We start from the raw sequence: 144,179 nt of genomic DNA, 5'->3' as shown, positions 1-144,179 counted from the left end.
TAATTAGGACATCCAAATGCCAATTTAGGATGTCTTCTGAATGTTTATATATTTTAACTATGAGCTGGATAATGTTCAGAATGAGATTGCCATACTTTGCAGATGGACAAGTAGATTAGTGTTTTTGACTATTGAAAGTTGATAACTTTAACAGGTGTTCTCTACAGACAGCAGCATTAGAACATAAGAATAGCCTTTCTGGGTCAAACCAATGGTTCATCAAGCCCAGTAGCCCATTCTTACAGTGGCTAATACAGGTCCCTAGTACCTGGCCAAAACCAAAGGAGTGGCAACATTCCATGCTACCAATCCAGGGCAAGCAGTGGCTTACCCCATGTCTTTCTTATTAACAGATTATGGACTTTTCCTCCAGGAAATTGTCTAAACCTTTCTTAAAACCAGCTACACTATCACCTCTTACCACAACCTCTAGCAATGCATTTGAGAGCTTAACTATTCTCTGAGTCAAAAAAATATTTCCTCCTATTGTTTTTAAAAGTATTTCCCTCTAACTTCATTAAGTGTCCCCTAGTCTTTTTAATTTTTGACAGAATGAAAAATTGGTCCACTTGTACCCGTTCTAATCTACTCAGGATTTTGTAGACTTCAATCATATCTCCCCTCATCTATCTATTTTCCAGGCTAAAGAGCCCTAACTTCTTTAGTTTTTCATCCTATGAATGAAATGGTGTGGTGGCTATATTAGTCTACTTTCCAAGGTAATATATAGATATAAAACAAAGGAAATAAGATATCTTTTTATTGGACTGACTCAATGCATTTTATGATGAGCTTTCAAAGGTAACCCTTCTTCAGGATGCACTGGGAAGGAGGCCTAAAGCCCTCTGGGAGGAACTTTAGGCATCCGAGACAATCAGGACCTTAGGCCCCTCCCTGGCATATCCCAGAATTCATCCAGATGGACTTTCTACTACAAAGGTATAAGGGTGTGAGAGGGCTTAGGGGTACAGGGTCAGGGATGTAGAGGGGGGTATTGCCAGTTGGGGGTTCAGAAGTTCTGTGGGGTTCCCTCCTGCCAGGGGACTTTACTGGGACAGAAGGTTGGGGGTTTCCAGCAGGAGGAGTAGGCATCCCTCCTGCCAATGTTAAGGGTCCCCTGCTGTTTTTTTTTTATTATTAACCCCTAAGGTTTTGGCAGTTGGAGCTACTTTCTTTTTGAAATTTCCATGCAAATGCCTTATATCGTATGGAAGTGATAAATATGTGTTTTATGATCCAGTCCAGTTAGATTTGATTAAAGAGAAACCTTTGTTGAAAGTTTAATTTCTAGTATTGATTTTCATTTTTGGAGGATGATGTATAAATATATAAATGCCATTTGCCTGTCCTTTGATGGTAGATAGATTTGCTTTTTCTTTTTTTTAAAATACTGGCGACCACAATAATATGGACTAGGACACGGTTGATTAATTGCCTTATATATGTTTTAATGTACTTTATATGGAGTTTTTTTTGTGGTCATTCATGAATATTTGTTATTAATGTATTGTAACGAATAATCAATAAAGAAATTTTTTTTAAAAAAAAGAACTGCCATCTCCGGATCAGACCTTAGATCCATCTAGTCCGGTGATCCGCTCATGCGGAGGCCCATCCAGGTGTAACCTGGCGAAAACTTAGTCACCCGTATCCTTCTATGCATCTTTCGAGGAGATGTGCATCTAACTTGCCCTTAAATCCTAGAACGTTGGGTTCCGCAGCAATCTCCACCGGGAGAGCGTTCCAGGTGTCCACCACTCACTGTGTGAAGTAGAACTTCCTGGCATTTGTCCTGGGCTTGTCCCCCTTCAGCTTCAGTCCATGACCTCTTGTCCTAGTCACATTCATCTTCGGCCGGTGCGGGTGGAAGCAGGCCCGGCGAAGACAGCGGCAGGAGGGAGAGAGGAGAAGCCGAAGCAGAAGCAGGAGACAGCGGCAGGCAGCGAGCGGAAGCGTGAGGGAGCTCTGCCCACCCCCAACGCGTCACCGCCAGCATCACCACCAGAGCGCCGGACTCCCCCTTAACAGGAGGAGAGCGCGGCGCTACACACTTCATCTTCGGCCGGTGCGGGTGGAAGCAGGCCCGGCGAAGACAGTGGCAGGAGGGAGAGAGGAGAAGCCGAAGCAGAAGCAGGAGACAGCGGCAGGCAGCGAGCGGTAGCGTGGGGGAGCGTGAGGGAGCTCTGCCCACCCCCAATGCGTCACCGCCAGCGTCACCACCAGAGCGCCGGACTCCCCCTTAACAGGAGGAGAGCCAATGGCACATAGCCATTCGGCGCGCGGCGAAGGCGAGCGGTAAAGGTGCTCGCCTTAGCAAGAGCGCCTTTGCAAAGGAGCCTGCAGAAGGAGCCAGGAAGCTGGGCCGACTAACAGGGAGCCCCAATACGTAAGTTACATTCCGGTTATTGTTCTTTTGTTTACTATTACCTAGCCACACAGCACACACCAAGACAAGCACTCTCAAACAGCTCAACAGCACCAACACAACCAAGACCAACGATCAACAGGAGGACTGCTATCAAGAGGGCAGGACACACACAATTGAGAAGGAGAACAAGACATGAGCGTCCACGGAAGCCAGAAGATAAGCTTTCCAGTCTTCTGCACCGGCTGCAGTATGTATGACTACCTCCCCTCGGGGACTAGGGCATATGTTTGCAGCCGATGCGAGGAGCTGGACAGCCTGAAACTGCAAGTTCGGCTGCTGGAGGGAACTGTGATGGAACTCGAAGAACTACTTGCCAGGAAGGAGAAAAACTGCATGCAGGAGAAGTTGCTAGGGGAGCCCGATACCAGCGAAGGGATCGTGGAACTAGAAAGATTCATTGAGGAAGCCCACCAGCAACACGTAGAGATCCCAGGGCTGGAAAGCTGTACCCAGGATACCCAGACAGAAGGCCTGGAAGAGAGGAGAGAAGACACCCATGCAAACACAGAAAAAACCGAAGATGAGGTAGGAGACATCCACACACCAGGAGGAAGAGAGAGAACACAGGAAGACGTCCCCCCCATCTGAAGAGCCGAAAACTATTTCAAGAGTAGCCCTGGAGGAAGAAGACTGGCCTTATACCATAGACGTGGACTTACGACCCCCAAGAAACCCCCGAATAAAGAAGATGGGGATCATCGTAGGTGACTCCATTATACGTCATGTGGACAGCCACACCGCAGGAGGAAGAGAGGACAGAATCGTCACCTGTCTGCCTGGAGCAAGAGTGAAGGATGTGGCCAACAGGATCTCCAGGATCATAGACAGCGCAGGGGGAGAGGATACTGCTGTGCTCATCCACGTTGGAACAAATGATGTGAGCGGACGGAAGTATGACAGGGAAGAGATGAAGGGCCAGCTCCGCTCACTTGGAAGACAGCTGAAGATCAGGGAGGTGAAGGTGGCCTTCTCCGAGATCCTCCCAGTACCAAGAGCGGAAGGAAAGAGACAAGGGGAATTGCAAGCTATTAACGCCTGGATGAGACGATGGTGTGAAGAAGAAGGCTTTGACTTCGTGCGCAACTGGACTGTGTTCTGGGGAAAAAGCAAGTACTACAGAAAGGATGGACTACACCTCAACAAGGAAGGAGCAAGAGTATTGGCAGGCAACATGAAGAAGGCCATCGAGAAGGCTTTAAACTAATAAATAGGGGAAAGCCGACAGTCGACCACCAGTCGATGGCACGGACGACAGGATACCCCGATGAAGAAACCATGGGCTACTACTCATACACAGGAGGGGACGACCTCACAGCAAATAAGGAAGACAAGGCAGGAAGGGACAACTCAGACACAGGAGGGGATGACCGTACAGCAAACAAGGGAGACAACACTGGAGCGGTTAAGGATACCGTGAAAGAAACAGTAGAGACAGTAAAGAGTAGAAAGTCCAAAAAGGTAACACGAAGAGAACTCAAATGTATGTATACGAATGCTAGAAGTCTAGGAAACAAAATGGGGGAACTAGAGACAATAGCAAGACATGATAAGTTGGAAATCATTGGCATAACAGAAACATGGTGGAATGAAGTAAACAAATGGGACACAGTACTACAGGGATACAAACTATATAGAAGAGATCGAGTAGGGCAGAAAGGTGGAGGTATTGCCCTATATGTTCAGGAAGGAGTAGAATCTGTTGAAGTGGCTACGACGGAAACGAAAGAGAAGCTGGAGTCCCTCTGGATCAAGATTCCTGGCCAAAACAGCGCAGACACGAAAATTGGCTTTTACTATCGTCCCCCAGGACAGGCGGAGGAAACTGACTCAGAAATGATAGAGGAAATCAAACAAGAATGCAAGACGGGCAATGTAATAATATTGGGAGACTTCAATTTCCCGAGGATAGACTGGAAACTAGGAACCTCCAACTGCGGCAAGGAGGCCAAGTTCCTGGAGGCGCTAGGGGATTGCTTCCTGGAACAAATGGTAAAAGAGCCGACAAGAGGCAACGCTACCCTGGACTTGGTACTAAATGGCCTCACGGGTCCGACAAAAGAAGTAGAAGTTACGGTACCACTGGGGACGAGCGATCACAATGTGATCAGCTTTAAGCTTGACATCGGGAATAGAAAACGTGCCAAAACCTTAACCAAAACCTTAAACTTTAAAAAGGGCAAATACGATCGCATGAGAGCCATGGTGAAACAACGACTCAAGAAAAAGTTGGACAAACTTGAAACGGTAGACCAGGCATGGCCCCTACTGAAAAATACTATCACAGAAGCACAAAATCTCCACATTCCGAGGATCTCCAAAGAGGGGAGAACAAAAGGTAAGGGAGAACCGGCATGGCTTACCAGACAGATGAGGGAAGCCATAAAAGAAAAGAAGGACTCTTTCTAAAAATGGAAACACATGAAAACAACCGAAGCATGGAAAAAACATAAAGACGATCAGAAGAAATGTCACAAGGTGGTGAGGGATGCCAAAAAGGACTATGAGGAAAAAATAGCGCAAGAGGCCAAAAACTTCAAACCCTTTTTTAGATACGTGAAAGGGAAAAAAACCCGCAAAAGAGGCGGTGGGACCCCTGGACGACCAGGGAAGAAAAGGGTACATCAAGGAAGATAAACAAATTGCAGACAAACTAAATTCCTTCTTTGCGTCCGTCTTTACGGAGGAGGATACCGCAAAAATACCAGAAGCAGTGAAAGTGTTTAGTGGAGTAATAGAAGACAGCCTCACCACAGTTGAAGTGGAGTTGGACCAGATATACTACCAGATCGACAAACTTAAAAGTGACAAATCCCCTGGACCGGATGAAATTCACCAGAGAGTCTTAAAGGAATTGAAGGTTGAAATCGGAGAGTTATTGCAAAAACTTGCCAATCAGACAATCAGAACTGGACAGATACCAGATGACTGGAAGATAGCGAACGTCACGCCAATTTTCAAAAAAGGATCGAGAGGGGAACTGGGCAACTACAGACCTGTGAGCCTTACATCTGTCCCTGGAAATATGGTTGAAGCACTGATCAAGGATAGCATAGTCCGGCACCTAGATACACATGACTTGCTGAAACCCAGTCAACATGGGTTCAGGAAAGGGAAATCATGTTTAACGAATTTACTTCAATTTTTTGAGACCGTGAACAAGCAAATTGATAGTGGAATGCCGGTGGACATAATATATTTGGACTTCCAGAAAGCATTCGACAAAGTTCCACATGAAAGACTTCTCAGGAAACTACAAAGCCATGGAATAGAGGGAGATATACAAAGGTGGATAGGCAAATGGCTGGAAAACAGAAAGCAGAGAGTGGGCATAAATGGGAAGTTCTCAGACTGGGAGAAAGTGACTAGTGGTGTGCCCCAGGGCTCGGTACTTGGGCCAATCCTATTTAATATTTATATCAATGACCTGGAAGACGGAATATCCAGTGAGATCATTAAGTTTGCAGACGACACAAAGCTATGCCGGGCAATCAGATCGCAGGAGGATAGCGAGGAACTCCAGAGCGACTTGTATCAGTTAGAGAAATGGGCAGAGCAATGGCAGATGAAGTTCAACATGGAGAAATGCAAAGTAATGCATGAATAGTAAGAATAAGGAACACGAGTATAGAATGTCAGGCGCAACTCTTGGTAAGAGTGAACAAGAAAAGGACCTCGGTGTACTGATAGATAGGACCCTGAAGCCATCGGCACAATGCGCGGCAGCGGCAAAGAAAGCAAACAGAATGTTAGGCAAGGAATCACGAGTAGATCGAAGAAAGTCATAATGCCGCTTTATAGAGCAATGGTCAGACCACACTTGGAATACTGTGTCCAACATTGGTCTCCCAACCTAAAGAAGGATATAAAACTCCTGGAGAGGGTGCAGAGACGAGCAACGAAGCTAATAAGAGGTATGGAGAACTTGGAATATGAGGAACGACTGAAGAAACTGGGACTGTTCTTCCTTGAGAAGAGGAGGCTGTGAGGGGACATGATCGAGATGTTCAAAATGCTGAAAGGCATCGATAAAACAGAGCAGGAAAATAAATTATTTACATTGTCCAACGCGACACGGACAAGAGGACATGGTTTGAAGCTAAGGGGGGACAAGTCCAGGACAAATGTCAGGAAGTTCTGCTTCACGCAGCGAGTGGTAGACGCCTGGAATGCTCTCCCAAAGAAGGTTATTAAGGAATCCACTGTGCTAGGATTCAAAAGCAAATTAGATGCACATCTCCTTACGAGAGGCATAGAGGGATATGGGTCACTAAAACTACATCAGGTGTATACCTGACTGGGCCTCTGTGTGTGTGGATCGCCGGACTCGATGGACCATGGGTCTGATCCGGAGATGGCAGTTCTTATGTTCTTATGTTGACATCGTAAATAACTTTTTATCCTGCTCTATCTTGTCGATTCCTTTTATTATTTTAAAAGTCTCAATCAGATCCCCTCGCAGTCTCCTTTTCTCAAGGGAGAACAGTCCCAGTTTTCTAAGTCATTCTTTGTAGTTCAAGTTCTCCATACCTTTTACCAGCTTCGTTGCTTGCCTCTGCACCCTCTCCAGCAGTTTTATATCCTTCTTTTGGTAGGGAGACCAGTGTTGGACACAGTATTCCCAGTGTGGTCTGACCATTGCTCTATAAAGCAACCCTCTCCAATCTACTTGTGATTCCTTTCTTTATCATGCCCAACATTCTATTTGCTTTCTTTGCCGCCGCCGCACATTGTGTTGATGGTTTCAGGTTCCTATCTATCAGTACCCCCAGGTCCTTTTCTTGTTCGCTCTTACCCAGGGTTGCACCTGACATGCTATACTCGTGCTCCTTGTTCTTTCTGCCCAAATGCATCACCTTGCATTTTTCCACATTAAACTTCATCTGCCATTTCTCTGCCCATCTCTCCAACTGGCTCAAATCTCTCTGTAGTTCCTCGCTGTCCTTTTGTGATCTGATTGCCCGACATAACTTCGTGTCATCTGCAAACCTGATGATTTCACTGGACGTTCCTTCTTCTAGGTCATTGATGAAAATATTAAATAAGATGGGCCCAAGAACCAAGCCCTTGGGCACACCGCTAGTCATTTCTCCCAGTCTGAGAGCTTCCCATTTTACAGCCATTTGCCTACCCACCACAGTATAACTCATAGGTCTAGTTAATTTTCATAGCCTCAGCAGGTTCCTGGATTTCAGGCAAACATTCACCAATCTCCATAGCCTCTGACAGTGAAGCGAACTCTAATTCTGAGTTGAGAGAGATTTCTTCTTCCTCCTGCATAACCCAGTCAGAAGGGTCAGCACTGGTAGGTCTCAGCCCAGCTCTCCCTGCAGCTTCTCTCTCTGTTCTGCATAGAGCTCCCTTCTTTGCTCTGCTCATGGCTCCCCTGATCATTTCACCTGATCTTGCCTTTAAGGAGCTCTGGGTCACATCCTCTAAGCCAGGGCAGAAAACAGACTCAGGCACTTCATAATGCTGGTCAGGCTTTACTCTCTTGTCTCTGACAGCTATAAAGGGACCTGAACCTCAAACATGACAGTGCAAATCCTGGCTATTCACAGGGACAAACACTAAACTGTCCCTGGCTTCATCATAACACCTGACCTCGGTCACACATGCAAAACACAGATTATAACCCCTATGAAAACATAGGACCACAAACTGAAAGTACTAATATACACAAACAAAGCCCTAAGATGCCAGACTCTACATGCATTATAACACCTGAGAAATAGAAAGAAATTCATTTATTCTCGAACAGTGCAAAATATAGACAGCAGATATAAATTCTCAAAACTGACACATTTCAATCAATAAATTGAAAATAAAATCACATTCCCTACCTTTATTGTCTGGTGATCTAATCATCTTTTCCCAATCTCTGGTTGTACTTCTTTGTGTCTGTGTTCTTGTGTGTACATGGCCTTCTTAACCATTTGCTGTTTTTCTCTCCTTCTTTACTTTCTGCCCTTTGGCATTAACTTTTAACATTGAACTTTCTTACATTTTTTTGCTTTCTTCTCAAAATCTACTTCTCCATGTCTTCCCTTCCCATCTATCCAAGTGTACCATCTTCTCTTTCTTTCTTCTCCCCTGTTCTCACCTGCCATACCAATGTTGTGCACCATCTCCTCCCTCTCTCATCCCCCTTCCCCTCCATCCCTGTGCACCATCTCCTCCCTCTCTTTTCAATGGTCTGACATCAGTCTTCCCTCTTATACCCTCATATGGTCTGGCATCTTTCTCCTCTCCCATGGTCTGGCATCTCTCTCATTCCCTCCCTCTTCCCATGGTCTAACAACTCTCTCCTCTCCTTCCCACAGTCTATTATTTCTTTCTTCTCTTCTTCCTTTCTCTGGGCTGGCATCTCTCCTTCCCCTTCCAGTGGTCTGACAACTCTCTCTCTCTCCTTACATTACCCTTCTCCAGAATCTGACATCTCTCACTTCTTTGAGTCATCTGTCCTCCCTCCCAGTTTAATATTTTTCTTTCTATACTCTCCAAAACTATCATGTCTAACAATTCTCCCTCTTCTTACTTTACCCATATATACCATCTCTCTTTCCCTCCCACTCCATGCACCTATGTACAACAATTTTACTTTTCTCTTCCCTCTCCCACTGGTAGCATCTCTCTTCCCCTCACTTCCCAGCACCTCATCCATGCATCATCTGTCTTTCCTAACCTCCTCCCAGCCCCTGCAACATCTGTCTTTCCCTAATCTGTGCTGTATCTGTCCTTCCCAACCTCCTCCCAGCCTGAGGAACAGGGCAAGTTGCTGGAACATTTAAAATAATAGTGATCGGGGTAGGGGGTAGGCAGGTGTGGGGAAGTCTGAAGCTGATGGTATCACAGGGTCCCACTGGGGGGAGGGGGGAAGCAAGAGGTAAGCTTGGGGAACTGAAGCATCTGTAATTTTGGGGGAAGCCACAGCCCCTATGCCCCCCTTCCCCCATTCTGACACCTCTGCTCCTGCTTACCATGCTATGTTTCATCACGCACTCTTGGCTAAATATTTTTGCCAAGTTATGCTATACTGTGCTAACCATGCTTTGTAATACGGTTTCAACACACAAGAGTCACGAGGCAAAGATGTACTTTATTAGATATGGACTCAACACTTCCAGTGTTTTGGCAGCTCGTGCCTTTATCAAGAGTCACAATCTTTATGAAAGAGTCTTTAAAAATCATCAATTGGCAAACATATAATAGCAAGAAATGGCCATCAGATTTAAAAATTTCATACACAAAGTAAAACCAGCCAAACAATAGCATATGTGCTCAGTGGTTAGGCTTGTCATGCTATGTCTCACCATACCTTGTTTTGTCATATTACATTTTTACTATGCTTTACCAACTTCATTTTGCCATCTTTGTAAACAATATTTGCCATGCCTCCTTTAACCATTCTATGTCTGAAAATGTGGCACAGTGGTTAGAGCTCTGGCCAGGGCCGGATTTAGATGAAAATAGGCCCTAGGCTATTCCACTTATGAGGCCCTTTCACCTCCCATTTTTAAGTTTGTAAATTACATGAGAGATAATAAAATACATCATTACTGTGATATATATCAATACGTTAAATGAAACATGTTGTTATTGGTACTAACCTTTATAAAAAATGTGACACGGATAATAAATAAAAAAAAGTCGAGAACACTTATTTGGACATTTATTCTCAACACCATATATAGTACTTGTAACAATAACTAATCAAACATAACACTCAACATTGCCCCTTCTTATGTCCATAGTGCCCCCAGTGCGTCCTTCCTCACCTCACCCCCCCTCCAATGCCCGCCTGCCTCCCATCACCCTTCCGCTGAAACCCCCCACCCCACCCCCCATGCCATCCTGCCTGCCTGCCTTCCATTAAACCCCCCCACCCCACCCCCGATGCCAGTCTGGGCCGCCCTTTCCTGACGGATCCACGTTTTGCCTCTCTCCCAGTGGGGCTGGGCTTTGCCCAGCTGTTTCCAGACTGATGTCTTTCCCTCCCCGATCCTTCTCCCAGGGTGAGAAAAAGAAAGGGAGAAGCCGAGTCGGTGCCCCGTTGCGGCCGGAGCTGGTTCCGATCCCGAGCGTAGAATTTCTCATTATTTTCGGTTCAGTGTTTTAGTGTTCACTGTTTTTAGAATAGTGTAATTTTAATTTTGCTAACAATTTGAATGTAGGTCCCTCTTGATCTTGAGGCCCTAGGCTGAAGCCTAGTTAGCCTATAGGAAAATCCGGCCCTGGTTCTGGCCTAAACACCCTGAGGTTGTAGGTTCAAACCCATGCTGCTTCTTGTGACCCTGGATAAGTCACCTGACCTCCCATTTCCTCAGGTACATTAGATAGATTGTGAGCCCACAGAAGCAGACAGAGAGAAATACTAGAGTGCCTGAGTAAATTCATGTAAAACGTTCTGAGCTCTCCTGTGAGAACAATATATAAATTTGAATAAATAAATAGATTGAGGGACTCAGGTTGGACACTCCTGTGCTAAACATTAGTACAATAAATATTCTTAACCAAGGTTCATGTGCTCACTCTTTGTGCTAAAAGGTCTTGGTCTCCTTCTGAGAGTCACCTAAAACATTTGCTACTTCTCCTTTTGACTTCTTTATTGAGGAGAAGAAACTTAACTATTGCTACCACCTTTGCAAAATCTATCATTCAGAGTTACACACATTGTGTACACTATCTGTTGTATCATTCCCTCGGTAATTCTCCCCACCTGAGCCCTTTGCATTGATGCACCTTCTTGTCCAGTTTGTCTGTCTTGACTAGGTTGTAAGCTATTTTGAGCAGGAACTGTCTCTTGTACGTTTTGATGTACAGTGCTACATATGTCTGGTAGTACTTTAGAAATGATTAGTAGTAGTTGTGGTGGTGTAGAACTGCAGTTTCCATCAAAAAATACTTTCAACAATACAGACTCCATCTCTGTTCCTGTGAATATGATTTTATATTTAAATCTCAAATATGAATACAAATACGATTTTATATTTAAATATTTTTTATGAATGTTGTGATACACATGAGAAACGAATGGAATGTGAGGAATATTAATATTGAGTGAGATTGCCTGGGATACGTGGCAGTGGTTACAGGGACATATACTGATTGGTGATCACAGAAGCACATCAGCCCAGCATGCACGAGCAGGCTAAGATGTTTTTAACACATACTGATTGGTAAACATCAGATCATCACGCGTTCAGCATGCACCTGAATATCCAATCCACAAGAAGGGGATTGGTAAAAAGTACAATATAAATAGTGCCTTCCAAGAAAGGTAGGGAGGGACTTTTCCACTGCTGACGAGCTGTGTGATGACATATTGAATAAGCCTTCCGATCGTGGTCCCCCGACGGAGTGATGATGCAATAACCGGTAACGTATTGATTCAAACTCTGTACTTAATTAATGATTATGGCTAGAAATACTATATTTATGTAATAAAACTTAATTTGTATACTATTTTGAACTCCTGGTATTCTTCCCAGTGAGGAACAGTGACCGAAGGTCTTTGATAAACACTTTTAAATAGTAATACATTAATTGGCGTAGTCGGCAGGATTTCTCGATACAGGAATGTTCAAAAAAAAGAGAAATCCTCAAAAGAACCTGTAGAGGTGCCCGGCTGGACCGAGGCACCGTATAATTTGATAGCACAAAAACTAGCCAATAATCATGGATTAGCAGAGTCATGGGAAAAGGTTCTGGGAAGGGCAGAACCACTTGATCTTGTACAAGCTTTAGAAAAATGCCCCGATAAATCGGGTGATGTAGTTGCTCTGGGTTCTGGGAAGAGCAGAACCACTTGATCTTGTACAAGCTTTAGAAAAATGCCCCGATAAATCGGGTGATGTAGTTGCTCTGACTCGAAGGAGCTGGGTATTAACTTCTGCATACCGTATAGTGCACATGCGGTTGCAAACAGCAGTTTAGGAACAAATTAAAGCGGAACGGGCGCAGGTGGAAGCAGAGAGGCGTTGTTTTATGCTGGAATGTAGTGGTAAGCTTTTAAGAGATAAGTTAGATCACTATCAAAAGATGGCTGTTTCTGGTTTGTCTTGTTGGGTTGTGGAGTGCAAAGTGGGTTTGTAGATACGTAGATGCTAGTCCCCAAACTAGCTTGAAACATATGCAGGAGAACTTGAATAATATTCTTGCCTCGACGGACAGCCAGTGCAGTGGTTTGTGGTATGGGTGAAGTGGTTGAGTTGGAGTCAGAGATCTGATTCTGATTCTGTGGCAGTCTTTGGCGGGAAGAGGAGGAGGACAGCCCCTCCTTTGTTGTAGTGACAAGCAGGCTGACTAGTTTTCAGCATTGTTTGTAGGCCGGCTGAGAACTTTTCAGCAGCTTGTTTGATACACAGACAAATTGTCTGAAATAAGGTTTCCGGTTTGTTTGGGGAACTTACTGAAACAAAATGAAAAAGAGTAGAAATACATTTGTGTAATTATTAAAACAGACAGAAAGGCATATATTTAAAAAACAAAACAAATTATAATGAAAAAGAAGGAGAGAAGGATCAATATAAAAAAAAACAAAACACAGTGTTAGTGCATAGGGATGTCCTGACTTTCTGTATCTAAATACCAAGGTCATTCAAACCTTCACAGCCCTGCCGGACTCCTATCACTTTCCTGTGGACTCAATTTTGGAGACGCAGGATAAGGGAAAGAAGTCAGACTCTGAATTCAGCTTGAGGTATGTAGCACCTTTGATTTTGGGCACTTACGACCGCCCCAAATTTAATTAATACAGGGGCCAGAATCAGTTTTACAGATAGAGCAAGAAAAATATGGAAATTTGTGAGATTCAAGTTTCAAGTTTATAATTTGCTAAGCGATTTACAAATAAAAACAAAAGGTGTACACATATACTTATTTATAGTAAATTACATGAGTTTGACATATTGACATACAAACTAACAGATACATAAGAAAAAAAAAAAAAGGGCAGTTGGATTTATTAATTGACCATATGAAAAAGAAGGGATGGGGAATAAATCCAACAAAAATACAAGGACCGGCAACATCGTTAAAATTTTTGGCACATTTGAGTCAACTACTGAGCCCATTAATTATACAAGGTAACTCGTAAGAAATATGAGTTTATGTGGGGAGAAGAACAGCAGGTTGCTTTTGAAAATGCTAAACAAGCCATACAGACAGCTGTAGATTTGTGGCCCATGAGAGAAGGGGAAGTGGAATTACATGTATCTATTAATCAAATGCATGCTAATTGGTCATTATGGCAAAAACAAAGTGGAAAACGGGTACCATTAGGATTCTGGAACAGGAAATTCCCGGAAGCAGGTGAAAAGTATATTCCCTTCGAAAAACAACTTTTAGCATGTTATTGGGCGTTGACTGAGACCGAACAGATTACATTAGGTCATACAGTACTATTGAGACCACAAATTCCAATTATGCAATGAGTAATGTCTAATCCCAAGACAAATAGAGTAGGACATGCTCAGGAACAAATTAAATGGAAATGGTATATTTTCCAAAGAGCTAAAATAGGTGAGCATGGGGTAGCTACTTTGCATGAAAAAATAGCTAATATTCCTAACGGAGAGCTGGGAATCATAAAGCCAATATATGCTCATGAATCCCCAGTTAAGTGGGGAGTAGGATTTGATAATCTCACGTCAGAACAACAAAAACATGCTTGGTTCACAGATGGGTTTGCCAAATATGTGGGGGGAGAGCGGAAATGGAAAAGTGTGGCCTATAACCCTAAAACTGATACTACCCTGGTAATGGAGGGAAAAGGAATGAGCAGTCAATACGCTGAGCTGATGGCGGTATCACTGCTCTAAGGAAAGAAAGAGGAGGGGAATGTCATCTTTTTACCGACTCCTGGTCGGTCGCTAATGGTCTTGCTACATGGTTAATGGGGTGGAAGTCCCATAATTGGCTAATTCATGGTAAGGAACTGTGGGGTAAAGAATTGTGGCAAGACATAGAAGAAATTGTACGGGAGACAACAGTGTCAGTATTTCATGTAGATGCACATATGCCTGTTGATTCAATGGAACAATTGTTTAATTCCCAAGCAGATGCTGCAGCTGCCATTTCTGTAACAACTACTAATGAAATTCCTAAGGTGGAAGAATGGTTGAAGGTACAGCCATTTGGGCACATCAGAAAAGTGGACATCTTGGAGAAAAAGCTACTTACAGGTGGGCTCAGGAACGAGGAATTCCTTTGACGACAGATGTGATCAAACATGTGATCGGAAAATGTCCGGTATGTCAACATATCAAGAAACGGGAAGTACCACATACGGTAATGGGGCACATAGGCAGGGGGCGGTTGCCAGCCCAGATTTGGCAAATGGATTTCATAGGACCATTACCCGAAAGTCGCAAATGTAAATATATGTGTACTGCTGTAGATACATACTCAGGATTATTACTAGCATTCCCTTGTGCGTCCGCGTCACAATGGAGCACTCTAAGGACTTTAGATATGATTATTCAGTATTATGGTATGCCCTTACAAATACAAACTGATAATGGATCACATTTCACAGGAGGGCAGGTAAAAGAATATGCTAAGGAAAATAATATTGAATGGGTATATCACATGCCCTATTATCCCCAAGCAGCGGGATTAATTGAATGGATGAATGGACTTTTGAAGGAGGCCCTTAAAAAATTAATTACAGATGGCAAATATGGGCAGTGGAGGGATAATGTATCTACAGCATTACAAAAATTAAATAATCGGCCTTTAACGGAATCAACTACCCCGTTAATGAGAATGTTAACCCCCAATTTGACAATTGGGAAACTGTCCATAGCTGCCATGGAATATTGGAAAATACACCCTGAAGCCAATATTCCTTACCGGGCCACGCCATTGGCTGCGGGATTAGATATGTACAGTATGGATACATTGGTTATAAATCCCCAATCGGTAAAAGTTATTCCTACCGGAGTAGGAGTGAAAATTCCCACAGGGCATTATGGGCAATTAGCTACCCGTTCCAGTTTTGCTATAAGAGGAATTATCACTTTAGGGGGAGTAATTGATGCTGATTATCAAGGGGAGGTTAAAGTCATATTGATAAATTTAGGAGAAAATGATGTAATAATTGCGAAGGGGGAACGAGTAGCTCAATTGTTATTGATACCAATTTATATCGTGCCAATTAGGGAAATAACCCCTCCGTCTCAGCTGACTGTAAGAGGGGAAGGGGGGTTTGGAGCTACAAATACCGTAAACGTAGGAGCCAAAATCTGGATTAGTAATCCCAGAGGACCTCCGGAACCAGCGGAGGTGATTGCAATCGGGAAAGATAAGGCTCTCCTTGTAATGAAACCGGGAGTGGAAAAATGGGAATATGTCCCTCAGGAGAAATGTTATTTGAGAGAGTAATAATGTTTTTTGATACTTGCAGATATACGTGTGCCTTGGAATCCTTGGAATATGGTATGGGGTAAGAGGCGCTGCCCCCGGGCGACGTATTACAGTTAAAGAAGGGGTTGTTACGTCATGGAGATGGAAGCATTCTTCAATGAATCGAAAGCAAGATAACTTCACTTGCAGTGCTAATTCCAGATGTATCATTGCAAATGTGACAATAAGAGACCATACATGGATTACAGAAATTAAAAGCAATGAACAAATTAGACCAATCGCCCAATACGTATTATATGAGGGACTAAACACTACCTTGAATATAACTGCAGAGGTGATGGTCCTGTGTTGTCAAACAGAAGATTTTATGACATGGAACAGTTCAACCCAAAGGTATTTTGTTACGAACAATTGTACTACCTATAATGGAACACAAATGAATATTACTGTAAATAGGTCTTATGTAATATGTACTAATGTCACGGAAATTTATAACAGATCAATGTGGGTAGAATATGTGGTATTCGTGAAAAATGATACGGCAAAGGTAGATCCAGGACAAATAAAGAGATTACCATCCACATGTGAAATGGTAGATCAACATGCACAAAAAATTAATGTGATGTTTGAAATATCATTTCCTCCCTCTTCTCAGTGTTCATACCGAGGAAGGAGAGCATGGTATGATACATTAATGGGGGGATATGGTACCCTCACAGGTACCTTAAACACATTTGATATTGAAACATTGGCCAATAGATTACATAAGGCGGGAAGTAATATTAATGATGCTTTGACTGTAGCTGCAAAATGGATGCCTACCATATGGCAATCTGCATTATTACAGACAGGGATTGATAATCAATTATTTAACCTAGCAAACGCCACAGCGGATATTGAATATATAATTGATCAGAAGGTTTTAAACATAATTAATTGGACTTTATGTACGTTACAAACAATGCAGCAAGAACAACAAAAAGGAATTTTTCAATCTAAGTTAATGACTGGAAATGAGCAGATATGGAGGACCGTGTTTAATAAAACTATACCAAAAACCTTTTGGATACAATTTCAAGCACCAGAAGTACAATGTAATGATACTCGCTGCATAGGAATGTTTAAAATGTATAATGTTACAAAAAAATAGATTATGTGTAAATATGTAGTGTTACCCCTCATACTAGGGGAACCTCAGAAGCAATTTTTCTGGGCACCTAAATTTAATGGACAAATGATTGATGTGAATAACAAAACTCATGACTTAACATTTTGTGACTCCACTTTGCAAGGGCGAATTTGTAAATTACAATCAATAGTATATGAACCATGTTTACTACATGTGAATGGACTATATTACCGATAACTTATCAGTATATGATTGAAATAGCACCACGCGTTATATGTGTGGTGACTAATGAGCCAATAATACCAAAAATGATAGTACCCTTTGCAGGATGCTTACACAATATGTCAACACTTCTTTGGCAGAATCAAACTTATGTTTTAACACCTGATATAGGACTTAGAACAAATCTACTCTGGGAAAACAACTTTTCCGTTCCAAATTGGGATTTGAAGTTGGAAAAGTTAAAAGCAATAATACAAAGGTCCCGTATGATAAATCAGTCCATAAGGAATTTGAACAAAAGTATAATAGAGCACCAGATTAGTACCACCATTGTAGCAGAACAAATTATTAATATTGGATCCACAATTGCGGATGCGACATCGCATCACTGGTGGGATGTGTTTCTGGGATATTCACCATCAGCCACTACCACTTTGAATTGGTTAATTCACCCTTTACTTATTCTGACCATAGTAGTGCTTGTTCTGTCCTTGTGGATTTGTTATGTGGTTTATGGACTATGCTGTAAACCAACCCGGCCTACGATGGTATCCTATGGCAATATCACTCAATAAGGACCGAATGTGATACAAATGAGAAACGAATGGAATGTGAGGAATATTAATATTGAGTGAGATTGCCTGGGATACGTGGCAGTGGTTACAGGGACATATACTGATTGGTGATCACAGAAGCACATCAGCCCAGCATGCACGAGCAGGCTAAGATGTTTTTAACACATACTGATTGGTAAACATCAGATCATCACGCGTTCAGCATGCACCTGAATATCCAATCCACAAGAAGGGGATGGGTAAAAAGTACAATATAAATAGTGCCTTCCAAGAAAGGTAGGGAGGGACTTTTCCACTGCTGACGAGCTGTGTGATGACATATTGAATAAGCCTTCCGATCGTGGTCCCCCGACGGAGTGATGATGCAATAACCGGTAACGTATTGATTCAAACTCTGTACTTAATTAATGATTATGGCTAGAAATACTATATTTATGTAATAAAACTTAATTTGTATATTATTTTGAACTCCTGGTATTCTTCCCAGTGAGGAACAGTGACCGAAGGTCTTTGATAAACTCTTTTAAATAGTAATACAAATGTATATTCATTATTCTGTACAACTGTACAATATTCTGTACAACTATTTATAAATCAGAGTGACAATTTGAGTTTTTCTTTAAAATGTGAAGAAAATATTTATTAAAAAAAAGATAGCACTGAGGTACTGATTCTATAAATCATGCCTAAAATGTAGGTTTCAAGTTTCAAGTTTATTAGGATTTTTTTATACCGCCTATCAAGGTTATCTAAGCGGTTTTTACAATCAGGTACTCAAGCATTTTCCCTATCTGTACCGGTGGGCTCACAATCTATCTAACGTAGGCACTGTGGAGAGCATCATTAAGGGCTCCTTTTACAAAGGTGCGTTAGTGTTTTTAGTGTACACACCAGACTAGCGCTCATTATAGCGTGCGCTAGCCAAAAAACTACTGCATGCTTAAAAGGAGGCAGCAGTGGCTAGTGCGTGTGACATTATAGCGTGTGCTATTCCGCGCATTAGGGCCCTAAGGCACCTTTGTAAAAGGAGCCCTAAGTGTTAATCTATTATTATATTCCTCTCAAATCACTTTTTTCAAATTAACATTTGTCTTGCAAGGACATGTTCAGAAAAACAAGTTTATAAAAACAATCTACATTTAATATTAAATGCACTGGTGAGTGGTTGATAACTCTTGAGGCTGAACCTTTCAGGAACAGAGTCCTATAAAGATCACACAGTGCCCACACAGCTGTAGGATACTCGCTCAGATCAGAGTTCGCATCAACATCAGGAGGAGGCTTCTCTGGTCCATCTGTAATGTGATCTGTGTCCATCAAAGGGACTTCTCCGTGTCAGTTTGAAACTTTTTGCATAATACATAGATTTAAAAAGGTGGGGTTCACTATGATGTGCAGAATCTTCCACTAGAAATTTCACAAAGTGACAGAGCAGGAAGATCAGTTGTTTCTTACCTTGAAATATGGGAGCTCATCCCCTTTTGATTTTATTCATATTGTACACTGAACTCTGGAAGCCAATTGAGAGCCAATGTCCAAAGCTGAATATGCACTTTTCAGAAGATGGCTACTACATGGATGGTGACATTATAATTGGAGGATTTGTTCATCAATACATTGTTCAGTTAACTAAATCATTTAGCAACGTAATATCTTTTAAACACTCACTGTAAGTTGCATTGTGTATTCTCTCCCATTTCTGAAGTGTTTGTGAGTTGCTCCGTGACTAGCTGTTGACTTTGAACTGCAGATGTAACTTAAACCTGTATGAAGGATCTTTGGTGGTTAATGTCTTATTAAGAGTTTACATTTTCCAGCTTCTATTGTATACAATATTACTGCATTTATAATTACATTTGAGTTTTTGGTGTTCTCATTCAGCCTAAGAATATTTTTATTTACTAGTGAACACAAACTCATGATAAACTATAGCAAGTTAATTCTTTCTAGTCAAGCAATTAGCTCCCATACACTGCTAATATTTAATCATTTTTTTTTAAAATTGAAGTTTAATATATTTGCACTTTTATCAATTTTAAAACAGATGACCATGCCTTAATAGTCCTGTCTAAAAATATCTTCTGCACAGTGAAAAGTACATTTTCTTCTTCCACCTTTAAGCAGCCAGTGAGAAAGTTTTAGCAGAGGGGGGCTTTGAAAAGATGAGAAAAGCAGAGAATGTATATGATATTTTCACAAGACATTGCATTCTCCTTTCTTAACCACCCACCCAAAATAGCAGGTGCAGTCACATTTAAAGCACATACTTTGCAAAATGAAACCATTTAGGAGGGGATTCTAGATAAGAATTTACACCTCATAAGAGACTCTTGCCTAATTAAATCCTGATGAGCTGTCTACTCCTGGATTTTCAGCACTACTTGACTGATTAATGCCACTGAAAATGCAGTGCAACTGAAGCATCACTAGCTGATTAGATGTAAGATGGTCTGGTGTAATGCTGATACACAGGAAGTGACATCAAAGGGAGAGCCAAGACCAGTGTGGGCAGGAGGTTGGAGGTGCTGCTTGTGCTGGCAAAGAGTTAAAGAGATATGGAGAGAAAAGTAGACAAATGATTAATAGGGACACAGGAGGAGTGTGGGGATGCAGAAGAGAGGGGGTACCTCCTACCATCACTATGCTACTGAGTTGGTGAGTAAGACTTTGTGTATGTGCTGAAATGATATGGTGCCTGTGTTGGTCCATTTTTCAAGGTAACATGTAGAAATAAAACAAAAACAAAGGAAAAAAGGTAACTCAATGTATTTTATGAAGCAAATGGTGACAAATATCAGTATCTATAAAGGAAACAAGAAAGCATTTCAGTGATAGTTTGGGCTAGATTCACTAAGCCCACAGATCCAATCCGATTCGTGATATGATCCGATCCATGGCCGGGGGCTGATTCACGATGCAAACTCATGCAAATTATTACAATCAGAGGCATGCCTCAAACCGACCACACAGATCACTGAAGAGTGATCCCGACGCATGCGCAGACCACCTTCTTTGCCTGTGCATGTGGTTCCTCTCCATGAACAAAAGCACTTTTGACTTTTTCTTTTTACTTTTATTCGTGAGACCAATAGTTTTAACCCGTGGGTTTAAAGCGGGGTTGTACTTCGGCATGTTCTGGAACAGTACATGCCATAGTGCATCCCTGCTTTAAACCCATGGGTTAAAACCACAGGCTTGTGCTGTGGAGATGGGTAGCAAGAACAGGAGAGTCAGAGCGCCCTGTCTTAACAGCTGACTTACTGTACCCTCCAATGTTTTATGGGATAGAGAAACACCATGTTAAAAAGAGCAGCCAAGTGGTTACAGGGACAGATCAAGAACCAGAGAAGCCAGAAGTTTGTTGTCTAGAATCGAGGAGGGCTGGTTTGATTATGAGGATTTTTGTGGCTCTTTTCACTCAACAGTATCCAATGATAAGAGCAGGAGAGTTGGGTTGGCAGAGAGCAGAAGATGTGCCTCCGCTGGTCCAATTGAGATAGGAGTTGCTTTCCTTTTTTCTCTTTTTGCTCAGGGGACCATAGGAGAGAATGCTCAGGAGAGTCAGCAGGAGAGTCGGCAGGGATGTGAGTGACTGATCCTCACAGTCGTTTCTTTTTTGACTTGCCAGCCCAGTCAGTGTTTTTTAAATTGTTTAGTGAATCATTGCCTTCCTACTTTCTCATGCCATTCCCCTCATTTGTATGCGCAGATTGGAGGTTGATCAGTCCTGAGGTTAGTAAATCGGGTCAGAGGAAAATGTTAGAGCTAGCTTGGTCCCTTTTTAAGGACATAGTCATCGAGGCGCAAAATCTATATATACCATGTATCAACAAGGGATCCAAGAGGAAAAGAACAAGGAACCGGCGTGGCTCACTGTAGAGGTGAAGGAAGCAATCAGAGACAAGAAAACTTCATTTAAGGAATGGAAATGGTCAAGAATGGACAAAAACTGGAATAAGCACAAACAACATCAATGCAGGTGCCATAAGGCGGTAAAAGGGGCCAAAAGAGACTATGAGGAAAAAATAGCCAAGGGGGCAAAAAACTCCAAGCCATTCTTTCGATATATTAAGGGGAAACAGTGGGACCGTTGGATGACAATGGAATAAAGGGAGTGCTAAAGGAAGACGAAGCAATTGCCGACAAACTGAACACATTTTTTGCATCTGTATTTACCGAGGAGGATATACAAAGCATACCAGAACCCATCAGGCTTTATGCTGGAAAAGAAAACAGGAAATTGACAGGGTTGATGGTCAGTCTAGAAGATGTATGTAGGCAGATCAATAGACTTAAGAGTGATAAATCCCTGGGACCGGATGGCATCCATCCAAGGGTCATCAAGGAACTGAAAGGGACTATAGCTGAACTGCTTCAACTAATAGCCAATCTGTCGATCAAATCAGGAAAGATTTCAGAAGACTGGAAGACTGGAAGGTGATGAATGTTACGCCGATCTTCAAAAAAGGTTCGAGGGGAGATCCGGGAAACAACAGATCAGTGAGTCTGACCTTGGTACCGGGAAAGATAATAGAGGCACTGATAAAGGACCGCATCATTGATCACCTTGATGGACATGGTCTGATAAGGATCAGCCAGCACGGCTTCAGCAAAGGCAGAACTTGTTTGACGAACTTTCTGCAGTTCTTCGAGGGAGTAAACAGGCAGATAGACAAGGGCGATCCAGTTGACATTGTATATCTGGATTTTCAGAAGGCGTTCAACAAGGTTCCACATGAACGACTACTTCAGAAAATTGCGAGTCATGGAATCAAGGGTGAAATACTCATGTGGATTAAAAAATGGTAGGAGCATAGGAAACAGAGAGTGGGAGTAAATGGACAGTACACGGACTAGAAGAACATCACCAGTGGGGTGCCACAGGGCTTGGTGCTTGGACCCGTTCTCTTCAACATCTTTATAAATAATCTGGACATTGGTATGATGAGTGAGGTGATTAAATTTGCAGACGATACAAAGTTATTCAGAGTAGTGAAGACACAGGGGTATTGCAAAGATCTGCAACGTGACATAATCAAGCTCAAGAAATGGGCATCAACATGGCAAATAAGGTTCAACTTGGATAAGTGTAAAGTGATGCATGTCGGTAACAAAAATCTCATGCATGAATACAGGATGTCTGGGCAGTACTTGGAAAGACCTCCCAGGAAAGAGACTTGGGAGTTCTGATCAACAAGTCAAAGAAGCTGTCTGCCCAATGTGCGGCGGTGGCGAAAAGGGCAACAGAATGCTAGGAATGATAAAGAAGGGGATCACAAACAGATTGGAGAAGGTTATCATGCCGTTGTACTGGGCCATTGTGTGCCCTCACCTGGAGTATTGCGTCCAGCACTGGTCACCATACATGAAGGACACTGTACTACTTGAAAGGGTCCAGAGAAGAGCGACTAAAATGGTTAAGGGGCTGGAGGAGCTGCCGTACAGTGAGAGATTGGTAAAACTGGGCCTCTTCTCCCTTGAAAAGAGGAGACTTAGAGGGGACATGATCGAAACATTCAAAATACTTAGCAGATAAAGACAGATTGTTCACCTTCTCCAAGGTAGGGAGAACGAGAGGGCACTCTAAAGTTGAAAGGGGATAGATTCTGTACAAAAATAAGGAAGTTCTTCTTCACCCAGAGAGTGGTGGAATACTGAAACGCTCTTCCGGAGTCTGTTAAAGGGGAAAACACCCTCCAGGGATTTAAGTCAAATTTGGATAAATTCCTGCTAAACTGGAACATATGCAGGTGAGGCTGGACTCATTTAGAGCACTGGTTTTTGACCTGGAGGGCGCCGCGGGAGCAGACTGCTAGGCATGATGGAATAATGGTCTGAACCAGCAGCGGCAATTCTTATGTTCTTATTGAAAGGCTGTGTCAAATGGTCCATTGTAACTTCTGGGTAACTGAACCAACCTCTTGTAATGTAATCTGACCTTGAACTGAATAGGTAGAGGGGGAACAGAAAACACGATTAACATACCCTAACATAACATAACATACTTGTGACCTGGATTCACCATTTTTTTAGAAACAGGAGAGAACTGGTCTGACCCAGTATGGTTGTTCTTATGTTCTAAAAGATACTAGCTGATCACCCAGTGTTATCCGGATATTTATTTATCCCAATCTTCTGGTATCAATAGACTTGAATTCAGTGATTAAGCCTTTTATTTGGACTTAAACAGCATTGGAAGTATCAGTATTCATCTCAGCAAGCCTGAAAAGTATAGCTTAGACCAGGGGTGCCCAACGCGTCGATCGCGATCGACCAGTAGCTCAGGAAGGCAATGCGAGTCGATCGCGGAGCCCATCCCGGGCTCTGTGATAGACTCGTGTTGCCGTCCTGATCTAAGGGCCGATCAGCCTTCCTCTCCAGTGTTCTCCCTAGGGCCTTTTAGCTGGGCGGTCCGCCCAGCTGTCATCTGCCGCTGCTGAACATTAAACCCCCCCCAAAAAAAACCGGCTTGGAGATTTCAGCCCGTAGCGAACTTATGCTCCGGGCTCTAACGTGTGCGTGCCGGCTTCTCTTCTCTTCCCTCCGAAACCGGAAGTTATGTCCGGGGGGGGGGGGGAGAAGGGAAGCCGGCAAGCACATGTTGAGAGCCCTGAAGCAAGCGTTCGCTATGGGCTAGTGAAGCATTTGTTCTTCTTCCTGCCGGGTCCTGCCTACTTTCTGTTTCCACGAAGGCAGGACCCGGCAGCATTTCCCCCAATAGGTTGATCACGATCTTGGGCTGATCAGCCTTCCTCTTCCCGATGGCAGAATTGACGTCGGGAAGAGGAATGCTGGTTGGCCGAAGCAGGGAGAGCTTGGGGCCTGTTATTGGTGGCGTTTGGGTCTTGGTCCCCGATGGTAATGGCAGTGGCAGTGGCTTGGGGGAGGGCAGGAAGAAAGAAAGAAAAAGGGCAGGCAGGGAGACAGAAGGAAAGAAGAGAAACAGAAAAAAATGAAAGGGAGGCAGAGAGAAAGAAGGCAGGGAAGAGGAAGGAAAAGTTGGGGGAAGGAATGAGGTCTGGAGGAGAGGAAGCATACAGGCTAAAAGAAGGGAAGAAAGATTGTATGCACAGTCAGAAGAAGAAAGTGCAACCAGAGACTCATGAAATCACCAGACAAGGTAGGGAAAATGAATTTATTTTAAATTTAGTGATCAAAATGTGTCTGAATTTATATCTGCTGTCTATATTTTACACTAAGGTCCCCTTTTACTAAACCGCAATAGAGGTTTTTAGCGCAGGGAGCCTATGAGTGTCGAGAGCAGCGCTGGGCATTCAGCGCAGCTCCCTGCGCTAAAAATTGCTATCGTGGTTTAGTAAAAAGGGAAGGGGGTATATTTGTCTATTTTTGTATGGTTGTTACTGAGGTGGTAGTGCATAGAGTCATCTGCTTTGACCTCTTTGAAAAACCCTGGAATAGGAATGATGATTAACATTTTCTATGCGTACAGTGTGCTTTGTGTTTTTTTTTTAATTTTATTGTTGGTAGATCATTTTGACTTGGTCATTTAAAAAGTAGCTCGCAAGCCCAAAAAGTGTGGGCACCCCTGGCTTAGACAATAATATTCAATATCACCCCCTTACCACCCCCTATTTTTTCCCAGATAATAAGTCATATATGTACCAAGTTTGATTGATATTTGTCCATGTGTTTATGGATTAGACACTAATATCTGTCATTTTTTTATGTCACCTCCTTCCCCCCACCCACATGTCATCCCTTTCCCCCAACAGTATTTATCCCCAGATTGTAAGTCATATGTGTACCAAGTTTGGTTGAAATCTTTACATGCATTTATGGATTAGACATTACTATCTGTCACCCTCTTCCCCCAATCTATATGTCACTCCTTCCCCCCATAGTATTTGACTCCAGATAGCAAGTCATATGTATACCAAATTTGGTTGAAATCTGCTCATGTAGTTCAGAGTTATGCTGGAACATCCATCCATCCATCCATCTGATTTTATGGACTGTATATACAATAGATACTTGTGGGGAATAGAGGGTGGACACAGCTATGCAAATCCATCAGCACTTGTGCATTGCTAACTGATAAGCTCAAGAATAGTGTGTGATCTTATACTACGTGAAGGGACACGTATCATGAACCTTGGTAATTTTCCTTAGGCATTTGTTGTTTAAAGCTGTAAAGCCAGGCCCTGTTTGTCTTTCCTTCTTTGAAGAGAGTACAAGGACATTTATGTTTGAACAGAGATGTTCTTAACTTATTGTGAAGTGAATTCAATTGTTTTTATAAGCCGTATTTGCAAACAGATTTAGTTAAGAGGTTTTGCTGGTCAAGGTTTTTCTGACCTTTTGGACTCCAGTCTCCAGATAGAAAAAATACCAATGTCTTTAAAGTTTCATGTGACCTGTGTCCATATATAGTTTGTGTTTACGTCACATGCTGACACATGCTGACAACACTGATTCATGTAAAAGATATAAAAGGAATGTGAATCTCATAATAAAATTGGACATGTTTTGGAGATCATTTCTTGCCTCTACAATATGTCCCCGGGTGCACCTGACTTCCAAATGGCAGAGAAAGTATGGGGCAGGAATTGGGACCTAAGCCTTTTCAGTTGGGGGCACGTCCGCGATGGGCAGATGATATCACCAATATTTTGTGAGTATTTCTGAATTTTTTTCTGTTCTTTAATACTCACTAGGTAGTGGTGACCTGTACCCACCCCTTATTTTAAGTTCAAGCTTTGGGTTCTATTATGGAGTTTTTTGGGGGAAAATTCTCGGGGTACTTTCGGTAAGCACCCCTCGTGAATATAAGCAGCTGCCATTCTTCGGGAAGAATTAAATTATTTATAGAACCCCCCTGCCCACTCTGTCATTTGTAAGGTTAAAACTTTTATAGAGTATAAGATTTTATTGTCTCTTATTACTGTACCTCGCTTATAAGGTAAGATAAGCGAATATTTTTGCATTGTTATATTGTTTTTGTAATGAGTCATAAAGGCACTTAGGATTCTCCTAGACAAATGAGACTTGTACGGCTGTGTGTGTATGACATTCTTCCTTCAGCTCACATCTTTCTGTGTCACCAATGTTTAACACTGAGGTAGGACGTGCTGTTATGTGGAATGAATTGCAAGCGCTGTTTGAATCAGTCTAAGATCTTTCCTTCACAGCTTGTATACAAGCAGCTTTCATTATCAGGGTCCGTGCATGAATGCTTTTGCCCCTTCCCCCAGACTTCTCAGTTTGGGCTTACACTGACCCCCTATAGTGCTTCTTTGAAGTTACTCATTCTTGTTTTTATCAAGCAGTACGGTGAGAATCATGATTCCACTGCTTATTACTGTTGTCAAAGCTGATGGCATTCCCCATTTCGTCCTAGACTTTAGGGCTGTTAGTGTTTTGGTAATTCTCATTGCACTTATGTTTATTCCACCATTCCACCGGCAGCCAATGATTTTTTTTCCTGTCATTGTCCTAAAGAATGTTTTATTTTAGTCCCTGTTGGTGAGGCTTTTCAGCTCTTTTTTGCCTTCACCTTTACGCAACAGTATACCTGGTGTGGAATGCCCCAGGGCTATGTTGACTTCATTGTCCTTCGGGCTATTCTACAGTCATGCACTGCCCCTCATGGTCATATCCTTATTTTGTTGTAAACAAACACTTTCACTGAAATGAAAAGATGTCACAAACAAAAAGAAAGCAGCACTGCTGTAGTTCCAAAATGGGGAGTTACAGTAAACTGGAGGAAAAAGCCTCAGATAGGAGCCCTTCCACCACCACAATGGTGGTCCAAGGTGGTTGGACGTAACACCTCACTGGCAAAAAACCTCCAGACCGGCTCCCCGTAGTAGAGAACTTAAAGCAGGGCGGCGGTGCAAAAGATAGAGGATAAACAATCCACTTATCTAGGTTAGTAGATCGGTACACCGACGATGGCCAGCGTTTCACTCGTCTGCTGCCTCAGGGTGTAAAGAAATCCGATCAAAACTAAGAACCAGAATCAGAACAAAAATTCAATCAGTAAACTGGTAAAAATGCACTGCTTCCAAAGAAACTAAAAGAAGCCTTAATGACATACCTTAAGATAGGACGCAACAGCATCTCAGGATCATAAGATGGCCGTGCCATGACAGAGCTGGGATTTATATAGCACTACCGGGTAGTGAACCCGGAAGTGACAGTAGACAAAAGGTTATTACTGTTAGAGAACCAGAACTTACAGAACAATTTATATTATAATAAAGAAATTTTTCAATTTTTCTTTCTTTGATTTGAATATGTGTGTGTGTGTGTAAATGAAGAAAATCTTTGTATTAAACTTGCATGTTTAAATGTTTTAAAGTTATGTATCAAGGGGTACAGAAAAATAAACGTATGTACTTGAAAAGATAGTAATCAGTAGAACGCACTCCATTCCAGTCTCGAATTCAATCCATCTGGGTCTTCACTCTTCAATCTATGGATCCACTGTTGTTCTGCTCTTAATAAGCGCTGCTGTCTGTCCGGAACGCCTTCCTGAATATGGTCAATCACACAACATTTTAAGTCTGTAAACTGATGATTAAATTCCAAACAATGTGTGACCATAGGTGCCTGTAGTCTATTGTTCTTCAGACAACTCTTGTGTTCAATAGCTCGAGTTTTAAAAGGGCGAGTGGTCTGACCCACATAGATTAAAGGGCATGAACACATGAACACATAAACCACAAAAGTGGATGTACAGGACGTTCTATGTTTCAAATAAAAACTCTGGTTAGTAGATGGATGAATGAAGGTGTTGGACAGTTCCTTAGTAATGGTGCAAATAGAACATTTTCCACATTTGAAATGTCCAGTTAAAAGTGTAGCAGGTAGACAAGGATCTCTTATGTCAGATGGACTTAAAAGTTCTTTAAAGTTTTTCTGGCGTGAGTACGCAATTCTGAAATGAGTATCTCTCAATGAGGGATGAAAATCCATTATAGTCCAGTGACGTCTGAGTATCTTGGAAATGATATTAATGTTGGGAGAATATTCTAAAATGCATGTGACAATATTATCACTAGATTCAGATTCACGAGGTAGGAAAAGAAGGTCTCTATTGATGAACTTCGCCCTTTTGTATGCTTTTTTCAGAACACCAGTAGGATATCCTCTGCTTTTTAAACGAGAATATAGTTGTTTGCATTTTGTTTTATAATCTTCCATGTCGGAACATAACCGACGATAACGAAAAAACTGAGAAGTGGGTAAACTTCGCTTCAGAGGATTCGGATGGTTACTTGAAAAATCCAAAAAGGTATTCCTATCAGTATCTTTTCTATATACTGTGGTTTTAATAGAACCTGTTTCTTTAATAACAAAAACATCAAGAAAAGAAATGTGACTGGAGTGGTAAGTCATGCTGAATTCGATATTACAATGTCTAGAGTTCAACCATTCAAAAAATTCATCCAAATCACTTTTAGAACCTTTCCAGGCCACAAAAACGTCATCAATAAAACGTAGCCATATAGCAATTTTATCTGAGAAAGGATTATTGATAATCCAAGTGTTTTCAAATTTTTGCATGAAAAGGTTTGCTACCGAGGGAGCCATGGTTGCTCCCATGGCTACCCCCGATATCTGCTGAAAAAACCTTTCCATGAATCTGAAGTAGTTTCTCTTCATGGCTAAAGATAATAGTTTTATTATAAACTGGACAGGAATCCTATCATTGTTTACATTGTTGAGGAGAAATTCCTCAACAACAATGAGAGCCTCATCCTGAGGAATTACAGTGTAAAGAGATTTCACGTCTAACGTGACAAAAAATGTAATGTCTTCAGGGTTGTTAATGTCAGAGAGTTTAGTCAAAAATTGAGAAGAATCTCTTAAGTAGGAAAAACCTTGTGATACAATGGGACGGAGAAATAAATCAACAAAGGATGACAAGGGTTCCAAAATGGAACCTCTGCTGGATACAATAGGGCGACCAGGAGGGTCAGTCAAACTTTTATGAATCTTTGGCAAGATGTAAAAGACAGGAGTTCTGGGATTTTTATTATTTAAATAGGCATGTTCTTTTAAAGTCAGAAAGCCTTCCTCTACAGCTGAAGATGTCAGTTGCTGTATTTCGGAGGCTAGATCGGACACTGGATCAGTTATTAACTCCTTATAGTCTGTGGATACACTCAATAACCTAGAGACCTCAGTTTTATATTTTGCCATGTCCAGAACTACCACTGCTCCACCCTTGTCTGCCCTGCAAATCCTAATTGTACGATTAGACCTAAGTTGTTTTAAAGCCATGTATTCTTCCCGTGAGAGATTGTATGGTTGGTATCTCTTAGTTTTGGTAACTTTTTTGATGTTATTAATTACTAATTCTTTGTAGAGCTGTAAATGTGCACTAGGAGGGGTAGGAGGAGTCCATGTAGATTTCAAACTAACAATAGAACTCTCAGTGTTAGTAAAGGAGTGTTGAGTGAAAAATTCTTTTAAATGTAGTTTCCTAAAAAACTTTTCAATATCCACCCGTAATTGAAATTCTTTTAAAGGTTGGACAGGGACAAATGTAAGTCCCCTAGACAAAACCGATATTTCAATGGGACTCAAACTGTATGACGAGAGATTGAACACTACTTGTTCTGAGCTTTCTTTAATTTGTTTCGTTGTGGTCGTGACGTTGGTTGTTTTGTGCCCCGTCCTCTTTGTCTCCCTCGTGTTCGGTTTAGACCCGCTCCTCCTGTGCTGTCTTGATCTAAAAAATCCTCCTCAGAATTAGATAAAGAACCCCCTTCTGAAGGATCAGAGGAATCAAAATCTCCTCTTTTTTGCTGTTTAGAGGGGTTAGTTAGCCAGGGATAAACTCGTTTTTTGGCATAATCATCTTCATCTCGTTTAAATTTTTTAATTTTATTTTTCTGTAAATTCGCTTTGAATAAATCGATTTTCTTCTGTGTGTCCGTAAGTTCTGAGTTAAATGTGTCAATGTCTAAACTGCTTTTCAACTCTCCTAGTTTAGTGTCAAGATCAAACTGTATAGATTCAGTAGCTACTCGGGTCTTCTCAATAATGAGAACCATAAGATCTAGAGAGCATTTATTCAGAATCCCTGCCCATTGTGTCAAAAAGGTAGGGTCATCTGTAAATAAAGTGGGTGCTTTTACAATTCTCAAACCTCTAGGGATAAATTCTTTTTTGCAGTACTCTAATAACGTAGCTCCATGTAACGTGGCTCTAACTAATTTCTTTGCCAGGTTAGTGTAGTCGACCCATGTGACATTAATACTTGATGACTCAGGAAACTGAAATACAGAAGGACGCTGTAACAGATCTGATACGAAATCTGTAGTAAATCCAAACCCAGTCTGCCAGCCGTGGGAGGCCATCAAACCAAACTCCTAAATATATAGCAAGAAAAAACTCGGAATTGTGAAATCCCAGCTCTGTCATGGCACGGCCATCTTATGATCCTGAGATGCTGTTGCGTCCTATCTTAAGGTATGTCATTAAGGCTTCTTTTAGTTTCTTTGGAAGCAGTGCATTTTTACCAGTTTACTGATTGAATTTTTGTTCTGATTCTGGTTCTTAGTTTTGATCGGATTTCTTTACACCCTGAGGCAGCAGACGAGTGAAACGCTGGCCATCGTCGGTGTACCGATCTACTAACCTAGATAAGTGGATTGTTTATCCTCTATCTTTTGCACCGCCGCCCTGCTTTAAGTTCTCTACTACGGGGAGCCGGTCTGGAGGTTTTTTGCCAGTGAGGTGTTACGTCCAACCACCTTGGACCACCATTGTGGTGGTGGAAGGGCTCCTATCTGAGGCTTTTTCCTCCAGTTTACTGTAACTCCCCATTTTGGAACTACAGCAGTGCTGCTTTCTTTTTGTTTGTGACATCTTTTCATTTCAGTGAAAGTGTTTGTTTACAATAATAATTTCACATATCCTTATTTTGTACATCTTTTTGTGTTCCATAATTCAGGAGACCTGTCAGGCTGATAGTTTGCACCTTTTACAATGGTTGTCTGTGTGTGGTCACAAGGTGTCACGAAATAAACTGCACTGGTATAAATCTGAAGTGAAATACCTGGGTTTTGTCCTGTCTCATGGTCAGAGGAAAATCTGCACTTTCCGCACTGCTGCTGTTTTGGGTCTGCCCCGCCCAGCTACCAAGAAAGACATGCATACTTTTCTTGATATGATTAGTCACTGCCGCCAATGGATCTCTGCTTGTTCCTTCTATGACCAGATTCTGAGACAGATTCTGAGAAATGACTGCTCTTATCAGATGGACTTATGAAATGTGCTTTGGTTTCTAGCTCAAGTCTGGGTTCTCCTGCTTATGCCCACATGTTTTATCTCTTTGTTTGGGACTATTGTAACACCATGAAGGGAGAACATGGCGGTAAGTTACGCTCTGTTGCCTTTTTTTCTATAGTCACTCCTGTTCAAGTTCCCTGGCTGCATGTGCTATGGTGGTAGAGATGGTTACTCCTTTGACCCTTGGTCACCCCACTACCCTTCACACTTTTCCCGATGTCCAAGCCCTTCTTTTAAATGGGCTCCTGGGTCTCATGGGTGAATATTCTCTTCCTCTCTTTTTTCACAGCTTCAGTCCTTTGTTACCCCCCCTCTGAATTTGATGCCTGGCGTTTGGCAGGTGCCCAAAGCCGCCCTTTTGGACGGACTTTGGTGCAAAGAGGGGAAACCCTGGATACCAGTTGCTAGCTCTCCCTTATTCATTGCCCAATATCATGGTATTGGTTATCGTAGTGTTCGCTCGACATTTTAACTTCTTGCTAGTGATATTTTCATTCTTGACCTTTTTGCTCCTTGATACAGATATATATAGCTCGATAATTACAGCTGGCACGTTTGTGACTTGAAAATCAAATTGGAAAATACAATTCCTTTCTAGTGTTTTAGCTGAAATTAGGATGTTGCTAATTTAAAATGTTTTTTCCGGATGTATACATAGCCATCCCAGATCAGTTTTGGCACAGATATTTCTAATGTTTTCCACGGGTCCTCTTTATCACTGCAGAGATAGAGATGCTCCAAAGAGACATTAGCTTTATGCCTTTTTCCAAATATGAGAGGGTTATGATATACATTATTTGTAGTTTTGGTTTTTTATATCAATGTGTTTATTTGCAGAGTTAAATTCAGCCCTGCACACTTGACAGATGGAGTAATAGCTCCATGCTTAAAACTTTATGTTTTGTCTGTGTCATGTCTACTTGCTTTAGTTTAGTGGGTACCCCAGGATACATAATATTGGCCATTTCTAGAGCTCTTTTTCCACTTCTTACTAGCCTAACTGCACAATGTTCTTTTACTTTTAGCTTTTATATTCTGAATATAGTTTAGTTAAGGGTTATATGTTTAAGAAAAAGTTTTACTTTATACAGCGTTTATTTCGTGGTGTTCCCTACATATGATCCATTCAGTATCCATTTCTGAATACATTCAGTACATCAGTATGGTCTCTCTGAGGTGCATAATAGTTATATGCAGCACGCAAAAACATATCTTTTTGGATTGTTCAATTAAGAACCTTAAGTAACTGAGTATTGTCTCTCTTTTGCCATAGCTATATCAAGTAAATGAATTGGTATTGTTACATGTTGCCACATTCAGTACAGGCAACATGGTTTCTTTCTCGTTTTCTATCTCTTATTTGGATCACATTGGAGTACAGTTGCTGAATGATATTTGGAATGCTTTTCAAGCATCTCTTTTCAAGTATCTCTTTCTGTATGCACAGACATCTGGCTGCTCTCTCTTTGAGATTCTCACTGGATGACCTTTCCCCGCCCCATGGGTGGACAAACCCTCAATAGTTGAGTAGTGATTTTCCCTTGATACAGGAGGAATACGTCCAAAAGCTAATTGAAATATTAGAGCTTGTTCAAAGAAACATGTCTTGCACTTCTCCTTTCTCTCCACAGATTCCTACCCATTTTTTCCAGCCTGGTGATTGTCCAGAAGCTTTCCAAGGATCGGAAGCAGACGGATTTTCCATTTGGCCTTCCCACTACTGTGATCGCTGTGACCAGGCCTGCTGCACTCACTGAGGAGTTTCCTGTTTGGATCCACACAAGTCGCTTGAAGAGGGTTAACCTAAAACCCCAGAAGCAAGTCTTCCCTGCGCAGATTTCACCTCCTCCAGTGGAACAACATGATGATCTCATTGCAGCATTCTACCAACTTTATCATTCTCTTACTGGCAACGCAGCTGCTAGTTTTTCTCCCTGTATGGATCATTTCTAACTGGGTCTACAGGGATGATGTGTTTTGGGTCCACGACACTTTCTGCCCATACCCATCTGTAAATGACACTTCTGCTGTAAACAGCACCCCCGGCACCTCTTTGCGAACACACGTTAAGCTGGACTACTCGCTCGCAAAGGCTGTCCTTCAATTGGAATCCAGAAATACAGACAGTATACTACCTTATGGTATAATTCCAGCAGTGTGCAAGTTGCCACCTTTTCCTTTGAGTATTGTGACATTGTGGACTGTTCATCAATTGATATCCCAAGGCTGTGCCATTAGTCCTCAGAGATTCCTAAAACTAAAGACATATATATATATGTTACTGACTCACGTTGGGGAATAAGTGTGCATTCTGGGGAGCAGTAGGGTGGAATATTGATACTGACTGGGTTTATAAATCAGAAAGTACTCTGAAAAAAGTGGACCAAAATGGTAAATCATTGCTTACTTGTATGACCTTTCATATGGTTGGAAACTGTTTTAGGAAAAGTGTTCCTGCACAAATTATTAAGCTTTCTCTTACTATTGACAACCCTAGACCTACTGATGAAGGTATGTACATTATGGACATGTGGTTTAAGGGTGGGTCTAGCTATCCGACCCATCAGTTTTCTCATGGGATCTATCTACCTCCTCTAATTTTACCAATCCCCTTTGTGCACTGTGGTGTTCTAAATACCCTTTGCTGCCAGGACAGCAAAAGCTTGATATTGCTGTTACCATCTATAAGGGTAATTACACATGCCATGTTTCTAATCTGACACAGGGTAGTTTTGTAGGTAATTTACCCCCAGGTTATTGTTCTGTCTTGGCTCATAGGTATGCCCCATTGTTGCTGCATCAGATTTGATATTTACTGGCTTTATGGAGACTTTTGGCTCCCTGTTAAGCTACCCAGCCAGTGGATAGGCCAGTGCACTTTAGCTAAGGTTATCATGCTTCTGCATATTCTTTCTGAAAGGCATCCTTCCTATTCACATGGTTTTTCCTCTTTTCTGTCTCGATATAAATCTGATCACATGTATACATAGATGCTATAGGGGTCCCAAGAGGGGTCCCAGATGAATTTAAGGCCCGAGCTCAGGTTAAGGCTGGGTTTGAGTTCCTTATTCCCTTTATTACTATTAATAAGAATGTTGATTGGATTAATTAAATTTATTATAATCAGTAACGCTTTGTGAACTATTCTAGGGATGCCTTGCAAGATATTACTGATCAATTAGGCTCCACTTCTCAGATGGTTTTCAAAATCGTGTGGCCCTAGATATGATTCTAGCTAAGAATTCTGTAAAATTCTCCCCAGTATTTTATGCTGTTGTACTTTTCTTTCTGACAATATAGGTCCTACTATGGACATTCAGAAATTAGCAGACCTCTTTGCTGAGCTCAAATGTAACTCTGATTTATCTAATTCTTGGGATCAGCACTTTAGTTGAATGCAGGGTTGGGTAAAAGACCTTTTTATTGTTATAATCTCTATTATTATCTGCACTCTTGTTTTTGACTGCTCATGTACTATGTTATTCATATTACAGCTCCTAAAAAAAACCCTCCTCGAGAGACATATCTAGAGTATGACTCCCTTCCAGCTCATGCTGTGTATTTATGATGTCATTTTCATGACGTAAGAGGGGATTGAAGGAACACGTATCATGAACCTTGGTAATTTTCCTTAGGCATTTGTTGTTTAAAGCTGTAAAGCCAGGCCCTGTTTGTCTTTCCTTCTTTGAAGAGAGTACAAGGACATTTATGTTTGAACAGAGATGTTTTTAACTTGTTGTGAAGTGAATTCAATTGTTTTTATAAGCCGTATTTGCAAACAGATTTAGTTAAGAGGTTTTGCTGGTCAAGGTTTTTCTGACCTTTTGGACTCCAGTCTCCAGATAAAAAAAATGCTGATGTCTTTAAAGTTTCATGTGACCTGTGTCCATAAATGGTTTGTGTTTACGTCACATGCTGACAACACTGATTCATGTAAAAGATATAAAAGGAATGTGAATCTCATAATAAAATTGGACATGTTTTGGAGATCATTTCTTGCCTCTACAATATGTGCACCTGACTTCCAAATGGCAGAGAAAGTATGTGGCAGGAATTGGGACGTACGTACAAAAGAGGTGCTGGAAGGGCTCACAATCTAATGGCTGCTTCAATGGGGAAATTAGCTCATGGCCATTATAAAAAAATTAAAAAAAGCTGAATTTTCCTGGCAGTGTTAAAAGTGGCTTCAGCACACCAGAAAGACCTGTATCAGGGCTACTGCAGAATTCTTTTTCACACTGCATGGTAAAAGAGCCCATAGTTTGGAGTTTTTTATTTGTATTCTGATATTCTATTAAAAAAATAAATACACAAAAAAATGTTAATTTTTGGAAATATTTCAGGTACACTGTTATGAAATTATGATCTTAATGTCATTACAGTTTTTATTCACTTCATATCTATAACTTCTTGGCCTTTGTTTTTGCGGTGGAAGAAATTAACAACAGCTCAGAACTCTTACCCAACATCATTCTGGGGCTCCATATTAAAGATTCATTAATGTATACAAGGAATATAATTGAATCAGCCTTTAAAATTTTGGCAAGACAGAGCACAATAGTAAATTTCAAGTGTAATTCATCTCGCATAGTGGCTGCCATAATTGAAGGCTTTTCGGATGAGGAAACATATGGATTCTATAACATCTTCCAGATAAATAAATACCCACAGGTCAGAAAGATTCTTAATCTTACTTTACATTCTACCCCTTATCCTATATAGTCCATCCTTACATACATAAATCCTCTTCAAAATGAATTCATCTGTATCATGCTGCCAAAATGCAGCATGATACAGTAGTTGCAGGAAGAACAATTGAGACTCCTGCTCCTAAAATATGTGAATCAAATCTGAATAGAAAGAGGTCTGTGCTGAGGAAGTGGCCCAACTAGATTTAAGCTTGAGTTTTATGGAGGGAAGTATAATATTCTAAGTTAGGGAGGAGCTTGTCCTTTTCTTCCTGGAGCTGGTCTATCAAGAATATGTAGATTATTAGCTTTACGTTTAGCCAAGGCTCTCCCTTATATTATTGGTATCCACTAAACAGGGTTCGTTGCTCATAGACATTCTTCAAATAATACTAGATTGGCCTTTCATATGCTAAATTTGACAAAAGGAATGGATGATCCAGCCTTTTTTTTATCCTTAGATGCAGAGAAGGCTTTTGATCGAGTAGAATGGTCCTTTATGTATCAGGCTATGGAATGGTTTGGTATTGGTTTTGGCTTTATACAAATGATTCAAACCTTGTATAGCTCCCCTTCTGCCAGATTATATATAAATAATACTTTTTCAGAGTAGTTTTTCTTGGAGAGGGGAGTTAGGCAAGGGTTCCCATTATCTCCTTTGCTGTTTGATATTGTTTTGAAACCTCTGTTATTGGCTATTAAACAAGCAGAGGAGATTTGTGGTATTCCTTATGCAGGTCGGGAATATAAAGTCTCTGTATATGCAGATGATATTTTGCTTCATTTGAAAAATCCTGAAACTACCATTCCACGTTTACTTGAACTGATTAACAGATTTGGGAAATTCTCTGGTTACAAAATAAACTGGAGTAAATCTGAGGTTCTTCCATTAAATGTACATTGTGTAAAAGGATTATTTGAGGAGTTTCATTTTATTTGGAAAGAAGATGGTATAAAATATTTAAGGATATGGATAAAAATACATTGGAAGAAACAATGAAAATAAATGAAAAATCTTTAATATTAAAGGTCACGGAAATGTGTGAGCAATGGAACCCTTTACATTTGTCTTGGTGGGAGAGAGTTCAAATGGTCAAAATGATGATCTTGCCAATAATTTGTTACCAAATGGGAATGTTACCAGTTTATTTTCAAAGGTCCTTTTATAAAAAGTTAAATAGTATATTGGTGAAATTTATTTGGCTTGGGAAACATGCAAGAATAGCTTTAGTATCTTTACAAAAACCAATTGCAGAGGATGGGGTAAATTTTCCCAATTTTTATAGGTATCATCAAGCCTATATAATGCATCAAGGTATGTATTGGATCCTCCCTGAGCTCTTGGAACATCAGCCAGATTGGTTATATCTTGTATGGAAGATCATGTCCCCCATGTGACTATCTCATATATTAAATATCAGAATACCAAGCTATTCCAAGGATAATGTAATTTTATTGGACAAGTGGAAAACAATTAAATTTATAGATAAATTAACAGATGTTCCTATAATGAAATCAACTTTGCAGTCCTTATGGTTAAACTCTAAGATTCAAATAGGCAGTGCTGGGATCGCTTGGAAGAATTGGATGAAGACAGTTATTAGGACATTAGATGATGTTATGTCTAATGGAAAATTGCTTGATTTTTCACAACTGCAACAATTATTTGGCATTTTAAAGTCTCAACAATATAGGTGGTTGCAGATGGGTTCTCTGAATGGAAAAATTTAAAAACTTATTATAGCTTGCAGATCCTTTGCTACCAAACAGATCTAGAAGGACATCAGGCTGCCCAGTGGTACAAATTGATTTCTGAATTTTTAAATAAGAAGCCAAAAAATAGTCTTAGAAACATTTGGAGTATTGAGATAAAACAGTATATTTCTGTGTTTTGGTGGCCACAAATTTGGACTTGGAGATTGAAGTGCACAACGTCAGCATCTATGAGACAAACATGGTTATTTTCTATTGCATAGGATTTTCTGGACCTCAGTTTGTTTAAATAAAATAGATAGCTCTAAGTCTAATAGATGCTGGCATTGTCATATTAATGTTATATTTTTGTCCTTTGATATTTATATTTTGGAAGTCAATATGGGGACAAATAAATTTTGTTTTTGAATCAAATGTTCTACTAACATATGAAGCCATAATATCTGGAACAATACTACATGTTAAACCAACTTTAGACAAATATAAGAGCCATCTTTTTATGATCATGACAGGTATAGCTATCCAATTGATCACAAGTAACTGGAAAAACCATGACAGACTAAATTACACTTTTTGGTGGGTGAATGTCTGTACTACATACAGATTTGAAAGAATGAACGCAGAATGTAGGGGATTTAGTAGTGCATTTAATAAAGTATGGAGCCCATTGACTACATTTGTAAAATTATAATAATATTTATTTTTCTTTTTTCTTCTGCTCATTTACCTATATTCATCCAGGGTAGGTATTAGAGGGAGTAAAATAATCTTGATGGTTACACATGGGTAATTTATTTTTATCATTACATATTATATCATATGTTATGTTATTAATAAAAGTAAGAAAAATGGGAGAATTTAATAATATATAAATTACCTGTACAGTTAATAGTGCAATGAATGTAGTAAGTATTGTTCTTTTATTTGTATTGCACTGTTTTAGTTTAAAAATCAATAAAAAGAAAAAAGAAATATGTAGAACAGCCACAAGTAGGAAATCCCACCAGGAACTCACTGGAGTATCTATGAACTATGGAAGGAGGGGAAGGAGAGGAATTAGCAAATGAATGTCAGTCTGAGTAATAGCTGTCCCCTGTTGTTATATAGAAGAAAGATAGAGAATTGTTCACATGCAAAAAGTCTGACCTAAGGCCTGGTCATGGAGAGACTGGATCTTGATTCTTGTTCAGAGAAAGTATAACATAGGAGAAGCTACTGGTAACATAAGTGGTCTGTTAAAAATGTTCCAGGACTGATTTTATAAAAATATATAAAACAATCCTACAACTTATTCAATTGTGTCATCATCAGAGTTCTCCCTTTCCCTACATATACACTTTTCTTAATGTCATTTCCACTTCTGGAAATGGTCATTAAACTGATCATCAGGAATCGACAAAAGTTGCTGCATCAAATTTTGCTTTATGCCTTCAATGGTGTCAAATCACTTTCCTTTCAGTATGGATTTAAGTTTAGGAAACAAGGAGTCAGCTGAGGCCAAGTCAGGAAATTAAGGTAGATTGGGAGGAGCTGTCATTGTGATTTTTGTGCACAATTTGTGGTTGTTCTTCTAGTCATCGGTCATCAACTATGGAACAAAGTTTGCCACAACACAATGCATCCCCAACTTCTCTGTTTGAATGTTGTGGCATGAACCAATGGAGTTGCATTCCTCTGCCAGTTCTCTAACAGTTAATCACCAAGTAGTGCACAGAAGAACATTCACTTGATCAACATGATTATCATCAGTTGATGTTGATGGTCTTCCAGTTTGTGAATCATCTTCCACTGATTCATGACCACTTTTAAAGCATGAATACCATTCAAAACACCTTCCACAACTCATGACATATTCATCATAAACCACTTTCAACATTTCATATGTTTCTGTAGTTATAAGCCCCACAACAGTGCTTTGAAAGTTGTGGTTGAAAGCAGCAGTTAGGATCTGCGTATTGTAAGTAGTTGAATGAGCTTTTGCTCTTTTTCAACTTTCAGCAGGTGAGCAATTTCATTTCCCTTTTGGGTTTGGGTTTTGTGTTATAGGATAGCCTGGATTTGGCGCTAAGGCCCTGAAGCAGTGGTTACCAGCCACGAAACAATCGTCGGCCTGGCCTGTTTGTGTTCAGTGCTTTTTGCCATTAATCATTCTCGGCTATTTCTTGCTCCCAACTGCTAACTTTAAACTTGTGTGAAAGTTTGTTGCCTATGATGCTTTGGTGGAAGAGTGTGGGTACACCTCTCCGTTTGTCTGAGGCTTTTCTTTCGCTTAAGTAATAAGCTAGCTTTCTTGGCTTGTGTAGTGCTTTTGTTTTGGAGTCATTTTTCACTGATTCACAAACACTTTTGAAGCATCAATATCATTCAAAGCACCTTTCATGACTTGTTCCCCATAAGCTACTTTCAATATTTCATAAGTTTCTGTAGTGGTCTTACCCAATTTAAAAAGACCATCATGCTGTAATGCTGCTCATTGAGTTGAATATGATGAAAAATAGTCAATCAGAAGAAAACACTTTCATAAAAACTGTTATAGTTTTGAGACAAAAACAGTTATCAACAAACAGGAAAAAGGGAGTTTACTCATGAGGTTTCAAGCTTCTCAATGCCATCTAGCATGTTTCAAAGAGTATTCTGTTAGTGCCCAATTCAAATTGTCCTAGAAATTTTTGAACAGACCTTGTACAGTCCAAGGTACACATGTCACTATAACCTGCTTATATTGTATGGTAAACCCTCATTTGAAAGCTTTAGCACTCTTTCAATCTTATTTTTCAATCATCAAAGCTTCAGTACCATAACATCATAAGAACAAAAGAGTTACAATACTGGGAGAGACTGGAGGTGCAGCAAATCTAGTATCCTGTTTCCAGCAGTGGTCATCCCAGGTCACAAGTATTTGGAGAAATCCTAAAAGAGTAAAATATATTTTATGCTTCTAATCTTAGGAATATACAGTAGAATTACCCAAGTCCATCTTAATAATGGCTAATGGACTTTTATTTTAAGAAATTATTCAAACTTTAAAAAAAACCCTGCTAAGATAACTGCATTCACTTCATTCTCTGGCAACAAATTCCATATTTTAATTACATGTTGAGTGAAGAAATGTTTTTTTCCACTTTGTTCTAAATCTACCACTTAGTAGCTTCATCGTATGTCTACTAGTCCTAGTGAAGTTCAAAATAGAGTTTTAAATTTAGCCCTGTAAGGTACTGGTAGCCAATGTAGCTTTTTGAAGAAGGTTGCAATGTTTTCATGCTGCTTTCACTCTGAATTATGAATTAGTTGCAACTGATTCAAACTCTTTTTGTTTAGGCCACTGCACGGAGCATTGCAGTAGTCTTGTCATGATGCTATCAAGGTATGGACAACTCTGTTTAGACTTGTCTTTTCAATAAATGGAGAGATATTTCATAGTTGCCCAAGTTGATACAGACTATTTTTAAAGGGTGTTTGAGTTTGCAGGATCAGAGTGAGTGATTAGTCTAACAGTATTCCAAGATTCATTTCCAGTCATTTTAGCGAGAGTTCATACATACCCAAATAAATTTTGAACCCAGGTATTTGTCCCATTGTGTTAGGAACCCAAAGAATCTCTGTTTTGTGTGGGTTCAGGTAGAGTTTGTTGTTGTTTTCCCATTCCTGATTTGTGGTTAAACAGGTAGTCAGTTTACTCAAAGCTGTGGTTAGATCTCATTCAATGGGTGTGAGAAGTTGCATGTCATTGGCATGGATATAGAATTTTGAGTCCATTAACTGAAGTAGTTCAGCCAGAGGTTTAAGGTGGATATTAAATAAAACCAAACTTGAACATATAAGGAATTCAGAACTGTATAAATAAATGATTATATATATTAATATTTATTTTAACATTAAAGATGGCCGCTACAACTGACATTTAACTGATTTGGATCTGTTTGGAATTAGAAACATTTTAAAATAGGATAAAATTCTAAGTTAGAACAAAACTACCTGCTGATGTAATGGAGGTGTTCAGGAATGTGCTGACATCTGAGGAATCTAAGGGTGGAATCATAAGATATTCTGGTTCTGAAGGCTCTGCTCCACTTTTTTGCTCTAGAGCAGGGGTGTCAAAGTCGATCCTCGAGGGCCGCAATCCAGTCGGGTTTTCAGGATTTCCCCAATGGATATTCATGAGATCTATGTGCATGCACTGCTTTCAATGCATATTCATTGGGGAAATTCTGAAAACCCGACTGGATTGCGGCCCTCGAGGACCGACTTCGACACCTGTGCTCTAGAGAGTGATGCTCATCATGGTGATTTTGTTATGGGCCTCTGTCTGAAGAGGAGAGAGGGAGGAGAAACAGAGAAGGCTCAGAAAATTGTTCTAATTTGGAGCTTTGATGTCTGAGGCTTTGATGGGGCCAGGATGATTGCAGGAGATACTGTAGAGAATCTACATAAGAAGAGGTGATATGACGGATGGAAGGTGAGCAGTGCTTTGTTCCTGCTGATGTGCGGCTTTGATCCGCCCAAACTGTATCGCCCCTGCCCCTTGCCCTCTGCTCTGGTTCTTCCGGATCCGGGTTGGGAGGATGAAATATGGAAGAGATCATCACCCAGCATGGATGGACAGTCGAGTGAGAATGTTCTCCCGCTGCTGAATCGGATCCTCCGATGCCATGGTGGTGTCAACTGATACATTGTTCTAGCCTTGATTAACTTCGTAGTCGCCTGTTGCTGTGGGGGCTGTGGATGAAAGTACCTTTGGAGCCTGAGTCATGGCTTATACTGTACTTCCTACACCAGAAATCTGTGAGGTTTTCTGCGAGGTTTGTGCATTCGCTGCCTACTATAAAGAAATCATCTTTAGGTAGATACCGGCCTTTTTAGGCATGGCTGAATGCTGTTTTTAACAAGGAGGAATATGAACATATAAAGAACGTTGGCCCTGACAGAGCAACCTATGAATGATTTCTACGATGTGGAGCATGAGTGAGTTCACTGAGACTGGAGAGGTGATTTCAGAATTATAATGGATTCTTTATGGACCCTTTAGGAAAATATAGGAGTTAAACAATTGATGCTATGGAGTCCTGCATCAGACACTGGGTAGTTGAAAGGGATATAAGATTGCACTCAAATTCATGATACTGTTGTACTTTGACATTAATTTATTTTTAATTTATCAGAATATTTGTGGGTACAATTGTGAAATTCCTAGATAGTAATTTGAAATATATTTCTATACTGTTGCCATAATATTAAAAATAGGGTCCTTAATTATTCATATTAAATCACTATTTTTTTTAATAATTTTATAGATATGATGAAAACTATATATAAATTGATTCTATTTCTTAGGTAATTAATTATTTATGTGACTAACATATTTAATATATATTTATTTTTCTTATATGATTTGATAAAGCTAATATATTCTATGAAAATTTTATTATTTAAAGAAAGTTTTAGTACATCTCATGAAAAGTGTTTAAATGGAATTCGTGTAGTGTTATGATTTATCAAAATTAATAATATTAAGAAGATAAATTATCATTTTGAAAGGGAATACATAGAGAATTCTTATGTATTTAAGATAATTATATTAATTTAAAGATTACAATGAAACATTTATTTTTACACCTGGTTATGGAAATAGTTTAAAGCAGAGATTTATGAAATATACTGGAAGAGCATGGGGGCACTGCTCCGCCTCTCCCCGATCCAACAGGAGACCTCTGCCTTTGAAAAACCAGTGATTCCTGAGGCACACAGCCATTTCTCAGAGCCCAGACTGATACCTGTGGGCTTCTGGGAACACAGAGGCATCCAGAGAGGAGAAGAGCGTGGGAGCACTGCTCCGCCTCTCCCCGATCCAACAGGAGACCTTTGCCTTTGGCACACAGCCATTTCTCAGCCCCCACACCGATACTTGCGGGTTGCTGGGAACACAGAGGCATCCAGAGAGGAGAAGAGCATGGGAGCACTACTTCGCCTCTCCCCGATCCAACAGGAGACCTCTGCCTTTGAAAAACCAGCGATTCCTGAGGCACACAGCCATCCCCCAAGCCAGCAGGGAAAACTTTTCCAATTGTTAAGTATTATCATGAATTCATTCAACTATGAAGTATAATTGCTAGCTCTCAAAAAAAAAAATCATTCAACTGTAAAGTATAATTACTAGTTCTTAAAAAAAAAAAAAAATATATATATATATATATATATATATATATATATATATAATAGGCAAAAGCAAACAAAAATTGTGCTAAATACTTGTTGACTCTTATAATCTGTTAAATGCTTGCAGTTTTTCTTAATATTTGATAACTGTTGTCGATTCTTAAATAATCTGTTAAATGCCTATTGTATCTAACAGTCTATGCTAATTTGAGCACTGAATCAATAGCCGGATTATCTCAACTCCCCTTCCACTAGATCAATTTCAGAATTTTTCCAAATTTAGAAACGCTTTACTAGTTTTATTCTAATATCGTCTGTGCTGATACCTAGCACATCATTATCTAGCTGCTCCTCTATCCTTAACCTCTCACACGCCCATAGGTCCCCCAACTCTCATCATGAAGCCACCTTCTTGGCTCCTTCTCCTCCTATTCTGCTCTTCTCTCAAACTCTCCCCCTGCCTGACACCCCCTTCCACCAACCTCCTCGACCCTGCAAATGCCCGCAGTACCTGCCCTGGCCTCAGAATCCCCACGCTGATATGCCCCAAACACCACCCACCCTATAAAAACCCTCATAAAGTCGACCACGCCTCCCTAAAACCTGTCCCCGCCTCCACTCTCTCTGACCCTGCCTCTGATTCTCTCACCCCAGACCCGACACTTTATTGCAATGCCAGATCCGCTTGTAATAAGATTCAAATATTAAAGGACCTACTCGAGGATTCAGACCCCGGATTCCTATTCATCACAGAATCTTGGATCACAAAAGATGACCAATTTACTCAAAATGAACTTTGCTCCCACGGCTACCAAGGCCTCTTCTCTCCCAGAACTAACCAAAAAGAAGGCGACCTGGCTCTCCTTTTCAAATCATTCTTCGATGTCCAGCTCCTTGAAAATGGCAGCCTCTCCTCATTAGATTACATGCTAGCCTCAGTTAACGATGAGTACCACCCTCATCCACTGGGTATCCTGCTCCTATTCCACCCACCTACCCCTTGGAACAATTCCTCAGAACTCGTCTTTGAAACCATAACAAACGCCTTCCTCAAATTTCAAAGATTACTGATCATCGGAGACATCAATCTCCACCTTGATGATGTCATCAGCAAGGACGCATCCAAATTTAATAGCTTCCTCTCCTTTTAGGCTTTCCACCTCCCACTATCTCCCCTACCCACGAAAAAGGCCCCACACTAGACCTCATCAGTTTTCTGGATCTCACTACTCACAAAACCTCAACCACTGATATTCGCTGGGAAATCGTTCCCTGGTCCGATCACTTCCTAGGGCTTCTGTCTCCCAATCTTCATGTCACATTTTGGGCCCCCATCCCGCACTTCAAATTCTATTACCTTCCGTAAAAAAATCTCGAGCAATCTGTTCTGGACCAATTTTCTTGACAAATTCTCCATCCCTAAACCTGCAGAACCAGAAACAAACTGGCAAAACTGGGTCGCCCTCTCCGAGTCCACCTTCCTTTCCCTCGCCCCTCTCTCCACTAAAACCATCTCCTATTCCCACAAGGCCCTTTGGTACCTCCCATACCACAGAGAACTGAAACAGAAATGCCGAGCTCTGGAGCGAAATCCCCTAGAGACAGATACGTCTAGCGAAAGCACAGGTGGAAGAACTGGGTCAGAAACTGGCTGTCGGACAGACGCCAGAGGGTGGTGGTTAATGGAAGTCACTCAAATGAAGGAAAGGTGAGTAGTGGAGTCTCTCAGGGATCAGTGCTGGGGCCAATCCTGTTCAATATGTTTGTGAGTGACATTGCTGAAGGGATAGAAGGAAAAGTGTGCCTTTTTGCAGATGATACCAAGATTTGTAACAGAGTAGACACCGAAGAGGGAGTGGAAAAGATGAAAAAGGATCTGCAAAAGTTAGAGGAATGGTCTAATGCCTGGCAACTAAAATTCAATGCAAAGAAATGCAGAGTAATACATTTGGGGATTAATAATAGGAAGGAACCGTATATGCTGGGAGGAGAGAAGCTGATATGCACGGATGGGGAGAGGGACCTTGGGGTGATAGTGTCTGAAGATCTAAAGGTGAAAAGACAGTGTGACTAGGCAGTGGCTGCTGCCAGAAGAATTCTGCATGATAAACCCACTTTGGATAGAAATAATAGTCGCCTTTTCATGATCTTATCAGGAATAGGGGTTCAAATGATCACATCTAATTGGAAAAATCATGATAGGATTAATTTTAGTTTTTGGTGGGCAACTGTATGTGCAACATATAAATATGAAAAGATTATGGCAGAGCGTTTAGGGTTTGTTAAATCCTTTAAGGGGATTTGGGGTCCATTAACTAATTTTGTCACATTATAATTAAAGTGATTCCTTTTTCTTTATGTTAGATTCCTTTGCACATCCAGGGTGGGTGGGGGGTGGGGGGGTGTATTATTTATTTAGAGGTATAAATTTCATAATATTCTATAATATTGATGAGTATAATATAATATCATTACTGTTATAGGTTAAGAAGGGATTTAAAATTTTTATTGTAATATTTCTGATGTTAATAGTGTATTTTCATATAGTTTTGTTTTTTTTTTGATTTTTCAAATGTATACATTGTCAAGTTCAAAATATCAATAAAGAAATTAAAAAAAAAAAAAAGAAAGAGAGGTGTAGTCTGTAGAAGGAAGAAGGTGTTGATGCCCCTGTACAGGTCATTGGTAAGGCCCCACTTGGAGTATTGTGTTCAATTTTGGAGACCGTATCTGGCGAAGGACGTAAGAAGACTTGAGGCGGTCCAGAGGAGGGCAACGAAAATGATAGGAGGCTTGCATCAGAAGACATATGAGGAGATACTGAAAGCCCTGAATATGTATACCCTAGAGGAAAGGAGAGACAGGGGAGATATGATTCAGACGTTCAAATACTTGAAGGGTATTAACTTAGAACAAAATCTTTTTCAGAGAAAGGAAAATGGTAAAACCAGAGGACATAATTTGAGGTTGAGGGGTGGTAGATTCAAGAGCATGTTAGGAAATTCTACTTTACGGAGAGGGTGGTGGATGCCTAGAATGCGCTCCCGAGAGAGGTGGTGGAGAGTAAAACTGTGACTGAGTTCAAAGAAGCTTGGGATGAACACAAAGGGTCTAGAATCAGAAAATAAGATTAAATATTGAACTAAGGCCAGTACTGGGCAGACTTGCACGGTTTGTGTCTGTATATGGCCGTTTGGTGGAGGATGGGCTGGGGAGGGCTTCAATGGCTGGGAGGGTGTAGATGGGCTGGAGTAAGTCTTAACAGAGATTTCAGCAGTTGGAACCCAAGCACAGTACAGGGTAAAGCTTTGGATTCTTGCCCAGAAATAGCTAAGAAGAAAAAATTTAAAAATTTAAATTGAATCAGGTTGGGCAGACTGGATGGACCATTCGGATCTTTATCTGCCGTCATCTACTATGTTACTCCTGGAGGGTCAATATTAAATTCTACAATACTGTTCTAAAAAAAGCAAGGAAAAACTTCTACGGTGACAAAATCTCCAAATCCAAAAACCAGACCAGCACATTATTTAACATCTGGCGTTCCTTAACCTCCAAAAATGCCTCCATCCTCCCCTCCTCCCCCTCAGCCGATTCTCTGGCAAAGTTCTTCAGCGATAAGGTCTCCACCTTGAGGTGCTCCTTCCCTCCTGCAATCTCCTACAAATCTCTGATTCCAATCGACTTCAACCCTATCCTTACAGACTCCTACCCTATCCCAGCTGACAGATCCTGGTCTTCCTTCGAACTTGTTTCTGAATCCCTGGTCCATAATCTCTGCCTCAAATTGAAATCCTGCAATTGTACCTTGGATTCATTCCCCGCCTACCTTTATGGGAACACTCCCCCTCAGGCCATCTCATCTCTTACCATTCTTATAAACTCTACCCTCAATTTGGGTCTATTCTCCCCAGAAATGAGCCACATCTCCTTAACCCCATTACTGAAAAAACTTGATCTAGACCCCTCTACACCTTCCAGCTACCATCCAATAGCAAACATTCCTCTCCTTACCAAGATGCCAGAATCCATCATATCCACTCAACTATCTTCCTACCTTGAAAAATTCACCATTCTGCTACCCTACCAATACGGCTCAAAAGTTTAACTTCTCCATTCTCACAACAAGTTTGCCGTCCTTCTTCAATTCAACCTCTCTGCAGCTTTTGATGTCGTCATCATGATATCCTACTTTACCAACTCACCGAGATAGCCATTAACTCCACAGTCCTTGACTGGTTCTCGAAGTTTTTACGCTCCCGCTCCTACACAGTCAACATGAAGGGCACTTCTTCCTCCCCCTGGAACCCGATCTGTGGACCTCTCTCCCCTATCCTTTTCAACATTTATATGTCCTCCCTTAAACTCCTCCATCTCTCCCCCCCTTGAAACACTTTACACTTACGCAGGCGACATCTTTGTCCTCATTGAGACCGACCGGAACCTCACCAACCTTTCTGCGAACATATCCTCTTGTATATCGAACCTTCAATCCTGGGCCCACACTGTGCAGATGAAACTGAACGAATCCAAAACAAAACTTCTCTGGCTCGGCCCAAAATTGGACCAACTGCCCACCTCCATCCCTCTGTCCTCTGGCTCCATCCTGCATCTTGAATACTTAAGTAAAATTCTGGGAGTCATCATTGACTCTACACTTTCCTTCAATGATCACCTCAAATCTCTAATAAAAAAATGTTTCTTCAGCCTTTATATGCTGAGGAAAGTGAGAACCTGTTTCCATCAAAAACACTTTGCCGTCCTTGTCCAATCCACCATCCTTTCCAGACTGGACTATTGCAACTCTATCTACCTAAGCCTAACAAAGAAAAACCTTATCTTCGCAAAAAGCTAATTCGACCACGTCTCACCGCTTTTGTCCAAGTTCCACTGGCTTCCGATAATCTCCAGAGTCCACTTCAAATGTGCCTGTCTTACTTTCAAGATCCTACACGGCATCCTCTCCCCCTTTATTCCTCTTTCTTGGAATTCCTCTAACCCCAATTCCACTAGATCCACCCAAAAACTTTCCCTCTCTAAAAGGCATCTCCCTTGTAGAAAAACAAGGGTTTTCCCTCCCTTTTAGAATCACTGAGCTCTGGAACAACCTTACCTCCCCTCTTAGGAATCTGAGCTCCCTCCAACTCTTCCGTAAACATCTGAAAACCTGGTTATTCTCAAAAATATAACTCTTCCTCCCTCTCTGATTATTCTAGTCCTCTAAATTTCCTCTTCTTCCTTCTCTCCTCTGGAGTTCCTTTCTACCCTAACTCCTGTTAACCATGTTGAGCTTTGCGAATGTAGAGATGATGCTAAGGTTTAGTTTAGTTTAATATAATTATTCTAATCAATTATAGTATTAAAAGGAATTATATGGATTGATTAATCTCTATAATATAATGAAATAGGATGCTTAGGGGAGGGATTGGGAGGCCAGTTTGATTTTATGTCTTCAAGTTTTCATAAAATAGAAAGGGAGGGATTATGGGAGGGAATAGGGAAGGGGTTTTGGGATTATAGAAATATAATAAGAAAATAAGGGAAATTTTACAAAATAATTTAAGGGAAATGAGATATGTAAAGAAAAATTATAATAAGATAATATATTTGATATGGTTCATGTATTCAATAAATACATTTTTTAATGGAGCTTAAATTATTTTCACTAAATGTTAATGGCCTCAACCATCCAATTAAAAGGAAGAAAACACTTTTATTTTTAAAACAACAGAATGTAGATATATGTTACATTCAAGAGACTCATCTATCAGCTTTAGAGTCCAAAAAATTGGAAAGAGATTAGGTAAAATATTGTGTTGTTTTTTTTTGCCCCAGCTATAGGGAAAAAGGCAGGGGTAGCAATTTTAATTAATAAAAAATGTAATGCTTTATTTAAGTTGATTAATGCTGATCCTTCAGGAAGATGGATACATATAGACATGAAACTGGGAAATACTACCGTGGCACTTTTCAATGTATATGCACCTAATTCGAATCAAATTGAATTTTTTAAATCTCTACTACATTTGTTAATACCACTGGCTGCTTCTAATTTAGTTGTGGCAGGGGATTTTAATGCTGTTATAGATCCTTTAATAGATAAAAAAAACCTAGCAGAATTATGAAATCATTAGGATTAGATAATTTGATACAAAATTGTGATTTGAAAGATATATGGCGGATATTTCATTTTAATGATCGGGAATTTTCATTTTGCTCCCTTGTTTACAAATCATTTTCAAGAATAGACTATATATTTGTTTCAAATACATTAGTTCAACATGTTACACAAGCCTCCATAGATCCAATTATTTTGTGGGGTGTGGATTAAAATTAAAATAAGTGATCAAAATAATAGTAGACCTGTATGGAGATTTGATAATACATTGCTTGAAGAACCAAATTTCATTGAGAGAATCCAGTTAAAAATAAATGATTATTTTCAAAGTAATACGGAAGATATCTCCATGGAAATTTTATGGAATGCTTTTAAGGCAACCATGAGAGGTCAAATTATTTCATTTTCAGCATATATTAAGAAGCAAATTAAAATACAATTTTCCAATTTGAAACAAGAAATAAAGTTATTAGAATCAAAATTGGTTGAAAATGGGAATATTCTATATTACAGGCTCTCTTGAAAGTTAAAGGCAAATATAATGAGATTTCTTCTAAATTGATAAGGAAAGACTTATTCTCTCAACAAGCTTTGTATTATGGAAATTCAAATAAGGCAGGAAGATAATTGGCAAATTATCTAGAAGCAAAAAAAACAAAAAAAAAATAATAGCAGTAAAAGACGAAAAATGTAATACATTTCTCAAATTTTTATAAAGACCTGTATTCTTCTGAGCCTTATTTAGATAAAGAAAAGGATGGTTTAGAATTTTTAAAATTAATTAAGGGACCAAAAATTCCAGAGCATATAAAAGAAAGTTTAGAAAAGCCAATATCACCAAAAGAGTTGCAAACAGCGTTGAAATCCCTTAGAGTTGGATCCGCTTCAGGTGGTGATGGTTTCACAGTAGAGATTTATAAATCATTTCAAAATCTCCTTTTACCTCATCTGTTAAATTTATATCAGGTCCAACTAACTAATGGTTGTATCATAGGTACTATGGCAGAATCTGTTACTATAGTTTTGCCAAAGCCAAATAAAGATCCCACATTGGTTTCAAATTACAGGCCTATTTCCTTAATTAATGTAGATGGAAAACTTCTAGCTAAAACATTGGCTTTACGCTTAGACAAAACTCTCCCTTTTATTGTTGGTATGCACCAAACAGGATTTGTTGCTCAGAGACATTTCTCTAATAACACCAGATTGGCTTTTCACATGTTAAATTTAACAAAAGCTATGAATGATCCAGCCTTTTCTGTATCCTTAGATGCAGAGAAGGCTTTTGATTGGGTGGAGTGGGCCTTAATGTATCAAGCAATGGAATGGTTTGGTATAGGTTAAGGATTTATACAAATGATCCAAACTTTGTATAGCTTCCCTGCTGCTAGATTATGTATTAATAATTATTTCTCAGAGCATTTTAATCTGCAGAGGGGGGTTAGACAAGGCTTTCCTTTGTCTCCTTTACTTTTTAATATTGTATTAGAACCCTTGTTATTAACTATTCAGTAAGTGAAGGAGATACAGGGTATTCCTTATTCAGATCGGGAATATAAAGTTTCTGCTTATGCGGATGATATACTGCTTCATAAGAACATAAAAACATGGTCCACTGGGTCAGACCAGAGGTCCATCGCGCAGCGGCCCATCATGGACCTGTGAAGTGGTCCCTGACTATTCCTATTCCTATTCTCTACTTCTATCTGTACCCCTCAATCCCCTTATCCTTTAGGAACCTATCTTGAACCCTGTAGCATGCTCTGGCCTATCACAACCTCCGTCCACCACCCTCTGAGTAAAGAAGAACTTCCTAGCGTTTGTTCTAAACCTTTCCCCTTTCAATTTCTCTGAGTGCCCCCTTGTACTTGTGGTGCCCCACAGTCTAAAGAATCTGTCCCTGTCTACCTTCTCTATGCCATACAGGATTTTGAAGGTTTCTATCATGTCCCCTCTAATTCTCCGCTTTTCCAGGAAGAATAGCCCCAGCTTTTCCAACCTGTCAGCGTATGAAAAGTTTTCCATACCTCTTATCAATTTAGTCACTCTTCTCTGGACTCCTTCAAGTACTGCCATGTCCTTCTTGAGATACGGCGACCAGTACTGGACACAGTACTCCAGATGCGGGCGCACCATTGCACGATACAGTGGCATGATGACTTCCTTCGTCCTGGTTGTGATACCCTTTTTGATGATACCCAACATTCTGTTCACTTTCTTTGAGGCTGTCGCACACTATGCCGATGCTTTCATTGTTGTGTCCACCATCACCCCCAGGTCTCTTTCAAGGTTACCCCTAGCAATGATTCCCCCCATTTTGTAGCTGAACATCGGGTTCTTTTTCCCTACATGTATGATCTTGCATTTTTCTATGCTAAAGCTCATTTGCTACTTCTTTGCCCACTCTTCCAGCCTCGTTAGGTCCCTTTGCAGGTCTTCGCAGTCTTCCGTGGTTCTAACCCTGCTGCAGAGTTTGGTGTCATCTGCAAATTTAATAACCTCACATTTCGTCCCTGTCTCCAGGTCGTTTATAAATATATTGAACAGGAGCGGTCCCAGCACTGACCCCTGTGGAACTCTGCTCGTGACCCATTGCCAGTCTGAGTATTGTCACTTTACTCCAACCCTCTGTTTCCTGCCTGCCAACCTGAGAAATCCGGAAACAACCATTTCAAGCTTATTAGAATTGATAGAGAAATTTGGAAAATTTTCAGGGTACAAGATAAATTGGAGTAATTCAGAAGTTCTTCCACTTAATGTCCATTGTACAAAAGGATTATTTGAAACATTCCCCTTTCTATGGAAAGAGGACGGAATAAAATATTTAGGCATTTGGATAAAAAACACATTGGAAGAAACAATGAAAGTGAATGAAAAATTTTTATTACAGAAGGTAACAGAAATGTGTGAGCAATGGAAAACTTTACATCTGTCTTGGTGGGGGAGAGTCCAAACTATTAAAATGATAATTTTGCCTGTGGTTTGTTATCAAATGGGTATGTCACCGGTTTTTTTCAGGGGTCCTTTTATAAAAAGTTAAACTGTATTCTAAAAAAATTTATTTGGCTGGGTAAAAAGGCTAGAATTGCTTTAGTATCTCTACAAACAGAGGGAGGGGTAAATTTTCCCAACTTCTATAGGTATCATCAATCCTATATTATGCACCAGGGTATGTACTGGATCCTTGCCGATTTGAGCTTAAAATTCAGCCGAGAGTCCACCGCCCTGATGCAGCCTTTGCTGCAAAATTTCTTGCAGTGAAACGTCGGCGGGAGCGGACCCATGAGGACAGCAGACTTATTTTGAAATATTTCAACTTTTCAACTTACACAATCCCTGCCTAAGTTAAGTTACTGTTTTTTGATTATCTATTGGAGAAAACCAGCAGGCAGGAGGGGGAGTGAGGCCGATGAGGTTGTTTCCCTTTCTAGTGCGGCTGATAAGCTAACAGCTGGCAGCGCAAGGGGATCTGAGACCCCTCCTCTTAGAAAAAGACATTAAGCAGCTCATGCATGATTAAGTTTAGAGATCGGGTTGGTGCACTGAACACAGACCACTGATCCATATTCTAATAATTAAAGCGTATCATACAGAGAGTTATTATATTTGTAGCAGTTCTGCTCTCTGATTCCTACATATTATATATTGATATGTATTGGATCCTCCCAGAGCCTGTTGATAATATTCCAGATTGGTTTTGGTTGGAATGGCGCCTCATGTTTCCTCTGCGGTTATGCCATATACTTAGTATCAAAATGCCTAGAGTATATAAAGAAAATAGATTACTTGTAGACACATGGAAAACAATAAGATATGTGAGCAATCTAACACCTATTCCAATTAATAAATCAACAAATCAAACTATATGGCTGAACTCCAAGATTCAAATTGGCGGATATAAAGTCATCTGGAAGCATTGGATGATTGCAAGAATACGTGTATTAGAAGATGTTATTTCTAATGGTAAACTGCTTGAGTTTTCACAGTTGCAACATAAATATGGTCTTAATAATTCACAAAGTTATAGATGGTTGCAACTGAAGCAGGCTATTCAGGCGGGGATCCCTGAATGGAAAAATCTCACTAATCAATATAGTTTAGAGTTCTTATGCTTTCAGGTGGACTTCCTGGGACACCAGGCCGCACAGTGGTACAAATTAATATCTGGATTTATAAATGAAAAACCAAAAACTGGTCTTTGGGAACATTTGAAGCATTGAGATCAAGCATCAAATTACGGCGTCTCAATGGCCACAAATTTGGTCTTGGAGGATGAGATGTGCAATGTCTGCACAAACTTGTTTTTTTCTGTTACATAGAGCATTTTGGACCCCTATTCGTTTACATAAATTAGATATCTCTAAGTCTGATAGATGTTGGCACTGTAATCTTGAAGCTGGGACTTTAGATAATCTATTATTCTATTGTCTATTTATTTTGGATTTTTGGAAATCATTATGGAGCCAAATAAATAGTTTATTGGAAAATCCAGTGGCCCTATCATATGATACTATTTAATCTGGTATGTCAATGAGGACAAAGAGTCAAATATCCTCAAAAAATAATAAGCTCTTGCTAATTATGACTGGAGTCGCCATTCAACAAATTACATTTAATTGGAAGAATTAGAATAGATTAAACTTTAATTTCTGGTGGAATTCTTTATGACATATATATAAGATATTAGCCATACAGAAATGACATTTTAATAAATTCAAAGATGTTTGGGGGCCATTAACAGATTATTGTGATGAATAAACAATACTTTTCCCTTATTTACATAATTTTAACTGAGGGGGTGGGTTTTTTTTTGATCTTACATTAATTGCTTGGATTAGTAGAAAAGAATATATTATATGATATACATAATTACATATGATATGGTAAGAGTGGGGGGATAAATTTCATTAATTTAAGATGATTGTAATAGAAATTCAAGTGCTGTTTGTAAGTTTAAATGTTATTTCTGATTTCAATTGTTGTAAGTTGTAAAAATAAATAAAGAATTAAAAAAATAAGAGTATGGACCCAATGACACCCCACAGTTCACTATCCAAGGTAATGATGTGCAGTTGCTGAACAAAACTCATTGTAGTCTCTTTGACAAATAGGTTTTTAGCCATGTAAGTACTGTGCCACAAACACCTTTTTCTGTCAATCTTGTAAGCATGATATTATAATTCAGAATGTTGAAGGCTAATCTTCTGTAAAGGTCCCTGTGCAGATTTTCAAGAAGGGACACAATAACTATCTCTGTTCTCTACTGAGGTCTGAAGCCACATTGACATCCTGGTCTAGATAATTGTTCAGTTAACCAGTTATTGAATTGAATGCAGACTGTCCATTCTATAAGTTTTATCAGGAAAGGCATGTTAGAGACTGGTTGGTAGTTTTTGAGCTTGTCCTTATCAAGGGAGCTCTTTATCATCAGGAGGTGCACCACAGATCTTTTTTTGTGTTGTTGGCAGCTACCCTTCTCTAAACAAGGAGTTAATTTAATTGGCCCCTTCTATGAGGCCTATACTCACTTGTATTATTTTTTGCTGGATAGGCATTTAAAGGGCAGGTTGTAGGCCATAGCTCTTTCAGAAGGTTTTCAAGAGCCTCCTCTGTGACATGGTTGAATGAGTCCCAGATGGTTGTGCATCTTTCTTTTCCATTTCTAAAATCTAATTTGCTTTCTTAGCTGCCACCACACATTCAGCTAGGGGTTTCAATTTATCCTCAATGATGATATCTAGATACTTTTCCTGGTTGGTGAGTCTTAACATGGAAACCTGCATCACATAGCTATAGTACAGGTTCTTCTTTCCCACATACATCACTTGCACTAATCTGTATTTTCACAAGAAAGGTGCCTTGAAATATAAACCAAGTGGTGCAACCAGTTGGAAGAAATCTCAGTCCATCTTCCTGCTTCTACTTGAAATGTCCCATTTTCCCTTTACTTCAAGTATCTTCACCAAGTACATTCACTGTAAAACAAATCTACATATTTTTTAATGACTGGGTGAAGAAAATTTTCAGCTCAACCTCACACCTTGGTGTGATAAATCTCACTCTTTGGAATGGTTCATCCTTGGTATTTCTGTGAATTCAGAGACACTCCTGAGAGAGTTTTAAATAAATTTATGTACCACCCTCTTAGGAATGTCCTTGGATTTGTGTTGAAAGTGGATAGAAGAGGGTCAGTATAAGGTGATGTTGTCTATGTGTAAATGACTAAATCTCACAAAAGGAGGAGTATGTAATACCAGGTACAGAATACATCTCTTTATAGAATGATACCCAATTTTATAAAGGAGAGCCTAAAAGGAGCCTTAACACAAGAACCTCCTGCAAACTATGTGCTATTAAATTTGTGATCTGTGTGATATAAACTCTTCTCTCAGAGTGATGAAAAAGGATTATATATTCATTAATTATTTTATATTTTCCTGACAGGTTAGTTATATGTCACAGAATCTTTATATGAGTGACCCTGTTCAGTATTCTTATTTTTACCGGACTGTCCCCAATGAGTTACATTTCTGTGCTGCGATAGGCAAGCTACTGAAGTATTTTGGCTGGAAATGGGTCAGTATTTTTTCAACCAATGATGAAAGCAGTATGAGAGCTATCCAGATCCTGAAAGAAGAGATTGAACAGAATGGTGGCTGCATCGCATTCCATGAAACCTTACCTCACGGGAGAAGTATCAAAAGATCGGAATTACTGAAAAGACATAGAGTAAATAAAACATCTACTGTGAACATTTACTACTTTAATAAAGGCGATATTATATCACTAAATTATATACTGGATCTTGAAAGAAATGTGAAAAGTGGCCAGGTTTTTATCAGCATAGCTGAAGTAGAAATAACAAAAATAATTCAAAAACACTTTCAAATAAGCAACAAGTTCTTTATATTTAACCCATATAAGAAAGTTATACCAAATTTTTTAAAATTTATCCGTAAGATGAAACCTGTCTTCCTAGCAAGTGATTTCAAAGGTAAACAATGGTGAAGACCTGTGTCACAGTAGTTGCCCAAAGAAGATCAGAAGAAACTGCAAAACTACCAATAAGAACCTTACTTTCTTTCACTGTTTCAGCACAAACTTTAAGAGCAGCTACAGTGTGTACAATGCAGTGTATGCTGTGGCACACGCATTGCATGATATGATCATGTCTGGCTCAGGAAATGGCACCACATGGACTAGAGAAAATATATATACACAATATAATCTTTGCCATGGAAGGTAATTTTAGTATTTGTTACGGGAGTTCTTTATTCAAAAGAAAAAGTATCTTTGGCACAGAGTGAGAAGGGAGCTTTCACAGGAGTAGTAAAGATGACCCTTCATCATTAACCACCCTCTTCCCTCCATGATTTTGATACATAGACTCAACAATCATGATCAACCAACCACAAATATTCAAAGCAATTTAAATGACCAGGAAAAGTTCATATTCATTTAAATAACTTGTGTGGTATTATCTAAGGATATTCATTTCTTTAAACCCCATGTTTGGGTGGGGGCTTGATCTGGAATATACACAAGATGGCAACATGACCTGAGAGCCTCTGCACACCTGAGAAAATCATGGAATGTATTCACCTCAAACAAGAAAATCTTGGTGTTAATGGCATTAATTAAAATCTTCATGTATAAATTTAGGTGTAGAATTTGAGCTTAAATTTTACATGAATTGAAAAAAGGGGGCATGGAAATTAGAGATTTATAGGTAGATCATGGGCATTCCTCAAGGTGACAGACATAGGGCTCCTTTTACAAAAGTGCGCTAGGGCCTTAGTGTGTGGAATAGCATGCGCTAAATTGCCATGTGCGCTAGCTGCTACCGCCTCCAGGCGGTAGATTTTTGGCTAGCACACACTAATCCGATGCGTGCATTAAAAACACTAGTGTATCTTTGTAAAAGGAGCCCATAGTTATAGAATAAGGTGGGATCCCTGCTTAATTTAAGTATCTGTATTTGCACCGCATTTCAGATGGTATAAATTGCCACGCCTAATGATTAGTGTGGCTCCCAATTCAATATATAGAAAATGGAATCTCAAAAGTATTCAATGCCTCTGTACTTTCTGTGGAGGTTTTTTTCCTAGCTTGAGTTCATCCTGACTCTAAGAACCATGTAGAGCAGTGCTCTTCAACCTTTTTACACCTATGGACCGGCAGAAATATTTTGTGGACCGACATCAGTCCGCAAACCGGCAGTTGAAGAACACTGGGCTAAGTCGTGGGCCAGACCCTGCCCATCTCTACCCCAGACCCTGCCCCCATAGTCCTAATTGTAACACTATTTTTTCCATTCATTTTTCATATATATTCACAATATAATCTTATTAACAATGCATTGATCACACCGTGGATCAGCAGTTGAAGAACACAGTTTTGGGCCTGATGCACATGCCGGATCTGTGGACCGGCAGAAAATTTCTGTGGACCGGCACCGGTCCATGGACCAGTGGTTGAAAAACACTGATGTAGAGAATAGCTCTCAGCAATGACTTTTTAAGCACCAGTTATTAATCCAGTCCTTTATATGTAACACAGAGGGTTATTTTTGATAGGATGTTTAAGTCCAACTTTGGACATTTCCTGGAAAACATCAAAAGTTGGAAATACAAGAACAGCTATTTTTGAAAGCTGGACTGCTAGACATCCAAATTTGTTTTTTAATTCATGTCCTTGACATCTAAGTCACCAGGATGACCAAATTTATTCCTCATTTTTTAGCACAAAAGCATCCAAGTTGGAAACTTCCAAATTTACATTATTTGGACATGAGAGGGGCTACCATTGTAATGGACTGGCCACTCACAAATTCCAACAGAGAATTGAGGCTTCTTAGAAGGAACTACTATGAACTTTACATAAAGGTTGCCACATATACATCTCACCATAACACCCTTATAATTTATGGTGAGCCCACTAAACTCTCCTCAAATCTACTTGTCTACCAGCCCTTTTAGCTGCAGATGGTACCTATTTGGCAGTAGTATAGTAGAATTTTGGTGGTTTTTGGTGGCCTCACAGCTTCCACCAAAAATGTACTAATTAAAGTTATTTATGATCCTGGTTCTTTCTCTCTATGGTTCACTATCCCACCCACTTAGCTATTTAAGATCTGTGGGTGATGCTTTACTAGGCTTTCCCATACCAGGTGTTGCTGTTCTAGACACGGATATGTACTGATTCATTTTAGCATATTTGGGGTTTTTGAAGCAGATAGTGATCACTGGTGGAGGGTAGGGGAACACTAATTAATTCCTCCAGTGCTCATCTGGTCAATTTGGGTATGTTTTTGGCACTTAGATGATTTTCAAATTGGTCTAGTTGAAAACATCTAATTTCCATCTAGGACACCCTGGAAAAGGTTTGATTATTAGGTGCAGGATATCCTGGTCTAAGCCCACCCATATCCTACCCATAATATGCCTCCCAACATGCTCATTTCTACTCTGAATGCACAGTGACCACTTGGATGTTTTGATTAGTAAGATGTCCAAATGCCAATTTTTATCAGTTTTTGGATATCTATGTTTTTGGTTTTGTCCCTAATAGCAACATATTAGATGACTGCAGAAAAAAATGGTCTATCCAGTCTGCCCAACAGTTAAATTCATATTAATTCATGATTAAACCAACAATGAATGTGATATAAAATGTTTGACCCACATCTTTCTTTGCTATTTATGGGATAAATACCATAGAAATCCATGAGGCACTGTTTTTACCTTCCAACCACTGGAGCTGAAATCAAAGCCATCTTCAGCCCATTTATACAATCTGTATCATAAAAACAACCCAATTATGAGGTTCAAAAATCAAGATTTTGATGTTTATGGAAGAAAAAATAACTGCCATTTGGTGCCACTTTCAAGTGATTTTTCTGTTTTAAATACAAGTGCAATGGCATGGTCTGTGCTCTTACAGTCCCAACTTTCTATAGATCTGTCATGAAGATGGAAGAATTAATTGAAAAGATAATATATATATATATTTTTCTTTGTGCCTTCCTTCTCCCCATTCATTGGCTAGTTACATTATTTACTGGATTTTTATAATGTATACTGAACTTCTAGAATGGAATCAGAGAAGTTTATATGGCTGTTATAAAATAATTTTCCTAAGCTGCTTCAGGGAGTTTGTCTATACATTAAGGTTGAGCTCATCTGTCAATGAGAGGAGATAGAGAGTGCTTAACCTCCAGAAATGGCTTTAAAATTAGTTCTCCTTATAGTTATAAACAAATATTTATGTATGCTTGAAATTACCTGTTTAACTTGGCACTACTTAAAATTTACCCCTCACTTCTTAGCTCCATCGTTATCTGAGGAACCTCCATTTTAAGAATGGTCTAGGGGAAGAGATGTACTTGGATGAACATGAAGACCTCGCCTCTGGATACAATATTTTGAATTTTTACATTCATCAAGATAGAACATTGAAATTTAAAGTTGTTGGACATTATAACCCTTATGCTCCCCCAAGGCAGGATTTTGCCATTGATGAGAAGGCCATCATGTGGGAGAGTTCATTCACCCAGGTCAGATTTAAGTGATGAGAGGTGCTGATCTAAATAGGCTTCATGAAACTTGTCATAAAAGGGACAAAAGAATGGTATATTTTGGCTTTATTGGTAAAATCTAGCTTCCAGATGCTGTAAATGTAATTTAAATTAGAGTGCTGATCCCAGGTGTGTACATATAGTAATTAGTCAATTGGGATTAATTGATACTAATTAGCTCTTACCGGCATGTCTGTCTACTTACTTGGAACAAACTCCTGGCTCATTTGAAATAGAAAGATAGGGGATGGGGCTTGATATACTGCTTTTTCTCTGTGTCTCCAAAGTGTTTTACATGTTTTAGACAGGTACCTAATTTGGTGAATGAAGTATTAAACAGCTTTCCCAGAGTCACAAGGAGATGCTGTGGGAATTGAACTCACAACTTCAGGGTGCTGAGGCACCTGCTTGAACCACTTGACTACTTAGAAATGAGATGGTGTTCTTTTTCAGGAAGCAAGTGGGATGTGAGAGGGGCATCTTGCTGTTTTTTTTAATTTGTTGACTGTTCTTCCTTTTTTAATAGGCTGTTTTCTTGCACAGTTTTTGTTTTTAATGTGATGTATTATGAATGTTCAATTATTGATTACTATAACCTATCCTTAGTTTAGTGAGCTCTAAATATTATTATATAACTTAATTAGTTTTTTTATAAATTTATCTCCATGAACATAGTCCCATCTGATCTGAGGCTGGTCTAATCTGTCTATGCACTGACAAAAATCAACACTTTTGAGGTATTTTAAAAAGTACCTTCCTAAGCATGAAATATGCTGTTACACATGACAACAACTTAGAAATAAATAAAAGGAACATTCCATTTCAGAAACAACTGTCCAGTATTAAATGAAGTTACATATCATGTTTTCTCAATCCTCAGACACCTCCACAGTTCAGATGCAGTCCAAGTTGCCATCCTGGTTACAGGAAATTAACCAGGGAAGGAGAGCCCGTCTGCTGCTATGACTGTATTCCGTGTGCAGATGGAGAGATCTCCAACCAAACTGGTGGGTGATATCATGGAAAACATGGGATATAAACAAATATAGGGTGTCTATTATGGTTCCTATTCTTGAAATTAAGGAGGGATGTAGATCTCAAAATAGTGTAATTCTGTTTCAAGTTTAATTAAAATTGTATATACCGCTTAACAGATATCTAAACTGTGTACATAATAATAACAATTTAAATAAATATGGGGTATCAAGTACAAACTCACAGACAAAGCCATTTAATTTCATATATTTGATAAGGTGTGGGAAATGCAATCATTGATAAGAAAGAGATACAAAAAAGGGAGAACACTTGATAAATGACTATATCAAATTTTAATAAAAACTTGAAACACAGGCTGGGTGGGACTATTTTTTTTCTTTATAGAATGGGGAAAACACTTGATAAGATTCCTCTCTTCCCACCAGCTAGCCAAGCAGTCATGGTGATAATTTAGGAACTGTCCTTTGTCTCTTTAAAAACAAAACACCTAGGATACTAGATGGAGAGGGCATAGGATGAAGCTAAGTGATGATAGTCTCAGGAGTAATTTAAGAAAATGCTTATTTATAGTAAGGGTGGTAGATATGTGAAATGGCCTCCCAGTGGAAGTGGTGGAGATGAAGACTGTATCTGAATTCAAGACAGCATGCATCAATCTTGTCTTATAAAAATTATTTAGAGCCGGATCCAAGATGGCGGATTAACTATTTGGCTGAGTTGGTTCGCGTTAGAGAGCTTACCTAATTTACTTTTTTTGCTTTAATTACCTTTAACATGCTGAAGCGGAGAGGGCGTAGTGCCGCTGGAGCCTCACGGCGTTCGGGCCCGGCCTGTCTCAGCAACATAGATGAGCTCCTGCGTCGAATGCAGGACATCACTGGAGCGTCAGAGCGCCCGCTGGAGACATGCCAGGGTAAAACGGAGCCGTTCTCCTTGGGCCCTGAAACCACCCTGAGCCCTGACGCTGGAGTGCCTCCCCCTCCTCCCTGGATTGCCAGCTCCCCGTGGGTGGAGGAGCCATCGGGTGTCGGTGTTGGACTCTTCCCAGAGGCTGATGGGAACTTGGAGGGAAGCATGGAGTCAGAATCCCTGTATTCACAGGGTATTTCTTTACCTTCTGGGGACTTACCAACACTACAGTTTGCCTGTGAGCAGGAGAGCTGCAGCCAAGAGGAAACTACAGTTGGTGAGAACATTGATTTTTCTTTGAAAAAAAACTTTCCTTTATATTAAAGAAACCCAAAGAGGTAACTCTTGAAGCTATTTGGGATCTTGTGGCGGATTTGGCTAAAACAATAAATCCTCAGCTCTCTCAGTTAGAGCATAAAATTAATACTCAAGAAAGTGAAATTAAGAATATAAAAGTTGATTTACAGGACTTGAAAAATTCAACATTAAATTCTTCCCAAGAAATGAAAGTTTCTAAACAAATTTCAGAAACACTGGTGAGAGACAATATCAATTTAAGAAGAAAATTGGAGTCTTTAGAAAATTTTTCCCTTAGCAATAACCTCAGACTAATTAACTTTCCTAGAGTTGCGGCAGTAACTCCGAGAGACATGTTGAAACGTTACATGATGGAGGTGTTGTTAATTACTGAAGAACTATTACCGCCATTCACCCAAGTGTATTATTTACCCATTAAAAGGGAAGAAAAATTAAAAGATGAAGATCAACAATTGCTTAATATTTCTACATTGTTGGAACTTTCAGATAAGGAAGTCGCAAAGTCGGCAACACTTCTTCTTATAGTTGCCTTAGCACCGGATAAAAACTGGCTATTAAAAATAAACAGAAAGATCCAAGATGGCTGCGGTTGTGGTTTACTGAGCAACTGCCCGCAAACCTTACCTTAGGAAATTCTTTTTCTAGCGATTTTTCGCCGTAGACCTTTGACCATGCCAAAGAGGAGAGGAAAGGGAGCCTTTTCGGCCTCGCGGCGTCCCGGTATAGCCTCCTCTGGCAATATTGAGGAGTTGCTGAGACGGATGCAGGGCGCCATTGGAACGTAGGTGTCGCCCCCGGCTGAGACACTCCCTAGCAATGGACTGGAGGCGTCTCTTCGGGCTCATGAGATCTCGCTGAGCCCCGACGTTAGAATCCCTCCTCCCAACCCTCGTGCTGCCAGTTCCCCGGGAGTGGAGAGGCAGCCGGAAGTCGGCATGAGCTCCCACCCAGAGGCTGCAGGGAATGGCGAGATGAACACTGACTCAGGCTCGCACGGATTGCAGCAGAGCCTGAGTGCACATGAGGACACTACAACGCTGGGGCCAACCCTGACACAGGAGGAACGGAGAGGAGAGGATCCTTTGGCTGGTGAGCCTAATTTCTTACTATCAAACTTGCAGACTTTTAATATTGTAAAGCCCCAAGAAGTTACATTGGAGGCTTTGTGAGATTTGACTGCTAATTTGGTTAGAACAGTAAATACTAATCATCTTCAAATTGAGGGGAAAATAAAAACTCAAGAGAAAGAAGTTTTTCAGATAAAACAGGACCTGGGAGAATCAAAACTAGATATCCAGAGTATTAAAGATCAACTTAAATCTTCCAAGTTGCTTCAGGATACTTTAATAAAGGACAATATAAATCTAAGAAGGAAGATAGAGACATTTGAAAATTTCTCTAGGAATAATAATTTAAGATTGATTAACTTTCCACGAGTTTCGACAGTGACTCCAAGAGAAATGTTAAAGCAGTATTTGCTGGAGATATTAGAAGTATCGGAAGACTCATTACCTCCTTTCACCCAGGTCTATTATCTACCTAATAAAAATCAGGATCTTCAAGAAAAAACTCAGGGACCAATTGATGTATCTGCTTTACTTGAACTATCTGATAAAGAAGTCGCAATACCTGCTACATTGATTGTGACCTTGGCTATTACGTTGGATAAAAATTGGCTCTTGAGACTATTCTTCAAAAATAAAGAGAAAAAGATTCTTGATTTAAAGATACAAATGTTCCCAGATTTGGCAAGAGACACACAAAGACGCAGAAAGGAGTTTCTATTATTAAAACCTGGAGTTTTGGCTCTTGGGGGAACTTTTTATCTTCGTCATCCCTGCAAATGTATAGTTCAATATAATTCTCAGAAATATGTTTTCTTTGAGCCAAACCAGTTGACGGCCCTCCCCTCCTTGTCCCGCCTGGAGAAAGGGAAAGAATGAGGGCTTCAAGATTTTAGGCGCCTGAATATCAGTTAACCACGTACCAATTATCTTTAATAAATATTTCTTTGTTAATAATCTGTTTATTCTACATCATGGATCATATGGTGGACTTGAGAGATTACACAATATTCAGTTTCTATGTAAAATTATGAGGTTTTTTTTCTTGTTCTCTTGTTGTAATCACTTTCTGTACAAGATTTATCTTGATTTGTTAATTTGAAATTTATAAATAAATTTAAAAAAAAATAAAATAAACAGAAAAATTTTCTAGGGTATAAAATACAAATGTATTTAGACCTGTCACGAGATACACAAAAACGTCGATGTGAATTTTGTTGTTAAAAGCCAGGTGTTATAGCTCTTGGGGCGACTTATTTTCTTTGTCACCCATGTAAATGTGTGATTGTGTATCAAATGAAAAAATATGTTTTCTTTGATCCTAGCCAACTGACAACCTTCTTGTCAGCGGCTCGACTGAAAATAGGAAGATGAATATGAAGCACTCTTAGTTTAGATTGATTGATTTCCTGTCTCAGCCAAAATAATTGTTAATTTTTACTTCCATTTTCTTTGTTATACTTCACTGATTCTACATTTTGGATCTATATTGAGGACTTGAGTTAAAGTTAAGATAAATTTGGTTATTAGATTATAATTTGATTTGATTTGTAATTTATTTCTTGTTTAACTTTATCTTTCTGTAGAAGTGGACACTTGATATGTTATTGAAAAATGATAAATAAATAATAATAAAAAAAAATTATTTAGAGCCACACCATCACCAAAAATTTTTTAAACACTCACCTTCTGTATTTGTAGCTGAAGGAAAACTTACATTCAGATTTTGTAGACATTGTAGGTATTGTATATCACTTTGGAATAGTGTGGTTTTTATACATTTTTTAATATGTTAAAAAAAATAAATAAATGAAACTTGTCCCAAGATGGCTTATAATCTAAAGATTTTCTCCCATTGCTTCCAAGCGCTGTAACTCTTTTTTTTTCCAATAAATTTGCAGTCATGATATACAAGTGGGCAGCTAAACACTCAGACAGAGGAGGCAGTAGTTCAGATAAATAAACACTAGCCACTCTTAAATTAATAAATTATTTAAGAGGACCTGGCCAGGACTAAATGTGGTTTGAAAATCAAATGACATGTTACAAATATTTAAAAGTTGAAATGAGTAAGAAGACTTGGTTGTAAAGTGCATATATAAATTTATTGCACTTACCCAATAAAAGTCCTCTACTAAACAATTTGAAACTGCGGGGAAGTTAAGATGGTGGCGGTGTGTGAGCTGTGAGTGAGACGCAGTTAAGAGCCGACAACTTCTGGACTTCCTCATTCTCCCTGGACAGGGATCTTACAACCACACATGAAGGTGACGTCCCCGTGACGGAGCTGACCCAGCAGTCTAAAAGCTGCAAAGCTAAAGAGCTTTGCGCATGTGCCAGCCCTCCCGCCCTAAAGTATCCCACCTGGCCCCTATATAAGCACACCCCCAACCGGCAAACCCAGTTTTAAAAGTTTCCGCGATCTATCCGACTCGGTAGTCTGAACGGTGTCAGCCGTTTTTATATCGCTTCAACTCTTAATTAATCAACATTTCACTACACGATTTCGACTTGGCAGCGCTCTGGTTCAGCATGTCAGAAAAAGCCAAACCTGGTTTCAAAAGCTGCTCCACGTGCTCTTCGAAGATGTCGGCGACTAACCAGCACGCCTCGTGCATCCGATGTCTGGGCCCCCACCACCGGACTTCTTCTTGCGCTCACTGCGCTAAATTAAACAAGCGCTCGCTCAAAATCTGAGCGCTTAAACTTAAGGAATTCGAGCTCCCTAACACGGCCTCCGCTCTCCCCTCCGCCTGCCAGCAAGGGGCATCGGAGCCGCAGGGACCGCCTCCCAAGGTGCCGAAGCTGGTGATTCGCAAACCAGCTCAGGCACCAGCGTCTCCTGCGTGTGTCTCGTCGGGACCGATGACGTCACACGCAGGGACGCTGCCTATTGGCTCCCTTGCTCCTCCACTGCCTATTGGCCCAGTGACTGCTCCCACTGGCCAATCCCGGCAGGATCGCTCCCTCGCGGTCCCACCCTCTGCACCAACTGACTCCAGCCGTCGGCACTGTGCTCCTTTTACTAAAGAGCCTGCAGCCCAGCGTTCTGCCTCCCCAGACCGGCATCTGCACTCTGCTTCAGCCAGCCCACCCAGGGCTGAAGAGGAAATCTAAACACCTTCTTTCCTCTAGTTCCTCCTCTTCCTCGGGCTCTCCTCCTACACTGTCTGCTGCGGCTGCTGCTGCTCCAGCCCAGGATCATCCCCAGCTCTCCCATCAGTCTCAGCCTCTGATGCAACCTGCACTTTTTCAACTTTTCCAGCAGTTCCAGCTTTTTCAGCAACAGCAACTGCTTTCTGCATCTCCTCCGCTACTCTCCGCTCAGCATATTGAACAGGGCACTCAGCTTACATCCTCACCTCATCTGGTCCAGCATGATGCCCATCTCTCTGACTCTGTCTCCACTACCTCTTCTATGGTGGCAGAGCTGGAATCCTACTATGCTTCCTCCTCGCGCTCACCCTTGCCTGATCTGCACACGGATCCCCTGCTCTCTTCTCTGGCTCATGACGACACTCCATCTGAGCGGGATAGGGCATCGCCCCCGGAAGACACCTCCTACCCATGCTTCCTATCCAAGATGGCATCCTCTTTACAATTGACCACCACGGCCCAGCCGGACCCCCGGGAACAGAGACTTCAGGTCCTTAAGTATCTTCACATTCCAAAAGAAGTGGTCTCTTTGCCCCTTCATGCTACTCTGGCTGATTCTCAGAAAGCTATCTGGAACACTCCCTACTCGTCCCGGGTCACGAAACGCAGTTTGGAACATAAATACAAGGTTCAGGATGTGGCGGGGTTTGGCAAAACTCAACTCCCTCTCCAATCCCTGGTGGTCCGCTCTGCCTTGCGGAAATCCAAATCCTCCAAAGACTTTGCATCTACTCCACCTGTCCGCGAGATGCGCATCATGGACTCCATGGGTAAACGAGCTTACCAAAACTCCATGCTGTCTGGGCGAATTGCCATCCATCAGTTCTTCTACACCCAATACCTCTATTCTAACATGGAGGATATGAGAAAACTGGTCGAGACCTTACCGGTGCCCACGCAGAAGGCTTTTAATGCCGTCCTCTCCAACTTCGAAGAATGCTCCAAGAACCTTATCCGGGCAGCTGATGATGCCTTTGATACCGCCATGAGGGGAGCGGCTACAGGCATTTCCACCCGCAGGCTGGCATGGTTGCAATGCTCTAAACTGGGGGTGGACATCCATGCAAAGGTGGCGGATGCTCCTTGTCTCGGAGACAGCTTGTTTGGCGACAAGGTTAAGGATCTTATTGAGGGGCTTAAAGAGGATTGCACCACGCTGGATGCTCTGGAGGAGGATACCGCGCATCACTCCAAACAACCCTTTAAGAAGCAGCTACCTTCCCAACGGCATTTCAATCCCAGGAAGTCGTTTTCTTCTGCCAGACAGTTTGCTCCATATCCGCAAAAGCAGTTTCAGCCCTATCGACAGCAATCCTCCAACAGAGCCCCACGAGACCGTCGCTCTCCTAAACCCGCTTAACCTGCGGGCCAGAAGCCCCAATCCTCTTTTTGACAACCCTCCCCTTCCCGCTGTTCCAGTGGGAGGTCGGTTGAGGTTTTTTCTCCAGACCTGGCAAGATATAACCACAGACACCTGGGTCTTGCGCATCATTCAACATGGTTACCGCCTTCGTTTCCTGGCTCCTCCTCCTTGGTGCCCCCCTTCCCACCTGCCACTTCAACCATCTCACCTGCTTCCTTTGCAACAGGAGTTATCTCAATTGCTGGACATTCGGGCCGTAGAGCCGGTTCCCGAACAACAGTGGGGCCAGGGGTTTTATTCCCGATACTTCCTCATTCCAAAGAAGACAGGAGGCGTTCGCCTGATTTTGGACCTACGGAACCTAAACAAATTCATATTGAAGGAGAAGTTCCGCATGCTCTCGATCTCAGCCATTGCTCCACTGCTCCAAGTCGACGCTTGGCTCACGTCCATAGACCTTCAGGATGCCTATCTGCATATTCCCATCCATCCCTCTCACAGATAGTATCTTCGTTTTGTGTTTCAGAACCTTCACTACCAATACATGGTTCTCCCTTTTGGCCTCTCGTCAGCACCAAGGGTCTTTTCAAAGTGTGTCATCCCCATAGTAGCGCATCTGCGCAAGCAGGGCCTGTCCATCTTCCCCTACCTGGACGACTGGCTCATTTCGGCTCTGACGCCCTGCCTCACCCACCACGCTTTGAGCCAAACCATCAACCTCCTTCTACAGTTGGGATTTCTCCTCAATTTTCCAAAGTCCCATCTCCTCCCATCTCAATCGCTGCAATTCATCGGGGCAACTTTTCAGACTCAGCAGGCTATGGTTTTCCTCCCGTCACTGCGAGCACAAGTCATCCAACAGCTGATGTCCCCCTGGTACCCAGGGCTCTGGGTCACAGCCAGGGACGTTCTCACCTTGCTAGGGCACATGGCGGCCACAGTGCAAGTGCTGCAGTTTGCTCGCCTGAAGATGAGACCTATCCAATGGTTACTCAAAACCCATTGGAACCAGTTCCTTCAGTCTCTTTCCACGCAAATACAATTAACGCCCCAAGTGTTTCAGGACTTGCAATGGTGGTTTCACCCCTCTCTCACGGGCTTCCATTTCATCCTCCTCAGCCTACTGTCACCATCACAACGGATGCCTCCAAGAAAGGCTGGGGTGCTCATCTCCTCTCTTGGTCCACGCAGGGCACCTGGTCCCCAGCATTAGCTCGCTGCAGCATCAACTTCCTGGAACTGCATGCCATCCATCTCGCTCTGCAGGTGTTCCAACACCACTTGCACAGTCAGATCATCCGAATCCGCACCGACAACCAGGTTGCCATGTTCTATGTGAACAAACAGGGGGGGATGGGCTCCTCTCGCCTATCCCGCGAAGCAGTCTCCATTTGGAACCTCGCTCTCCAGCTCCACTCCACCCTGCAGGCCTTCCGGGCACGGACCACCAGCTCGCAGACAGACTCAGCAGGCAACTCAGTCCTCACGAATGGTCGCTTCAGAGCACAGTTACGCGAAAAATTTTTGCACAATGGGGCACTCCTCACGTCGACCTCTTTGCATCCCAGACAAACGCCAAATGTCCCAGATTTTGCTCCAGGTACAGCGAACCAACCTGTCTGGCAGACGATGCGTTCCTCCTCCACTGGTCTCAGCATCTCCTCTATGCGTTTCCTCCGATTCCTCTGATTGGAAAAGTCCTTCAAAAGGCCATCGCCTCCCTGATCCTCATCACACTGTATTGGCTGCGACAAGCCTGGTTCCCCGTCCTCCTCAACCGGGCTTCTCAGGCTCCTTGGATTCTCCCGCAGTTCCCGGATCTTCTCACACAACACAACGGTCAGCTGCTACACCCCAATCTTCTGTCTCTCAAATTGACAGCCTGGCTCCTGCTCCCACGCTGACTGGGGACTCTGCCTTCCCTCCGGAGGTCCTACACATCCTTCTTGCCTCCAGAGCTCCTGCGACTCAACGCTCCTACTCCGCCAAGTGGACCCGTTTCCAGCGCTGGTGCTCCACACGTCGTGTTCACCCCAGCACCTCGCCCTTGGCTCAGGTCCTCCGCTACCTTGCCTCTTTGCAGGTCTGCGGATTATCCTACACCTCCATTCACCTTCATCTGGGGGCCATCTCAGTGTACCATGACCCCGTGGACGCGGTCTCTCTGGTACGCCATCCTGTGGTCAAGCGCTTCTTCAAAGGACTTCTTCATCTGCATCCTCCCCTCTGACCTCCTGTGCCGGTCTGGGATCTCAACCTTGTGCTGCAGGCTCTCATGGCTCCCCCATTTGAACCTCTCTCTGTTATACCACTCAAATTTCTTACCTGGAAGACTCTATTCCTGGTAGCTATTACCTCGGCTCGCCGCATTGGAGAACTCCATGCCTTGGTATCCTATAGTCCCTATACCCAATTTCTTCATGCCTAAGTTCCTGCCCAAGGTGGTGTCGGCCTTCCATTTGAACCAATCCATTGTGCTGCCTACTTTTCATCCACCCCCTCACCCTTCGCCGGAGGCCGAACGACTCCACACACTGGACTGTGCCAGAGCTCTCCGCATCTATTTGCACAGAACTGTGACTCCTCAGCTCCCGACTCAGTTGTTCCTCTCCATCCGTCCATCTTCCTCTCCTAGACCAGTTTCGAAGTTGACATTGTCCTCTTGGATTACCCAGCTCATTGCGTACTGTTACGCCTCCGCCTCCAGTCCTGCTCTTCAGGAGATCCCTCCGCATGTCACGGCTCATGACCTCCGAGCTATGGCTACCACCTGGGCTAACCTTCACCTCGCTCCTCTCCAAGAGATCTGTCGAGCGGCTACCTGGTCCAGGATTCATACATTTGCCAAGCACTACTGCCTTGATGTGGAATCCGGCGCAGATGCATCACTGGGTTCTACGGTCCTGCAAGCGGCTTTATGAGGCGTCAACTTCCCTCCTCCTCTCCGTCTCAGGTAACAGATCTTTATTATTATTATAATAGCATGTTGTTATTCTGTTACCTTCAGCTCGGGAGGCACCTTCATGTGTGGCTGTAAGATCCCTGTCCAGGGAGAAATAGAAGTTGCTTACCTGTAACGGTAGTTCTCCTTGGACAGATGGATCTTACAGCCACACAATCCCGCCCAGCCTCCCCTATTGTTTCCGCCAGCTTTGTACCTAACTGGGTTTGCCGGTTGGGGGTGTGCTTATATAGGGGCCAGGTGGGATACTTTAGGGCGGGAGGGCTGGCACATGCGCAAAGCTCTTTAGCTTTGCAGCTTTTAGACTGCCGGGTCGGCTCGGTCACGGGGACGTCACCTTCATGTGTGGCTGTAAGATCCATCTGTCCAAGGAGAACTACCGTTACAGGTAAGCAACTTCTATTTACCTGTTATAGAGAATCTTTTCAGCATTTCCTGCTATGCCGCATACGAAGAGGAAGGCACTAACATCTACCCCAGTCGATCGTTTCTTCCCAGCTCTAATGACGACGACGCAAGCATCCGGAGGTTTGGATATCCCGGTGTTGAACATAGGCTTGGGAGAGCCTATTGCCCTTTCAGATCTTGAAACACCTCTCTCACCTCCACCCTCCCTTAATCTTCCGTGTCCAGCTAAAACCGGGGCACTGGGACAGGAGAGCCATGATCCAGGAAGTGGATACACGGGGTCTCCCAGCGAGGGCACAGTATCAACAGAAGAACAGCTGATGCCTACAATCAAGAGAACTGAGAAAGTAACAGCTCCCACAGAGGCGTCCCTGAACGATATCTGGTGGCTGCTACAATGGATAGAGACTAAAATGACCAAGACCACAGAGGAGGTAACTAATATCACAACTAAATTAGATACCTAAACTGTGGATTCAATGAAAATGGAGTTTTCTGACCAAGCCAGGCAAATACAGGAAGAAATAACACATTTACAAAAGTTTGAAGCAGCTACAATTAAAGATAACACCCTGATTCATAGAAAACTTGAACAGATAGAAAATTATAATCGTCGGTTAAATCTTCGTTTCCTGAATTTTCCTTTAGCTCCAGGTGTTTTACCTATTGATTATCTTAAAAGGTATCTATCTGAGAATTTAAAAATTTCCCTAAATAATATACCTCTAATTAATAAAATATATTACCTGCCAAATAGAAAAGATGTACAAAAAGATTTAGGGAAAAAGAATGGTCTAGGGACTCAGATTGATTTTGATAATGTGTTTTTACTTCTTGAACAAACTTTAACAGCTGACACGGAAAGAGCGACTCTCTTGGTGTCCTTCGTTTTTGAACAAGACGCTAATATGATCTTGAAATTATATTTTAAGAACTCTCAGAAATTATTTGTAGGCTAGAAAGTATGGATATATCCTGATGTTTCCAAAACTACTTAGGAACGAAGAAAGGATTTCCTCTCTCAGCATCAAGAGACAATTAAATTAGGTGCTACATTTCTTCTTGCTTATCCCTGAAAGTGTCTGGATAGGTACTTGGGTGTCAAATATACATTTTATTCTCCAGAACATTTGAAGCAGTTTCGAGATATTAAGAAAATCAACAAGTTGATTCACACTAAGCCTTGCAGCAAACGATATGTAATTAATTTCTCCCTTAATATGTTTAACTACTCTTATTGAAATTGTGGTCTAAGAAAGGGGATTAAGTTTTGGTTATATTGTAAGAATTTTTTTTCCTTTAAAATATTTTCCTTCTCTGTGTTTCATGCAGCAAGATATTCTTGTGAATTTTATTTGAAAATTATAAAGAAATAAAGAAAAAAAATAAAACCAATTTGAAACTGGATCCAGTTACTAATCTACTGAAAAGTATTACAAGAGTTTCTTACAACTTCAAAATTCTCAATAAATTACCAATAGGAAATATGCTTATTTTGTGTAAAAATAGTTAATTAGATAAGTGTCCAAACCCTTAAGGTACGTATTTAATGTTGGTAAGTGTAAGTATCTCAGAAGGTCTTATGGTCTCTTTTACAAAGCCGTGTGGCAACAGCCCCAAAACCCTTTAAATCTCTATGGGTTTCGGGGCTGTTAGCGCAGCGCAGCCGCTAGCGTGGCTTTGTAAAAGAGGCCATTTTTTTTCTTCTTTAAGAAAGATATATTAGTTTTCTTTGTCCACTTATCTTTCTTCATGCCTCTTTGGTTCTTCAATCTTCTGTACTATTCTTCTCCCTAAACCTTATCTTAATTAAAATAAATGGAAAAACAATATCTCCCTCAGTGAGTGTGTTGAGTAAGGAACCTGGCAGTCAGAAAGCCTAAACTGTGCAAATCTTGCTTAGCAAATGAATATAATTATTTTCTATATCTAAAAGTCCCAACTATACTAGAACATATCTTCCCTTTTCTCACTACTGGAGAGGTTTGGAATTCTGCAGTGCTGCTGACTTCAATTTCTCTGGAACCCACATACAGGCACTCACACTTGCATACACTTTAATAGAGAAATATGAATAAAACACTTCTTTCTTTTTCCTGTTTAAAATCTCAAGGCAACAATACTATTTTTAACCCCTGAGAGAATATTTTCTCCTTCCATCTACAGTGCAGCTGTTATATTCTCAGGAACTTTTAAGGTTCTTTTCAAACAGATCTACAGTTAAATACTGACTTTTATAATTTCTCAGTCTTGAACTGAACCTTTAATAAGTTAAATCTCTATTCAGCAACAATAAACTGCTCTTTCACTCTTTACATCTAAGTTGCTGCTATTAGAACCTTTTCTCCTAATTTTAGTCCACCATCTGAGAGAAGTAGATAATAGCATTAAAATTAAACAAGTGGAGGTGCATAATCGAAAGTCACAAGTTGTCCAAAGTAAAAAAAACAGTCTAGGACACATTTTAGAAAAATATGTCCAAAATGTATTTTGTTTTGAAAATTATCTAACTATAGATCTTGGATGACATTTGAACCCATATCTGAACCCCAGATCTCTAAACTCTGCCTCAGACTGAAATCCTGCAAATGCATCTTAGATCCTTTCCCATCCCACCTTTATGAAAACATTCCTGCACAGGCCATCTCCTCCCTTACAAGACTCATTAACTCTGCTCTACTATCAGGCTTGTTCTCCACAAAAATGGGCCACATTGCCTTGTCACCTATTCTGAAAAAAGCCGATCTCGACCCCTCCCTACCATCAAACTACCGTCCCATAGCAAATATCCCTCTACTTACCAAACTTCTAGAAACCATAGTTGCTACCCAGCTCTCCTCCTATCTCGAGAGATTCTCCATTCTTCACCCCTACCAACATGGCTTCAGACCCTGCTTTAGCACTGAATCCCTCCTAGTTTCCCTAATTTCAAAGGTACAACTACACTCACGTAACAAATTCGCTGTCCTACTACAATTCGATCTTTCCGCTGCTTTTGATGTCGTCCATCACGACATACTACTTTACCAACTTTCCGAGATTGGAATCGACTCCACCGTCCTAATGTGGTTCTCAAACTTCTTACGCTCCCGTTCCTACACAGTCAACACAAATGGCACCATGTCCACTCCTTGGACTCCATCTTGCGGTATCCCTCAAGGATCACCCCTTTCCCCTATTCTCTTTAACATCTACATGTCCTCCTGGAAATTCTTTCAACTATCCCCCCTGGAAACAATCTACACTTATGCAGATGACATCCTTGTCCTCCTTGAGACTGACCAGAACCTCACCAACCTCCACGAAAACATTACAGCTTGCATAATGAGACTCCGTGCCTGGTCCCTCTCGGTACAGATGAAACTAAACGAATCTAAAACAAAACTACTCTGGCTTGGCCCAAAATTCGAACACCTGCCCACACTTTTCACACTACCCACAGGTGAAACACTACAGCTCGAGTTCTCATGCAAAGTCCTTGATATCTCTATCGATTCCTCTCTCTCCCTCAATGACCACCTCAACTCCTTGGCAAAATCATGCTTTTTCAGCCCTCACATGCTGGGAAAGCTAGATCCTACTTCAGCCAACAACACTTTGCCATCCTTGTCCAATCCATCATCCTCTCCAAACTAGATTACTGCAACGCCATCTACTTAAATCTATCAAAAAAAGTATTCTAAGACTCCAGCTAATCCAGAATACTGCAGCCAAACTGATCTTCTCAAAACGCAAGTCTGACCCACTCCTTGCCAAACTTCACTGGCTCCCAATAATCTCCAGAATCCATTTCAAATGTTCCTGCCTGGCTTTCAAGATCATTCACGGAATCCTGCCTCCTCTTCTCCCACTGTCTTTCAACTCCTCCAGTCCCGACTCCTCCAGAACTGCCCAAAGGCTTAAACTAGCCTTCCCCTCCCGACGCGGCATCCACTATTCAGGCAAACTGGGAAAATCCCTTCTCTTCAAACTCACAGGTCTTTGGAACGACCTCAACACCCCGCTGCGGAACCTGAGCTCCCTTCAGTTATTCCGCAAACAACTGAAAACCTGGCTTTTCAGCAAATTGTAGCTCTATCCTTCCCCCCTTTCTCTCCTCCCTTCTACACATAAGTTCATGTAATCCTTTTTCTTCTTCTCTACCCACTATTTTAAGTTCTTGTAAACCGTGTCGAGCTCCATTCTCATGGAGATGATGCGGTATATAAACTTAAGGTTTAGATTAGATTAGATTAGATTATATATCCTACCGATCTGATCATTCAAGTTGCTAAATCGTCCATCTTTATACCATATTTTCGTCCAACTTTTTGTCCAAGTCAAAAATGCCTAAAACAAGCCCTGTTGGACGTGGGAGGGGTATGCAAAGTGATGGACTGAACACTCAGACATGGTACCTAAATAGTGGGGTATCTTACAGGGCACTGCTGTGAACTTCACAAAAAGAGTGCCATGTCTTCTTCTCACTACAGCCCCCCAAACCACCTCCAGAATCCCTTAGACCCACTTATCTACCACCCCAATAGCCCTTATGGCTGCAGGAGCCACTTATATGACAGTACAAAAGGGTTTTGGGGGTATAAAGGGAAGTGCATATGTTTAAGTATCAATGCAGTGATTACAGGGGCTTATGGGCATGGGTCCTCCTCTCCATGGGTCCCTAATCCACCCCCAAGATGGCTTAAGCTGCCTCTCTGCTGGACGACTAGGCTTTCCTATGCCAGGCTGCCAGGTGATGATGGTATGGATGTTGAATTTTAAAGGTGTGATTACAATTTTTATGGGGTTGGGGGGGTTGGTGATCACTGGAGTAGTGTGTGGGGGTCTGTATTATGTGTTTGCAGTGCTTATCTGGTGACTTTAGATGAGCTTTTGTGACTTAGACCATGTTTTAAATGGTCTAAGTCACAACGTCCAAGTTCCTTTGATCCTGGGCTGTATAGCCAAGACTCTGCTCCCTCCATGGTTGCTCATGCCCACTACTTTCAATCAAAAATACAAGCTGTAAGAGACTTGTTTAGCAATAAACACACCTGCTATTTCAATCCAGTAAATATTATGGAAAACACAGTCTGTGCCGACATGACATGGAGCTCATTCAATGAACCAAATTGGACACAATTTTACCAACTATTCCAAAAATACGTGTACTCATACTCTCTCGTTGACGCCTGCCCCCTAGTATTAATGTCTAAGGCATCATCCAAGTTTCTAGCTAATCTCTACATATGGCTAGTACACACACTAAATAAAGGGGAGTTTCCCTAATAAAGTGGCCACATCATCATCAGACCTATCCTGAAAGACATGAAGAAACTAACTGCTCATATTGAGAACTCCCCTCCTCATATAACTAATGGAGAGACTAGTTCAATCCCAACTAATGAACCGCAAAGACAAGTTTCACCTACTCCATGATTCCCAATCAGGCTTTTGACCATCATTCGTTACAGAAACTGTAATTGTCTCCCTCTTGAATGATATGTTTGACATACTGAGTAAAGGTCTAAATGCATTAGTGATACAACTAGACCTCAGTTGTGCATTTGACCTAGTAGACCACGACTTACTGCTGCTTTACCTAGACTCCTTTGCACCTTCATTAAATGTCCTCCTGTAGTTCCAAGGCTTCTTAAAATGTTGCAGCTACCAAGTGCAGTCTGGAGAGACCCTGTCTGACAAATTGACCCACATATGTGGTGTTCCTCAAGGCTCCCCTCTATCAACCCTTCTCTTCAATGTCTATCTATCCTCCCTGGGAGCTCATCTAAAAAGTTTAAATGTTACCCAGTATAGTTACACTGATGACATTACCATTGTCCTCCCTGTCACCTGCTTACCACCTGCAGAGATTTAAAGAATAGACTTGATCTTATCCACTATAGAAGGGTGGATGTCACACTTCAAGTTAAAACTAAACACGAAAAAACTAAGTTTTTTCTAGCTACCTCTACCAACTGCACCTTGGATGCCCTAATTATGAGAGGAAATACCTTTCCCATCGCCCCTTTGATTAGAATCCTGGGAGTTCACCTTTATAGACAGCTATCTATGACCACTCAGGTGGACCAAGTTGTATGCAAAGGCTTTGGAAACTAAGATCCATAAGAAAATTATTTGAATTTGTACCTTTCCGATTACTAGTCCAATTGTTAGTGTTAAGCTTCCTAGACTACTGCAACATTTCATATCTAGCAGGATAATGCAGGTATTTCTGGAAACTGAGTATCATCCAAAACACAGCAGTGAGACTAATCTTTAACCTGAAAAAAGTTGACCACATAACTCCATTCTACCAAAAACTACATTGGCTTCCTGTTGAGGGAAAAGTTCTCTTCAAATTTAGATGCCTTGTCTGCAAAGCCCTATATGGCCTACTGCCTAACTACCTAACTGCTCAATTCTTATTCTCGTCACCAAGCCACTTCACATGTCCCCGATCATTTTTTACCTTCACTTCAGTCAAAGGCTGTACTCAGAAAAGATTCATTAACCTACTCTTATCATACCAAGCCACTTCCACGGATCCTGAACTGGGCCAAATGGTTAGCATATTAACATCATATATGCATTTTAGAAAGCTATTAAAAACCCATCTGTTCTCAAAATTCTTGTAATCCCTTCAAAGCAGCATACTGATGTGAAATTATTCTTAACTTTTGATGCCAATGTTCTATCTATTGTAGCACACTAACATTTACGGCATCTTCCACATCATTCATGAGGAGGTACTCTTAATACCATATTTTCTGTTTTTCTATATTTAAGTTTTTCACCTAAATTCTGTGCCCTTGAAAAGGCAAATTTTGTCTTCTTGGAAAATACAGCATGATATTGTAAAAATGGCCAATGTTTTGGTATGACTTTTTTAATGGCATTGCTGATTGGTAAGGAAGAGGCAGTCGGAGCATACAGCGAGTGATTTCCTGCACTCACCGGCGCTCCGGCTGCTCTCTCCTGCCTCTCCCACTGCCCTCTCCAGTTTTCCCCATGAAAAAACGTGTTTGTGGTTTTGCAAGATTTGTGGGGGCTCCTGGAACGGAACCCCTGCAAATATCAGGTATAAAATGTATTTTATACCATTTTGCATGGCACCAACATCAGACTCATTGATCTATAATTTCTCATATGACCTCTGGAACCCTTTTTAAAAACTGGTGTCACATTGGTCACCCTCCAGTCTTAACATAAGGACATAAGAATTGCCACTGCTGGGTCAGACCATTGGTCCATCATGCCCAGCAGTTCGCTCATGTGGCGGCCCTTAAGTCAAAGACCAGTGCTCTAACTGAGTCTAGCCTTACCTATGTACAATCTGATTCATCAAGAACTTGTTTAACTTTGTCTTGAATCCCTGGAGGGTGTTTTCCCCTATAACAGCCTCAGGAAGAGCATTCCAGTTTTCCACCACTCTCTGGGTGAAGAAGAACTTCCTTACATTTGTATGGAATCTATCCCGTTTTAACTTTAGAGAGTGCCCTCTCATTCTCCCTACCTTGGAGAGGGTGAACAACCTGTCTTTATCTACTAAGTCTATTCCCTTCATTATCTAGAATGTTTTGATCATGTCCCCTCTCAGTCTCCTCTTTTCAAGGGACAAGAAGCCCAATTTCTCTAATCTCTCACTGTACGAAAACTCCTCCAGCCTCTTAACCATTTTAGTTGCTCTTCTCTAGACCCTTTTGAGTCTAGTATAGCGATCAGTGCTGGACACAGTATTCCAGGTGGGGCGTACCATGATCTGTTTGTGATCCCCTCCTTAATCATTCCCAGCATTCTGTTTGCCCTTTTCACTACCGCCACACATTGCGCGGATGGCGTCATCTACTTGTTGACCAGTACTCCCAAGTCTCTCTCCTGTGGGGTCTCTCCGAGTACCGCACCAGACATCCTGTATTTGTGTATAAGATTTTTGTTACTGACATGCATCACCTTACACTTATCCACATTAAACCTCATTTGCCATGTCGCAGCCCATTTCTCGAGCGTGTTTATGTCACATTGCAGGTCTTTGCAATCCTTCTGTGTCTTCACTGCTCTGAATAACTTATCACCTTCATCGTCATACCAATTTCCAGGTCGTTTATAAATATGTTGAAGAGCACGGGTCTAAGCACCGAACCCTGTGGCACTCCACTCGTGACACTTTTCCAGTCCGAGTATTTTCCATTTACCCCCACTTTCTGTTTCCTATCTGCCAACCAGTTTTTATCCATGTATTTCACCCTCAATTCTATGGCTCACAATTTTCCGAAATAGTCATTTGTGGGACCTTGTTGAACGTCTTCTAAAAATCCAAATATACAATGTCGACCGAGTCACCCTTGTCTATTTGCCTGTTAACTCCCTCGAGGAAGTGCAGCAAGTTCATCAAGCAAGATCTTCCTTTTCTGAAGCCATGCTGGCTGGTCCTAAAAAGATTGTGTCCATCAAGGTGATCAATGATGCAATCCTTTATCAGTACCTCTACCATCTTTCCTGATACCGAGGTCAGACTCACTGGTCTGTAGTTTCCCGGATCTCCCTTGAACCTTTCTTGAAGATTGGCGTAATATTCACCACTTTCCAGTCTTCCGGAATCCTTCCCGATTTGATTGACAGATTGGTTATTAGTTTAAGCAGTTCAGCTATAACCCCTTTCAGTTCCTTGATTACCATTGTTTTTAAGTCTATCAATCTGCCTGCGTACCTCTTCTAGACTGACCTTCAACCCAGTCAGTTTTCCACCATCATTTCCTGCGTATAGCCTGTTGGCTTTCGGTATGTTGTGTATATCCTCTTCGGTAAATACAGATGCAAAAAATATGTTCTGTTTATCGGCAATGGCTTTGTCCTCCTTTAGCACTCCCTTTATTCCATGGTCATCCAACGGTCCCACCGCTTCATTCGTGGGTCATTTCCCCTTAATATATTGAAAGAACGGCTTGAAGTTTTTTGCCTCCTTGGATATTTTTTCCTTGTAGTCTCTTTTGGCCCCTCTCACTGCCTTATGGCACCTGCTTTGATGTTTGTGCTGGATTTTAAACATAAATTACTAACAATAGCTTTGCATGTTCATTTTTCTATTCTGTCAGCAATCTGGGATGTATACCATACAATCCAGGTGATTTGCTAATATTCAATTTGTCAAACTGAGCCATTATATCTTCCAGTGTTTCAGATATCTGTTTCAGTGTCTCTAGTTTATCAGCATTGACTACCATTTCTGCTACTAGTATCTACCTTTTATCTTCCTCATTGAAGACCATTCATTTAATATCTTGACTATGGCCTTGTCTTCCCTGAGAATCCCTTCCTGCATTTCAGTTTCAGAGAATTCAAATACAAAATCTTGAAGCTGTAGGACCTGGTTTCTTTGGGAGGCTTTGCTTCTCCTATACAAATGTGGCTGGGCTTTGGTTTCATTTACTGTGTCTTCTCAGTGCTGCCACTCTCTGTTCCACCTCTTTACCTTCCATTGCTAGGTTTGTGCAAAACTAGCAACAAGTGTAGGCTGTTTTTTAATCACTTGACTCCTTCTGAGAGATGTGGGCTAAACTGGTTCACTGCTTGCAGAATTACACACAAGGTTGCTTCATAAGTTTCAAGTTTATTAGTTTCTTGATATACATCCATCAAAGATATATAAATGGTTTACAATAAGAGAAACTATATAAAAACCCACAGGAATGGCTGCAAGAACTGAATTGAAGTAGCTGCCACATTGTGCACAGCTTAGTTGTTTGGACCTGTTTTGGATTAAGGTGATGAACTATAGAGAATAAGTTTCAAGGATAAACTGAATGTTGAAGATAGCTGTATGAAGAGTGGAATATGCTGTTGTTTTAAATTCACACCCTTGACAGGATTCTATATTTCAATATCACTCACCTGCCCACTCTTCCCACCATCCCAATAAGGTTTGGGACATTTGTTCCTCTTAATATCTTTGACCCATAACTCCCTGTTGAAGGTCCAGAGACCCAAGCCCTAAATCACAACCTCAGCACCTATTATGGGTATCTTTCATGCATTACAAATGGGGCAATAATAATCCCCATTTCCTCATGTTGCTTTATCAGCCTTTTAGAACTATCTCTAGGGGGTCAAATTATCAAATAAAGTTGCATCATCCTTATTTGGTAGACTGTAGTACCATGGATCAGAGCTACTATTTTCAATTTTAGCTTGAAAAGCAACAAAAATGTTTGAGGACTGCTCGTGCCCCCTGCCTATCCCACCATTAAAGGCTGAGTGATCAGTATGAGCAATAGAACAGTTAGCTCTTTACCTGTAGAATAAGAGGGGATCAGGATTCAGATTGGGGAGAATGGTTGCATTTTGTGCAATAGTCTGTGGTATCTGCTTGTGGGTAGCATGAGTGCATAAACTACCTACTCTTACATTGTGACAAACCCATGGCCAGCTTTGTCCCTGTGGTTAATAAAAACAGTACATGGTCCCTGATCAGGAGAGCTGACCAGGTAAGGAGTAGGAATATAGAAATGGCTGACTACCTCTCAGACAGTGAGGTAGATAAAGAAAGGTATGAGCCTAAGAATAGTCCGCAGAAAACGCCATACCAGTTTAAATATGATAAAAAGCTTGCTATGAAGTGGAAACCTGGTCCTGCAGGGTATTCACAGTATTGTCAGCCTATGAGAAACCAGCTTCCTCTTCCTAAGGCTTTTCAGCTGAACCCCCCTCCTAGGAGAGGGGGGTGGGACTATGACACATTTAAAAATAGAGCCCTGAATCACAGTAAGGAAGAGACAGGGGAAGCAAAGCAGGGGCACCAACAGGAGCATACCCAAGAAGGTAAGGGGAGGAGTCTCTATCCTCAACCTCCAAGCAGGGAGGACATAGAGATGGCAGAGGACGCCTGACCAGGGACCCACTGCTGAGAGCTTGGCTGGAGAGGAGGCAATGGATATTTTTGACTTACCTCCAGATGCCAGCTGGGACCAAGATATAATGGAGGTTAGTTCCTAAGCTAAGGAAAAGATAGAACCTGCCTTTCAAGACTGAGTTCTGTTTAGGTTCCTGTGTGTTTGAATACTCTCTGCAAGCAGGGGGTCAGGTGATATTGATTACACAGAGAGTTTTCTCCATGACTGTTCTGATGTTTTTGTTTGCTAAGAAGCTATAAATTTAAACCTGTGAAGTTACTGTGATAAAGCCTCCCAACTATAGTATCTTGTCTGAAGCACCCTGCTGTGCTACATCTATAGAAAAGCTCAGCTGTTGCTGATAAGCCCTGTTAACCACTGTAGTTCTGAATGGAGCAAGGGCTGAGAGCTAGACACTATACCTCACCAGTTAATCTGGGGACTTTTGACTTTATTGCCATAGTTTTGCTATTGTGCTTGCCTTCTGTGTTTTGCAATTTTCTTTTCTGGTATGAATTTATTTTCATGGCATTTCTACTTACCTGAATCCTGGTGAAGAGGATTGTCTTTAACCAGAGAAAGTCCAGAGGAATTATATTGCATGACATACTTGAATCTTGAGACATTACTGACAAACTGTGTGAATCATTTTTATTTTTACCTGATATATGAATCTCATGACCGAGGCTGACTTGGCTCAGCCAACTTACCAAATAAAAACCTAGAATTCTTGATTTAACAGAAATTGGTCTGCTTCTCCCATTCTTTTGTAAATTGCTTGCTCAGTGTGGCCTGGGCAGACTAGGCAGAGGCCTAGGTTTGTTTTTACCTGAAAGGCCTTCCTCTTTCCTGAGGAAGCCATACCGACAGGACAGAGGAAAATGCTGCTAAGTCTGCCTGCTTGTCTAGGCAGGGGCTAGCTATGTGACAAGTGGTATCAGAAATGCTGGATTTTTTTGAGAGCCAAAATGTTTGTTTGGGGGAGAATTTTTAGACTTGTTCTTTGCGGAGACCTTGGAAATTTTTTTTTATTATACTGGAACTCTGTATTAAGAACTGGAGAAGATACTACAACTTGGTTCCAGCGGAGGTTCGTGGAGGAATTCCCTGAGGACTTCATGGCAGCAGATTTGGAGTGGAGCAGTCGGGGAAGGAGACCAACCCCCAGAGAAAGATGGAGATATCAGAACCTGGGAGATTGCAGTATCGTTTAGTAAGGGCTATGCACCCTCTAAGAGTGCACCTGCACAGATTCACCAGTACTGCACAGATTCACCAGTACTGCGGTAAGCACACTAAGCTGCGGGGACTGGTGAGGGTGGTTAGTGGTATTTGGGGAAACCATTAGATACCGCACTTGGATTTCTTTCTTTGTGGTTACTTCTATAGATCAGCAGGATGGATCTACAGCTGCTTGCTGTCTTGGCTGGAGAACGCCAGCGCCAGTGCGACGATCTACACAAAGTGCTGGATGCTAACCAAGAGCTATGGAGAGCAGGACATGAGGTGAATTGGTGACATCATGATGAACTGGTCATAGCCATGGGTGAACAGACCAAAGTCATGGCTCAACTATTGCAAATCCCGGCAAGAAATCCTAGTATTGCACCGGTGTTGGGAGTAGGATCTTCCCAGCAGGCAGTAGGACAAAACTCTTTAAATATCTTGAATTTGAATAAGATTACCCCAGCAAATGCACCGGATGATTTCTTGAACTCTTTCAAGAGAATTGCAACTGTGGCTGGGTAGCCACCAGATCAGTGGCCTTGTTTAGCAGGTGATACACTGACAGCTTTTCAAACCATCCCTCCAGAACAGGCTAACAACTATCCTGCTATAAAAATGCATATACTAGATTACCTTGGGTACATAAGGGAGTACTATAGGCAGAAACATAGGTCTGTGCAAATGCATCAGAAAGAAAAACCAAAGGCTCTCCTCCAGGATATTAACAAGCTGGCAGAGAAATGGTTGAAACCACACCTGTCAGACCCCAGGGCAATGTTCACGGAGATAGTCCGGGAACAATTCCTTGAATCAATGCCTAAGGATCTTAGGGCGTGGCTGAAGAGACAGGGAGGTGAAAACCTGGCACAAGTACTTACATCAGCAGAGGCATATTTAGATGCCCAAATTCCATGTGAGGAAGATAGGGTGCCTAATAGACCACAATCCTGAGGCCCTAGGGATACTAGACTCCAGACTGACAACACCCAGCGTCCCACCCAACCTGGATATAAGAAACCACCTAACCCAAAAACTATACAATGCTATAGGTGTGGGAAAAGGGGGCATAAGCAAGAAGATTGTCAGGAGAAGGGGCATTCTATCTGGGATTTATCATCTTTAAGCCTATCAATCTGCCTGCATACCTCTTCTAGACTGACCATCAACCTTGTCAGTTTCCCGTCTTCATTTCCTGAGTATAGCCTGTCAGCTTCTGGTATGTTGTGTATGTCGGCGATGGCTTTGTCCTCCTTTAGCACTCCCTTTACTCCATGGTCATCCAATGGCCCCATCGCTTCCTTCGCGGGTTGTTTCCCCTTAATATATTAAAGGAATGGCTTGAAGTTTTTTGCCTCCTTGACTATTTTTTCCTCATAGTCTCTTTTGGCCCCTCTTACTGCCTTACTTATGGCACCTGCTTTGATGTTGTTTGTGTTTTTTCCAGTTTTTGTCCATTTTTCACCTTTTCCATTCCGGGACCAGATGGCATCCATCCGAGAGTAATCAAGGAACTGAAAGGGGCTATAGCTGAACTGCTTCAACTAATAGCCAATCTGTTGATCAAATTGGGAAGGATTCCAGAAGACTGGGAAGTAGCAAATGTTATACCGATCTTCAAGAAAGGTTCGAGGGGAGATCATGGAAACTACAGACCTCAGTACTGGGAAAGATGGTAGAGGCACTGATAAAGGACTGCATCATTGATCACCTTGATGGACACAATCTAATGAGGACCAACCAGCACGGCTTCATCAAAGGAAGATCTTTCTTGAGGAACTTGCTGCACTTCTTCAAGGGAGTAAACAGGCAGATAGACAAGGGTGACTTGGTCAACATTGTATATCTGGATTTTCAGAAGGTGTTTGACAAGGTTCCGCATGAATGACTATTTTGAAAAATTGCGAGCCATGGAATTGAGGGTGAAATACTCACGTGGATTAAAAACTGGCTGGCGGATAGGAAACAGAGAGTAGGGATAAATGGAAATACTCAGACTGGAAAAGCATTACGAGTGGAATGCTGCAGGGTTCCGTGCTTGGACCTGTGCTCTTCAACATAATTATAAATGACCTGGAAATTGGTACGACAAGTGAGGTGATTAAAATGCAGATGATACAAAGTTATTCAGAGTAGTGAAGACGAAGGAGGATTGCAAAGACCTGCAATGTGACATAAACACGCTCGAGAAATGGACTGCAACAGGGCAAATGAGGTTTAACAAGGTTAAGTGTAAGGTGATGCATGTTAGTAAAAAAATCTTATAAACACCTACAGGTTGTCCAGTGCAGTACTTGGAGAGACCTCCCAGGAAAGAGACTTGGGAGTACTGGTTGACAAGTCGATGAAGCCATCCACACAATGTGCGGCGGCAGCGAAAAGGGCGAACAGAATGCTAGGAATGATTAAGAAAGGGATCACAAATAGATTGGAGAAGGTTATTATGCCATTGTACCAGGTCATGGTACACCCTCACCTGGAATACTGCATCTAGCACTGGTCGCCGTACATGAAAAAAGACATGGTACCACTCAAAAGGGTATAGAGAAGAGCGACTAAAATAGTTAAGGGCTGGAGGAGTTGCTGTACAGTGAGAGATTAGAGAAACTGGGCCTCTTGTCCCTTGAAAAGAGGAGACTGAGAGGGGACATGATCAAAACATTCTAGATAATGAAGGGAATAGACTTAGTAGATAAAGACAGGTTGTTCACCCTGTCCAAGGTAGAGAGAATGGGAGGGCACTCTCTAAAGTTAAAAGGGGATAGATTCCATACAAACGTAAGAAAGTTCTTTACCCAGAGAGTGGTAAAAAGCTGGAACGCTCTTCCGGAGGCTGTTATAGGGAAAAACACCCTCCAGGTATTCAAGACAAAGTTAGACAAGTTCCTGTTGACCTAAGGGGCACTGCGTGAGTGGACCGCTGGGCACAATGGACCACTGGTCTGACCCAGCAGTAGCAATTCGTGTGTTCTTATGAGACAAGCCTACAGATTGGAATCTGTTTATACCATTTTCCCTATTTGCAGCAAGAGAAAAGGTACAAGATTCTTTGGTGGTGAGTCCATATGAAATGTTTGGATGACCACCCAGGGGTATGCTAGACATGCTCAAGTAAATATGGGATTTTCCTGTATAATCAGGGAGTAGTATAATTACCTACCTAGCCCAGTTGAAACAGGGATTGAACCAGGCAATGAAGATATAGGTAGGGATCACCTGGAGTGTAGTCAGTGCCATCAAAAAAACTATTATTATAAGGGTGCTAAGACCCACCAGTTGTATGTGGGTGATCAGGTTTTGTAACTGGTTCCCTCAGACCCTCACAAATTCCAGCCACTGTGATAGAAAAGGAGGGAGAGGTAGACTACCAGGTAAAGGACCATAAAAACAGGGTACAGACAAACCATATTAATCTACTAAAGCCCTAGAGGGATAGGGAGTTATTGGCCTTGGTGGCCCAGCAGTGGAGGGATGATGATATGGGTCCACATATAGCTGATGGCACTGAGAAGGTAACATAGGAACTGAACTGACCAAAACACAAGCATATCAATTCCAAAACATGATTCATCACTTTAAAGATGTATTTTCTACCATGCCAGGGTGGACAAGGATAGTTGCCCATGATATCGTCACCACCCCAGGGAAGATTTTCTGGGTTCGTCCCTATAGACTTGCTGAAGGAAAAAGGCCTTAGTGAATGAGCTGGTCCAGGAAATGTTGACGCTGGGGGTGATAGAACCATCTCAAAACCCCTGGTATAGCCCGATAGTTATTGTCACAAAGGCAGATGAGACCCCACGGTTTTGTATTGATTTTAGGCAGCTTAATGAAATATCGCAATTTGATGTGTTCCTGATGCCCTGAGTGGATGAGCTGCTCAATCAGTTGGGGCAAGCCCAATTCCTCACAACAATGGACCTAACAAAAGAGTACTGACAAATACCTCTCACTGATGATGCCAAGCCTAAAACAGCATTCAGTACACCTCAGGGTTTATTCCAGTTTAGGTATATGCCCTTTGGCTTACATGGGGCAGTGTCTTCATGTCAGTATGTGGTCCATGAAGTGTTGAGGGATCACCATGATTACGCAGAAGCATATATTGACGATATCGTAATATATTCGGCTTCATGGGGGGAACATCTGGAGCAGTTAGTGACAGTGCTTTGGTCACTTAGAGAGGCAGGCCTAACTGTCAACCCTAAAAAGTGCTTTGTAGGCCAAAGAGAGGTCAGATATTTGGGCTACATTGTAGGAAGGGGGCAAGTTAGGCCCTTGGTGGACAAGGTCCAATGTATTTTGGGATTACCCATGTCCATGTACAAAAAACAGCTCCAGGCTTTTTTTAGGACTGATAGGCTATTATAGGAGATTTATCCAGCATTTTTCCTTGAAAGCAGCCTCACTGACAGATATTTTAAAGAAAGGAGGTCCAGATACCCTGCAGTGGGAAGTAGACAGCATACGAGCTTTTGAAGTCTTAAAAAAGAGCTTATGTAAACAGCCTGTCCTAAAAACTTTGGACTTCAATATGCCCCTCATTCTGGAAATGGATGTCTCTGGGAAAGGATTAGGGGCTATCTTGAGTCAAGAGAGTGAAGGGATTGAACATCCGGTCCTGTTCCTTAGCCGTAAGCTTCACCCAAGTTAAAAAAAAACTGTATCACAGTAGAACAGGAGTGCCTGGCAGTCAAGTGGGCAGTACAGACATTAGAACATTACCTTCAGGAGAGGGAATTTACCATGGTCACAGACCATAATGCCTTAAAATGGCTTAACACTATGTGCAACAATAACACCCATCTCACATGGTGGTATTTAGCTTTATAATCTTTCAGATTTCATGTGGTACACCACCCAGGAAAGCATAATACTAATGTAGACATTCTTTCCACTGTATCGAGCAATGGTGCACCCACATCTGGAATACTGCGTCCAATACTGGTCGCCATACCTCAAGAAGGACATGGCAATACTCGAGAGGGTCCACAGGAGAGCAACGAGGATGATAAAGGGTATGGAGAACCTTTCATATGCCAAACGGTTAGACAGGCTGGGGCTCTTTACCCTGGAAAAGCGGAGACTGAGAGGGGACATGATACAGACTTATAAAATCATGAAAGGCATAGAGAAGGTGGAGAGGGACAGATTCTTTAGACTAGCAGGGACAACTAAAACAAGAGGTCATTCAGAAAAACTGAGAGGAGACAGATTCATAACGAATTCAAGGAAGTTCTTCTTCACTCAACGGGTGGTAGACACTTGGAACGTGCTTCCCAGAGAGGTGATAAGATAGAGTACAATTATGGGGTTCAAAAAGGGACTGGATGACTTCTGGAAGCGAAGGGGATAACAAGGTACAGATAGAGGTTTACCTTACAGGACATTGAGCAAATAGGGTATAGATATTTTAGGTTAGGTAGGGAACACTTTCAGATCATGGACCTGGAGGGCCGCCGTGGGAGCAGACTGCCAGGCACGATGGACCCCTGGTCTGACCCGGCAGAGGCAATGATTATGTTCTTATGTTCTTTTCCAGAATACCTGAGAATACTGGAGATCCTCAGAGTCTTCAGGATAGTCATCCTTTAAGTAAGGAGGATTGTGACAAACTCATGGCCAGCTTTGTCACTGTGGTTAATTAAAAAAAGAACACAGTCCCTGATCAAAAGAGCTGAACAGGTGAGGAGTAGGGATATAGAAATGGCTGACTACCCCTCAGACAGATAGAGAAAGAAATGTATGAGCCTAAGAATAGCCCGCAGAAAATGCCATGCCAGATAAAAACCTAGAATTTTTGATTTAACAGAACTTGATCTGCTTCTTCCATTCATTTGTGAATTGCTTGCTTAGTGTGGCCGGGGCAGACTAGGCATAGGTCTAGGTCTGTTTTTACCTAAAATGCCTTCCTCTTTCCTGAGGAAGCCACACCGACAAGTCAGAGGAAAATACTACTCAGTCCGCCTGCATGTCTAGGCAGGGGCTAGCTTTGTGACAACATGCAGCTGTGTTTTTTGCAGACATTAGAGGTAAACTACCAGGTGCTAACTCAATTTGCAGCTCACAGTTCTTCAGTCTCAATGCAGTTAGTGTGAATTAGACTGCTCTGTCTTAGCTGAGTTGAGAAGATTATAGGGATCATGATATTTAAGTGTACTTTAGTAAATGAACCTCATCATATATATGATATAATGAGATGATAATCTTCTTTCTCAGATATGGACACTTGTACAACATGCCCGGATGATCAATGGGCAAATCAGAAAAGAGATGCCTGCATTCCAAAAGTGATAACTTTTCTGTCTTTTGAGGAGCCTCTAGGGATTGCTTTAACTTCCATCAACATGTTCTTCTTTCTCATCACTGCTGTCATCTTGGGAATCTTTATTTATTACAGAGATACTCCCATAGTGAGAGCCAACAACCGACACATCAGCTACATTCTCCTCATTTCCCTCATGCTCTGCTTCCTCTGCTCATTGTTATTCATTGGGCATCCTGAGGATGTCACCTGCATTCTCAGACAATCTACATTTGGGATCACTTTCTCCATCGCTCTCTCCTCTATAAAACCATCACTGTGGTCACAGCCTTCCAAGCTACCAAAGTAGGAAGCAAACACCAGAAATGGATGGGTTCCAGGGTTTCTAACTCTATAGTCCTTTCCTGTTCCCTTATACAAACAGTTCTGTGTCTTGCCTGGTTCTTTACTTCTCCCCCATTTGCATATCCTAATATGAGATCAGAAATTGGAACAATACTAATTGAATGTAATGAAGGGTCAGTAATTGCATTTTACTGTATTCTGGGCTACCTGGGATTTCTGGCAGGTATCAGCTTCATCATAGCTTTCCTAGCAAGATATCTACCCGACAGTTTCAATGAGGCCAAGTACATTACCTTCAGCATGCTGGTCTTCTGCAGTGTCTGGATCTCCTTCATACCAACATACTTGAGCGCCAAGGGGAAGTACATGGTGGCAGTGGAGATATTTGCAATTCTGGCCTCCAGTGCTGGACTTTTGGGTTGTATCTTTATCCCTAAATGCTATATTATTCTTCTGAGGCCTGAAAAGAATAGCAAGAAGTACCTAACAAAAAATGTAATGACTTAAAGACCTTAAAAGTTCTAAAAATGATCGTAGTAACATTTTCTTTTAAAGAGAGAACAATAAATCCTATAATAAAGAAAAGAATTGGAGTATCGTGTTACTGTTATTTGTGCATATAAAATAGAAATATGTTTGAACATGTATATATGTAAAACTTCACATGATTAAGTGATTATTTCTCATTAATCAAAAAAGGGCTGGAATATAAAAATAATTTGGCATTTTTTCTGTCTAACAGACCTAAGGAGTTTTGAAACATAAACACAGAAGCAGAGAAAATGATGGCAGATAAAGACCATTTTGCCTATTCAGTCTGCCTAAGTTGATGAATTTAAGGGGTAAGTGCCCCCACACCGACTTTCCTAAGTGACAGAGTACATTAAGGGGTCCTTTTACTAAGGCACTCAAACCAATTTAGCGTGTGCAAACTGATTTAGGGAGCCACCCAGGTTTGGCTGGGGGGCTGATAACATTGGGCGAAGGACAGCCGGGAGGAGGGACAGGAAGGCTTGAAGATGAGGTAGGAAAGGTTAAGTTTGGGGAGGGATAAGAAGAGGGAGGAGATTAGAAATTTCAAGCTTGTGGATGGGATAAGGGAAGAATTAGGGCGGGATTAGAGAGGTTAGGGAGAGGAGGGGGTTGTGGTAGTGAATTTGTCAGGCGGGAAGAAAAGTTGTGAGAGAATAGGGATAGAGGAGGTCGGGAGCAGGGAGCGGAGTTTTATTTAATTTTATTTATTTTCGGCGCGTTTTTGTGCTAGGGGGACCCGGTGCGAGGGGCTGGAGGAGTTCCGCGGCTATCGGGGCCATAGCGGTTTGAGCCGTCGTGGTGGGTGCCTTCACAGCCGGCAGGGTGGACTCCCTGGTGGCGGTAGCGTCTGGTGACAGTTATAGCACTGCTGCTTGCTGCGCTTCTTCTACGAGTGGAGAAGCGGCTCCGACTGCGATGAATCATTGGGAGGGACCGGGTGAATGGCACGTTGTGCATAGGGGGAATTATTGCCTGTTTGGCTGGGAAACCCGTCTCCTTTTTTCAGGCTGACTTTCATAGGGGGGCTGTTACACTTTTCTTTAGCGCTGGTGAAGAGCTGCAGGGACTGGAAGTCAGGGTAGGGTTTTCAGTGTGGGGGCTGTTAGGCTGGCTTTCAGGATAGGGAGTATATTTCTTTAACAACATAAAAAAAAACAAAAAAAACCCCAACAACTTAAGAAGTTTTGTGGAGATTGAAGGTCCTGTGGCTCAGTGGTTAAAAAGGCATTTTTAGTTTTCAAATCCCCATAATTGCCACCCCCCCCCCTACCCCTTCAGTACCTTAATAATTTTATTATTATTTTGGATGTTACGGGGATTCTTTGGGGGCTGGACAACATTCCTGTTCTGTGGGTGCTCAGGTGTTTAAATTGGTTATAGGGCTATAGCTATAGTGCTTGCCTTTGATCATATTGCGCATTCTGTATTATAATTGATTCATTTTCATTTGGGGGACAGTGTGGGGTTGGCAGGGACGGGTTAGGTTTCTTAATGGGGACTCCCAGGAAACAAGCGGCTGCTTCAGGAAGAAAAGGGGCCGGGAAGGTGGTCAAGCCCACCAAGGTCTCTAAACCTAATCCTGGGTCCAGAGCAGGCACTAGTAAAGTAAAAAATACGCAGGCTGCTCGGGCAGCAGTGGGGTCGACGTCGTCCGCTAGTCGTAGCCAAAAAGGGTCGGCTAGGCAATGTTCGGACGTTGCGGCTCCGCGCTCATTGTTGTCGAGTGGTCCAGCTCCGGTGCAACAGGGGGTTGTCTCTGCTAGATCTACTCTGCAACAGGTAATGACGGTGACTGGCAATATGGATAGGGAAGACAACTCGCGGTCGGTGTCTGAACTTCCTGGGACCAGTGGGACTGCTCAACCCAATACTTCTGGTGAGTTGGTTACTGCTTTGTTATCTGCTTTGGGTACCGTTAGTGAGGGTGAGGAAGTGGTTGCTGGTTTGGAACAGGGTGGATTAAGGAGTGGTAAGCGATCTAAGAAAAGACATTTAAGTCACTCCTTGAAAGATAAAAAATTCTTGAAGAGGTTACGACATGTTGTTAAACGGTTGGATAAAGAAAAAGGTCGGAGGCGAGGGGTCGGTGGGGATCCCATGGGTGTTTGGGAGTCTTCGGATTCCTGGGATTCCTCCGCATCGTCCTTATCTTCTTCTTCCGAGGATGAGGGAGTGATTGCACAGGCTCCTCCGATGGGGGTTACTCCGGGTGTGAGTAGTGCTCCTGGGGTTTCCCGTAAAGGGCATACTCTGTGTTCAATTGTTCCCTTGGATTGTTATATTTCACCGAAATGGAAAGCGAGAATTTTACGTGGAAAATTTATTGATCTGTTTGCTTTGCTGGCTCGTGAGCAAGATGGGGGTAAAGTTAAAGAAGGGACTAAAGAGGAGGGAAAAAAGAAAACAGGTCGAGTATCTAAGAATATACTAAATTGGTTGTTAGGTTTTCATGTTTTTGCTAGTGTTCTGGGTGAGGCCAGGCCAGCGCTGTATCTTAATTTACTACGATACTCTGATCTTATTTTGAGAGCCTATCGATCATATGGTGGCTGGTTATGGTTGAATTATGATGAACAGTTTCGCCGGAGTTTGGCTCGGGATAAGGCAGATTGTTGGGGTGTTTAGGATGTGGATTTATGGTTGGTGGAAATGACTCCGGGAAAATTGGGTTCCTTTCGATTTGGGGCAAACCCCTCAGGAGGGTATGGGAGCGGCAGTTTCCCTCATGGATCTGGAATGGCCGGCGGGTTTCGACGACCCCAATTGCCTAACAACATGGGACCAGACGGGTACTCTGTGGGAGGGGGACCCTTTAAGGGTGGGCCTGCCTCTACAGCCTGTTTTTCCTTTAATGCAGGGTGATGTAGTAGACCCAACTGCCGTTTCCAACATGCATGTAGCCAATGCGGGGGAGGGCATCCCGCATTTCGGTGTACAAAAGGGGGGTGGGCCAGGAGGAATCCTGGGGTTGGAGGTTTGTCCTTTGGGAGTGGGAGTAACCAAGGCTCCTTCCCCCATTAGATTAGCAGCCTTTAACTTATGGTTGGATGCTTATCCTAATAGGGCTGATGCTTTTCTGTTAAGGATAGGTTTTGGGGAGGGTTTTCCCATTCCTTATGAAGGGCCTTTGCTATGTCATCAATCACCCAATGCTCAGTCTGTTTTGCGGAATATTGAGGTCGTACGGACAAAGTTGCACAAAGAGCTGAATTTAGGCCGAATTGCGGGACCTTTTAAGGAGCCGCCTTTGGACAACTTTGTTATCTTGCCTCTGGGGGTTATTCCTAAAAAAGAACCTGGTAGCTATCGCCTCATCCATAATTTATCTTATCCATCTGGATGTAGTGTAAATTCTTTTATTGATCCTCAATTTTGTCGAGTGCAATATGCATCCTTTGATGAGGCGGTGGCCTTGGTTTGTGCATTGGGGGTTGGGACTTTATTGGCAAAAGCAGACATCGAATCGGCTTTTCAGCTGTTGCCAGTACACCCAACTTCCTTTCATTTGTTGGGTTTTAAGTTTGGAGGAAAATTTTATTATGATAAATGTATGCCAATGGGGTGTTCCATTTCTTGCTCATATTTTGAGGCTTTTGCCACATTTATTCATTGGGTGGTAGTGCAAGTTAGTGGGATGGATTCAGTTGTTCATTACCTGGATGACTTCCTTTTTGCGGGAGCCCCGGCATCTTCACAATGTTCTGATTTGGTGTCTGCTTTTCAGGTGGTAGCAAGGGAACTGGGACTTCCTTTGGCCTTGGATAAATGTGAAGGCCCTTCTAGTTCTTTAATATTTTTGGGCATTGAACTCGATTCAGTGCGGATGAAATTGCGTATTCCATTAAAAAAGATTGAGGAGTTGAAGAACATGATTGAGTCAGCTTACCAGAAGAAAAAACTGAGCTTGAAGGAGCTTCAATCATTGTTGGGTCATTTTAACTTTGCAGCCAGAGTCATACCCATGGGTCGGGTATTTTCATGGTGTTTAGCTTTATTGACAGTGGGTTTACGTCGCCCCCATTTTAAGGTTAGATTGACAAGGGCAGTTCGTGATGATTTGAGGATCTGGTATTCTTTTTTGTCATCTTTTAATGGAGTTTGTATTTGGCAGCAGCAGCAAGTCTCCAATCAGGACTTGCGGTTATTTACAGATGCATCAGGGATAATTGGTTTTGGAGTTTATTTTGGAGGGTCTTGGTGTGCCCAGAGGTGGCCAGACTGGTGGCGGGCAGCAGGTTTCTGTGGGAATATTGCATTGCAAGAATTGTTTCCCATATGGGTGGCATTGGAAATTTGGGGTGCCCGTTTGGCTAATCGGAAAGTGGTAATATTCTCAGACAATCTTGCGGTGGTTCATGCAATTAATCGTCAGTCGGCTCATTGCCCATTGTTGGTGGAACTGTTACGATTAATTGTTTTAGCTTGTCTGCGAATCAATGTGATGTTAACTGCCAAGCATGTCCCTGGAGTCGTCAATGAAATTGCCGATGCTCTTTCTCGATTACAGTGGTCCCGATTCAGAGCTTTGGCACCCTCAGCGGAGGCATCCTCTACTTCAATGTGGGAGGATTTATGGCTCATCTTTCGTCAGACTGTAGAGAACTACTACGGCGATCATAGCGCTTAATTCTTGGAAGTCTTATTCTGCTGGATGGAAGCGATTATTGTGTTTTTTCGAACACAAGCAGGAAGTTGGTGTATTTCCTGTTTCGGAAACAATTGTAATTGATTTTATCCTGTTTGGAGCTCAACAGGGTTGGTCTTTTGCAATGATTTCTCAGTCCATAGCCAGTATTTCATTTGTATCCCAGCTTTTGGGATGGAAGAATGTAACTCGATCCTTTTTGGTTCAGAGGCTGTTAAAGGGCTATGCTCGTTCGGGCATTGTCTATAGGCCTAGACTGGTTCGTCTCCCAATTCCGTATACTCAGTTGGTTGAGCTGTGTGCAGGACTAAAGGGGATTTGTTCTTCGGAGTTTGAAGTACTTCTGTTTATACTGGCTTTTTCTATAGCATTTTTTGCAGCTTGTCGGATAGGAGAATTGGTGGCCCCTGCGCGCCATGCGCGAGGGGAGATTGGTATGCGACAGCAAGATGTGATTCTAGAGCGCAATTCTTTGCGGCTCTATTTTCGCAAATCAAAAACGGATCAGGAAGGAAAAGGAAAATGGTGTGTTTTACATGCGGATAATTCCTTACCAATGTGTCCTGTTCGCTGTGCTGGGCTATATGCTAGAGCTCGGCCTGGAGGGGGAGTTTATTGGTTGGTGCATGCCAATGAGACTCCTTTAACACGATATCAATTTGCCTCCATATTGAGACTGGGATTGGCTGCATTAGGTAGGGATCCTCGTTTATATGGAACTCATTCATTTCGAATTGGCGCGGCTTCTTCGGCTGCGGCTGCAGGAACCTCACCAGCTCTGATTCAACGTTTGGGTAGATGGACTTCCAATAGGTATAAAGGTTATATACGTAAATCTGCATAGAGCATTTTTAATTTTGTTTTTCTCAGTTTCTATTTCAGGTCATTTACCTCCAGATATATGCGTATGGGTTTGTGGACATTCGCACATTTTCTGGGCCCAGAAACATGCACGAGAATCCAGCTGGGATCCTAATCTTGGACTGGTTGAACATGGCATCAGAATTCGCTGGCTAGCCCTTCGTGGGATGTGCTGGGACCAGTTATTGCCTACCCTTATGCAAGCAAGGTGATTCTCTTCTCCAGTCCTTATTGTAATTCATTTAGGAGGAAATGATTTGTGTACAATAAAAGGGGTTCACTTGATTCATCAGATGAAAGCAGACTTATTGTCTGTGGCTTGTTTGTTCCCCATGGCTCGCCTGGTATGGTCTCATATTTTGCCAAAGCGTTTTTGGAAGGGAACAAGGAAGCCAGCTGCTGTGGAGCGCCTACGTAGGCGGGTAAATTCAGATATTTCTAAATTTGTTGCTATGATGGGTGGGTTAGTTTTACTACATGATCTTATTTCAGTTGACTGTCCTGGTTTATTCCGACCTGATGGGGTTCATTTATCGGTTATTGGGGTTAATATATTCCTGAGTACGATTCAAGATTTACTGGATAGATTTTTGGTTGGCTAATTGGTCGTAGTTTATAGGAGGGAGCAGTGACAAGAGTGTCTCTGTCACTGCTTGTGGCCTAGATTTATTGCGGAAGGTGTGAACTGAAGACTTGATATGGGAAAAATTGAAATATGGACTCGTGGGCGACACCGCCACGAGTGAAGGTGGCTTGACGGCACCGTAAGTCACATAAAATGTTATAAATTAATTTATTGTATATTGGAGCTAGTTTCGTTGCCGAATGGCTCCAGTGAGTATCCAATAATTTCAAGTTTGTATTTGATATAGGCTGAAATTTGTTATCAGCTATTACAGTTTGTTATGCAATTAATGGATTAATATAAATAAAGCTGCGGCTAATGTTATGCCAACAATTTTATAGTTGTACTTGAGTTATTAAAGTGAAGTGGTAATTGAATGTATGGCTGATATCTGAGTCCCAATGTTAAGTGTGTGCTAACAATTAGCGCATGCTAAATGCTAACACACCTATGGATGCATCTATGGATGCATTAGTATTTAGTGCATGCTAATTGTTAGCACATGCTAAATCAGTGTGCGCACACTAAATCAGTTTGCGCGTGCTAAATTGGTTAGCACGCCTTAGTAAAAGAGGGGGTAAGTAAGCTATTTGTAGGGCACAGACCACCCCCAGTCTTCTCCCATAAGTCACTCTGTTCCTAGCTTGCTATAATTGGTATGGTAAATAATCCTGCTATTTAAAAATGATTTTTAAAAAAGGCACTGAGAGAAGTCTACAATGCAGATGCTAGCAATGGCATCTACAGTAAATGTATCTTAAGTATTTTCTTAGGAGTTGTCATTTATTTTTTTATTTAATTTAATTTATATGCTGTCCTCCCCAAGGAGCCCAAAATGGGATACATGGTTTGTTTTATTATATTTATAACCCGCCTTTAAACATACACAATAAAAAAAAAAATATAAAATACATATGAAACACAAATAAATAAGTGACTAGTGCTTACAGAATTGTAAATGACCTGATGCCCATATTTCATGTTACAGAATAGATGTCTCTTCAATAACTCCTTAAAAGCATCAAGGTTGCTTTGCTATCTAATGTACAAAGGTAGCTTATTCCATTTCTGGGGGCCCCTGAAGGAAAACATTCTTACACATGAGGTATTCAGTCTCAATTCAAAATACATAACAACAACACACATAATTAACAAGGCACAGATGACTAAGGCAATATGGGTACGGTGAGATGCATCTAGTTCAATTGTTCTGGATTAGCAGACACTTGAGACAAATTCTATAAAGGCCTCCCAAAGTAAGGCATTCACAATGTGGATGTCCAGCAACTTAAGTGTCCAAATAAATTGGATAATATGTTCAATTAATGACATTAATAAGCAATAATTGAAAGTAAGACGTCCATAGCCTGTGCACAATTTACAGAATAGGGAGCTCATAATCAAAACTTAAACACGTCTAAAAACCCACCCAAGATGTCAATTGGCCAACCTAAAAGAATCCAGAAACTGAAGTTTCTGGATGTGTCACATGACTTTATAGGCCTCCCAATCCTACCGTGTGCCCAGAGCTAAAAGGATGAGTGCTTAGGGCGGGATGTGGGTTGACCTAAATTTATCCCCTGTTTTATTAAGGTGCGCTATGCTTTTTTACATGCGTTTAGCACGTGCTAAATCTATATATGCGCTAAACACTAACGCATCCAGAGACGAACATGCGTTCAGCGCATGGTTAGCATGCACTAATATTTAGCACACGCTAAAAAGCATAGTGCACCTTAGTAAAAGGAGCCCTTATTCATCCTGCAGGGATAAATCAAAGGTTGTACTAGACATCCTGGATGAAACTTAAGCATTGTGAGTTAGATGATGTTAAAACAGGTATAAGTGCCAACAAGGTATCCAAAGTGACCAGATAACCACTGTGGAGACAAAGTAAAGACCCTCATATGCTACCCCAGTGTTCCCTGACCCCCCTGACCTCCCACAAAGATCAGAATAAAAAATTACATCAGCAGTTCAGCACCTGGTATAGGAAAGCCTAGTAGAACTGCACACAGGTATCTTAAATAGCCTGGGGGTGGGCTACTGAACCATAAAGAGGAGAACCCAGACCAATAAGCCAGTCTAACATTTATGGTGGAACATGTGTACCCACCAAACCCCGCAAACCCTACTCTGTCACCTGCAATTGTAAGGTTGTAAACACATGAGTATATTGGGTTGTGAGGGTGTTTGGGGGCTCACCATAATCTATAAATGAGTTCTGATGAGATGTTTATCTGGCACCCTTTCTTTGAAGTTCACAGCAGTGCCCTGTAAGGTGCACCACTGGTCTGTTGAGATGTCTGGGTGGTAAGTCTATTACATGATTGACCCCTCCCATACCCAAATGGTCTTGTTTTGGATGTTTTGCACTTGGTCGAAATTCAGCTCCCCTGGAAAAAAAGCTGAATGTCAGACACGTAGTGAGGAGAGATAACATCACTACTAGTTCCAGAAAAAGTTTCATTGCATTTTGGATGAATTACTTTGAAAAGCAAAAAGACACCTGAGGCAGGCACTGACATCAATTTGTTTTGAATAATCTCAAATGCTATTGGTCTTTATTATCCATAAGACCCCCTCTTTTGATACAGAATTACTATTATGGGTTGGATATAATCAAAAAGTGATCCATTCTACTGTTTCTATTATTTGAGTTTCTACCAGGTACTTGTGACTAGAGAATGACACGGGGAAAAAATTTGTTCCTGTCCCCGCGACCACCATCCCTGTCATCGCCCCATTCATTTATATCAACACAACTAATATACTACTTTATCCTAAAGCAAAAAAAAAAAAGAAATAGAAAATATTTTTCTACCTTTGTTGTCTGGTTTCTGCTTTCCTCATCTTCTCATTCAATTCTTTCCATCCACTATCTATCTTCTCTCTGTGTGTTCCATGTGCTCTGTTACTGTGCCTCTCCCTTCACCCCCCCAATTGGTCTGGCACCCATCTTCTTCCATCCGCTCCCCCCATAGTCTGGCATCTCTGTCTTCTCTTCTAGCATCTTCTCCCCATTCTCTGCTCCTCATTTCCCTTTAGCATCTTCTCCCCACTCTGTCTTTCACATTTCACTTCAGCGTCTATTCCTCTCCACCCCTTCAGCATCTGTTCCATTCATTTCCACCACCACCCTTCCCTCTCGCCACCCTCTTCAGCATCTGTTCTTTTCTACCACCCTTCAGCACCCCTCGCATGGTCTGACCATCTCCCTCTCTCTTACCTTTGTGTCACGTTACAATGTAATTTGTGCAAGCCACCAGAGCCTGTGAGTTCGGTTCCCATCCTGTCCCCACAAGCCATCTCACTTCTGTGTTCCTATTTTCCTCATTTCTAATATTTCCCCTATATATCTGACATTGCCCCACCCCATGTCCATATACCATCCCCATGTATGTCCCCTTTATGTCTCTGTCCCTATGCCCCCATGGACATAATTTCCCCTCTGTTTCTGTTACCTTCCTGTGTCCAGATTTCCCCTCTCTTCCTCTTCCACAACAATGTGTCTCTTCTCTGCAACCCTATCTAACTTCTTTCCCTCTTTTGCCCCCTCCCCCCCCATTTCCAGCATCGGGTTCACCCACCTGTCCTACCCTTTCTTTCCTGCTGTGGGTTTCTTTTTCTCCCTCTTCATCCCCTTGGTCCAGCATCTCTTTCCCTTTCACTCCCTCCTTCCTAGTGTGAGCCGAGAACATCTGCGATCATGGATCATGCGGTCTAGCAGCCCCTCCCACCTGATCGCAGCGTAACGCTATCTCCCTCTACCTCACCTTAGGTGCTGACTTTAATTCTTCTTCTCCCAGCCGCACGCTTTCAATAATACGCACATGCGCGGCTACTTGAATTGTTGAATCTTCTCTCTGATGCAATCAGAAACAGGAAGTTTCATCAGAGGTGGAGGGAGGGAGATAGCAGGACGCGGGATGCAGTGATCGGGTGGGGATGCTGGACTGCGCAATCCATGATTGCTTCACTATAGAGACAAGACCTTTCACTGCTACATGGGGTAGTGAATGGCCTTATCCACGTCCCTGCAGTGACCACTACTTTTTCTCTCCACGTTTCGGCGGGTTACCCACGGCTACCCACGACTAGCTGCGGGTAACAACCACCGTGTCATTCTCTAATTGTGACCTGGATTGGCCACTTTTGGAAACAGGAAACTAGGTTAGATGGACCATTGCTCTGACCCAATATAGCTGATCTTATGTTCTTTTATAAGTTTCTGAGCTACAAATGCTGGAAGTACTTGCCCCATAGAAAAGCACTGAGCCATTTGCAGGAGGGGCTATTTCTTTGGAAATCCCTGGTTGGTTCTGGTCCATAATTATTATAAGTTTTAATTTAGAACAAATGAAAACAAAATTGTGAAATGTTTCTCGCCCCCCCCCCCAATAAACCTGAAAATAAAGAAAAGTTAAATAAAATTTGAATTGTTCTTGCAAAATATGCAGCAACAGTTCAAGTTGTATATTTTTGCAATGTTTGGTATTTTATCTAACAATTTGCACACTAAAGACTAAGGTGTGTTAGTTGATTTAGTGCATCTATAATAATAAAACCTTAGAGCGCACATGCGCTCTTGAAACTTTGTGATTCCTGGCGCCGTGAGGTGTCTCCTGTGGCAGTATTCTATTTGACACCTCACGGCACTTGCAGTGGCTGGAGGTGTGTGCGGTGGCTGAAGGCGCATGACTGTTTGTTTCAATGGTGGTTGGCTTCAGGCACATGCAGCTGTGTGTGGCAGTTTGTCAGACCGGCAGGAGAGTGGCGGTTGCGGTGGCGGTTTGACAGTGGCAGCACCGGCAGTTTCTCTCCTGTTAGGAGGGTGTGCAGCGGCTGTTATAAGGTAAAAAATTTAAAAAAATATTACTGCTCAGGGAAGTGGAGGGGGAGGGGGAGAGGGAAAGGGGGCTGCTTTGGAGGGAGGGGTATGCTGGGAGGCAGACAGACAGAAGGGGGCCAGAAGTGACAGAGAAATACAGGCAGGGGGACAAGGAGAGAGACAGGGGGCCAGGCAGAGAGAGAGCGAGAGAGAGACAGAAGGAAAGACAGGGGTCAGGCAGAAAGACAGAGAGACAGACAGAAAGAAAAATGGGGCCAGTCAGAGAGAGAGACAGAAATAAAGACAGGGAGCCAGGCAGAAAGACAGAGAGACAAACAAAAACTGGGGGGCCAGGCAGAGAGACAGCCAGAAAGATAAACAGGGGGCCAGGCAGAAAGACAGACAGAAAGAAAGATAGCCATCCACACAGCGTCCAAGGAAAGAGAGAGAAAGAAAGAAAGAATGACAGACAGTGGACCAGAAAGACAGACAGACAGCTAGCAGCCAAGGACAGAGAAAGAAAGAAAAAAAAACAACAGACAGATAGACAGCGGCCAAGGAGACAGAGAGAAAGAAAGAATGACAGACAGACAGAGGGCCAGAGAGACAGACAGAAAGGGAGAAAGACAAACAGAAAGTCAAACAAACAAGGAGCCAGAGAGACAGACAGAAAAGGAGAAAGACAGACAGAAGGAAAGACAAACAGACAAGTGGCCAGAGAGACAGCTAGAAAGAAAGACAGACAGCCATCCAGACAGCGGCCAAGGAGAAAGAGAGAATGAAACAATGACAGACAGGGTGCCAGTAAGAAAGACAGACAGACAGAAAAACAAACAGCCAGCAGCCAAGGAGAGAGAGAGAGAAAGAAAAAAAATACAGAGACAGCGGCCAAGGAGAGAGAGAGAAAGAATAAAAGACATACAGACGGCCAGCAGCCAAGGAGAAAGAGAGAAAGAATGATATACAGACAGGGGGACAGAGAGACAGACAGAAAGGGAGAGAGACAGACAGAAATAAAGACAGACAGACAGACAGAAGCCAAGAAAAGAAAGAGAGAAACAAAAAAAAAGAGACAGTGGGCAAGGGAGAGAGACAGAAAGAAAAGGGCCAGGGAGAGAAAAAGGAAGACATACATCTATAATAATAAAACTCTAGAGCGCACATGCGCTGTTGAAACTTCGTGATTCCTGGTGCCGTGAGGTGTGCTTCTGTGCCAGTCCTACGCTAGCTGGAGGCATGTGCGGTGGCTGGAGGCGCGTGACTATGCAGCTCTTTCAACAGCGCCCGGCGACGACCGTCTTAGAGTTGAGCCTATGGGCTGCTGAACCCGCGGTACCGCGCCTGGTCACTGGCTGAGGTGGAAGCATGGGGCACTGCCTGAGCTGCTGAACGCTTCATGTGTTCTTCGGTACAGGGGTGGGAGCATGGAGATCTGGTCCGGGGAAGAGGAAGGTTGGTTGTTGTGCGCTGAAAGGGTAAGGGAGCCGGCCAGAAACAAACATGCTGCTGCACAGAGAAGTGGGGTGGGGGAGGGAAATGCTGCTGCATAGGGAAATGGAGGAGGGAGGGAAATGGAGGGGGAGGGAAATTCTGCGGCTAAACAGGGAAGGGTAGGAGGGAAATGCTGCTGCTGCACAGGGTAGTGGAGTGGGGGGAGGGGAGGAAAATGCTGCTGATGCTGCACAGGGAAATGGAGGGGGAGGGGATGCTGCTGCACAGGGAAGGGTGGGAGGGAAATGCTGCTGCTGCACAGGGAAGTTGTGGTGGGGGAGAGGGAAAGGGGTCCAGGGAACAAACTTGCTTTGATTTAGGGGGGAGGGGTGTGCTGGGGGGCAGGGAGCAATCTTGGTTTGCTTTGGGGGGGGAGACAGAAGAGGGCCACAGAGAAAGACAAACAGACAAAGGGGGGCCAGGGAAAGCCACAGACAGAACGAATGACAGACAGACAGACATACAGCGTCCAAGGAGAGAGAGACAAAGAAAACAAAACAGACAGACAGACATCTGCTCTAGCACCCGTTAATGTAACGGGCTTAAAAACTAGTACTTAATAGCGTACGCTAAACACTAATGCATCCATAGGATATAATGGACACATTAGCATTTAGCGAGCACTAAAACAGCAAGTATGCCTTAGTAAAAGGACCCCTAAAATAACCCAAAGTAGGTACATCTCCTTGTAAAATTTATTTTCTGGAAGGTAATTCTGTAAAAGGGAGCTTAATGGGAGCTTCTTCTATAAAGGAAAGTAGCCCCCTGTTTTACAAAGGTGCGCTATGCTTTTTATCAAGCGCTAAATATTAGCAGACACTAAACACCCGCTAAACATTAGCACATGCAGGTTATCCTATGGACGCATTAGAAGTTAGCGCACGCTAAATGCGCGCTAAAATGCTGAGCGCATCTTTGTAAAAGAGAGCCTAGGTGTCCCATTTCCCTTACAGACTACTAGTGTCAGCAGATAGGTACATGGGTAGAGCTTAGACCCAAGTACTTCAGCCAGTCATAGAGCTGGTAGAAATGTTCATGCTGGCATATTAGAGATATGCACTCAATTTTGTAATGTATAAAGTTATGTGTCTAAGTGTACAAACCCACCCACACTCCATCCAGACTCCACCCATGTGAGTGCCCACCTGCAAAATATGTGCTGTTGAAGTCTATGGCCTGTGTGATTTAAACTCTTTTTTCACAGTGACAAAAATGGTGACATGCTCATTATTTTTTTCACAACAGTTCAGCTATACCTCATAGAATCTTTATATGAGTGACATCAATAGGTTTCTTTATTTCTACTGGACTGTCCCCAACGAAATGCACCTCTGTGCTAGGATAGGCAAGCTCCTGAAGCATTTCGGCTGGAACTGGTTCGGAATCATTCCACCCGATGATGACCGCAGTGTGAGAATGGTTCAGATCCTGAGAGAAGGGATTGAGAGGAGCAGTGGCTGTATTGCATTCCATGAAACCTTCCCTCACCATGGTACAATCCCAGATAAGCAAAAAAAAAAAAAAGAAATCCTGAGTCTAATTGAAAAATCATCTGCTGTGAACATTCTGTACTTTAATGAAAACTGCATTTAAAATACATGATGTATTTTTTAAAATCTTTATTAACTTTCCAAACTTCAATTGTGCAAAACAAAAAATACATATACATATAATAGTACAAGAAAAGCACATTGATCTTACAGACATAAATTAGCAATAAATTTTACCCCTTCCTCCCACCTAATAATCAAGAAAAAAGATACATAGAATCAATCTATAAATTTCTCAATTCAAGATTTCAATGTAAACCCCCCACCCACCCCAGATGAGCATGTTTAAAGGTCTATAAAATACAAACAATATAATTCCTCACAGAATTTAGTCAATGGTTCCCAAACATTCTGAAATTTCCTATAATATCCCTGTTGTATTGCCAACAGCTGTTCCATTTTAAAAATATGACATAGAGATTCCCACCAGAAAATGTAAGTTAACCAATCCCAGTTTTTCTAGTTTCTCAATATAAGTTGTATGACAACCCCTGTCATTATAAAAAAGAAGTTTGTTGTTACAAGAAGATATTTGGCTTTTATCCCTCATTAACATACCAAATAGGATGGTATTGTATGTCAATGCCACTGGATTTTCCAATATTTTGTTCACTTGATTCCAAATGGATCTCCAAAATTTAAGTATCAAGAGACAATAGTATAACAAATGATCCAATGTCCCTACTTCAAGATGACAGTGCCAGCATCTATTAGACTTGGAACTATCTATTTTCTGTAAATGCTCTATGTAACAAGAAAAAATGTTTGTCTCATAGATGCAGACGCCGTACATCTCATCCTCCAAGTCCAAATTTGTGGCCATTGAGACACGGTAATCTGATGCTTTATCTCAATGCTCCAAATGTCATGAAGACCAGTCTTTAGTTTCTTATTTAAAAATTTAGATATTAATTTATACCACTGAGCGGCCTGATGTCCCAGGAAATCTGTCTGGAAACACATGATCAGCAAACTATACTGATTTTTAAGATTTTGCCAATCAGGGAACCCCTTCTGAATGGCCTATTTCAACTGCAACCACTTATATACTTGAGACTTCACAATACCAAATGTTTGTTGCAGTCGTGAAAAGTCAAGAAGCATTCCATCTGATACTATATCATCCAGAGTACGCATGCCTGCTTTCATCCAATGCTTCCAGATGATCTTAAACACACCAATTTGAATCTTGGAGTTCAGCCAAAGGGACTGACAAGTGGATTTATGAATTGGAATAGGTGTTAAATTATTAATAAATTTTAATGTCTGCCAAGTGTCTAATAAAATTCTATTGTCCTTATACAACCTAGGTAACTTGATATTCAAAATGTGACACAATCTCAATGGAGACAGGAGTTGCCATTCCAACCATAATCAGTCTGGAAGATTTTCTATGAGCTAGGGGAGGATTCAGTACATACTGGCTCTGCCACAATAAACTCTCATTAAATACACAGAAAATACAAACTATGCTATTTACATGGAGAAAAGACATTACACCAATTTCTCCATTTGTGCTTGATAATAACCCAATTGAATCAGTATCAACCGTGAAAATTTTAGGCATAATCATTGATACGAACTTATCTTTTCACAACCACATAAGTCAAACTGTTAAATCCTGCTTTTATAAACTCTGTTTGATACGATCTATTTCATCTTTTCTAGAACCAAAATCTGTTAATATCCTTGTTCATTCTATGATTATCTCTAAATTAGATTATTGTAATTCTTTACTATATAATATATCCCAAAAAGAAAAGAAAAGACTCCAAATAATCCAAAATACTGCCATAAAACTTATACATAAAGCAAAAAAATATGACCACGTAACACCCCTATTCATCAAGTCGCACTGGCTACATATCAACCACCGAATAACATTCAAAATAGCTTTTCTAGTCTTCAAGGTATTGTTATTCAATGCGCCACAATTCATATCTAGAATGATTATTCCATATCATTCAACTCAACCCCTTCGATCCTCTCATCAAGATTTATTATCGGTCTCTTCCTTAAAAATTGTGGGAACAAGGAGAAATGATATGTTCTCTGTTTTAGCTCCCCAACTCTGGAACACTCTGCCTCTTTTTATTAGAAAAGTCAAAGATCTTATCTCCTTTAAAAAAACTTTTAAAAACTTTTTTATTCAATGACGCCTTTACTGACTAAGTAGTCATTCCTTTGTTTTGTTTTTTTTTCTTTTTCTCTTCCTTTCCCCCTCCTTTTGTTTTTTCCCTAATATATGTTTTTCTCTCCTATTATGAGAAATATTTGTAACTTTTCCCCCCTTTCCTCTTTGTCACGTTTGTCATTAAACTATATGTACATAGAAATCACTAAATTTCTAGACATTTTTGTTTTATACTTGCTGTTAATGATTTATGTGTTCTATTTTTAATTTGTTTTTTTGTTTTATATAAGCTGTTAACAATTTTTGTTTTTTGTTTTTAACTTATTATTAATAAAATTGTTAGTCTCCCCATAATTTGTTTTTAATTGTACATCGCTTAGAATGTTTTATATAGGCGATTTATCAAATAAACGTGAACTTGAACTTGAACCCTGATGCATAATTAGGCTTGATAGTATCTATAAAAATTGTGAAAATTTACCTCCTCCCCCTGCCGCAATTGTTTTTTGTACAGATACTAAAGTAATTATTGCAGCTTTCCCCAGCCAAATAAATTTTGTAAGAATACTATTTAATTTCTTGTAAAAGGACCCCTGAAAATAAACTGGCAACATACCCATTTGGTAGCAAACCACAGGCAAAATCATCATCTTAACCGTTTGAACTCTCCTTCACCAAGACAGATGCTCACCATTGCTCACACATTTCTGTGACCTTCAGCATTTACTTTCATCATTTCTTCCAGCGTTTTATGAATCCAAATACCTAAATATTTTATACCCTCTTCCTTCCAAAGAAAGGGGAATGAATCAAATAATCCTTTTGGACAATGTACATTTAGCAGAAGAACCTCTGATTTATTCCAATTTATTTTATACCCTGAAAATTTCCCAAATCTATCAATCAAATCTAGTAAATGTGGAATGATAGTTTCAGGATTCCTCAAATGAAGCAAAATATCATCTGCATATGCAGAGACTTTATATTCTTGATCTGCATAAGGAATACTCTGTATCTCTTTTGCCTGTTGAATAGCCAATAGCAAGGGTTCCAGTACAATGTCAAAAAGCAAAGGAGATAACGGACACCCTTGTCTAACTCCTCTCTCCAGACAAAAATGTTCTGAAAAAGTATTATTAATATATAATCTGGCAGAAGGGAACTATACAAGGTCTGAATCATTTGTATAAATTCGGAACCAATACCAAACCAATCCATTGCTTTATACATGAAGGTCCATTCCACACAATGAAAGGCCTTCTCTGCATCCAAAGATATAGAGAAGGTCGGATCTTCCATAGCTTTTGTTAAATTTAACATATGAAAAGCTAATCTAGTGTTGTTTGAAGAATGTCTTTGAGCAACGAACCCTGCAGTATGCACTGCTTGGTGCATACTGATAATATAAGGGAGAGCCTTGGCTAAATGTAAAGCCAATAACTTAGCCATATATTAAGATTTTATACTCTGCTGATAAGAACATAAGAAATTGCCTCCACTGGGTCAGACCAGAGGTCCATCGCACCCAGCAGTCCGCACCCACGGCGGCCCATCAGGTCCACCACCTGTCAGGTTTTCTTGATTTAGTCCTATATCCCCTTATTTTTCTATCTATATTCTTTCTATACCCTATCTACCTCTATCTGTACCCCTCAATCCCCCTATCCTTCAGGAATCTATCCAATCCCTCTTTGAATCCCCGTAGTGTACTCTGCCCGATCACATCCTCCGGGAGCATGTTCCATGTGTCCACAACCCGCTGAGTGAAGAAGAACCTCCTGGCGTTAGTTCTAAACCTGTCCCCTTTCAGTTTCTCTGAGTACCCCCTTGTACTTGTGGTTCCCCGTAGTCTGAAGAATCTTTCCTTGTATACCTTCTCTATGCCTTTCATGATCTTGAAAGTTTCTATCATGTATCCTCTAAGTCTCCGCTTCTCCAGGGAGAAGAGCCCCAGCTTGTCCAGCCTGTCAGCGTATGAACATCCTTCCATACCTTTTATCATTTTCGTCGCTCTTCTCTGGACCCGCTCAAGTATCCTTCTTGAGGTTGTGACCAGCCAGGCATTCTCCCTGCCAAGGTCCCAGTTTGATCCCTATGTCAAACCCAAAAGAAATCCCGGAGAGGAATCAGGAAGGTGCATGTGGTTCCTGAGACTGACAATATCTCCTTTGACCACCAGAGGGAGCCTGAATTGTCTGAGGAAGAATTAGGTGATCTATCCCCAAGTCGCCACCGGGGGAGCCCAAGAGCCTCATTGCACACTGCTGACTCAGCCAGGGTAGGGCGTGTCCCTAGAGTATTTAAGCCAGCAGTGGAGAACAGACAAGTAGGCCGGTTAGGGAGAAGGTTTAGGCCTTGTCTCCCTGAGGTACTCCCTGGTCCAAGCAGGTGCACTAACCCTACACCGATGGAAGTGGAGGTGTCGGGACCAGCTGAGGAGCTGTCTTTGTTGGATGCTGAACTGCCCATGGAATGCCAAGAGAGTTTTCCCGAAGGGGATACCAATTTTCCTGAGCCTATGCAGGTGGGCCTGACTTGCAGCTGCAAATAGTGAGTTTTGTTTTTCAAGGGACTGTTTGCCTATTTGGACTATTTTGTTTGTCTGTAAAGCTAAGAGTGTCATTTTGGGGAAAGGTTTTGTTAACACCCTGGGTGGGATTTTGAAAGCCAGTCCTGAGGCTTTACTTTACAAAACCTGTGACATTCTCCTTGCCTGGCAGTAGTATAAAGTTGCCAGAGGCTTTATTTTTGTTTCTTTCAAGCACAGTGAATTGCTGAAATCAGTGCATTGAACTGAATGTTGGCAAATTGAGCAAGCTGCCTGGGAGCAGGCTTGCATTGGCTCTGGGGAGAGCTGAAAAGCAGCTTCTATTTTGGGACTTGATTTTGTGCTGTTTTACTTTCTTACCTTTTGCATTTTTGCTTTGCTGGTGTTTTGCCTACTAACATTTGATGAACCGCTTACCTTTATGTTTGGAGCAGTAAAGCTGAACTATGTTTTCATACACCTTGTTTGTGTGACTTTGATTTTTTTAAAATTTCTGCTTGAGTCCAGTCCAGTCCTGCAGGGTGACTCCATTTCGGGTCACACACTGGTGTAATTCATTCAGGTAACTTCTTGGAGCGCTGTAGAGCCCCGCTCGGGCCACAGTGGGATTACAAGGTCCTTCTTGAGGTCCTTCTTGAGGTATGGCGACCAATACTGGACACAGTATTCCAGATGCGGATGCACCATCGCTCGATACAGCGGCATGATGACTTCCTTCGTCCTGGTTGTGATACCCTTATTAATGATGCCCAGCATTCTGTTTGCTTTCTTTGAGGCCGCTGCACATTGCGCTGATGATTTCATTGTTGTATCTACCAGTACACCCAAGTCTCTTTCAAGCTTACTCTCTCCCAGTAATGCTCCCCCCATTTTATAGCAGAACATCGGGTTCCTTTTCCCTATATGCTTGACCTTGCATTTCTCTATGTTAAAGCACATTTGCCATTTATTTGCCCACTCTTCCAGTTTGCTTAGATCCCTTTTCAGGTCGTCGCACTCCTCTGTGGTTCTAACCCTGCTGCAGAGTTTGGTGTCATCCGCAAATTTTATAACTTCACACTTCGTTCCAGTTTCCAGGTTGTTTATAAATATATTGAACAGCAGCGGTCCCAGCACCGACCCCTGTGGGACACCGCTCATGACCCTCTGCCAGTCCGAGTATTGGCCCTTCACTCCAACCATTTGTTTTCTGCCTGCCAACCAGTGTCTGATCCATCTGTGTACATCCCCTCCCACCCCGTGGTTCCACAGCTTCTTAAGTAGCCGCTCATGGGGTACCTTGTCAAAGGCTTTTTGGAAGTCAAGGTAAATGATATCTATGGATTCCCCTTTGTCCATCTGGCTGTTTATCCCTTCGAAGAAGTGCAGTAAGTTTGTTTGGCACGATCTTCCCTTACAGAAGCCATGTTGGCTGGTTTTCAGTTGTCCATTTCTTTCTATGTGTTCGCAGATGCTGTCCTTTATCAGTGCTTCCATCATCTTACCCAGAACTGAAGTCAAGCTCACCGGTCTGTAGTTCCCCGGGTCACCCCTCGATCCCTTTTTGAAGATAGGCATGACATTTGCTAGTTTCTAGTCCTCCGGTATCTCCCCAGTCCTCAAGGATAGATTACAAATTTGTTGGAGTGTTTCAGCTGTTTAATTCCTCAGTTCTTTTAGTATCCTTGGGTGGATTCCATCAGGGCCCGGTGATTTGTCACTTTTCAGTCTATCTATCTGTTGGAGGACATCCTCATGGCTTACCTCTAGTTGCTCCAGGTTTTCATTATCATAGATAAATAGAGAACTTTCATTTAAAATTCATATGAAGAACAACTCCTTGATCTTAACAACACATATGCCAAACTTTTTAAAAATTATCCGTGAAATGAAACCTATCTGGCTTACAGATTATTACCATAGTTTTAATTGGTGGGCAGGCCTGTGTGACAGCCAATTCCCAAAGAATATCAAAAGACAATGCAACTTTACAAAGGTTTTCACCCTTGAGGAAAACAATCAATTCAGCTATCTCTGTCACACCACCTACTTTGCGAGCAGCTATAGTGTATGCGGTATGCAGTGTATGCCATGATACATGCACTGCATGACATGATCATGTCTGGCTTAGGAAATGATACCTCACAGACTAGAGAAAATAGGGAAGTTTTGGATTATGTACCATAGAAGGTAACTAGTATTTGTTAGAGGAATTTTCTTTGGCACAATTTGTAAGGGAAGCTTTCACTGATGAAGGAGAGGAGTGTTGTAGAGATTGGATGACCACAAAGATGCTCAGTTCCCACTGCCAGAGCAGGGCTACTATATGGTACTAAACTTGATATTTTTATTCCTATACATCCCTTGCTCCCCAAGTTTTTGATAATTAAACTCAACATTCATGATCTTCTGAACACCACCACTCCACAACAATCCTGTAAAATCCACACTCTAACATCATACTGTTAAATATAACTGTAAAGGAGTGAGGGATAATCCCTCACTGGTTCTGAAATTATACCACTGGACAGTAGGGGACACTAGCTCAAGAGTAAGCCATTTTATGGCAGGTGGGGCAACCCTGCCAAGTCATGGGGAGTGTAGGACTCAGGCAAGGAGGAATTCATATGCCCTAGGGTGGAGTCAGTCAGGGATGTCACTGAGAAAAGCCATGAGATGAATGCTCTACAGAGTTAGAAACTTTCTCTAGCTTTGGACTCATGAGAATCCCTGGGAAAAGAGTGGACTTGGGAGGAAATCTGTCAAGGTAAGATGGCTACTCTTTGCTTGGCTAAAGTACCGTATTTTCGCGGATATAACGCGCGCGTTATACGTGATTTTACGTACCGCGCATACCCCTCGCGCGTTATATGCCTGAGCGCGGTATACAAAAGTTTTTAAACATAGTTCCCACCCCGCCCGACGCCCGATTCACCCCCCCAGCAGGACCGCTCGCACCCCCACCCCGAACGACCGCTCGCACGCGCTCCCACCCGCACCCGCATCCACGATCGGAGCAAGAGGGAGCCCAAGCCCTCTTGCCCGGCCGACTCCCAGACGTCCGATACATCCCCCCCCCCGGCAGGACCACTCGCACCCTCACCCCGAAGGACCGCCGACTCCCCAACAATATCGGGCCAGGAGGGAGCCCAAACCCTCCTGGCCACGGCGACCCCCTAACCCCACCCCGCACTACATTACGGGCAGGAGGGATCCCAGGCCCTCCTGCCCTCGACGCAAACCCCCTCCCCCCAACGACCGCCCCCCCCCAAGAACCTCCGCCCGTCCCCCAGCCGACCCGCGACCCCCCTGGCCGACCCCCACGACACCCCCACCCGCCTTCCCCGTACTTTGTGTAGTTGGGCCAGAAGGGAGCCCAAACCCTCCTGGCCACGGCGACCCCCTAACCCCACCCCGCACTACATTACGGGCAGGAGGGATCCCAGGCCCTCCTGCCCTCGACGCAAACCCCCCTCCCTCCAACGACCGCCCCCCCCAAGAACCTCCGACCGACCCGCGACCCCCCTGGCCGACCCCCCCACCCCCCTTCCCCGTACCTTTGGAAGTTGGCCGGACAGACGGGAGCCAAACCCGCCTGTCCGGCAGGCAGCCAACGAAGGAATGAGTCCGGATTGGCCCATCCGTCCTAAAGCTCCGCCTACTGGTGGGGCCTAAGGCGCGTGGGCCAATCAGAATAGGCCCTGGAGCCTTAGGTCCCACCTGGGGGCGCGGCCTGAGGCACATGGGCCAAACCCGACCATGTGTCTCAGGCCGCGCCCCCAGGTGGGACCTAAGGCTCCAGGGCCTATTCTGATTGGCCCACGCGCCTTAGGCCCCACCAGTAGGCGGAGCTTTAGGACGGATGGGCCAATCCGGCCTCATTCCTTCGTTGGCTGCCTGCCGGACAGGCGGGTTTGGCTCCCGTCTGTCCGGCCAACTTCCAAAGGTACGGGGAAGGGGGGTGGGGGGGTCGGCCAGGGGGGTCGCGGGTCGGTCGGAGGTTCTTGGGGGGGGGCGGTCGTTGGAGGGAGGGGGGTTTGCGTCGAGGGCAGGAGGGCCTGGGATCCCTCCTGCCCGTAATGTAGTGCGGGGTGGGGTTAGGGGGTCGCCGTGGCCAGGAGGGTTTGGGCTCCCTTCTGGCCCAACTACACAAAGTACGGGGAAGGCGGGTGGGGGTGTCGTGGGGGTCGGCCAGGGGGGTCGCGGGTCGGCTGGGGGACGGGCGGAGGTTCTTGGGGGGGGGCGGTCGTTGGGGGGAGGGGGTTTGCGTCGAGGGCAGGAGGGCCTGGGATCCCTCCTGCCCGTAATGTAGTGCGGGGTGGGGTTAGGGGGTCGCCGTGGCCAGGAGGATTTGGGCTCCCTCCTGGCCCGATATTGTCGGGGAGTCGGCGGTCCTTCGGGGTGGGGGTGCGAGTGGTCCTGCCGAGGGGGGAGAAGAATCGGACGTCGAGGGGGGGCATCAGGCTTTCAGGATGGGGACAGGACTTCAAGGGGGGACAGGCAGACCTTCAAGGGGGGACAGGACTTCAAGGGGGACAGGCACGGAGAGGCGGGGCAGTGCACCGAAAGTCAGGGCGGGTGAACGGTGAGTCGGGGCAACCAGAGGAGAGTCGGGGCAGTGCACCGAAAGTCAGGGTGAGTCGGGGCAACCAGATGAGAGTCGGGGAGGGCGAAAGGAGAGTCGGGGTGGCCAGAGGAGAGTCGGGCAGCATGCGCGTTATATGCCTGAGCGCGGTATAGAAAAGTTTTTGTACATATCATCGTGATTTCTGCGCGCTATACCCCTGTGCGCGTTTTACAATGGTGCGCGTTATATCCGCGAAAATACGGTAAGCTGAATGAAAGACTAGATTCTTACCTGGATAATCTTATTTCTATTAATCTTCTCAGGTTATAGATCCATTTCCATGAATGGGACATTGAAAAAATGCGTTATAACTTTCAGCACTTACCACATTGTCAGTGGAATGTTGTGCCCCCCTTCAGTTATATTCCAAAGCACTCGATCTCCACTGGAATAGAATACAAAGAAGGAGGGATACAGGGAACTTCCACAAAAATATCATACAATTCTGTTCTGTTATGCAACTTAGAAAAAAGAAGAACAATTATCAACAGGAATTTATAGCATAGCTGTAATAGAGAACCAATCTGCTATGTGCAACAAGCATTAACATCAAAGAAGCCAAAGGTTGAGCAAATAACTTATTTTATACAGGACTTATTTATGCTTAGTCAACTGGCTGACAGGAGAACTCCAGGCTTGGAATCTAGAAATATCTTTGGCATAAAGCAGGCATACGGGATATAAAAGGGGAGAGAAAGAGGGCAGAGTTAGTGAAAGACTGGAAATAAAGGCAAGTAAAATAAGAGAGACAGGGTGAATTAAAGAGATGAAAATCTGCCAGTAGACAATAAAAAGAGGGAAATTGAAGACTAGATAGTAAGAATAAGTTGAATCTGGACATAGAGATAGAAAAATAAATGGAAGAAAGCCAAAAAGAAAATGAGGAGAGAAAAAAATCTGGAAATAGATTTAAGATGGAGGAAAGCAAAAACCAGAGAAGTGAATGGCCAGAAAACAAAGGTAGAAAAATATTTTTAATTCAGGCTAAATTAGTGTCATACCCATGTTTATAAAGGTAAATAAATAGAATAGAAAACAGAATTAAGATGATATCTTTCATTGGATTAATTTTAATACATTTTTGACCAACTGTCAGAGAGCAAAATTTCCTTTGTCAGGTCAGGACAACCTACTCTCTTGACCTGGAGAAGGTGGTGTTCGCCTCTGAGAGCTAACTGAAAATGTTTTAAGTCCATTCAATTTTTAAAAAATGGTCTTATTTTCCATTTTTTTATTTACATCTGTAATTTGTTAATGTACAGTAGAAACATAGAAACATAGAATATGACGACAGAAAAGGGCCATCGGCCCAAGTCTGCCCACTCTAAGAATCCTCCCTCCTAAGCACTTCCTTGAAGTGAACCCACATGCTTATCCCATTTTTTTCTTAAAATCGAGCACGTTGCTTGCCCCAATTACCTGAAGTGGAAGATTATTCCAACGATCAACCACCCTTTCGGTAAAGAAATACTTCCTAGTGTAACCATGAAATCTCCCACTCTTGATTTTTAAAGGATGTCCTCTTGTTGCCGTAGGTCCTCTAAGGAAAAAGATGTCTTCTTCTACCTCAATACGGCCAGTAACATATTTGAACATCTCTATCATGTCTCCCCTCTCTCTGCATTCCTCGAGAGAGTATAGCTGCAACTTACTCAGACGTTCTTCATATGGGAGATTCTTGAGGCCTGAGACCATCCTAGTGGCCATTCGCTGAACCGACTCCATTCTCAGCACATCCTTTTGATAATGTGGCCTCCAAAACTGAACACAATATTCCAGGTGAAGTCTTACTATGGACCTGTACAATAGCATTATAACTTCGGGCTTCCGGCTGACAAAATTTCTACGGATGCAACCCAGCATTTGTCCAGACTTGGATGATGCTTTCTCTACTTGATCGGCAGTCTTCATATCTTCACTGATGATTACTCCTAGGTCCCGTTCTGCAACAGTTCTTGCTAAGGTCTCAGCATTCACGGTATAAGTTCTGCGTGGATTTCCGCTGCCAAGGTGCATAACCTTACTCTTTTTGGCATTAAAACTCAGTTGCCAAGTTGCGGACCATTGTTCTAGTAAATGTAGGTCCTGCATCATAGTGTCTGGCATGGTGCTTTTGTCCACTATGTTATACAGTTTAGCGTCATCAGCAAATAATGCAATTTTACCTCGAAGTCCCTGAGGCAGGTCCCGTACAAAGATGTTAAATAGGATTGGACCCAAGACTGAGCCCTGTGGCACTCCACTGATCACTTCTGATGTTTCAGAGGGAGTTCTATTGACCATCACCCTCTGGAGTCTACCACTGAGCCAGTCTTTAACCCATGCAGTCAATATTTCTCCTAGTCCCAATGAACTCATCTTGTTCAATAACCTGCAGTGTGGGACACTATCAAAAGCCTTAATGAAGTCCAAATACACGACATCCAGGGACTCTCCCATATCTAGCTTTTTTGTTACCCAGTCAAAGAAGCTGATTAGATTGGATTGGCAGGACCTTCCCTTTGTAAATCCATGCTGGAGGGGATCCCTAAGCCTCTCGTCACTCAGGATCATATCTAATTTGTGATTAATCAACGTTTCCATAAGTTTACACACTATTGATGTGAGACTTACCGGTCTCTAATTTGCAGTCTCCGACTTGCATCCCTTTTTGTGGAGCGGAATGACGTCAGCTGTTTTCCAGTCCAATGGGACTCTTCCCGTGCTTAGGGAAAGATTGAAGAGCACAGCTAACGGCTCCGCCAGGACATCTCTTAATTCCCTAAGCACTCTGGGGTGCAGCTTATCTGGTCCCATGGCTTTGTTCACTTTGAGCTTTGATAGTTCTTCGTAGATACTGCCGGGAACGGGTCTTCCGATCTCTCCCTTGTCTGGAGCTGTCTCACAGGTAAAGGCTGAGCAGAAGTATTTATTGAGTAGTTTGGCTTTATCAGAGTCCAATTCTACATAGCTACCGTCAGGTTTCCTTAGGCTCACTATCCCGTCTGTGTTCCTTCTTCTGTCACTAACATACCTGAAAAAGGATTTGTCCCCTTTTTTAATATTCTTAGCTAGATTTTCTTCCATCCGGAGTTTGGCATCTCTGATTGCTGTTTTAACATTTCTGGATTTAACTTCCAGTTGTTGTGATTGTTTGTAGGCTACAAATGCTCTCTTCCCCTGTTTTACAAGTTCTGAGATCTCCGCGGAGAACCATTGGGGTTTATTATTTCTCCGTCGTTTGCTCACTGTCTTAATATAGAAGTTGGTTGCTTCCTGTAGGGTAGCTTTCAGAGCTGACCACAGTACCTCCACCCTATCTGTTGTGTCCTGTTTTTGCAGTGCCTCATAGACAAAATCTCCCATGCTCTTGAAGTTAGTGCCCTTAAAGTTAAGGACCTTTGTGGATGTGTTTGACTTAGTGAAACCCTTCCTGAGGTGAAACCATACCATGTTGTGGTCACTGGATGCCAACGCATCACCACCAAAACCTCTGTGACATTGTCTCCGTTGGTGAGCCCCAGTGCTGATCCCTGAGGCATTCCACTACCCTCTTTCCTTTCCTCTGAGTGAATTCTATTTACCACTAACCTCTTTCAACTTTCAGTCAACTAGTTTTGAATTCAGTTCACTACTATGGGTCCTAAATTCAGCCCTCTCAGATAATTTGCTGAAATCCAAGTAGAATACATCTGGCATATGTCCTTTATCCAGTTGTTTGGTCACCTTGTCAATGAAATCAATCAGAATCATTTGACAGGATTTTTCTTTGGTAAAGCCATGTTGCCTTGGATCCTGTAACCCTTTGGATTCTAAAAAGTTAACAATCTTTCCCTTCCTATAGATGGAGTGGAAAAATGCCGTGTTGGACCTACAGAAATGGTTTTGCAGTTTGTTCATCTAAAATTATAAAGAAAAAAATGTTTTGTGTAACCTGGCACTAATGAAAATTTACACCCCACTCTTTAGCTCCATCGTTATCTGAGGAACCTCCACTTTAAAAACGGACTGGGGGAAGAGATGTATATGGATGAGAATGGAGAGCTTGCCATTGGATATGATATTGTGAACTTGTTCTTCCTGCCTGATAGGACATGGGAATATGAAATTGTTGGAAGCTATAATCCTCGTGCTCCTCCAGAGCAGGATTTCACCATTGATGAGAAGGTGAACGTGTAAGAGAGTTCATTCACCCAGGTCAGATTTAAATGATATTAGCATATCCAAAGGTGTTGATCCACATAGGTATCATGAATCTTGTTATAAAATAGTCAAAACAATGGTTGCTACAGATTCAGTCAACATGTTCTTAAGTAAATTATGTATGCTTTATATATTCTGGCCTAGTGGCCAAAACCTAGCAGGTTAGAACTGAAAGTTCAAATTTACTGGCTATTCTACCACAATGTAAACATGCCCCAGAAACTCCTGCTCTAAAAGCAAAACTAGATAATGATAATTAGCTGTTGCATGAGGAAATATTTCAGATCATGGTCAAGTAACTTTGTAACTGAATCTTAAAAAAAAAAAAGCTCTGAATGCTGTACATATATCACATTGTAGTAGTGTAAATGAGGTTTGAACCAGAACAAGAATCTTTATTAACACAAAATATGATGAGGTTCATTACTTCACAGCTTCCATCATTTTTTTTATATATAATCATCTTTATTCAGGCAAAATGTAACCAAAGGTATAACAACGTCAGAATAGGCACTGAAAGAAAAACAGAGCAATCCACAGTGAATAAAGCAAGCAATACAAAATACAGTCACTCGTACATATGCGCAAGCAATGCTCTTAAACAACAGGCCACCATCAATGAGCAGCATAGAAACAAAGACAGCAAACTGGTATGCACATGCCTGGTATTGGAACAAAAGAAAATAACTCTCACTCATACCCCAGCCTCAACCAACACACAGCCACTCCCCACATGTACAACCCAGCCCCCCTCCGCAGTCACACATCAGTCAAAACCACATATTCGACTAAGGAATCCCTAATAAGGGCAAGACATCCAGACAAGGAGCGAAGCAGCCACTAAGAAACTCATCAAGAATATAGCAGTTACACAGTTAGGGATCCCCAGAAGCTGATAAAAAAACACTTCCAGAGAGCACAATAAGCCTTTCACATCTCCTGAGGCCTGGGAGAGTAGGTGTGTAGCTCGAATTGGACAAGAACCCACATTCTGGCCCACCACAACTGGTAGGAAGGGACGCTGGGAAACAGCGATCACAATATGATCCTCTTCAACCTGGAAATAGGGGCAAAACATCGGTCTAGAACGACAGCCATGATGCTAAACTTCTGAATAGGGAAAACTTACGATGGGATAAGACACATGGTGGGGAAGAAGATTAAGAAGAGGATACGCGCTGTAAAGATACTAGAGCAAGCTTGGTCTCTTTTCAAGGATACAGTCACCGAAGCGCAAAATCTCTATATACTGCGTATCAACAAGGGATCAAAAGGAATAAAGAATCGGCGTGGCTCACTGTAGAAGTTAAGGAAGTGATCAGAGATTTAAAAAACCTCGTTTAAAGAATGGAAAAGATCAAAAACGGACGAATACTGGAATAAGCACAAACAATATCAACACAGGTGTCATAAGGCAGTAAAAGGGGCTAAAAGAGACTGTCACAAACACTCCTCAGAGCGGAGCTCAAGTGTGACAAAACTTATGCTCTGGTGTGTCCCCTATGACCAGGGGTATCTTCAGGACTTTTGGTTGGCCCTAGGAAACTGCCTAGGCCTGGGAGAATACAAGGTAAGTACTGGCTTCAAGTCACCACACCTCAGACAGGGTTCTTCAAGAAAGAATAATGGATTTTATTCTGACCTTGGTGGTCCAAAAAGGTGTAACACAAAGGCAAATATCTGCAACATTTCACAAATTCAGCTTCAAAACAAAATAAAGGTACTAAAGAAAACCAAATACAGTTTATCTTGCTTGAGTTCTTGCACTCTGGTTCAGCAATGAATTTATACTGATATTCAAAACCAAAAACCAAACTTCCTCTTAGCAGTATTTGTCTCCGAGGTATGAAAGATAGCTTTCCAGCAAACATATAAAGTCCAGATAATTCTTATAGCAACAAAAGTTATGTACTTAGTTAGGCAGCAAGCCATGGCACAACTTTGCCCAGAGATTACTTTCACTGCAGCTAGGAAGGCAGCACAGCTGTGGGAAATCAGGTGATTACACTACCAAGAAAATGGTAGCCACAGTAAGGTTTCAAAACAAAAACCCATTCATTCAGTTCCCAAGTTCTTTAGCTCCAAACTTTACTTTAGGAAAGACAGTTATCAGCATTCATGTAAGTATACTTCTCACAGCACAAATAATAATTAGCTCAAAGACAGGCAGTAAATTCCTAAACCATTTCTTGCTCAAAAAGAAAGAAAAAAAAAAAAAACCAGCTGCTTCTCAGCTACTCACTGTCTTTCAGTTAGTGTCCATGAGTTCTATCTGGCTCTCTAGCATAGGGCCAGCATCTTGCACTTCCATACCTTCCACACATTCAGGGATCTGGAAGTCTGAGGTGGGGGGTTTCTTCCACCTCCTGCATTAGCCAATCTGGAACTTCTGTCCTTCCTTCCTGGCTCTAAAGCTCTTGCGCTGTTTTGGGCTGCTGAAGTGACTCACCCTCATCACTCTCTCCTCCCCCTGCTGTTTGCTTCAGCCTGCTTTTAATCAGTCCACAGCCAATCCCCTTCAGCCTGTAGAGGGGAATGGGCTTTGGTGCTACTGCAGGCTTTTCTTGTTTGTTCTGCCCGGGTTACCTAGGCTCACCTAGTTTATCTTTGGCTGCCCTAGCTGACTTTTGAACAGCCTGCTGTTCCTGCCAGTCTGCCTGCCCCTGATCCAGATCACCACTGCTCTGGTCATATGGACAAGGGAGATCAGCCTTAAGTTGGTCACCAGAATTAACCTGGTCAGCTCTTCTGTACTGGATCCTATTAGGGGCAAAACTAGTACTGGTGCTAGGTTTGTCACAGTCTCTTTTTTCTGTATTTCTTTCCTATTACACTAGGGGATCAGTCACTGTCCTTTACCCCTTGTAAATCATTCCTTTCTCAGGTCTGTAATGGGGATAAGGAAGAACTGGCCCTCCTATACCGTACCCAATTTAAGTGCCCCTCAGCCCCTTTGCCTGATGTTTGTTTGCATGATGGAGATAAGTATAGAAAGTGTCACCTACTGGTGATGAAGTTGAAAAGTGGGCGGAAATCTGCATTGATAATGTTGAGGGCCCCTACTCATCCGGTGTCTTTGTATTTTGATACATGTGTGTTATTTGATGTTGCTCAAGGTCATGATACTACCCCTAATACAGTTTTGTGTGGCTCCCTAGATTGGCAGCGTTATTATACCAAATGTGCTAAGTATATATGTCTGTATAACCTGATGCCTTTTAAGCAATGCCCCTATGAAGAAACCTTCACTAATGGTGGAGCCTGTCCTTTATGGGAATGTGTCTCGTGGTCTACTTTCAATAACCCACACAAATATCTCCCTAATAACCCCTCTGCCTCCCTTACTTTAGGTCCTAGCCCTGGTCCCTTGTGTACTACAGGCCACTGCAATCCCATGCTTTTCACTATCACTGACCCACATAACTGGAATGCCAATGTCCAAGTCCAGAAGGCCAGAGGCTGCATGGCATTGTATATTGGTGGTAAAAGGCGAGACCCGGGTACTGTTGTATATGTTCGTATTGTATCCTGTCCATCACTCTGTCGTGTTTCCCCATTTTTATGAAATTATGAAAGTAGATATTGATATTCCTGTAATCACTAGAAATCTGTTTATACAGTTTGCTAAAACTATAGGCCAGACTCTTAATGCTAGTAATTGTTTTGTATGTGGAGAGACTGGTATGGGAAAACAGTGGCCATGGGAGGCAAAGCAGCTGGAAATGTTAAATCTGACTTCACAGAACCTCACTTTCATGTCAGGTCCATGACCTTCACGATGGGCCTTGTGAACCTCCATTGTTGCTCCCCACTGTCTTCAGTGTATTGAACCCCCTCTTCAACGTCCAGGTTGGAAACTTCAAGTGTTCATCTCTCTGGTCTTTTAACACCTTCACTGTTGCCTGGGACCCCTGGCCTAACTATAACATCTCCAATTTGCCAGGTCAACCCCTTCAGACACTGCTCAATGGAACTTCTTATGAACGATGGTCAGCTCCTGATGGTCGATATTGGCTCTATGATCTGTTTGCTTACTCTTGGTTGCCTGCTAACTGGACTGGTACATGTTTACTTGGCATGATCCATTCTAGCTTCTTCCTGTTACCGCTGGCAGATGGTGAACACCTGGGAGCCCCTGTATTCAACACCAGGGGTCGCTAAAAGCGATCTACTTCCACTAATTCCCTTAAAATAGGTGAATGGGGTGATGACTGGCCTGCAGAACGGATCATCGCTGCTTATGGACCTGCTACTTGGGCCGAAGATGGCTGCTATGGTTATCGGACCCCTATCTAAATGCTTAACCACATCATTCACTTGCAGGCTGTTCTTTAAATCATTACCAATGAAACAGCTTGTGCATTGGCTACCATTGGCAAGGCCAATGCTAAAATGCACACTGCTATCTATCAGAACTGCCTAGCTCTAGACTACTTGCTGGCGACAGAAGGTGGCGTCTGTGGCAAATTCAACCTCTCCAACTGCTGCCTTGAACTTGATGACGATGGTAAAGTGATCGAGGAAGTTATGGATCGTATCATCAAACTGGCTCATGTTCCTGTCCAGATCTGGGGTGGCCTTACTGTAGACTGGCTTTTTGGCACCTTCAGATCCTTGTTGTCCTCTAGTTAAGCAATGAAGACCATCTTGCTGGTTGCTGCCCTGTCTTCTCTGCTCCTTTGCTGCATGCCCTGTGTGGTCCCCATAGCCATAAAGCATCTCCACTGAATTGTTGACTCTGCTGTTGACCATTCCACTGCTGCTACGGCCCTTGCATTCCCCCAGTATTGACCAGTCCCTACAACTGATCCTGACCTTCCTCCTTCTTGAACTTCATCAGGCTCCAACAGATAGATAGATTGAAAAGCGACAAATCACCAGGCCTGGACGGAATCCACCCTAGGGTACTAAAAGAACTAAGAAATGAGATAGCAGGAATACTCCAACGAGTTTGCAACCTATCCTTGAAAACTGGAGAGATTCCGGAGGACTGGAAGATAGCAAATGTTACACCTATCTTTAAAAAGGGGTCAAGAGGAGACCCGAGAAACTATAGGCCGGTAAGTTTGACATTGGTTCCAGGCAAGATGGTAGAAGCACTGATAAAGGACAGCATCTGTGAGCACATCAAAAAAAATGGGCTGATGAAAGCGAGCCAACATGGCTTCTGCAAGGGAAAATCGTGCCAAACAAACTTACTGCACTTCTTTGAGGGGGTAAACAGCCAGTTGGACAAAGGGGAACCTGTAGACATCATTTACCTTGACTTCCAAAAGGCCTTTGACAAGGTACCCCATGAGCGGCTACATAGGAAGCTGTGGAACCACGGGGTGGAAGGGGACGTACACAGATGGATCAAACACTGGTTGGCAGGCAGGAGACAGAGGGTTGGAGTGAAGGGTCACTACTCGGGCTGGAGGAAAGTCACGAGCGGAGTTCCGCAGGGGTCTGTACTTGGACCGCTGCTGTTCAATATATTAATGACCTGGAAACGGGGACGAAATGTGAAGTTATAAAATTTGCGGACGACACTAAACTCTGTAGAAGGGTTAGAACTACAGAAGAGTGTGAGGACCTACAAAGGGACCTAAACAAACTGGAGGAGTGGGCGAATAAATGGCAGATGAAATTCAATGTAGGGAAATGCAAGGTCATGCATATAGGGAGAAAGAACCCGATGTTCAGCTACCAAATGGGGGGATTAGTATTAGAGGGAAGTAACCTTGAAAGGGATTTGGGTGTACTGGTGGATACAACAATGAAGTCAACGGCGCAATGCGCAGCAGCCGCGAAGAAGGCAAACAGAATGTTGGGTATTATTAAAAATGGTATTACGACCAGAACAAAAGAAGTCATCCTGCCGTTGTATCGGGCAATGGTGCGCCCGCACCTGGAGTACTGTGTTCAGTATTGGTCACCGTACCTTAAGAAGGATATGGCAATACTTGAGAGGGTTCGGAGGAGTGCGACACGAATGATTAAGGGCATGGAAAACCTTTCATACACTGAAAGATTGGAGAGGCTGGAGCTCTTCTCCCTGGAAAAGCGGAGACATGATAGAAACCTACAAGATCATGAAGGGCATAGAGAAAGTAGAGAGAGAGAGATTCTTCAAATTTTCAAAACATAAAAGAACAAGAGGGCATTCGGAAAAATTGGAAGGGGATAGATTCAAAACAAATGCTAGGAAGTTTTTCTTTACTCAGCGGGTGGTGGATACCTGGAATGCGCTTCCAGAGGACGTAATAGGGCAGAGTACGGTACTGGGGTTTAAGAAAGGATTGGACAATTTCCTGTTGGAAAAGGGAATAGAGGGGTATAGATAGAGGATTATTGCACAGGTCCTGGACCTGTTGGGCCGCCGCGTGAGCGGACTGCTGGGCACGATGGACCTCAGGTCTGACCCGGCAGAGGCATTGCTTATGTTCTTATTAGGCTCATCTCCTTCCTCCTTCATTCGACTAGCCTGAAAGGGGGGGACTGAAGGAGTCTGGGACTGGTTTTCCTGAGTGTTGAACTAAGTTTTCTCCTTAATAAAATGCTGAATTATGTTTAATTGCAGACCTAACTTATCCCATGTTCTAGCCTGCAAGCACTAGGTGTTGTAGCTGGGCGTTTTAGCATCTTATGGTTATCTCAGCATACACAATATTTTATTCCACCTTCCTAGACATGTAACAGAAAGACTGCAGGGCTTAGATAAGTGACCTACTAGTGACCTGCTAGTGTGAGCTTAGGACCAATGATTGTTAAGAAAAGTAACACGTGAACAGTTTTTTCTAGAATTCATTGTATAGCCAGAAGAATGTATAAATATCTCTGTAACTTCCTGGTTTCGGGACTTCTGAAGTTGCCAACTTGGTGCTCGGGAGTCGCATATATGCTGAATGAACCCTGTTGCTTTCTTCAAGTCTCTGATTATTGTGTCTGAGTGACCTTTCAGCGCAACAGTGAGTGTATAAAGTGCTTTTTATCAAATTACTTAACATATTTAAATGGAAAGACAAAAAGTCAATTCACCACATCAAAAAGTAATAAATTTCAAACTTAGCTGCATGTGAACGAATGAGTAAGTACAAATGGGTCTCAGGTCCTGACACATTTCGCAATCAGCTGCTTCAGAAGACCATGATTGATGCAGGCAAAATAGCTCACAATTTCTTTCTGTTTCTGTTCTCCCACTTCTCTTTCTGCTCAGAGCGTCAGAACCTGAGACCCATTTGTACAGTACTTACTCATATGTTCACATGCAGCTAAGTTTGAAATTTTTTACTTTTTGATGTGGTGAATTGACTTTTTACTTTTCCATTTAAATATATTAAGTAATTTAATAAAAAGCACTTTATACACTCACTGTTGTGCAATGATTGAGACGTTGAGACGTTTTCAAAGGTGGCTTTCTAGTTCACTGACAGGGTGTTTTCCTTGTAACTGTTCTCTGAGCACAATACAAGTGTGACAGTAAATGCTGCTAATATTTTGATATATGCCTAGAGTGTATTCACTTGATCTATTTATAGCACTATACACTTGGGTTTACAGTATTTGATTTATCCCCATTTTGTTTTGTTAATGGGCTAGACATTTGACAGATTTTGAATGATTTAACTTCCAAAAATTTCATATCATCGGAGTGCAATGAGAAGAAAAAGAAATGTGCATATGAGTGACTGAATAAGAATATTAGGCCAGAGACTGAATTAGCAGAAGGAGTGTTGGGAAGTAAAATTAGGCAGAATGATTGAGCATCACCCAGGTTGATGGAAGCAGAAGGAAAAAAAATCCTGTTGATATATTCATTTTATGTATTTATTTTTAAAATTTCTATACCATTTTGTTCCAAAAAGGTTTACAAAAAGTTACATGCATAAAATATTAAAACAAATCAGAACAAAGTAGAAAGATTCAATCCTTACATAAGGTCAACTACTAAAAGAAATGCATTTACAAATAGTTGTGTTTTCAACATTTCCCTACATGAGCTCCTGTCGCTACATTTTCGAATTTGACCAACAAGGCTATTCCAGAACTTTACTCCTGCACATGAGAAGGTCATGGCATTTGTTTCCACATATTTAGGATTAGCCTTTGTTTTCAGCAGTGCTGAACTTTCAGAATGCATTGATCTTAATGGTTGATATCCAGACATCAAACTCTTAAAAAATTCAGGTATCGTGCTGTATAGAAATTGGTTATAAGTGTTTGCATGAATAAACCATTTGTTATCCATAAATCTTTGATAACCATGATACTGATCAATTACTCTCTTGCTTTGATAATAGAGAATAAATTTGATTTATTTGCCTACAAATATAGATTGATCCCTGCTCTGTCATATAAGAATCAAATCATTGCCAGATTTTGATCATGGTGACAGTTCCTGTACCTTAATGTCATTTCTTCTGATGATAGACAAAATGCAGAATTCTGTTAATTATTATTATTAAAGTCCTCACCAAACATTCCAGTTAAATTAATACTTATATCTTGATTAATGAAGGCAAGGTTTCTGTAGGGATATATTAAAAAATCAATCTATATTTAATATCAAATGCACAGATCAGGGGTAGATATTCCCTGAGGATGAACTTTACTACAGTAGGATTCAATAAATACTGCAAGATTTTCTCACAGCTCTTAGATCTCAGCTAGAAATACGAGCAGCATTCACCTCAATATCAGTGTTAGATCTTCTCTATCTCCATAATCTTCTTTCTGTGGACAGTGAAACATGCAATCTTTCTACCTATAATTCAAAGACATTTTCAGATGAGACCAGCGATATCCAGAGAACATCCTGTGCCAGACCTGAGAATTAACTTCAGGAAAGACAGAGGTTACAAGAGGAAATGCTGTTTCACAACTTGAATGATGGAAACGTATGTGCTTCTGATGTTAACAGTGCTTTGTGATGTCCTGTGGAGGTCCGTTGAGTGTCAGTGCACTCTTAAAAACTATGAAGCCCTATTTTCAGAGTCCCAGTTCCAGAGGGATGGAGACATCATGATTGGGACAATTTCAACTGTGAAAATGTTTCATGTAACTGAACCTGCATTCTTCACAACTCCCTTTGTAAGTGGACAGCTTTTGTAGGTATCATTAAGACTTAGCTCCTACTTGTGAGTATTATTTTGAGATCATGTCATCATCATGACATACTATATTAACCATGCTTGTAAAACTGTTTGCCATGCTGTTTTGTCAAACCGTACTCACCATGCTATGTCTCACCTTTTACCATGCTGTTAGCTATGTTTTGCAATCTTGTGTAAGTTTACCATGCTATCTGTCACCATACTATGTCTGAAAATGTAGCACCTTGGTTGGAGCTGCAGCTTAAGCACCTTGAGGTTGTGTGTGCAAGCCAACACTGCTCCTTGTGATCCCGGGCGGGTCACCTGTTCCTACATTGCCCCAGGTACATTAGATAGACTGTGAACCCACAAGGAAAGTCAGGGAATTATGCTTGAGTACCTGAATAAATTCATATAAACCATTCTGAACACCCTGATAGAACAGTATAGAAAATTGAATAAATAAATACATAAATCAACAACAGGTACTACACAAGTAACTTGAACTTGTTAGAAAAGTGGTTGTGACCAGTGTTCCATCTAACGATTATGCATGTCTATGCAAATATTTTCTCATGTGAGCAACACATTCTAAAGACCAACAATTTTCCAGATTTGCAAGAATTTTTGTGAATGACCATGTAAAATCAATGAGCAACACCCCTTGAATATGTGAGTGATTGCTCATAGGCTCCACTAAACCACCTGCCGCGCTAGTTGCTAACACCTCCATTGACGAGGCGTTAGCATTTTGGCTTGCCGCGGGGGTTAGTGTATGATGAAAAGTCCGATGCGCTAACCCCCGTAGCGTACCTTGATAAAAGGAGCCCTTAGAGGGAACATAGGTTGTGACACTCCTGAAAGGCAATGCTCAGAGCTAAAAAAAAAAAATCTATCCTAAGTATTCCATTATTTGAAAGAATACAAAAATAAATATAAAATATTCTGTCAGAATTGACTTCATATTGCAGAGTTAAAGTTATTAAGTTTCATTTTTCTTTAAAGAAATTTTAATTTTAATTTATTTTATCAGTGATAAATTTAGAAATGATGTTTTACATTGGGTTTTTTTTTTAATATGGACCTGAATTCTAACCAAATTCATACTAAACTTACTGTCAACATCTAGACATTTTTACACATTCTATAACACAGAGCTAGGATGTTTCCCCTTTCATTTTGTCTCACAAAACAAATATATTTTCAAATACTGGTATCAGTTCAGCAATGGCAATACAAATTCCCTCCAGTGCCAGATACTATGAAGAAATTCAAAACCCTCAGGAAATATTTAGCAAACAGAACTTACGGTATAGACAACAGACCCATAATACTTCTAATTGGAGGTAATGGAAACAGTCACTAGGAAAAGAAAGGAAGCTGAAATTGGTAGCAGTTATGTGATTTTCAGTGACTTCAATCTTTGAATCTGTTCTCTCCCCAACTTATAGGCATTAATGGTTGTTAAAGAAGTTATAGACTCACATAGAAATATAGAAAAATGAAGGTAGATAAAGACCGTATGGCCTATCTAGTCTGCCTAACCATACCATCTACTATCACCTCCTCTCCCTTGGAGTTCCAATGTACAGTACTTGTCACAAACTTTCTTGAACACAGTCAGTGTGCTCCTTCACAATAGTGAGCCCTGTTTTGAAATTGTGTTTACTGTTCTGAAATGGAACATCCTTTTGCTCAAATAGCATGCAAAACATCCCATGGGGTCACAATGGGATTTGAACCTGTATTTTATGGGTCTTACCCTCATATCCAAAGGAGGTGCAGGGAATGTATTTCTTTATCTCTGTTTTGATTTCCTAAATATTGTCAGCTTTTTCCCAGAAAACTACTTCAACTACTTGGCCTTCATTCATGCAGTGGAGGAGATCAACAACAGCTCCGAGCTCTTACCCAACCTCACTCTGGGGTTCCTTCTATATGAGTCTTATGCCAACCCTATACTAACATTTCAGGCTGCCATGAAAATATTTTCAGGAATAGAAGCCTGGATTCCTAATTACAGCTGTGAAACATCTGGCCCAATGGCTGCAGTCATTGAAGGCCTTTCAGTTAAGGATTCAATTCAGATGTCCAATATATTCAGAATATACCACTATCCACAGGTAAGAGGGACTCTCAGTTTTGCTTTACACCCACCTATACAATCCGATAAGGACGTAAAGCCTGATTTTGTGTTTGTTTTAGAAAATTGTAAGCACATAGAGGGTGATTCAATAACAGTTTGCTTATTTTTAGATATCAAAAAGGGTGCCTTTAAGGTGGTGCTGAAAAGTTCTCAGCCCAGTCAAGAAGAGAATGATGTGGATATGTTTCAATGATCTGAAACAATATGAAAATGTAGAATTTTGTTTCTGCAAATTGGCACTTAACAAAATAAGATAACACTCTTTTCAGCTGCAATGGCAAAACAACACTCAGAATTTAGGAAGTTGGTTGATTGCTTGAGTTGAAAATCTTTCAGCACCCCCTTGTATTTGAAGCACACTCTGTAAAGACAAATATGCACCTGATTTTCATTGGAGAATACTAGTGAAACCAGACAAATATGTGCCTATAGTTTAGGGCTGACCACTTACATCAGCCATAGTCATTGCATTTAGTCATCTTTTTATAGAATAGCATCACTATCATTATTTGTGCACATCCTTGATGCCTAAAAAGAGGTGCCCTGTTAAAGAAACACTAAGGAGCAAAGTTATCAATGTGGGCTACTGTTAAGACAGGTTATTTTATCACAAGTAATGCTACATTAGCAACTGAGGCCCACATTCTATAAATGATGCCTTACGTTAGGCTCTGGTAGGAGCCCTACTGATGCCTAACTTAAGAAGAAAAACCATATCAAGAAAAATGTAGGTGCCTAGAAAAATGTCATCTTTATCACAGTTAAGGAGGTGCTCTACAGTGCCTAATGACACTGTAGGCCTGGCTAATGCCAGAAGTGGCTTTAGGAGTCAAAAGGTGCCTCCGTAACCATGATTCCCATGAAAAGTAGGTGCTGGAAAAGTAATCCTTTAAAACCTTGGCCTACATTTCCAGCACCTATATTCCATGAAGCTGCAATTCTAGAAATGGCTTCATTACATGATTGGTCCACAATTGATGCCATTTCTTAGTCAGCCACTGGATTATGAAAATTTGCAAGAGGACTTTGTGATACCAGGATGCTGAATAGCCAGATGGCAGATGAAATTTAATGTAGACAAGCACTGTAGGTGCAAAATGCCAAATTACATATTAGGATCTGCTACTTCGGAAAAGGGTCTTGAAATAATTGTGGCCAGTGCATTGAAATCCTTAGCTCACTGTGCAGAAGCAATCAAAACAGCAAATATAATGTTAAGAATGATTAGGAAATGAATGGAAAATAAAACAGATAAGATTATAAAGCTTCTGGTTAAGACACTGTTTTAAATATGTTATCTGTGATTTAAAATGCAGGAAAGATGGTGATCTATTAATTGTGCTTGCTCAACAGATCAGTTTCACCTCGCAGAACCTTTTGATGAATGACCCTGTAAAGTTTCCTTATTTTTACCGGACTGTCCCCAGTGATCAACAACTCTACATTGGGATAGTCAAGTTACTGAAATATTTCAACTGGATGTGGGTGGTTATCTTTATACCTGATGATGATATCAGCCAAAGGGCTGTTCAGTCTCTCAAGGAAGGGATTGAGCACAATGGTGGCTGCATCGCTTTCATAGAAACTCTCAGTCGCATTAAAGTGATGTCAACAGAGAAGGTTTCTACAATTATTCAGAGAATCCGATCATCTTCAGTTAAAGTCATCATTTTATACTGTAGTAGAGATCATTTATGGGTTACAAGTATTATCCAATACAAGGAAATGTCTGGCATGGTCTGGATTACTACCTATGAGCGTGACTTTCACTCTAGTTATCCTTTATACATTATTATGAAGAATAACACCCTGGCATTTACCATAGTAAAGAAAAATATTCCAAGTTTTTCACAATTTGTCCGTGAAGTGAATCCTATCCAGCTTCCAAGTGAATTATCTATATGGTCATGGTGGCAGGCCCTATGTGACAGCCATTGCCAAAAAAGCATCAGAAGAACTTGTGTTGCCAATAACACCTCAGCCTACAACTCACATTGTGGCACCAAGTACTTTGGGAGCAGCTACAGTGTGTACAGTGCTGTGTATACTCTGGCACATGCACTACATGACATGATCATGTCCAGATTTGGAAATGACATGATAGGGCATGGACAAAGATGGAGACTTTTGGATTATTTACCATGGAAGGTAACACAATATGCTCATGGATTGTTATGTTTGCAGTAAAACGTGAGGAATATGGTGGGGTAGTATGGAGTGGAAGCCATGAAGAGAAAGGGACCTGCTACTCTTACCAGAAAATAATGTTGAAGCTGATGGTAAAAGAAGAAAGTCCCTCAGTGTTGACAAAATAACAAATGTGAAGACATCTATCTTCTTGGGGCAGAAAGACAGGGAGGAATGGTAGCACACAGGGAGATGGATATGCTGTCAGTTGCACACATCCCTGTCATATTTACATGGACATAAATGTACATAAATATATGATGTGCTGAGATCCGGTATGCTAGCATTTTGTAATGGAATCTGGGGACTTAGATGCCATTTGATGGAGGTGAGGAGTAGCCCAGTGGCAGAGCTTCTGCCTCAGCACCCTGAGATTCTGGAATCAAATCATAGCATGGCTCCTTGTGACCCTGGTCAAGTTACTTACCGTATTTTCACGCATATAACGCGCGCGTTATACACAATTTTACAAACCGTTCATAACCATGCGCGTTATACGTGTGAGCGCGCTTTACAAATTTTTTTTTACATTCTGATCCGGCATTCCTCCTGCAAACCGGCATCCTCCCCCCCCCCCCACTCGTGTCACCCCCCCTCCCTCATGATCCTACATCCCCCCAGCACCGCAAATACAACTCTTACCCGATTGGGCACCGGCACCAGCACCAATGCACAGCATGTGCCAGTGCCAGTGCCAGTGCCCGAAGATCCTCCCTCATTGGATAATCTCGGAGAGAGCGAGACCAAAAGGCTTTGAGCATGCGCAAATGCTCAAAGCCTAGTCCAGCCCGGCAGAGGAAGAAGGAGGATCTCTCTCGCACCGCCCGGCCCAGCCCAAACCATACCAACGAGGGAGGATCTTCGGGCACTGGCACATGCTGTGCATTGGTGCTGGTGCCGGTGCCAGTGCCCAATCGGGTAAGAGTGTATTTGCGGTGCTGGGGGAGATGTAGAATCGCGGGACAGGGGGGGGTGACGCAAGCGGGGGGGAGGATACCGGTTCGGAGTAGGCGGGAGGAGGTTTTAGCATGCGTGGTATACGCGTGTGCGCGCTATATTAACATTTTATTACATAAATTTGTGTTCCCCGCGCGCTATACCCGTGTGTGCGTTTTACACGGGTGCACGTTATCTACGTGAAAATACGGTAATCCTCCATTGCCCAGGTACAAAATAAGCATCTGTAGATTTCATGATCGTAAAATATGGACCCTTGGCCCAACCTAGGCCTTCCCAGTTTTACCCCGCCCCACCCTGTTCTACCCAAGTCACACCCTGTTCTGCCCTGCCCCCCAACCTCTTATCATGCTCAGAGCCATGTCAGGAGGGCATCTGCGCATGCAACACAATGATATACATGCATGTGACATCACTGTGTTGCATCCACGCATGTGCAGATGCTCTCCTGAAGCAGTCCCAAGCTGGAAGCTTTTTAAAACCTGGACAAAGTGCTGTGTTTTGAAAAGCTGTTAACTAGCATCCTGGATCAATTTGTTACTGCATAAGGATTTACAAAGACTAGGGGGGACTGTCGATGAAGTTACAGAGTAATACTTTTAAAACCAATAGGAGGAAACATTTTTTTTCACTCAGAGAATAGTTAAGGGCTGGAATGTGTTGCCAGAGGATAATGTAGCTGGTTTTAAAAAAGCTTGGGCAAGTTCCTTAAGGAAAAGTCCATAGTCTGCTGTTGAGACAGACATGGGAGAAGCCACAGCTTGCCCTGGATCAGTGGCATGGACTGTTGCTGCTATTTGGGTTTTTGCTAGGTACTTGTGACTTGGATTGGCCTCTGTAAATACAGGATACTAGGCTAGATGGACCATTGGTCTCACTCAGTAAGGCTATTCTTATTTTGCTAAGTGCCAATTTGCAGAAACAAAATTCCGTTTTCACATTGTTTCAGATCATTGAACCATATCCATGTCATTCTTTTCTTGGTTGGTCTGAGAACTTTTCAGCACCCCCTCATAAATATTATATACCATGTTTCCCCATAAATAATACAATGTCATATTAATTTTGGGCCCCAAAAACACACTAGGACCCTCTTTTAGAAAGGCGTGCTAATGTGTCCTTAGGATAACATGCATGCTTTAGCATTTAATGCGTGTTTAATGCATGCTAATATTTAGCGCGTGCTTAAAAGCATAGTGCACCTTTGTAAAAGAGGGGGTAGGTCTTATTTTCGGGGTATGCACATGCTCATCTCTCCCTTCTTCTCCTTCACCCCAATTCTTCCTCTTTCCTTTCTCTCCCCCACATATGCAGCCTCTTTCCTCCCCTCCCTCCCATCCTCATGTGCAGCAGAAGTTTGCCCAGCTTCTTTCCTTCCCTCCCATTCTTTGTGCAGCAGAACCCTGCAGAGCCCTTGAGCACCTCCCACCCCCAGCCGAACCTCTGCTGACCCTCCATCTTTCCCTCCCTGCTGACCGTGAGTGAGCCCTACATTCATCAAATGCAGCATTGGGCCAGCAGCAATCTAACAGGCTGCTTCAGCCTTGTCCATCAGGGATTTCACTCTGCCGCATTATTGATGATGTTATCAGTAATGCAGCAGAGTGAAATCCCCAATGGACAAGGCTGAAGCAGCCAGTTTAGAGTGCTGCCAGGCCGACTCTGCTTTGGATGAAGGTAAGGCTTGCTTGTGGTCGGTGAGGAGGGAAAGATGGAGGGTCAGCAAGGGTACAGCTGGGGGTAGGGGCTGCGGCGGCGGTGGCAGGGGTGTGGGTAGAAGAGTTGCTGGCGAATCCTGGGACTAGGGCTTATTTTTGGGGTAGGGCTTATATTAAGATCTACACCGAAAATGATGCTAGGGCTTATTTTCAGGGTAGGTCTTATTTTCATATTAACCATATCTTCTGACCATGGGCTGTGTTCATCTTTGCATGATATCTGGCTGGGTGCGGCCCTAATGCCAAACCTCAGCATTAGGACCTGTTATTTTCTCTCAAGTTTCACTGACACAGTAGCTAACTTAGCTTAAAGACAGGGTACTTCCCCATCCTTGTATGCCTTCTGGTAAACGGTGTGAAATATCTTTTCACAGTTAATCTACTGTTTCTATCAGCTGCAGAGATAGATAAGATACATGTCAGTTGCAAGGAGAGAGAGAGAGAAAAAAGTTTCTGTGAGCTCTGGTTTTTCTTTTTATCCTACTTCACCTGTTCTATCTCAGGACTTACAAGGATTTTGTTATTTATATTACAATTTTTTTCATAAATAATTTGTTGAAATTTTAAACAAATGAACACACAACTCCAAAAAAAAACAAAAAACCCACAAATAACAGCAAGCCTAAAAATATACAAATATAACAATAAAATATATATATATATAATATAACAATAAAATATAATATATACAAATATAACAATAAAAATTTCTAATTATTCCTGGGAAGTTGCATTTATATTACATTTTTTGATACAGGTTGCACTATGGAGGTTTTTTATGCTGCTGACTGAGAACAGTTATACCCTAATGTTTTTATGAGAGTATGCGCTGAGCTTTTCCTTCTCAGTTTGCATCATTTAAGGGTATACGGTATATTGAAGTTGTCCTTCCTGCATTCAGCTCCCCAGTGCACAGAATGTTTGCCACATTGGAGGAAGTATTTTGGGGTCCAGTGTTCAATTGGAGATTAAAACAATGCAGCATTTTTCTCTATTCTAAACTATTGTTTTAGTTAGAAAACTACTAGTGGAAAAGGAGATGAAAGCGTCTGTGGGTACTTCTCCCCTCGGTGAATTTCAAAGTGAATGTCAGTATGAAGAAAGAACCCATGATGTTTGTAACTACTTGGGATGTGACACTCCCTATAAGTCTTGGCTGGGTGTGTGCAAATTTTTTTGTATGTAAATGACAAGTTCTACAATTTTGTTTTCATGTGAGCAGCAAATTCTAAAAAATAGATTTGCAAGTATTTTTGTGAGCGACCATATAAAATATATAGAGATGCTCCTAGAATGTATGAGTGATTTCTCATGTGCTCTGCTTAGAGGGAAAATAGGTGAGATGGAACATTGTTTTCCAGAAAGACTTAAAAAAAAAAAATAAAACTGTTTGGCTTTGAAACAAATTTGAAATGATGTGTTTAGTCTGGCAGTACTGAAAAGTGACTCCTTATTCTTTAGCTCCATCATTATCTGAAGAATGTCTGCTTTAAGAACAGTCTGGGGGAGGAAATCTTTTTTGATGAGAATGGAGACCTTGCCAATGGATACTATATAATAAATGTTGTCTATCTACCCAATGGGACACAGATTAATGCAATTGTTGGAAGATATAACCCTCATGCTCCTTCAGGGCAGGATTTCACCATTGATGAGAAGGCCATCATGTGGGACAGCACAAACACCCAGGTCAGAATTAAGTAAATTCAAAAAGTCAAGCCTCATTCTCCAAATTCTCAAGCTTATGGTACATTAATAGAATACCCTATTAGCTCTCTGCTACCTTCATGTGGGAATAGTCTAGGAATTTATTCAAATAACTGTAGGAGGTCCCCAAACAAATCTTTGCCTTTAAAATTCTTCCACCCCATCACTTTGGACTGTTTAGATTTTTTAGTCTGTTGCAATTTCAGATGTCTTTATTCTTACATGTGGAGTGCCAGAGTGCTCAGATTTGAGCCTGTTTTATTTAATGAGTAAAGGGGTCATGGATTTGCAATACTGTCAACCAAAGTTGTTCACATATACTATATGCAGGTACTTTTTCTGTCCCTAATGGGCTCATGATCTAAGTTCTGTACTTGGCGGACATGGATGGTAAGGTGGCTTGCCCAGGGTGACAAGAAGCTATAGTGGGAATTTAACTCAGTTCCCCAGGTTCTCAGCCCATCTATTAACTTTTCATTCTCAACTCTCAAACACCTAACACTTTATGAAATATCTAATAAATTAGATACTATTGCCAAATGGCTAGTAAATAATGTCTTGAAAATAAATATATCCTAAACTGATGCTTTGCTTTTCTCACTTTCTATTTCTACCTCTTTGTGGTGCTTTTATTACTTTCTATTTCTTCCCCTTTGTGGTATCTCCCTTCGTTGCATCTTGAATTATCATTGATTGAACTATATCCATGTCATTCTCTTGGTTGGGCTGATAACTTTTCAGTACCCCCTCATATGTATGACATGGATATAGTTCAATCAATGATCTGAAACAATGGCAAAATAACACACAGAATTTAGGAAGTTTGTTGGTTTGGCTGAAAACTTTTCAACACCCCCTCATAACACATTTATAACCCTCCATTTCCTCAAGAGTTCATAGCAATTCACATGAACAACTGAGCATTCTCAGGATGAATTAGATGATAGATATAATTTAAAACAATTACCAAATTCTATAACACAGCCTCCACATCATATGTCTTATAGAACTCTGCCTATCTGAAGGAGGGGCCTTAGGCAACTGGCCCAATTCCGGTTGGTCCAGGCACCTAAGCCCCTCCTATGGGCAGGGCCTTAGACACCTGGGCCAATAAGGCCCTAGGCCCACTATTCCAAGGACCTGTCCAGTCGGCCAACGCTAAGGTAAGCTAGGGGGTGTCTGGGGTTAGGGGGGCTGGGTAGTCAGGGGTGTAAGGGTTTGGGGGGCTGTTTGGGGGCATTTGGGGGGGTTCATGGGGGAGTGTGCTTCGGAAGGAGGGCCTGGGCTCTCTCCTGTCAGTGTTGTTGGGAGGGTTGGGGTGTCAGTGGTGCACTTTGGAAGGAGGGCCTGGGATCCCTCCTGCCAGTGTTGCTGGGGGTGTACCTCGGCAGGAGAGACTGGGCATCTCTCCAGCTGGTATTCACAGGGGGAGTGTGGGCAGTTCAGGGATGCCATCTTCAGCAGGAGGGCTTGGGATCCCTCCTGCCGGTTTGGGGTTTTGTCAGGGGGATTGTGATCGTAGCAGAAGAGATTATGACTCTCTCCTGCCACGATCATTGCTTTGGGGGTTTGGCCAGTTACAGGATTTTGTAACCAGCGTTGTTTTTTGACAGACGCCGGTTACAGAATCCTGCTTTTAGGTGAAGGACTGGCTTCTCCTTCGCCTAAAAGGTCTGGGTTTGGGCTTTTGGGACTTGGGCAATTTTTTTGGTTGGGAATGTGGTGCAGGGATAAACGTAGTGGCAGTCTGGGCCAGTAGATTGCTGAATGTGTAGGTAGTCCATTTTCAAAAAAAAATCTCAATTTAGACTTTTTTTTTTGAGAATGAACATTTCCCTGCTGCCAACTTCAGGTTCTTTTGACTTAGGCCAAAAGGGGACTTAGATGTTTTTATTATTATTATTATTATTATGCTCCTCCATGTGTCTTAGAGAATTTTTAAATACCTCTTAATATCCTGATTTTGTCTCTTGCTCCCTTTTTGTTGTTATTATGATTTTATGGGAATATATAAAGCATTTATTAAATAATATTGAAATGTCAAATGCAAAGAAAGGCATCGAAGAGGTAACCTGCATATTCTGAAAAGGGCCAACTTTCTAGGCATAGAAGTTGGAAGATGGCTAGTCTTTGTCTCTCACCTGTTCCTATGTGGCCAGAAGACCAATATTACATTTCCAAAGCCAGTAACATTTTAGATAAAAGGCCCCTTTTATCAAGCTCTGGTTGGTGACATAAATACGCCAATGCTCAATCAGTTCTGAAGTAGGCCGCTGTCCAAGCCTACCTCGGTATGGAGACCTCACACGCTATATACTGGTTTCAATAAGTATGTATTTATTTAACCAATCAATAACAGCTTACAGAAATAAATCATTTAGCATATAGCGTAACAGAAGGTGATCTTCAGGCCTGAGGATCCACTGATGTCTGTTCTGTTCACTTCCTCCTAAAGGCCTGTTTTTATACATTTCTTGGTGGCCAACACCACGTTGGCCTAAATAATCTGATACATCTTTATTGGCTATTTTCCTATGCATCACTACCTAACTAAACTCATTTATTGGCTGGTTTACTTGCGTCATGATATACGTTTGCTCTGTTTACCGTAAGACCTAACCTTTTCCCGTAAATGCCTCTTTCTTATACCATATAAGCAATTCTGAGCATCAAACCCCCTCCCAGCTGTGGGGTCCTAACACATTTCTGGCATCTGGTGTTAGATGATAATTCTTGAGAATTCTATCTTCTGACCATGGGCTGTGATATATTTGCATGATATCTGGCTGGGTGCGGCCCTAATGCCAAACCTCAGCATTAGGACCTGTTATTTTCTCTCAAGTTTCACTGACACAGTAGCTAACTTAGCTTAAAGACAGGGTACTTCCCCATCCTTGTATGCCTTCTGGTAAACGGTGTGAAATATCTTTTCACAGTTAATCTACTGTTTCTATCAGCTGCAGAGATAGATAAGATAGATGTCAGTTGCAGGGAGAGAGAGAGAGAGAAAAGTTTCTGTGAGCTCTGGTTTTTCTTTTTATCCTACTTCACCTGTTCTATCTCAGGACTTACAAGGATTTTTCCATATCAGAATTTTCCATAATCCTTCTCCATTCCATCTCCCTCCTCCTCTCAGTTCCTATGAGCGTTGGATCATTTACTTCACCAGCTAGTGCTAAAATGTTCTACCACAGCTGTTAAAAGGGGATTAAAATTATAACTTGTTTTCTCAATTCTCAGATACCTCCACAGTCTAGATGCAGCCAGAGCTGCCATCCTGGCTATAGAAAATCAGTCAAGAAAGAATCACCTGTATGTTGCTATGACTGTATTCCATGCCCAAAAGGAGATGTCTCCAACCAAACAGGTGGGTATATCACGGACCATGAAAACTGTGCATGGCTTAAGGGTTTTGGTGGCCATTTAGCTGTGAAATTAGCAAAGGAAGGAATCTCTATGAAGAATAAGTAATCCATACACTGAGAGGTACATAATAAAAAAAATGTCTAAAAACCCACCTAAATCAGCACTTGGATGATCAAAAAGACAGGTCATCCAAGTACTGATAATCAAACAGGGTTTTAGATGTATCTTTTGCCTGCTCTGTGTGCCCAGAGCAAAAAGGGCCATTTTGGAGGAGTGGGTAAGGTGGGAGGTAGGCAGGATATGAGCCAACCAAGACTTAGTCATCCGGCAGCGATAATCAAAAGTTTGACGAGATTGCTTATATGGAACTTATACGTTTTGACTTAAGTTTCAAGTTTCTTTATTTTTGATATACCATTTATCATACAGGTATCTAAACGGTTTACAATAAAATGTAATATATATATATATAAGATACTAAAGAAATAAAAACTTATCTAAACTATGAGAATGGGGAACATTTACGCATAGATGTACATGATACATTAGGAAGAATGGAAAGGAGATATTAATAAATACATCAAGATGAAAATAAAAATAAAAAGAGGGAAATGGGAAAGGGAATAACAGTTAGGCTGGGGAGGTTGCTTCAAAAGAAGCATTTTGTTTGTCTTAGGATTTCTGCAAATGATGATCAATTTTCATAGATAATGGAATTTACAGGGTGAAGGCGTCTTTAAAGAGGAACGTTTTAAGTTTGGATTTAAATTTATCTAAAGAGTTTTCTAAATGAAGATCAGTGGAAGGGCATTCCAGTGTGGGAGCTGTGACAGAGAAGATGGATTTGTGAGTGGTGTCATAAAAGAGTTCTTGTATTGGAGGGATGGTGAACAGGTTTAGATTGCTAGATTGAAGGGTCCTGCAAGATGCATATGAGATTAAAAGTTTATCAATGAAAGCTGGTTGATGGGATTTTTTTTAATTTTGAAAGCAAGAAGTAATATTTTATAGGTGAAGCGGTGTGTGATGGGCAACCAATGAGCTTTGCGGAGGAGTAACATGATCGTATTTGACCAAGTCAAAACAATTATAAGTGCCAGATAGGGCTGCTGAGCTGATTGCAGCTGCTGCAATCAGCTCAGCAGCCCAGGCAACCTGTCCCCCCACTCTTAATGATCACAGCAGGAGGAAGGATACATTGTCCCTCCTGCTCAGCACCCCCAAACCCCCAAAAGTTATCCAGCAGGAGAGATACCCAATCTTTCCTGCTGTATACCCCCAACCCCCCTGAAAGTTCACCAGCAGGAGGGATGCCCAGTTCCTCCTTCCAACATCCCCCACCTCTCAAAGGTTGCCCACCCAGACCTCCTATGCCCACCGGATCCCCCGACCCCCCTAAAACATGGCCTGATGGATGGATCCTTGCTGCATCCAGCCGGCAGACAGCCTTTGCTGAATTGGTAGGCTTGCCCCTTCCTGGTGCATCTTGGGATGTACCAGGCAGTGACCTAAGGCCCTGATTGGCCCAGGTGCTTAAGGCCCCTCTTATAGGAGGGGCTTTAGACACATGAACCAATTGGAATCTTAGGCCCATCTCCTAATGCATTCTGGGATGCACTGGGAGTGGCCTAAGATTCTGATTGGCCAGATCCCCTAGGCATCCCTCCTGCCATGATCGTTGTGGGGGGTGATGGTTCCATGATTCTCTAACCAGTGTTTATGATAGTCACTGGTTAGAGACTGGTTAGAGAATCATGGTTTTAGGTGATGGACTGGTCCCTCCTACATCTAACAGGTCTTGTTTTGGGTGTTTGGGACTTGGGCAAATTTTTTGGGGAGAATATGGTTTAAAGGTAGACATAGTTGTGGTCTGGGCAATTAAATGCCTGAACATACAGGTAGGCCATTCTAAAAAAAACACACATTTTGGACGTTTTTTTTTAGGATGGACATTTCCCTGCTGCCTACTTTGGGTGCTTAAAGCCTTAGACCAAAAAAGGGACGTAGATGTTTTTTTTTTATTATGCCCCTCTGAGTAAAATATTTCTTTTTTCCTTTGAATAATGAGGAAAAATGTCTTTTGTAATACACTATCCTTCTAACGAAAGCCTGAATCCTTTTAATAGATGGCCATGTACAGTGTAATCCACCAGCAACATATCTATAATAAATTAGTATGCCATTGAATGGGCTTTCTGGCTGCTGGTATCTAGACCATCCAGGCTCCAACCCTATCCAACTTTGTTGCCAGAGATAATTTAAAGATAATTTTAAAGCTGTCTAAACTCTAAGCAGCTAAAAATCTGTGTGTAACATCTATTTGAGGAAAATTCTATAATGGGACAGCTGGTAGGAGACTACTTTATAAATGAACATGGGCATCTACTTTTCTTCATTGTATACCAATCTATATAGATGCTTAACAGTTAAGTTTGGGGACTTACATCAGCTCTATGGCTGGCATAAGTTCCTTTGCCTATCTGTCAGAAATGGAAAGAAAGAAAGGAATTTTTTTTACTGCATCAAAATTTACAAAGACTAGGGGACACTCAATGAAGTTACAGAGTAATACTTTTAAAACCAATAGGAATAAATAATTTTTTTCATTCAGAGAAAAGCTCTGGAATGTTTTACCACAGGATGTGGTAAGAAAAAATCCTATTAGATGAACATCCAAAGGTTCACTACTAAAATTATAAACATTGTATATTTTGGTGTAGTGAAAAGTAAAGAAAAAAATTACCTATTGCCCTAAAACTGATAGCAATATTCCTCCTTTACAGATGTGGAAACCTGTTGGAAGTGCCCAGAGAATCAGTGGCCCAATCAGAAGAGAGATGCCTGCATCCCAAAAGTGATCGTCTTCCTATCATTTGAGGAACCTTTGGGGATAGCTTTGACTATAATCAGCATATTCTTTTTTATCATCACTGCTGTCATTCTGAGAATTTTCTTTAATTACCAAAACACTCCAATTGTTAGAGCTAATAACCATGTCCTCAGTTACATTCTCCTCATCTCCCTCATGCTCTGCTTCCTCTGCTCCTTAATATTCATCGGTCATCCAAATGAAGTGAACTGTATTCTACGACAGACTGTCTTTGGGATCAGTTTCTCCATTGCTCTCTCTTCCATACTGTCAAAAACCATCACTGTGGTTATGGCCTTTCAGGCCACCAAGCCTGGAAGCAAGCTCCGAAAATGGATGGGTCCCAGGGTCTCAGTTTCTATAGTCCTTTCCTGTTCCCTTATTCAAACTATTCTATGTCTTGCTTGGTTGTTCACTGCTCCCCCATTCCCTTATATTAATATGAGATCAGAAATTGAGATAATATTAATTGAATGTAATGAAGGGTCAATAGTTGCATTTTACTGTGTTCTCAGTTATCTGGGATTTCTGGCTGGCATCAGCTTCATTGTAGCTTTCCTAGCAAGAAATCTACCCGACAGTTTCAATGAGGCCAAGTACATCACCTTCAGCATGCTAGTCTTCTGCAGCGTCTGGATCTCCTTCATCCCAACATACTTGAGCACCAAGGGCAAGTACATGGTGGCAGTGGAGATATTTGCAATTCTGGCCTCCAGCGCTGGATTATTGGGCTGTATCTTTTTCCCTAAATGCTACATTATTCTGCTGAAGCCTGAAAGGAACAGCAAGAAGTATCTAACAAAAACCATAATGGGCTTGATATTCAGTGCTATTTAGAATGTCTAGCAATGCCTAACTTTGGAATCCATATAGAACTTTTATTTTTAATTGGCTTAATTGGTGTGATATTAACTGTGCCCATTTTCAGCCAATGGAAATAAAATAAATTATATGAGGACGCACAACATATAATATGTTCATATAATGAGTCAAAACGTTGTGTGATCGTGGAACCGAGGTATCCTCCCCCTCTTCAAA

General features: G+C 41.8%; 1 protein-coding gene and 1 pseudogene across 1 annotated transcript; both read left to right on the top strand.

Moving 5' to 3' along the window:
- Nucleotides 1–31,112: 31,112 nt before the first annotated feature.
- On the top strand, nucleotides 31,113–91,617 carry LOC117346141 (annotated as a pseudogene).
- Nucleotides 91,618–118,934: 27,317 nt separating this feature from the next.
- Nucleotides 118,935–143,978, top strand: LOC117346140 (vomeronasal type-2 receptor 26-like). The gene is made up of 6 exons (XM_033915544.1): nucleotides 118,935–119,089; nucleotides 130,023–130,314; nucleotides 131,691–132,485; nucleotides 136,661–136,888; nucleotides 140,147–140,273; nucleotides 143,056–143,978. The coding sequence occupies exons 1-6, from the start codon at nucleotides 118,935–118,937 to the stop codon at nucleotides 143,976–143,978; spliced, it is 2,520 nt and encodes an 839-aa protein (XP_033771435.1).
- Nucleotides 143,979–144,179: the final 201 nt, after the last annotated feature.

This window comes from Geotrypetes seraphini, chromosome 12 (assembly GCF_902459505.1).
Source record: "Geotrypetes seraphini chromosome 12, aGeoSer1.1, whole genome shotgun sequence".
Taxonomy (NCBI): Eukaryota; Metazoa; Chordata; class Amphibia; order Gymnophiona; family Dermophiidae; genus Geotrypetes; species Geotrypetes seraphini.
The sequence above is the reverse complement of the archived record's forward strand: the minus strand, read 5'-3'. Positions and strand labels throughout refer to the sequence as shown.

What these genes read in the sequence shown, in the direction of transcription:
- LOC117346140 (XM_033915544.1), top strand. Translation starts at nt 118,935, where the DNA reads ATGTATATGGATGAGAATGGAGAGCTTGCCATTGGATATGATATTGTG. An exon ending in GAATATACCACTATCCACAG is followed by an intron (nt 130,315 to 131,690) that starts GTAAGAGGGACT and finishes CTTGCTCAACAG; the next exon opens with ATCAGTTTCACCTCGCAGAA. An exon ending in TGGATTATTTACCATGGAAG is followed by an intron (nt 132,486 to 136,660) that starts GTAACACAATAT and finishes CTTATTCTTTAG; the next exon opens with CTCCATCATTATCTGAAGAA.